The 144,179-nt window shown below is 36.1% G+C and overlaps 3 protein-coding genes across 3 annotated transcripts; 1 reads left to right on the plus strand and 2 right to left on the minus strand.

Moving 5' to 3' along the window:
* Positions 1–18,352: 18,352 nt before the first annotated feature.
* On the minus strand, positions 18,353–32,067 carry LOC141439720 (odorant receptor 49b-like). Its single transcript, XM_074104086.1, has 8 exons — positions 32,024–32,067; positions 30,763–30,884; positions 29,327–29,402; positions 28,789–28,933; positions 23,114–23,213; positions 21,422–21,535; positions 20,815–20,970; positions 18,353–18,406 (listed from the first exon to the last, which is right to left on the minus strand). Exons 2-8 carry the CDS (start codon positions 30,829–30,831, stop codon positions 18,353–18,355), a joined length of 714 nt encoding a protein of 237 aa, XP_073960187.1. The 5' UTR covers positions 30,832–30,884; positions 32,024–32,067.
* LOC141439989 (uncharacterized) lies at positions 32,007–32,803 on the minus strand. The gene is made up of 2 exons (XM_074104447.1): positions 32,562–32,803; positions 32,007–32,232 (listed from the first exon to the last, which is right to left on the minus strand). Exons 1-2 carry the CDS (start codon positions 32,801–32,803, stop codon positions 32,007–32,009), a joined length of 468 nt encoding a protein of 155 aa, XP_073960548.1.
* A 2,497-nt stretch (positions 32,804–35,300) lies between these two features.
* Positions 35,301–114,804, plus strand: LOC141439486 (protein CEPU-1-like). Its single transcript, XM_074103763.1, has 7 exons — positions 35,301–35,534; positions 43,678–43,824; positions 78,970–79,151; positions 100,042–100,252; positions 102,602–102,701; positions 106,144–106,301; positions 112,265–114,804. The coding sequence occupies exons 2-7, from the start codon at positions 43,782–43,784 to the stop codon at positions 112,501–112,503; spliced, it is 933 nt and encodes a 310-aa protein (XP_073959864.1). The 5' UTR covers positions 35,301–35,534; positions 43,678–43,781; the 3' UTR covers positions 112,504–114,804.
* The last annotated feature ends 29,375 nt before the right edge of the window (positions 114,805–144,179 follow it).

The following is a 144,179-nucleotide window of genomic DNA, read 5'->3' on the forward strand; positions in this document are numbered from 1 at the left end:
ACTCATAAACCCTTTTATGCTCACAATCAATACTACGAAAAATACGTAAAGTAATCTAAAAGCTACTGACCCGAAACAGTTCTGATAAAAATCTATTAAACGAGAAACTAATACGTCCATGTTAACATTACTACACAAACATTGGAAACTGTTGCGACCCACGTAAAAATCAATGAAATACAAAATCCATCACTGATGCAAACTGATTTGAATTGGTTGTTTTGTACACACCATGCTTCTAACCAGCAGTAATGGAAGAAACAATACTAAGTAAGAAAACAATCCTCGAGAGAGTTTAAGCCCCATCGAACATCGATTCCTGTACCTTGTTTGCGCACGACCACTACCTATGACAAAAGTGTCCGGCAGAAGAGTGTCGGACTCCGACTAAGAAGTATACCGTCGGTCAGTCAGTGACTTACACTTAGCCGGTAAAACACATTGTGAACAGTCACAAGGGAAACTTGGTCTCACCTTTCTAGGCTGGCAAAGGCTTCTGCAATCCTCTGATAGTACGAATGGGTGGTGTTCACTCACCTTAGGCCAAAAATAAAATTAAATCTATTACTTAAATTCAACACATTCAGTGCTCGTCAATTTTACGAGTACTTACGTAGGCAGAGTAGTGGATTTCTATCCAAAGAAAGTTTAATTCATAGAGATCCCTAAAGATATGTCCGTAGTATTTTTTATATTCGATGCTGCTAAACTTCGTCATTTTCGTTTAAGTATTTTACTGGTCTAAAACAATTACCAGTCAAATTGTGTGCAGAGCCAGGTTAAGAGTAGGTACCTACCACTTTTAGCACCATAAGTCTTTTCCTTATCTTCATGTTCCAATATACATCCATACACGATATGTAGGTACATGCAGATACCTATTTATGAACTAGTGTGTAGACACCCCAAACAATCCAATAACGTTGTTTGTCGAGAACTATTCAACAGAAATGGAGCTTCAGCGATTGTAAAGTGATCGTGGAATACTCTTTTACAAGCTTTTATTTAAATTACAATACTTGTGTGTACAATTATTTATGTAGATGAAATTTTAAAAGTGGATCAATTTTTTTTAAATATTATTGTCACCTGATGTTTAGTGAGAAATACCTACTAGCATTCAGAAACACGAAGGGGCACCCGCACACCAGGAAACTGAGTGATCTTTACTAGCCTAGAGATAACAAGTGTAATATCGGATGTGCTAAATTTCACCAGCTGTCTTAGTCTCACCGGAACTCAGCAGCACAAGTACTGCTGCTTAGCGGCATACTAGATCGGCAGATTAGGCCGGACAAACCTTGCACGGGATCCTACTATCAAAAACCAAAGATATGTCGTTAAAGACAAACTCAATGTTCAAGTAACAATATCTTCTTTCCATTTAGGCTACGACAAGTAGTTATGAACTTATAAACGTCGAAATTCTGCCATGGTTTGGATAAAAAAAACCTGTTGCAAAAAAATAGACTAGAAACTCAACGAGGTGTATTTTTAACCGACTGCGAAAAAGGAGGAGGTTAACAATTCGGTTGTATTTTTTTATGTTTGTTACCTCAGAACAACGTCATTTATGAACCGATTTGATTTTTTTTTGCGTTCGTCTAGGAATGCTTGCAAATAAGTCTTATAAGCACCAAATCAGAATCTGATGATTGGATCCTAAGGAAAACGCGGGAACTTGTAGGGACACCTATGGTAATATCGATATATTTAGTAGTAACTCGTGTATTTGCTCTTGAAAATAATCATTTGGTGAAGTGGAACTGATGATGAAGACCACATTTGACCAATAGAACAACTACTCAATAACAAGTACTTCACGGGTTGAATTTCAATTACTTTAACACAGTTGCTAAGCAATTTAAGCTCATCGTAATGCACATGGTAAAATGAAACGGGTGATTGAGCACCAGGACTCCTCAATAATGAACCTCTCTGCATCGGGAAAAGCAGTTTTTTGTAAAAGGTGATGAGCAGCTGACATTAAACTATTGTATCTTATATCATTTACACTGAAAAGCGTGAAAAAAAAATTAAAATAGAAAACTGACTGACTGACCATGACGTAAATTTCAGCACGACGTCAGTGCTCAGCAGAAGCAGCATGATTGATAAGGGACTATAGGTGCTCCTGCTAGCTCTTGCTGAGGCACCGACTTCAAACTGATACAAAGTTATTTTCATATTTTTTTATGATTTTTTGTAGTCTGTTAATTTTTTTATTTCTTACATCTATAGTATTTAACAAGGTATAATTAATTATGCTTGTATTTGTTAACTTCAGAACCCGATACTCTCATATATGTCACACTAGAGGTCATGACGGAAAACATGTCTTACTCTTTCGCCAAGAGTGTTAGATAATGTCCAAAATAATTTTCAGGGATATTTCCAAACACTAAAACAAAAGTTCAATGACTTTAACGGCTATATCCTAAAAAATATTCTCAGTAGTAATCAACTTAATATTCACAATAGCATCGTAAGACTTCCGTAACATGTTTGAATAAACTTCGTTATTTACGACGTAATTTTAGCAATAGAAGTTCCTTAATTTAGTCTCTCTCAAGGCGCTCCTTCATAAGTACCCAAACTACGGTAGCCCGAAGAATACTAACTTTAATACATTGCGCACCTGCTCTGTCTTGCAAGTCTCAAAGAGTTTTTATTTACCGCAGTTAAGTCCTAGCTGCATACATATACGTTATAGATATTTATTTTATTTTGACCGTAGGTACTGCGACCAAAGATTCACATTGCCGTACTTTTATCATCAACATCAATAACTTCCAAAAGGTCGTAGATATGTAATACTTTTATATTATGGTATATTTCTGGGGGCATACCACGACGCTCTCTTAATACGATTCAGTTTAGGCTCTAAACTGAACTGCTTCGCTATTTCGTACCACGACGTTACTTTTGCGATTCAGTTCAAGCACGGTTCAGCGACAGCAATACAGATTCAAGCGGCTTTCGTTTCATGACGCTTAACTAGAGTGGGAATTGAATCGCTTCAGTGTCAAATTTAGCGATTCAGTATATTAAGTTACTCATTCTGTCAATTCTTTTGGAATTTTAAGCGTTTTACTTTGAATATTTTTAAATTTCAAGAACTTGTAAACTTTTATTCAAGTTTTATAACTTTTCATAGGTACTCACGTCATTGCAAAAAAGACACTCGTGGATTAGTGACAGCGTAAACATTTTATTTGTAATCAACACAGCGGCTGGTAAGAACACAGAATGACATAGTTATGGTTTTCCAAAATAAAGAGGTTTTAGTATACAATATTTGGTTTGCATATAGCGGCATCCCTTTCGCGACTTAGCGTTTCAGTTTCGGACCAGAGACAATATCGGTCTTTCATTCACTTGTAAACCGTTGAGACTCAGCTCTGAGAAATAAACGTCGTGGTACCAATTTCGACGATTCAGTTTAGGTGTCTAAATTGAACTGCTCTGCGTTTGGATCGTTTATGAAAAGATCATGGTAGGCCCCCAGTAGTGTAGAGTGAACTTTTTCGCTGAGGTGCTTATAAACTGGAGCATCCACTTATAACAGAAAATCAATTTGGCGTTTTTAAATTTGTCAAACTGAAAAACGAACTTATTTAGCCAAGCATAGAGCTAAACGAACTATACATTGCTAAGATCATTTATATGATCTTTCTATGGTACGCTCTAGTAAATGCTCGTCAAAATTTTTATTTTCACTATGATGTCGGACGGATGCTCGGCAAAAAGCTCGAAGCAAATTTACCGTCTCGCTAGAACGCTTGCTAGAATGCTCACTAAAACGCTCCTGTTTATCTTGTGAGCCTGTAATGTAACATTCGCCAGAATGCCCATTTACAAGTGAATGGTCTAGTTTATTAGCACCTTTAGGCAACCCGGAGTATAAAGCCGGGTTTCCACTGAGGCATTTTCGGTGCGTTTTCGAGCCCTGTGTCGAACAAAATCATGCGTCATGCGCGAGGCGGCTCGCTCAGTCGAGACCCGGCTTTAGAGAAGCTTGAGTTTGGTATATCTTTGAATGAAACATGTGACATATTCATGTCACAGTTAGTACAGAAGCTTTGTCATACTTTTCAGCACTGACGTCACATAAAGAATTTAGGCAACCCGGTGGGAATCGAATTATTACAGCGCCATACCACTGGTATATACTTAATAATACCTATGTCGATTGCTGCGAGCCTCCGTGGGAGGCCGAAACTGAAAATAAGTGAATTAGCATAAATGTAAAGTACCTCAGTAAATGTTTGTAAGCTTTTCTTCCACCTCCCTGGTTTAAATCAGCGGAAGTGATACCTAAAATCCATTACCGTCCAAACAAGGAGGACGTACCTCAAGAGATTTGAACGTAAAATCAAGCGGCGTATTTTTTGTAAAAAATATATGGAACGCAAATTTATTTTACTATGCGGAGCTTTGAATCACTGTTAAGTGAAACTTAGGTCGTTTTGCTTTGAATTAGGATTAAAATGTACAGCAAAGTAAGAATTTATAACGTATTTTGCAGTGAATTTATTAACATTTTTCACATTTCTCACTTTTTCTTTTATGGTTTTTAATCTTTATACAAAACTTAATAAACAAAAAAGATGTTACTTGTTAGCTGACTGTGATTATTTAGAAAAAAAAAACTGTCTGGTAGTAAATTCCGATGCTTAATTTCTATTAAGCTTAACAAGAGTTTATTGAAAACGAGGGTTTGGTTACTAACAATGCTTTTAATTCGATCAAAGGTTTAATAGCGTTTTTAAATTATTATTTTTCAAATTTAATGCCAAGCCGTGGTGGCCTAGTGGTTTGCTATATCGCCTCTGAAGCAGAGGATTGTGGGTTCTCAAACTACAGCTCGCACCTCTGAGTTTTTCGAAATTCATGTGCGAAATTACATTTGAAATTTGGGCCAATCAACTATTTTACCCACACTTTGGGCGTCTCCTGCGTTACCAAAATTGTCTCTGGCGTAACCAAAAAATCGTACTTCCAACAAGATATTTCACGGTTTAATAGGTTTAACTTACGTAGGATGGCATGTAATTATGTACACCATCTATTAAATTACAGAAAAAACATGTTTACTTACAAAAATCTGCAATTGTTTAAAAAATATCGCGGACAGATTAGTGTGGGAAAAAAAGTTGATTGGCCCATTTACCACGAGCTTTACGGTGAATGAACACATCGTGAAGAAGCCTGCACAAACTGCGAAGCAATTCAATGGTGCGTGTGAAGTTCCCAATCCGCATTGGGCCCGCGTGGGAACTAAGGCCCAAGCCCTCTCATTCTGAGAGGAGCCCTGTACCCAGCAATGGTACGTATTTATACAGGCTGGGATGATGATGATGAATGACAAAAAGGTTTTATTGAATTTTAAAACCAAAAAATGTCCGATGAACTATGAAAGCATTCGTTCCAGCGCGAACAATAGACATCAATGTATTGGAAATGTTATCATGTTTTCGCTTGGATGCGGTGAATGCAGCGACGCCATTATTTTGAAAAAAAAAACTTCATTGCCACGGTAACAAAATGTTAGCTAAACTATACTATTTTAGTTTGTTGCATTATAGATAAATTTTTGTGACAACAAATTAAAAATAAAACCGGCCAAGTGCGAGTCGGACACACTCACCGAGGATTCCGTACAAATTTGTAGGTATCTTTGAAAATCAAGTCTAATATTCCGTGTTAGCAGAGCCTCTCCTAAGTAAAATGTACGCAGTATGCGATCATTTTAGATCAGGGGTTCTTAAACCTTTTGCAGTCACGGACCACTTTCACAATTAAAAAAATTCCACGGACCTCGGTCAAAATTTTTTTTGGCCTAATAAATATTATTATGTTTACAGACTGACCTACTGCGGACCCCTGATACACATGCTAGGGACTCCTAAGGGGTCCATAGACCTCACTTTAAGAAACCCTGTTTTAGATGGTTACTGACGTAGACAGATAGACATAACATATGAAGATTTTCAAACTTTTCTTATTGGTTATAGCACATAACTCATAACTTTCTAGGACAACCGGAAGTACCCTATAGGTTTAGATTTCCCGGGAATTTGTACGGAAGTTAACCTTTTTTGTATGTTCTTTTGATTGCGTTGACATAGAAGTTTGATTTCTTCACTGCTCTAAGGGCCAGTACAGACGGACTGCATTCCAACTACAACGTATCTGCCAACTGCCGACTGCCCATACATTATGTCATTGCAGTTCCATTGCAGTCGGCACACCTACACACTGACTGCGATAAAAATGTATGAGCAGTCGGCAGTTGCGGGTTACGTTGCAGTTGGAATGCAGTCCGTCTGTACTGGCCCTAAAAGGTGCTCCTGAAAAAAAAAGATCTTGATGGTCGGACGGACAATAAAGTAATTCTATGAAAAATTCGTTTATGCTAACCGAAGTAGGTAAGGAACCCTAAAAAGGGTTTTTATATTAGTTTAAAATTTATATTTTATTCCTCCGGCACTTTTGTACCAATTTAACAGCCCTTCTAAATCTAAGTAGCTGAGCTTCACAACCCTTGAAACTGGGTGGATATTTAATGACAGACTCAAAATGATCATTAAATCATTCTAATTGTTAAAGTTGCTTCGTTACCGTTTACAGAGCCATGATAATTACCGGCTTTTTTACGGTAACCGAAGATCCATAGCGCTGGAATCCAACCTATTTCACCCTAACGAGGCCGACCTCTTGACCCAAATGGCTGTCGGTTTATATCTCAATTCTCAAGAATAGTTGAAATTTCACCATTAATCTTATTCACAATCTTTCGATTGACGATCGTCCTCGTATTCTTTGAAATACCGTCAAATATCGTGGATTTTATTAAGGCAATTATGATCACATTTGCACAGCAAACTTTAGAAGAGATCACGTCAAAGTTACAATGTGGCTTATAATAAATGTGTCGACCGGGAAGTTCTTTTTCCCGTGCATTGTTTTGTTTTTACTAACCGGCCTATTGCGTAACGTTTCTGACACTTGCGATCACAATCAAAATAATGACAGTTTTTAATTGTATGCAAAATACAGCCTCAGTTCGAACGTAGAACATTAAATAAGCGCTGTGCCGTTGTACCACGAATAAAAACTAAATTTCCACACGCTTAACTTTTCCTGTCTACAAATTTTAAGGCTACATATTCGAATATCGAAAGTTAAAATACCTACAGGTAAAATGTCGATTATCAAAAATTAAAATATCGACTGTATCGAAATATCGAAAATTAAAATAACGAAAGTTTATATTGTCGAATGGTTAGATAATCTACGTCCATTATATCGAAAATATATTTATCTACAGAAGTGACATCGAAAGGTAAAAGATATCGAAGTCCAAAATATCGAAGTACAAAGTATCGAATATCCTATGTATGAATTATCACGTGACAGGGTCGACGGAGCTCCGCTTCGCGTAGCTCCTATTTTGCTCAGTTGAGGCGCTTGGCGCCTTGACGCAATACTAACCTAACCTATTGAACATGAATTACCAAAAATATTTCGTTCGGGTAGGTTAGAACTGTGACCACAACAAGGCTGATAAAAATGACTATATTATGTAAAATAAATGATATTAAGAGAAAGGAGTAATAAATAAAGTAGATTTGTATGATGTACGATATTTTAATTTTCGACATTCAAATATGCTGACATTCACAAATTACATATATTGTATTTTTACTCATTCTATATTTTAATCAATCGACATTTCAATCTTAGACATTTTGACCATAGGTGTAACAACTTTTGATGTTGTGTGACAATCGATATTTTGATTTTCGATATTTTGAACATCGACATTTTAACCGTAGTTATTTTAATTTTCGATATTCAAATATGTAACCAAATTTTAAATAAGGGAAACTTCGAACACTGATTCAGGTTTAATTTCTCTCATTAACAAACCGCAAATTAGTATCACAACCTGTCGTCTTGATTGTCATGACTGTAATTTCTTAGGCGTCGACTTGAGCACGACAAACTCAGCAATTTGCTTACATTAGCTTAATAACTGTTTTATTGTTCTTAGATGTTTGCTTTTAGCAATACTGCTGTTTATTTCTTGATTATTATCATTTACTTTAATGGTCATTCATTTACTTCTTCTTAAACGCCGTGTTATCTTTGAATTAAGCTAAATAATGTATTGGCAAAACTTAACTCAAACAATAGTAAGGAACACCGAGTTCTCAAAATGAAGGTTAGTACATCCTGTTTTCTCAGGGACGTACGTACCTAGTGTATCACTTTAATAGTTCCCTAAAATAAAATTGAAAATATTTCTTAATTGCACAATTCCTTAATTGTGCCTTGTGCCTGTCTATATTTTTGTAAGTTGTACACATATGTATCGAACATCTACTAAGCCTTGATTTATTTGCATGTTGGTTAAGTTAAAATCTTGTAAGTTATTAATTTCACTTTAAATAACCTAACCAACAAAAACTCTATAAACCCGCGATTATGTTACTTCAAAGTTCAATATCTGAAAAACGGCTAAACCGATTTTGATAAAACATATCTAAGAACCATCGCTAGAAAACCTGCTTTCAAATGAAAAAAACCGCATTCAAATCGGTCCACGCGTTTAAGAGCTAAGGTGCCACAGACAGACACATACACACACAGACACACATAGCGGTCAAACTTATACCACCCCTCTTTTTGCGTCGAGGGTAAGTAAAAAAGTCCAGTTAACAAAAAACAAGTATCTAATAAAAATTAAATAATTAACCAAAGCTTATTTAAAACTAAAAGTTTGCACCTGAACTAACGAAAGTTGAATCCAAGAGCTAACAAAAGTTGAGAGTTGCGGGATCTCTCTTTTTTCAAAAAGCTCGACATTTTCATAACTGATACCAATACGTCAAATGGACATCCTTCCTCCATTCGCCGCAAGAGGAAGTCTCCCAGCGTGTCTCCTCGGGACCCGGCGGGCGGATATATCCCGTTTAACCGCCACTATTTCCGCTAACACAGAGCATTTTTATTTTAATACACCAACGAAACTTATGCATACCGGCTTACTTAGGAGCACAAAATAAATATATTGCAGCTTTATTATCTGACTTGGATCTGACTGTTTTTATACAAAAATAATAAAATTATATTTTTAATATTTATTCTAAGTATGTTTTAAAAAAAGGCTTGGGATAGTATGACTGACTGACTGATCATCCGTAGACATTGACAATGGGCAAATTTGTGTGGGCACTGTCCCCAGTCCCCACCCACCAACAGAAACGAAACATATCTTGGCAACCTGATGATTGTTTACTATGACGTTGATCGCCCTATGTATGGGGTTTTTACCTATTATCGTTAGTAACATAATGTTTCTGTAACCTAGCCTGTAACTTTCAATGAAATGAGCTAAAAAACCCAATATGGGGCGATCCTCCTCATAGTAAAAAATCATCAGGTTGCCAAGATCTATTAAATGAGACATGTTTCGTTTCTGTTGGTGGGTGAGACATTTCTGCCCATGGTCCTTTGAAGTTCTGACAGTTGCAATATGCTTATATTGAAATGTTCAAAACTCATATTAAATAAATGTTCAAAACTGTCTAGGGATAAAAAATATCACTAAGCATTTTTAATGAGTGTATAATTTAAATGTCAAATTGAAATAAGCAGTATTTAGTGTAAAAACTTCTAAGTATAAATGACTCGCCTAAAACGATTAATTCTAGCTCGTGTTTTGAAATGAGTATTAAACTCGTTTGAAAGCGTAATAGGCTTATTTATTTCAGTTGAGAGCAATTTGGTTAATTGACTTTGTCCTTTTCAAATATTTTAATAATAAAATAGTACATTACTGCCGAGGCCCGGGAAGTAGGGGTTTGCCTGACGAGGTGGTTTGCGAGCCGAGCATCGCGAGGCTTGCAATGATACGAGTCAGGCAATCGACGTTTCCGCCGTCTAGTGCTTTTCTCAAATCATGTAAGGAAATAATAAAATACTCGTATGCAAAAAAATAGTACATTGTGTCTTAAGGGCTGTAAATAAGGAATTACGAACGAGAGCCTATTAGAAGCCCGAAGTCGAAGACTGAGGGCTTTAATGAGTCGATGTTCGTAATTCTAGTACCGCCCGTGCGACATACAATGTTTTTCATCACATTTGCGAGTAAAATTTTATATTTCTAAAATAAAAAATAATGACAACAAAATATTTACGTGTTGTTTTATGATTAATCTGAAACATTTCAGCAGACTTACGTGTACTCCAGTATTTCCATGGTATCCAGTGTATCCATGTACGTACCTATGTAAAATTATAAATCTAATCCCCAACGAAATGAACGTTTGCACTCGTGATAAGAACCTCGGTTATCCATACAACGTAAATAATACCAATGTAGTTTTTTGAAAACTACTAGCGGTAATTATTTTTTAAAAACTTTGCGTGAACAACAACAAACAAACAAAATTTTACGAATACTTATTTGAAACGAAAGCAGAACTGCGCCGTCATTGAATTTAATCAACATTTCGAACGAATCACCATGATTTTGCGTTATTTGGATAACGACAGTTTTAGATTGGGTTGTAAAACGTTTTTTTTTACCTATTGTGCATTGTTAACTCAATTATCGTAACAGTTATACTCAAATTGGACTGAAAAGCTTTGTTGATCTTTTTATTTAATTTTTCTCATATTTGGGATTATGTCTCCTGTATATTTTGATTAATGGCTATGGATATTACTGGTAATTAATACTTGTTATCTTAATGTATGTAGATATTTACCTACTGGGATATTTATTTCCCTTTATTATGTACGGTTTGTAAAGAATTAAATTAAGTTAATTTAATCGATTTAAAAGTAAATACTCATTCACAAACTATGTTTTTCTTAATTGGCAGTATTACCATAGATTATAGTTTATTGTTATCTTCGACTCCGTGGCTAATCGAAAAATTAAAAAAATATATACTTTTCACCCTAGAGATGAAAACGCAATTTTCCACTCGGCTATCTACACATGAAAATTAAACTTTCCGAACAGGAGAGATGAAAATAATATATTTTTATTGTATTGTTACTCGAGATCCGAGCTTGGGTTGTAACCCGCGACACTGCTTGAGAGACTACAGGCCACGCCATTCCACTAGGTAACCACGGCTTTAGGATGGAGAAAGACAATAAATAAAGTATGAACCAGTCCGAAGTGATATCAAACGCCAGGTACAAATTAAATGGAACGAACAGCGCCAAGTACCCGTTAAAAATCGAGTCAGGAAACCCACTCATTTTCCTACTTGCCTCCGATACGTGTCGGGCCATTTAGAGAGATGGAGAGCCTGCCACCGAGATTTACGGGCAATTTTAGACCTTACGGCGATAGCGTTAATATTATGAAGCAGTCGATTATCCTATGGACGCTTAAGTTTTTACTTTACTGCAAATTGGATGCATTCGCACGTTGGATGCATAAAACGCAAGTAAACGGCATCTTTTATGCGGTGGCTTATTGCTGTAGTGGCTGCGAGTGCGAAAAGTCGGCTATTGCCGCGTTAATATTATAGTCGTATACCATCTGCTTTTAGTACACGGAATTATTATAATATTGATAAATGATGTTACCACATTATTTTTAAGACATGTTATGTACAGTCGAGTTCATAAACTTGTGAGCAAAAATTTGATCAATAATATCTGAACACGCTTCTACGCCGTTAAAAATAGAGTCGTGTTCAGATATTTTTGATCAAATTAATGCTCACAAGTTATATGAACTCGACTGTAGAGTCGATGAAACTGAATCGCGTATCAGGGTGGGACCTTTTCATAATCATTTTCGCTATGATTTCTTTGGTAGATGTATGGAATGTCAATAAGTCATTATTGACGATACAGAAAAAATGGTAGATTTTTTATAATAAATATTGCGTCAAGAAGCCACTGTATGAGAGTTCACTGAAAGCCAGAGAGATTTGGTAGGTATATATGAAGGCTACTACGTCGTTTGTGACTAATTTAAACGACGTTTCGTTCAGTTACTCAGAGGATCAAACCTAACGTCAATTACGCAAACCAATTGAATTACCAAATAAACACACACTCTAAAACAGTACTTTTAACTAGACAGACAAAATCTAGACCTTACGAAGGGATTGTTTGAAATTCTTGCTTACCTTATTTTCTTCTACAAAAGAAAACTCTACTGCTTCTTTTTTTTTCGCTGCTTTGCCCTTTTCGCTTTGCTAGTTTAAACTAAACCAGAAAATTAGGACACAACCTAAAAGTAAACAGACTAGTATTAATATTGCGTGGAGTATAACCTAATTTTTACCAGGATATAAACTTAGATACCTGTATGGACCGTAGATTGTTTAAATTTAATGTTTACAACCATATTTCTCGAGTAACTCGTACCAGCAGGTAGGTTGGGTGGAACTACTTAAGTGATAAAGTTTTGTGCACGTTCTAGCCTATAACTTCTAAGTGATACGCATAATTTAATATTAAATGAACATTTACTCTCATTAATGTATGCACGCATTATCCTGGAAAAATATTTGTCGATTAAGGTATTGTTTGTAAATAAATAAACAATAATCAATATTTTTACAAGCTTATTTATAATTTGCGACGTTTGCAAATAAAGCCGGGTTTAGACCTACTATTTAGAAAAATCGTATACATTTCATTACATTGCGAAGCTATAAAGCCAACAATTTTGTAGGGGCCAATCGAGCGCCGCAATGCAATGCAAATTGCACGATTTTTCTAGCAGGTCTAACCTGAGCTTAAGTTGTGATTTCAAACTTTGTAAACCATTTTTGACCACTTCTTGGTACCCGATTGTGCTTAAGTTTCGCCTATTTGTATGTGGATTCGGTAACAATACAGTAATTTAGTAGTGAAATTCTTGTGGTCCAGCCCAGATCGTCTTCGCAAAACGAAACTCTTCCACGATTCCTGGCACTGACTCGAAACTTGGTAAGGACATAGTTTGGATGACAACGCAAGTACACTCAACAAAAAGTTATCAAACATATCAGACAATAATAAAATCTGACAATCTCGTTCATTGTACTGCATTTTCTTCTGGTAATTTGCCGCAAACATTTTACAATATACAGGTAACCATCGAAAACCCAAGCGAAATCAAAACTATCCTGAAACAATCCAGTGGAGAATCCGATTCAATTCCACCGAACGACCTTTTGGCCACGTATAGTTCGCAACTTACCCTGCCAAGTGTTCGCGGTGAACTGGGAAAAGCTATTTACTAACGAATCGCACCAACAAACAATCTGCAGCGAAATCTGATCTCTTGCGCGGGTAGTCCACTCGACGTTACGATATAGCTGGATTTGCCGGATAGGTATTAATATGGTTGCTTTAGAAATTACGTTGGAATCCACGAGCAAACTACACGCGTAACTACCGTAACCCAAATAGATATCTTAACCTAGTGTAATTATACATAGTCACTGGGTAACGAGCTTCGCCCAGGCTAATACTTAGTCGAAAATACACGTTTTTCTAGAAATCGGACCAATCTAGATAGATTTTTCATTGGAGAATTCCGTTCTGCGGAGACGATACTAGTCAAGCTACCAGGGTGTCACTACCAGAATATTGTGTTATCACCGGATTCACACAAGTATGTCGAAGGTCAGCTCAATCAGGCACCGAGAAGTCGTCGAATGTGATTTGCAAAGTTTAAAACTACGATTACCTACTTATAATAAACATGTGAACATTGCAAGTTAAATCAAACAAATGAATGTATGGATAGTATATAAGGAAATTTTAATAGTAAATTCGGCCGTTTTCGAGAAGTTATTCGTTTCAGTGCAACAAAGAATAAAGCCGTCGTTGAACTTTTGACGCCTCTTCCATCTTTGCCCATTGTCCAAAATATTTCATTCCCGGAGGTACGAGGTACGAAGCAGACATTGATACATCTTTTCTTGTTGCAAGTTGGCAGCGCTCCCTGAAATATCTATGATAGTTATCTGTCAGTGAAGTGTCAAACTATTGATGGGAGCGTCTGCAAAACTTTGAAAGTACTAGTGGGTTTTTATATTATTAGGAATGTCCTTGACAGGTTGTTGACACATCGCGGTATCGTTTGTAGAAATGTTTAAAAATATGTAAAATATAAAATTAATAAAAAATATTTTATCCCAGAAAGTTAATGAAAGTAAACCAACTATTTAATCATCTGGTTAACTGTTGTTTTATTTATTAAAATATTTCACGCTTGAGCAGTATAAAACTAAAACAAAAACATAATACCAATTAAAATATTGATACTTTTGGAAATACAATATAATAAAATATGCCATTATATCATATATTTTTTTTTTTTAATGGATAGCTCTATCGTTTGATCATGACATATTAAATATGTCATGGTTTTCTCTATAGGTACTAATACTCTTTGGTCACGGTCATTCATGTCACCCGTCATGGCGACATGTATATGGTATGTGCTAGTGTCGCCCCCTGCGCAGAGCTTCGCCTAATATGCCCTATTTCTAGTAGTTTAGCACTGTCACTAAGTAACTGAAACTGAAACAGTCGGGACCCATTACTGGGAATTTTGTTTTTATTTTGATTAGATCCCGAATGTTGAACTTTAACTTACTTAACAAAATTCTAGACTATTAAACATTTATTTTTCCTTTTATTTGTTATTCCGATCTAAAATTTATAAACGAGCACGCAAATAATAGGTTATTTTGACACATTTCTGTGTATAATCAGAACTCCTCCAAGAATATAAATAATATTTCACAACATTCCATTTCTGGCATTGTGACGGGCAAACGGCGCAAATTGAATTGTGGTAGTCGTGGCGTAGCGTAGTGTGGCGTGGCGTGATGTCACGCGGCGGTCGTGCTTTCGACGCCCGCCACTTTTGGACTCTCTAATTCGTACCAATGTACAATACACAGTAAGCTCGCACGATGTCAGACGACGCATTTACCCGCAACGAAGTTGTTCATTTTGGAATAGAATAAAAACGGATTGGTTTTGCTTGTTGTTGCCGATGTTTTTCACAATAGTGTTGATTGTATTTGATTGTACTCGTTTGGTTCATTAGTATTGACAGTATTTTTAAATATCTTTTTGTTTATTCGTAAGTGCGCAACTAGTTTTTTAATCAAATATACTTAGTTAATAAGTGTTTTAATGCTAACAATTCGGTGTATTGCATTAAACTGTAAAGAATTCGTTGATAGCTACCCGAAAAAATAATATGATTTTCCAGGATAAACTATTCTATATCCTATTCAGGATCTCCAACTATCTTCATTACAAAATGGATTAAAGCGTGAAGAGGTTACAAACAACAGAGAGACTGAGTTACTTTCGCATTTGTAATATTGGTAAGGGTATCAAGATAATATTAAGAGAGTCAGGTTGTCTAAGACCAGAGGCCGTATCGCCTAACGTTTCTAACTCTCGCGATCGCAATCACATGACAGTTTTTGTAGGCAATACGGCCTCAAATTTATGTGACCTTAAACCAGTCTATTACTGTAGGTACTTATCAAGAAAATCTCATATAATACTGCTATTTTTTTTTTACTGTAACTTTAATGTAATTTCAGTATCTCTAGAATCTAGTTAACGAGAAAGACAGTTCCAGCAATTTTAGACTCCATTGCTACACACTGTAACAATCATTTTCCCACCTTAAACCACAGCCCCTATAAAATGCGCCGTGAATGGCAAAACTACCGTTTCATGTGTAATATTACCGATGTGCGTTCATTACAAATCTTCCTATTATTCATTTGACAATATATATATATATTTATAGGTATGTATAACGAATAATCTCGAATAATCGTCCGATATGACAAGACCGCATAGACCCGAAACTTTTCTGTCGATTATCTACAAACTCAAACTCAAACTCACAACATTTATTGACAATGAACTAAAATAATTTCCTTGCTCACCCGCGACTTATCTCCATGCATTCTAAAACATTCGATGTTTTAGAATGCATGGAGATAATTAGATACAACAGTATGGGGTCTTTAATTTAATTAATGAGCAGGTAAATTTAGTTTCATCTCCCTTGCTACGGCTTGGATCTAATTTCAGCAATGGTAGTTAATAAAACATGCCTTGACAGTAAATAAATAAAAATCAAGGTAGTTTTGAAGGACGGTTAAAAAAATTATTAATAATTTGTGGGTAGTTTTGTTTTGTTTCATAAAACGTATGTGGGTACTTGGGGAGTTACAGTGACAAGTTAAAACGGTGGTTGTGGTTCGTTAGTCTAACAACTGTTAGCATGGTGTACGGTTGTGTCACTCTGAAGATGAGCTCTGGTTGAGTTCGAAACGCGTCAGTGTAGTGTGGTGGTGGTGATAGATGGGTTTGTGTGATTTGTGTGTGTTCTTACAGTGTGGAGGTGGAGGAACTGCATGAACACGCATATTTTGCATAAGCTTAGCTATCGTAAGGTCGCGGGTGAGCAAGGAAATTATTTTAGTTCATTGATATGGACCTCCGCAAAGTAACGCCTGATTCAATAAATTATTTATTGACAAGAAAAAAGCACAATCAATCTAATAATCATTAAGACGAGGATAATCAGTGTTTGGCATTAATTATTTCCTTGACATCACCAAACAAGTTAACATAATCGGTAACTGAACCGGGTAGTTAATTTAAATAAAGGTTCCGTGTTCACATTTGATGTTTTGGCTGACGTACAGTCACCAGCATTAATATCTGCAACAGCGGAGCGTGCAAAAGTATCTGACACGTCCTTTCGGCCCTAGAAGTAGAGTCGTATCAGATATTTATGCACGCTTGTTGTGTCAGATATTGGTGCTGGTGACTGTACCTATTATTGTACTTGATTTAATGACATCTTCGTTCAATAAGCAATAATAATAAATGTCTAAACATAATGTCCACAAGTGAAAAGTAAACATTTAATAGAACTATTAAAAATTTTCACCATGTCCACAATGTGTTATATGTACGTCGTCTTACCTAACTTTTTTGAACCTAATGTGAAATGTGGCTACACGACTGTTCAAAGAAAAAGAGTAGGTAAAATATGTAGCTGTGGCTTGAGTATAATTTTAGTTCAGTCTCGTTTTGTCACTCAAGGATAGGTAATTTATGTTCAAAAAATAGTTTTAATGTTTGATTTAATTATTACTTACGCCAGGCACTCTGCGACTCTTTTTGCATGTCGTATTTTTTTATCTCGCATGCGACGTTCTGCAGGGCGACTGAAGTGTACCATTTCGCAACACCTTTAAGTGCCACGACGCTTTTTAACGTCAGGCCGCACAGTTTGGAGACTGAGTTAGATAAATACTTAGATAAAAAGTTACGTATAAAAGGTGTATAAATATGTTACATAACCAAACAAAGCACAGTAACAAATTGTTACTGATAGATTTACACTAAGCAAGACCTGCCTCTTGCGATTAAGAACTCTTCTCGATTAGGGTATCTCACGAATCCGTGTACAGACTACTGTATCAGATCACGTGCTTCGCAGTGTACAGTGTACACAGCCTGATTAATTGCAGGCAGCGGCAGCCGCGTCTGATTGCAACAAACATTAATTGTCACTAATGGATGATTTGCGATTTCTGTTATGGTGATTTCGATCTCGCTTTCAATGCATCATAGTTATGGAAACGGATAACGTAAAGGTAACCTTAACTATGTAGGTAGCACTAGGAAAAACTCAGAGGTGCGAGCCCGGATTAGAAACCACGAGTGCTTGAGAGGTCATAGATCAAACCACTAGGCCACCACGGCTTTTTGCCTCAAATAGCTTCCCAAAAAAGTCAGCCAGGTTTTGCGAAACAGCGGATGCTCCCCCATATTTGCTGGAACTTTTTGCTTCATAAACTACAAAACACTATTATCCTATCAGGGTGCAAGATTACCTACTATTCGTGAAGTTTTACTAATAAACAAACGTGAATATTAGACGAATAAAATTATAGAGCAGTCTCTTTTTTATATTTTTAATAGACATAAACAATAAACAATATAAAAGTCCGTGTAAGTGCCATTAGCAGTTCGTAGAATTGTGGTAAGAGGTGCAAAAATATTAAGGTTTATTTGTGTCTAAATGGCTACTTGCTGGAAACACATAAATCTCGAGTTAGCGTTAAGCTCAGTTTAGTAGTGTCAAAATGTATGGAACTGTCGAGCTTAAGCTATGTTTAACTACTAAATCTAGATTTATTTTTTCCTGCAAGACGGCCTAAGAATTTTCTCGAGGCCTCTCTTTAAGATCTTTCTTTATTAGACGTTAGTAAAAGTGCTACAGCAAAAGCTGTTTTAGTATTAATAAAGCAATTGTTTATTTTTTCATCTCGTTCATTACTGCGAACGCCTTGTAGGTCCAATTCATCACCTGAAATATAAATTACTGTTTGTATTAGTACCTATTCATAATTTGACATAAGAAGACTATTTTAATGTATTTTAATAACGCTACGCTTCACTATACTTTTTGTTGACTATAAATACTTGCATTGTCATCTAAACTTCATTTGCGTACCAAATTTTAAGTCGATGCTATTAACCGTTGAAGAGTTCCGTCCTGCACCACCAGAATTTCACTATATTAATGTACTGTCACCGGACTTACATAAGTATGCCACATTTTAACCCACAATATTTGACCCGCACCTATATACATACTTACATATACATATATCGAAATATACATATGTACATACATTGCAAGTTAAACAAAAGCTTGTAAAAAATAAAAATACGTATCGCGGTCACGAAATGGTCCCAAATCCAAATCTTAAGTCTTAATTGTGTATCTGTTTGCAATGGTATCTTTTAGTTAACAAATTGTTATCCAGATCAGGCACAGAAAAAAAACATTCTATAAAATATTTACTAACGAGCAGCTAGCACTAGTCAATAAGAACTATGTAGCGCTCATTTATCAGTAATACTACTTTAAAAGTTCCCACTACATCGTGCCCGGTTCAAAATAAATATCTAATCAAACCCCCCATCCCCACATCGTGCCCGTCGTGCCCGATTCAAAAGTCTCCATTATTATGATTATACTGGCTGCATTGCCTCTAAATATATGTACCGCAATGGATACCTGTTGAAGTTTTGTTGATTGTTGTTGTAATATATTAGGTAACTTAAAAGTACTGAAATGGCTTTAACAATTATTTCACATTTTGAAAGTTATTACTATCAGCAACGAGTATCATAGGCTACGAGTATTCTCACTCTCGAGTAGTCACATGAGGCAAGAAAATCGCAACAGCTAGTTTGTAATAAATCGAGATCCTTAATTCCTTTCGTGAAACACCCAGGAATGTAGAAACAGCCTAATAATGCCGAAACTATGACAATTGTGTTCGGGATACGTAATAGGTCGTAACACTCAAATTTCATCGTATGTGCGGCAAACTGGTAAACCTTCATAGACTTAGATAGGTAGAGCTATCTACTAAGACCCTTGCCCTTTTGTCAGTGTATCAGTTATCTCGTCAGGATTACCGTAGCAACAATCCCAGACAAATTAATAGAGGCCTATAGGACCGTAGGTTATGACGGGACAGTGAAATCCCGCCGGCTAAGCACAATGAAAATCAATACGAGATGAGAGTAGACTTTGCAATTTATTATCTCATTAAAAAGAATTGAAAAGTTCTGGATTAATTACTTAGGAGGTTCTGTTGGAAGTTGCTAAAATACTTCAAAATTCCAATTACTAATTCCGCGCTGCATGAGGGCGAGCAGCGAGGCTATTTTATTGCTTTATATTAAGCAGCAATAAATGGAAAATAGACTGTGAATATTCAGAAACTTACTGCAATAGTGCTAAGAGGAAAGTTTGGGAGTCCGAGCTGCGTTCTACGCTGTTAATTAAGCTCTCAAAATAGGAACCAAATGAACACATCTACCCAAGTCATTTTGGCCTATATACCTATTCTACTGCTGGCAGAACGAGAGGGTTCCGACTGTAGTTCACACGCGGCCTTAGTGCGGATTGAGGACTTCTCACAAACCATTGATGCTTCGCTGGTTTGTGTAGGCTTCCTTGCTATGTTTTTCAAATACCTACCTAACTAAAACAGATAGAAGCAGAGCTAGTATAACATCTAGCATGACATATTAGTGCCATCCATCACATTGGTATCTCTGGCTGCAATAGACAAACCGCCTTTTTAACTGATTTCAAAAAACGAGGAGGTTATCCTCCGAAGGTTATCAATTTGGTTTGGTGATACGAGATCCTATTGTTTTAGCACGGTTGATAGACAATTTATGCTCGTTGTAATGCATATTATGGTGAACTGGATCAGATGGATAAGCAGTAAGAGAACTAATTAACAATTAACGTATCTGCATCGCAAAAGGTAATACTCGTATTTTGTAAAATATGACGAGCAGTTGACTTTGACTTATTGTATGTAACTTAATCTAAGTTACACTAAAGTTAAAGTTACACTGAAAAGCAAGTAAAAACTTGAATCTACTCCAAAAAACATAAAAATAATTTTACCACTTTGAAATGGGCACTTCAGCACGAGCCAAGAGTAGGTAAGGTAGACGACTTTATGTAAAAAATAAATTTGGGTTGTTACTTGATTGGTGCAGGGCAATATCTATAAGGGACTTTAGACTAATGCTGTGTTCTTTAAGATGACATTTCAAAGAATACTGAAAAAAAAACAATACCGGAAACAGCTCGGTGCCATACATTTCATGACAAAGAAAATACTTATGGAAAACGTAGTGATACGTGTTACATGTTAATTCAAGAGAATTACGAATTACCCTAGTGAATGTTAGTAACGTTATAGGAACGAGATTGTAAGCGGTGATCAGTAGCGGCTTCTGGGCTCTTGCTATGAAAACGATCAAGTTTCTCTTCGATTCCGTAGACAACGTTAACCACGGGCATCCGAAAGCAACTGTGGCTACTTCAGTACTCTGAAAGATTAACCTAATATTAAAAATAATTCTGAAAAAATCTTAGGTTTAGGTCAATGCTGATTACAAATTAAATTTATTTGCTGCTGTTGGCAACACCTACAATTAAAAAATATTTTCTGTAGTCATGAATGGCTAACAATACTGTCGATCACTCTTTTGCTTCGGCTCGTTGAACTATGTATGTGAATTTGTCTTTCTTTCTGTAATATATTTTTTTTAATTCTAAAAGGCATTTTGATAAGTTTAGAATCAGTGCCCTACCACCTTCTAAGTATTTTACAGATGAAATTCGAAGAACGTTTGTCAAGATATATTGTAATAACGTAAATAGATTACGTGTGTGTCCTATAAAACATAGAATTCACGTTAAAATGTATCTTCGTTTTATCGTAACAGTCAATCAAAACTTTGCTTTAATTGATTATCGCTTGTTACAGAACAGACATACCTTCCTATAGACAGTATTTCCAAAGTAGCAATCGCCAAATTGAATCATGATGAATATTTGTAAATACGCCAGTACCCAAAGCACGTCGACAAAATCCTTAGTCAAAGATTGAATCTGAAAACCAAAATAATTATGTTAAAAAAGATCTAATTAAATTACATCATCATCTTGGCCTCTATATACCTCGCACTGCAGAGCCTTCTCCTAGAATGAGAGTGCTTGGGCCGTAATTCTAACGCGGGCCTTTTTAGGGTTCCGTATCCAAAGGGTGCCAACGGAACCCTATTACTGGAACTTTGCTGTCTGTCTGTCTGTCTATCTGTACGTCCGGCTGTCACCTGCAGACTGCCGACTGCAGTACCGCGAGACCCCCTTAGAGGCCGTGTAGAGCACGCGTTTGTGTGAGTGTGTTCGTTTCGATCGATTTGTGCGTAGCTTTCCTACTGCTATAGCTTATATATATATATACGTATCTTGAGTCGTAATAGTTAGACACTTGAAATTTTCACAGATTATGTATTATATTATGGCCGCTATAACAACAAATACTAAAAACAGAATAAAATAAATATTTAAGGGGGGCTCCCGGCTCCCGTACAACAAACGTGATTGTTTTGCAGGTTTTTGCTTGATATGAATAACGGCAACAGGCAGACGCTTGAAATAAGCTTCACAGAATCTTTAGTTGTATAATCACTTTAAAAATAAATAATTTAATTAAAATAAAATAAATATTTAAGGGGGCTCCCATGTATGGGACCAACTTGATTTTTTGCCGTTTTTAACCCCCGACGCAAAAAGAGGGGTGTTATAAGTTTGACTGCATGTGTGTGTGTCGGACCGATTTGTGTGTGTTAGCAGGTTTTCTAGCGATGGTTCTTAGATATGTTTTATCAAAATCGGTTCAGCCGTTTTTGAGATATTGAACTTTGAAGTGACAAAGTCGGGAGTTTTCCAACTTTTTGTTGGTTAGGTTAGGTTATTACCCGACATCGCCAGCTCCCACCTTAATTAAGAACCCCAGGCCATGAACACGGTGACGTCCGTGACCCGCAAGAGCAAGGTCCTCGAGGAGAATGACGTGCCAAATGTTCCTAGCATGCCATGGTGGGAAAGGGGATTCAAGAATGGCTCCCCCAGAAGATGAATCCGGAAACGGATAACCACCTCCTGGTGATGTAGCGGGTTCTACCGTTGTACTGCTGAGTCGCTGGCAGGGCGGCGAGGAAGGAACATCAACCCGTTTTGATGGGGTATCTGGTGGCAGATTTACCCCGGGCAAAAAAAAGGAGAGGTATTGTTTGCTAATGTCTAATGTTGTGTTGATAATGTTACGGAACCCTTCGTGCGCGAGTCGGGCTCACACTTGGCCAGTTTTTTTCTTTTTCGTAGGTGAGTGTAGGATTCCTCACAATATTTTGATTCATCGCATCGTAATGCTCCATGATAAATTTTCAAATAAAATTTCATGCATAAATTTCGAAAAACTCAAAAGTGCGAGCCGGGTTTCTACTAAGTACAATATAAAATCTAATCACTCACAAAGGCAGGTCCTTCTAAGATACGTTACAAAAGTATCGCACATTAACATGAGGATACGTTCGTATTAAGCACTCATACGATTTTAAGATAAAATCCTTCGTGAGTATACAAGTCGATACTATAAAGGTGGATATTATTATGTTCACATACCGAAAATAATTGCACTCCAGTACAGCAAATAATGCACCCATTGAAGAGCAGGGTCAACGCAAACTGGCTTCGAAACGCAGCCTCGACAGTGTCGAGAAAGCTAGTAAAAAGGAAAGTTTTACATTATTGGATATGGTTAGGAACTAATATATTATTATTTACTCGTATAAAACTCCTGGCCGATTTCGGCTACAGCGACTGCTATTGAATGAGAGGGCTACGGTGGATCTTTCGAAAACGTGCGCAAACAGTGGCAGGGCTACTACGAAATTCGAAAATCGAAGTTCGTATCGTACTGTCCCTCTCACTCTCGTATTCAATAATATAAGCGTCGGCGGGACGGTACGATACGAACTTCGATTGACGAATTTCGTAGTAGCCCTACTGCTTAATCTTATTATACTAAATTAAAATGCAACCACTTATAAATGTGCTGTGCATTAGTTTACTGTTTACATGCGATTTTTTTACCCTGGATATTTGAATAACGTTCGCAGCGAACGAGCGAGATAACGAACTTTTGCAGACAAGTCGAGAACAAAATGCTAGTGATTTACCTAGATTGAACTCGTTATTTTTAATTTGCCCCAAGAAACTGTGATTCTCCTGCTTTTTTCTGTCACTGCTTGCCTACACAGTGAATAGGTACATGATTGAAACGCGAAGTGTATCGGCACCCGACGTTTTTGACTTATATTCTAATAATAATTTTTTGCGACACTTTTTTGACTCTTTTTTACAAATTCATCAAGAAACTTAAAGTAGCATCTAAATAGATTTATCCAATATTCAAGTTAATCGATTCATTGAATCTTTGTTTTCACATCACTAAACAAAAACAAAGATTGTCTATTGTTTAATGGTTTAATGACGTATTAAATTACATTCAATCTAAAATGGTCTGACATAGGGCATTTAAAGAAATTTTCCAAATATTTCTACGGTCTGTATGTATTTTAGTCCGGTATGTTTCATCGTTCATCCAACATTACCTCGCCATTTTGTTTTCTGCATTTTTTACTGAACATCGTATTTAAATCCCACTAGAGACACTGGTAAAACTAACAAATATTTCCAAGAATATTTATAAACATAAATTTGTCATTCAGAAATAGGCATTAACTAGTTAGTTACGTGATTTCGAACTCGAAAATTGCGCAATTCCCTAGGAATTAGACAAACCAATAACTACGCATTCTGAATAACCAAAGCAATATAACCTAGATAATCTAGTTTTCCATGAATATTTCAAAATATCAAACAGAATCCAGGTCAGATATTGAAATATAGCAAATAATATTAACTTCTGTCAGATGAAGTCGAGTGGTAGTTGTTAACCGACTTCAAAAAAGGAGGAGGTTCTATGTTCCAATGTTTGTATTTTTTTTATGTATGTTCACCGATTACTCAGTCAATTGTGGACCGATTTTCAAAATTCTTTTTTTATTCGAAATGGTATTCTTTTGAGGTAGTCCCATTGTCACCAAGTCAAGATCTGATAATGGAATCCTAGGGAAATCGAGGGCAAACCTCAAATTTTATAAGCACACCTAAGGCGATTTTGGCATTTTTAGCATAAAGATAGGCATTTACATACAGAAAGTATCATTTGGTAACCTGGGCCTGATGAAGAAGACCGTAGATGACCAATGGAACTCATCAAAGCTAAGTAATGCTTGCTTGTCTATAAACGATCATGATTAATATACCTAGATAAGCGACTAAGAAGAAGCTTTAAGTAAATGATTCTTTCGAACTGATCTGATGCTGAAACCAGAAGGTAGGCAACGGAACTCTGTTATAAAATAACGTAACTAAGTCGTGTTTGGGCTTAATAGAATCGTTGTGAGATGTACTTTGGCTACGAATCACTAAAAAGTCAGAAAGTTTTTACCAAAAAAATAAAACCGACAAAAAAATGCAACCGACTACAAAACCCTTGTATATATTTTTCTAGGTACGTACTTGCTCGAAATCGGTGACTCAGCACGACCCAGCAGGAGGGGTTGAAACCCACAGTATGTAGGTGAGGTAGACAACTATTGCCCCACACCTGCTGGCTCGTGCTGAGGCACCGACTTCGAGCTAGTACGTACCTAGAAAAATATTTACAAGGGTTTTATAGTCGGTTCCATTTTTTATTATTTTTTTGGAGTCGGTTTTATTTTTTGAAGTAAATCGTTTGCCTTTTTTGGTAAACCTATTAAAAATTTGATTTTTGAGAAACCTAGTCATGTACGTCATGATTTTATCTGGTCGCTTACTGCCACGAAAAAGATGAGAATACGCGTTAACGCAAAATAAACTCATGCTGGAAAGAACATGCCATAATTTTTAAACTTGCATGGCAGGCGAATTGGCGATCGAACTTAGTTCTTTAAAAGGACTACTCTGTCCATCTGCTGGCATCTTATTCCCTTTCCCTTAGTTCAGTTTCTACGTGGAAAACTAGGTGGATGTAATTTGTAACACCAGTACCCCGCGGTATCCCGCAAGATGGACGAAACGAACAATCTGTCGTTGATACTCGTAGCACAAAAACGTTCAATGTAGAGTCCGGGAAAGGCGTTCAGCTGTGGACGTCTACGTACCAGCTTATGTAGTGGTGATTTTAATAATAATAATGTTCAATGATAATTAATTAAATCAGATGACACGGTGTCCAACTATGTTGTTAGTGCTCATGGTCGCGGAACAGCATAAAACTATAATTTTTGTCGTTGCCAAATCCATTTATCTAAATTTTTTTACGAAAATAGAGACAATAATTGCTTACATGCACCGTTGTTTAACATTAATACTTAGTTACCTATAAGTAAATCGCATCCTTTGAGTTAAGAAATGTTGATAACTCTGTTAAAATTACTTTACTGAGTCAAAATACGTTATGAATAATTCACATGAATATTGGATGTGTTCGAGACAGAAAATAAACAAAATACATTCTTGGCGTGTATTTTTAAGAAGATACGAGTATAATAAGTATATATATAAATAGTGTGGGGGTAAGTACAGCTTGAACTTCATTCACGAAAAGCAAAAATGCTTTTTAGTGTGAAATTTAGTTATTACTAATTATTTTATTTTTAACCGACTTAAAAAGGGGGAGGATCAATTCGGTTGTATTTTTTTATGTTTGCTACCTCAGAACTCCGTCATTTATGAACCGATTTGATTTTTTTTTGCGTTCGTCTAGGAATGTCTTCAATTAGGTCCCATAAGCACCAAATTAGGATCTGATAATAAGATCTAAAGGAAATCGAGGGAACTCTTCAAATGTTGTTGGAACATACCTATAGTAAATTGAATCTATTTAGTAGAACATAGCATTTGCTTTTGAAAATCATCATTTGGTGAAGTGGAACTGATGATGACGACCACAGTTGACCATCGGAGTTACTACTCAATAACAAGTATTTCACGGGTTGAACTTTAATTAATTTGACACAGTTGCTAAGCAATTGATGCTCCTCGTAATGCATATGGTAAAACGGGTAGTGAAGCACCAGGACTCCTCAATAATTAACGTCTCTGCACGACCGACTTCAGATTGGTAGAAAATTATTTTCATGGTTTTTTTGTAGTCAGTTCAATTTTTTGTTATAATTTTTTTTGTTTTACAATTTGGTAGCTATATTTAATTGGAAGTACCGTCAGCAAAAAGCTAGAAAATATAGAAAATGTCAATGTGAACAAAAACTTCTCATGTACTTAGCTGTCCTACTACCAACAAAAAATTGTATAATGAAACTCTGTACGTCTTTATTTTGATACCTCTCATATAAATATACATCTTAAGTATATTACGAATACTTACTTGATGACAAGTTACAAAAATTCAGTTCCACATCTGATGCCAAGCAGAATTAAAGCCTCAATTAGCTTGAAAACACAACTGCATTTAATACAGTTAAAATGAACATTCGTTTTATTTACTGTTAACATTTTTCGTACTCCTGCACGGTTCGAGCTGTAGTCCGATAATTAAATCGATTAAGCATTAAACGACAAGAAAGAAAATTTATCCTGCATACACCAGGATATACATTTATTTTATTTTAATAGTATGTGTGTTATATGCATAGTATGTATGTATGTACTGCATATAAACATACAAATATACAGGACCAAATAAAACTGACAAGCATGAAAGTAGACGATTGAACTGAAAACTTTAAAATGATTTGTATACCTTTTTCGCATATTAACCTGGATTATCTTTTATTAGCTACTGATCTTTCAACGCAGTTACATCACGGACGGGATATAACGGCGTCGAAATATCGAGAGGTCATTAAAAGTAATCGCGGTATACAGTCACTGCTTTACTGTAAAATAATTAAATATATTAATTCTTGATTATCTTTAAATAGGAAGAGATAGGCCACTATAGTGTCTTGAAAAAATTAACTTTGTTTTACCTTTTTCCCTGAAATTTAACGGAAATCAAAAATATCATCAAAAGTATTTAATGTCACTTTCGAGCTATCGATAATACCTACACTATCGATAAGGTTATTGATATTTTTTACCAGTGAGCAGTTCTTAATAAATTTTATTAGATACTTGTAATTGATATTTTTTACAATCAATTAATTTTTTATCTTTGTATGTGTTATATTTGCATTAAATAACCCGGATTTATTTAAAAATGTAATGATGTTTCTGGAAGAACTTTAAGAACACAGTATAACCAAAACATTTGCACCATTCGTGCTAAGACAGCGTTAATGCGTAAGTGTATACCTATGCTTTAGCTGGTAAAATTTATAATAAACTCTCGATATGCATAAAGCAGCTGCCAATGTCGAGGCTGAAGCAGGAATTACTGACATTACTAATTAATCGTTGCTACTATTCAATTTCTGATTATTTACATGATAACTTTAATGCTTTTAATAATTATTGATATCTACAAATTTAAATAATAATGATTATGATGATATGATAATGTTTAAATAATTTTAATGGATTAATATTTTTGTTTGATAATAGAATAACAATCTATAATATGTAATTTAATAACAAATTGAATTTTGTATGCTTGCAGGCAAAACATAGCATTTTGATACTTACCTTATATTTGTTACCACCACTGTAATCAGTTACACCTATGTTTGCAAATAAATCACTTTGACTTTGACTTTAAAATTGATAAGAAAATATTAACATACAATATATATACATATCTCGCACCGTGGGATCGTTCAGGGAGGGATTCGCCTGTGGCTCATATCGCTACCCTATGCCAATTCGCCTTTTAAGATCTCAATTATACAACAGTTACATAAAATACTATTAAAGCATTGTATTGTACATAGCTTCCACTAGCTATTTTAACTATTAAACTCACTTTGTCTGTTCCTAACGGATTGCTCCTCTCATCCATTCAAAGGTTGACTGGTAGAGTTCCCTTAAAGGGATATGTTCGCCATTGTACATGTCTGTCAATTGTGTTTGTTACTTATTTTGTACAAGAGTTTACATACAAACATGCATATACTTACAATAATTAACAAAAAGAAAGAAACAAAAATAGAACTAAAACTATCTTAATCTACGAGTTTACATACAAACATGCATATACTTACAATAATTAACAAAAAGAAAGAAACAAAAATAGAACTAAAACTATCTTAATCTACCTAATCCTAAAAATCTATATTTAACTTTACCTTATAATTGCGCGGTGATGTAACACGCATCCTGTAAATATTTCCTGAAAAGCCTCGTCTTCGCTGCAGTTTTTTTCCGCTCTGCGCTCTTTAATGAGCTCTTTCATGTTCTCTAAGTTATAAATTAAAATGTCCAATTGAGTAACTGAAATATTAAATGACGAATCGTCAACTCAAAAAATCTGGATATAATTATATGCATCTGCAACGTAAGGATTATGTTAATACTTAATTATTGAGAAAGGTTTTTTTTATAGTTTTTTCTTCTTTTTCAATCGATTCAAATATTTCAGTCGATGGTTAAACAAGTAGTTTGATAAAACAAATATTTATTTTTTTAATTAAGGTTGAGAAAATAAATGATCCTAAATATTGGTTAATGTTCAAAGTGTAATACGTTAAAGATGTGACTTCAACTTCAACAAGATTTATTGTGAAAATCACTCAAAGAAGTGTGGTCAAACCATAGCTGCTGAAATATTTCTGATTAATTATATGATATTTTGTTTAAAATTACATTCATTATTTTAGTACTTACTAGCAAATGATAAAAAAGCCCATGGAAATGTTTGCACTGCAATGTATGCAGTAACCATCATAGGTTTGTAAAGAATCTGAAACATTATAAAATATTCCAATAATCAAAAGATACGAACAAAGTGAAATTTTTATCGATTTACTTTTTTCATTACACGAAATTTCAGTAAAAACGAGTAAAAAGGTATCTTTCCTAAAATACGTTTTAAACGTTGTTTACGATTCAATCCTCCACAAAACGAAACGCCTTTTATTTAAATATCACTGTACCATTTTTGAATAAACATTTTAAAAAGAGGTTACGATTATAATATAACTAATACCTACCTAGAGTGGTATTAATCAAAAATATCTGCCACAAACAAAACAACAAAGTTACAAAACTTTCAAATTTAATTTGGTAATGTTACTAGGATAATTTCAGTTAGATGTTTGAGTTAGCCTTGAATAACAAAATTTATAATTATATTCCGTATAAACTTACTTCGAGAGAGAAGTTAGTTTTGTCCAATAACTCTAACTTATGTTTGGTATTGTAAGCAAGGATATTCAGCTATGTAGTTAGAATATCTGAATTATTATAATAACGTACACAATATCTTTGTAGTCGATAATTTTAGATATTATTTTTGTAAAGTATTTAAACAGTGTAAAGATTTTCTTGTGAAAGTATTTAATAATACCTAATGAATTTGTTTATTAAAATTTGCTGATAAAAAGGTTTTTTTTAAATGTATATTTTTTTCTTACTCTTATCGCAAAATGTGTTGTAAAAAGTCATTGTAAAAGGAAACTATGTGCCCTTAAAATGGTCACGCGTCTTCGTGGATGGCACTAGGTATATATTAAGTAATTGCTACGTCCCACCAGGGTATCATTTTATACCTTTATTTGTAAACAAAATTTGAGAACCATTTTCGTGGCAAATTCGTGGACGGCACTCTGTTTTATTTATACCAAAACAGGAAAATATAGTTTTTTTACTTAATAAAATTTAATTTCTAAACCCTAAGAAGGATTGAACTTCTATTTAGGATTCCGTCATCATCATCATCATCATCATGTCAGCCGAAAGACGTCCACTGCTGGACATAGGCCTCCCTCAAGGCTCTCCACTCAGACCGGTCTTGTGCTTTTTCGCATCCACCGCGATCCCGTACCTAAAAATAATACGGAGCATTTACAGGATCACTAGTACCCATATCTATTTGTCTGTCTGAATAATAATAGTTATTTACATAATAATTTTTAAGTTTTGAAGTTATATGGCACATAATACTGCATGTAGACTCGCAAAACCTTTGTGCGTGTTTCGTGAATCCGACGCGCACTAGGCCGGTTTTTGAATTGGTTTGAATTCAAAACATAATTTGATCTAAATAATTTAAACAGTGTGTACATATTAAGTAGCTAATCTAAGGACCAAATAACACTTACCTGATAAAGACAAGCACATTCAAAGTATATGGACTCAGGATCGTTGATATCGATTAACACAAGGTCCATCTTTACCGGCAATGCATGAAATCCATTCAATCCTGGTACGATAACCACGTGAACTGAAAGTGTCAATATTTTTAAGGTTTGTACTAATTTCAAAAAGCAAAAATGGAATCATTATTGAATTACTTCGTCGTCCGTCGCTTTCTATTCGTCAAGTTTTTATCACACTCGCAAAGAAACCGGTAGCTAAACAACAAAAAGTATAGATATACTATCTCGTCGAAAGTCGAAAGAACAATATTTTAGGGAGTATCGCGTGCCTGTGTGTCTTTTAACAATTTTATTAAAAGGCATACACGATCACATGTTTTTATGACATTAATCATTATTAATAAGTAACTGTAGGGCTACTACGAAATTTGAAAATCATTATTAGTAATACCAACTTCAAAGTATCCCCTATCCAATAAAAAAAGAATTATGAAAATCGGAATACTCTGTAAAAAGTTATGCCTGATCATAGATACCCTGTTTTCCTACCCTTAGGGTAGGAATATTTTTTCAAAATTTTAATGAGACCACTCTCGAGGTATACGCTTTCCAATAAAAAAAGAATTATCAAAATCGGACTACTATGTAAAAAGTGTTACGTGGTCATACATAAAAAAATATATATACCTACCGGGTGTGGCCTGTAATACGAGCAAATATTTAAAACAAAGATCGTCCTCGTACATACGAAACAACATTAGTTCAGCGACTTTTGAAAATAATGGAAGCAATCAATATACGCCATCCTAGAACACAACTGACGTCGCCTGTCACGCTACAAACATCAACCATTTTGCTTTACATTGCTTCTTCGAATAAATTTTTAAGTGTAGGTAATAAATTTTTTTTTTTTTAAAAGTCGCTGAGCTTATGTTGTTTATTTTGACGAGTAGGTATGATTTATGTTTTAATAGTTTGCTCATATTACAGGCCACACCCGGTATACGCGTGGACTTGAGAACCTCCTCCATTTTTTTCGTCGGTTGAAAAATGTATCACTCGCTCATATTTATCATAAATGTCAATATCTATACTTGCAGGTAGATAATTTAAAAACTTTATTTTGGAAATAATCTATGCTATTGGCTGTAATTAGACAATGAAACCATCTCACCAAGAGTTGGAATAGGTGAAAAACTTATTAATGCGGCCATTTACGAACGTTATTATATTATTGTCTTATGATACTATTGATTTAACTTACAAAAGACATCAGTACCAGCGCCAATTAAGAGGCATATAAAGATCCATCGCGATAGATTAATACCATGTTGTAGAATATGACTGTGAGCCTCAGTGCGAGGAAAGTCTCCTTTTATGACCTGATCGATCAATTTGCTTAAAAGGTCTCGACGAAAGAGCAAATCCGCCAGCTTGATTGAAGCTAGTGACTCCGTCATCATTAAGTTGACACTGGGAACAAAGATCGTTTTTTTTAAAAACAAACGTAAAAAAAATCGTTTTACTTCATTCTGTGATATGTTAAAACCTTTTATTAGTTAGTAGTAGTATGTTATAATTTGCGATTGGATAGGCTGTTTACCAGCTAATTTGATTTGAAGACTTTCCCTGGTGAAAAAAAAGAACATAGCAATTTAAAAGTGTAGGGGATTTGACTTAAATATGACTTTGTACGAACGTTTCATTATCAATTACTGAGGGTGTAGGGTAGGGTAGGGTTGATCACGTCTCCCGAATCATCCCGTAGGTATACAAAAAAAAATATTGCAATTGTTTGTTACCTTGATGCTAGACTCAGGATCTCATATTTTCCTGACAGGAGTAATTTAACAAGATAAGCCATTTGGCCCATAGGCGGAATAGTAAAGACCACGATACCGGAGGCTACCCTTACAAAAACGTGCAACCAGAACTGAACAGACAACGTAGGGTAGGGTATGTAGAACCAAAGCCCGAACCACTTTAAACTATTTACGTTTAAGGACACTAGTTGGTAAAAGTCAATCTGCTTTGGTGGCTTCATGGCGAGGAATACGCTTAAAAAGAACGTGTAGATACCTAAATTAAACTAGGACAACATTTCTTTACGGCGTATATACGCTTTAAGAGTATTCCGTACATATTTAAAATAAAATTGGATACAGTAAAATGTAGACAATTATTTAGTCAAGTTAACTGCATTTAATTAAATTTTTTAACTGTTTTATTTGTAGATTTGATGTCAATTTTATTATATTACGTATTGGCAACAAAAATCTTGGATTAGATTATAAAAAACAGCATATTCGTAAACCTTTAAAGGAATTCTAATTTCTAAGAAATTAAGAGCTATTATATTAATTAGATAATTGTTTAACGGTACATTTTTTTTAAATTGTTCTAATTATCACAAAATTTGTCCCTAGAACGATTAATATACAGCTGTACGGAAAGAAAACATTTCAGATAAAATATGAAATGTGAATTTATCTCCGTTTGTACATAAATCAAATTTTTGAGCTCTTGACAAATATGATATTGAGTAACTTTAACACTTCAAAACTCCACGAACGCTTTGGAAGTTGACATCTCTGTTGAGATCGTTCATTTACATTTAAGTACTTTCGTTTAACAAAGCAAATATAAACCAAACAAATTTATCACGAGGCACAGACGGACGTCTGCGACAACTTTACTACTGCTTTAAAGTTTTATGAATATTTAAGTATTCGCTACTTTCTCCGAGACATTAAGGTGGAGTTTTATGAAATCAACTTATAATCGTCCAATATACATATAACAGACGATAATTATGTAGCAACGTTTTTAGGGCCTCTGTAGGTCTCGGCGTCTTTTCCTTCTGTAATATTTTATTTCTTATTTATTTACGTTATTACTTGTACCTACTATTGCTTATTCTGTGGCCATTTCGTTAAAAGTACCTACACGAGAAATAAATTCCAGTTGAAATATTTTCGTCAGATTTAACAGGTGCACCGAGCGACGAGAGTGGAATAAATGTATGCTACTTAGAGGCTCGTCGTTTGCCGCGCCATGGACCAGCAAACTGTTTAATTTTGCACAAACCGTATCTCGTCTCGAAGGCCCTTTTGGCTTCTTGGTAATACTGTTTTGCATAAACGTGTCACTCGAAAGTTACGAAAATATAGTACCTTCTCATTTTTCCCCAGGAACACATAATTGACGGCCAAAAGAGCATCCCCGGTGAATTTTACAGATAGAAAGCGATTCCCATGTTGTTTTATTAAAAGTGAAAATTATAACGAAACAAATGTACCTACATTTTTGGTGCAACCACCACATGATGTAGAAGGTAAGTATAACGGAATGAAAGAAAGAAAGAAAGATAGAAAACATTTATTCGTGACATGACATGAAGTGACGTGACACGGATAAGAATAATAATAAAAATAGAATTCGCGCTGTCATCGTTCATCCACCATTACGTCTCATATTTCGTTTTCTAGAATTTTTTACCGTACAACGGCAAAACCTACTAGACACTGGCAAAATTGTCCTCCAATGGACAGCGCCATATTGTTCTAAAAAACAACAACAATAATAAAAATAAAATAAAATAAAAAATAGTTAAGTATGCATGTCACGAAATGGTCCCAAATCAGCAATCTGCCGGTCTTGCGAACGGCGCTGGTCTTCCTTTGAATGATGAATTCGATTCCCAGTACCAGCTTTACTTTACTGGACTTTCGATATGTACTAATTTAGGTACGAGTATAATTAGGAAGAAATCATAAAAGTACAAATACGTTTAATTAATTTATATTAATAATTTAAATTTATTTTAATTTGTATCATTATGCTTAATTTTTTTGTAGTGGACTATCTTAAATAGTTATGAGATAAATTTTTGCTGATCTGCTAGAAGTATTTCCGTACTTTCGATTTTTTTGTACTGTTATACCATGAATAGTTACATATAGTTTAGTTATTGGAGGCCGGGATAACACTAAGCCGAAAGCCATTCCGATAGTTAGATTTTAGTTTTAACATGGTCGAGATGGAATAAGCTAGGGGCGTGGGCACACTGCCAAAACCGATCGCAACCTTCCGTCGGCCGCTTTATTTTCTATCAGCTTATGGCGCGACGATTGCGCCACGGTCGTATTTGCTTTATTACGTTTGGTTGGGTAATCGAAAAATTCACTAATGCGTCAATTACTTAAGCGTTAATTTTTTGTGAACCCTGGTTCTTATGTATAAGTACCTAAGTATTTATTTTCCGGAATAGTTTTTTGTGGCAGATGCAAAGAATAAAAGTTTCAGGTGGAACGCAAGAAACGATATATTTTAGTTACATGCAATAAAGACGAAGAATCACACTATAACCCCTGTCATAACCCACACAGGGTGCAGATAAGTGAATAAAATTGAATAATTTACGAGTAGGTTTTACCGCGGAATGTCACAGGCAGGGTGGCGTGGTATGTCAAAATATAAAATACAAGGTTGTGTCATGCGCAGTGGCGGGTTGGTCCGCGGGGCCCCAGTCTGTTCGCCGGCTGCGCTCCGTCCGAACGAGAGACGCTATGTGCCCGTTCCAAATGCAAAACTCGACTGTTCGAACTCACGATTAAAAAAATAAATTAAGAACACGTGCGTCATTGACGAGAAAAAATTGAACTGTTAATTAAAACAGGCGTTGATCTTCGCTTGTTTTTAAGTTAGTGTTCAACCGTGAAAAGTGTACGAAACTTTTGCGGGATAGAAATTAAAAAAGTTATCTTGTTTCCGTTGTAAGTACTTACCAATAAATAATTATTTACTTAATAGATTTGATAGATTGTTTAGTTTTCTATTATTAGTGCTTGTCTATTTGTAACCCATTGTCTATCAATGATAGTTTCGGAATATGTATTTAACTAATTTTTAGTCAGCTTGTCTTTTTTTCAAATATCGCCCCTTTTTTTGTAGAGATCACACGAGACTTTTTTAATGTAATTACCCACCAACCATCCTGGAAAGACAAAATCACGTTTAAATATGTAATCAATAGTAATCATAATCATCCTAGTGTGAAACTTGTAGCGTAAGAAAAGAATTACTTTATGTACAGCCAATGGCATAAATATCTATATAACCAAAGCGTCCAATAATAATATAATATGTATGCATCGACCTTATGGTTACTGGCGTAAAGTTGTATACTAGAGATATTTTGACGTCTTGGAGTGTACAAACATACCTACTAAATATAGTAACCTTATACCTGTAGACAAAATCGCTAGACCTAGCGATGGAATACCTGTATTCCATTGTTATGTCCTTACGCATAAAATTAAACCTAGTAATTTATTGCTTTCAGAAAATGCGGGGGCCTAGTCATAAAACGTTGTTCTTGTCCGGTCTTGGTTCCGTACCAAAACAGTACCTACTAAAATTTCCCTATTATGTATGTACAGTTATGTATATACGTATGTGTGTATAGTTATGCATATTGAAAAGCTTTACCTATTTATTTAGGTTCATTTTAGATTCCAGTTCTTTTAACTATTGCTTGTAGTAACACAAGCAAACTTGTTTCTGATGTCCTGTCAGTCGGTCAAAGGTTAACTAGAATAGCTTTGATCTTTGAAAGGATCTCATTTACATCTGTTCGTCTTTGTTATCCGCATCATCATGCCAGCCTATACACGTCCCACTACACACAGGTACAGGACTGGATCTGGGCCGTAGTTCCCAAGCGGGCCCAGTACGGTTGGAAATTTGACACACAGTTCCTCTTGTTATCTGTTAATTTTAAGTTTTTTATGTACTTTTACATATTATAAACTTTCTTTGGTTTTATTGACCCAAAGAACGAAGTTTTTAATAAGTTTCCGGGGTTAGTAAAATGCGAGCAAAATACATTGAAATGCTGGTTGTCATACGTCATTTCTACCGTTTTTGCTCGCATTTTACATTTCCCGGTTATATAACCCAGAAAAATTATACCACCTTGCAAAAGAAACAGACTTTTCAGGACGTTTCTATGCACATCACTAACTATACATGTTTATGGCGGTATCTTCAAAAATTGGTTAATATTTTTTAATCAGTTTCGTAGTATTATGCACATCACAACATTGACTCTAAACTAGATGTTATACCTTAGTTACACCTTGCGCAATTATATTTTGTTTCGAATCTAACCTTCGTTCATATTACTTTATCCGAGATATAAGTTTTCCCAAAGGATTCTATTCTTGTCTGCCCTTCCCGGGATTCAATAATGCTAGTTGGAAGGCATCATCACTCTATGCCACATTTCACTGTTGATACCTCCATCAGCTAAAGTGTTACATAGTCAGGAAACGTTTTTGTGTAATATTTCAATGTTGGGTGTATAAGAATTTCATTTGTTTTACGCTGTAGGTGAGCAAATAATGTTTCTTTGTGTTAAACTGGAACCGCTCGGGAACTAAAGCTCTTTAGTTCTAAGAAGGACTAGTAAGTAGCAGGAGAGTGGGACGTATATATACCAATTTGAAGTTGGTGCCTGAAGGCGGTGTGATGTTGATTATGATAAACCACACCATTTGGTGAAATATACGGAATAACTTTAAATCACCTAGTGTAACAACATAATTTTTACGATAAGTCTTGATGACTCAAATGAAACTGGGTACATGACATTCTTAAAAAATCAAAATGCCGGTTTTTTGGCGCCAAATTGTGAATCTTCAAAGACAAAGTCTAAATATTTATTTGCAAGAACTATGGTATTTTTACAGGTGTTACACTTGGAAAAGAAATATGAATGACCATCACAGTTCACCATAACAGTGGTACGCAAATTTTTAAATTAAACATTCAACAATACAAGATAAATATCAGACAGTATACGAGTATATGGATTAATTCATTACATTATATTATACTATACATTCTACCAAAATACAGAATAGATTATACGTCAAAAAAACATTTGAATCATAAAAACATTTTTCTATAAGCCTTCAAAATTTATTTTATTTAAACCTATCGAGCGTAGCGTATCAAAATTAAGGGATTTATAAAGAGAATACTAAAATATACAAGTCATGTGTTTACTTACTAATTGGCAATATTTCAATATCAATATGCCCATTTCTTCGATCCTCACTGCAGCCTAAACGGCTGGACTGATTATAACATATGAGGTATTGGCCAGTACAGATCTATGGACTGCATTTCATATCATTGTAACCGCAACTACCGACTGCCCATACATTTTTCGTTGCAATACGGTATCTGACTATTTTGTATATGTTTTATAAATTAAAACTGCACAATGTCTGTTATCGAATAGAAAAACAATTTTTAAGCTACCTTTACAAATAACAAATTTATAAAGGTTTGAAATTCAAGATTAGACAGAGAAAGACAAACTGGCATGTGACGTCACACGCCAGTACCGCCATACTTGCTGCATAGAGAAAAGCGTTTCAGAAAGAGACAGGCATTAAGTTTTTTCAAAAATTCACTATAAATCCAATTTTCAACCGATTTAAATTTTCTCTTTGCTAAACACTATCTGTTTATCAATATTTTCATAATAATATTAAGATGTGACAAAATCAGGAGTTGTCAAATACCGTATTCGATTGTAGCTGGCACAACTGCCCTCTGACTGTAATTGAAATGTATGGGCAGTCGGCAGTTACGTTGCAGTTGGAATGCAGTCCGTCTGTACTGGCCCTTCATAACTGTGTGTGTGTGTGTGGTGTGTGTATGTGTGTGTGTGTGTGTGTGTAACTGGGTCTTCATAACTGTCGTTAATTATTATTTTTTTTAATTCAACTATAACTTTGTTGATGTTGGGAATGTAATTTTTGTAATCTAGGTTAATTTAGATGTAATTTGATTTAACGTAAAATTTAATATACCGTATGAGTACCTTATATGAAAATTATAGAATACCTATCAGTGAAACCTCTGCCGATGTTAATAAGGAAAGGATATTCCTCACACGAAATATTAAATGATAAGACCATCGCATGAAACTCTACTCAGTAAATTGTTCAAGCTTCCTCCTTAAATTAGAACAAAATGTTGAAGTATTAAAACACAATAAAAGCGGTCGACGGCATTTCGGCTTACATTAAAGTTATGCTTTACAGCCTAATAAGCTTTTAAACTAGCTTGTTTGAGTTGGCGAAGTTAAATATCCGAATGTTCCTGCGAATTGGCAGCAGAAAAGGGCTGCGAGTAATTTACTAACTAGCCAAATTGTATTAATCCTGCCTAAGTTTTCCAATCAAGATATCAATATCCGCCGCATTGACACTATTCAAAGGACATTTATTTGAGCGCGTCTGAAGTTTTAACAGTAATTGAATTGGGCCTATTGGTGCTCTACGTACAAAATGATTTAATGCTGCGACAGACAGCTGAGATCCGCACATTGATACGACAAAACGACCATTCCAGTGAACCGAATGAAGCCAAAGACGCTATGAGATAGCGGAACGACATCAATCAGAATTATGAAGATTATTAATTAATAAGTTGGCTTCATAAATCTGATTTGCCGAAATGTTTTTGATACCCTAATTAACTTATGTTCACGTTTAAATGAAGTTTCAACTCGAGCTGATTTGGTTTCTTATGGACATTTTTAGAATAAAGATATTTGCTTAAGATATAATAAAGATATTTTGACTTTGAATATTTCCTTAATTATATGTATAGAAAGGAAAGTCTTGACTGACTCGCCTACTCATTAACGCCTTGTCCAAAACCTTGGATTAAAATACCTGCAATTTTAATCAACTTAGTTTATTTTGTCTACTCTAAACTAAAAACGTAAAGACAGATTTTGAAAAAAAATACTAAGTAGGTAACAAGTATTTAACAATGGACAGTATGATCTTTGAGAACAATAAATAGAAAAAAATATAACTATTATTCAAAAATATACTTATATTCTAATAGTCGTAATTTAAGTCAGAGGTCACAATTTACAGAAATACTTATACAAATTCAAAAATAATTGTTAAGTGACTTCAGACAGCATTCTCTGACTAGCAACAAAATCCGGACGTGAGTAAAGAAATGTCAGCCGCACTGTTATTTAGGGCAGCCAAAATGGCCGTAATCAAGCCGCAGGATGAAACGTAGCAACAGTGTGTCGTGATAAATGCAGTGGGTGTAAAAGGCGTAAAAATAGGGGAACATTTACCCAACAGTGAATGGATGGCGGTTGATTCGATTATACATATTGTCTTTTCACAGAAGCCCTTAAACGGTTTGGTAGTAGTAGGTACATTCAGGAAGGTTATGTACAAAAAATAATTTAACATTAGTGTAGCAAACTCCTTGGAGTTTTGTACTTTTTTGTTGTATTTTTTTGTAAAGTTCTTTTTTTGTATATTTTTTTTTTACTTGTCATTATTGCGTCGTGTTGTGTGGTTGGGTTATCGAGTATATTTTAATTTCATCAAATTATTTCTTTGTTTGCTTTTAGTTATTTGTTACAGTCCACTCATACGTTTCAATTAGTATAGTTATTTTATATTGTGTGGTTGATTTTAGTAAGTATTTGTGCAAAAAAAAAACATAATTTGATAAATTTATTTACTGAGGGGATTTATGACAGTTTCCGCACTAAAAGTAAAACTTAATATTATCTATCTTGTACCCGCAATTCACTTGCAAACTCCATCCATGCAATGAAACTAAGTCGCATATTACTTGCATGTTGTTTCGTTATTTATAACTTCTAAATAATCTGGCCAAATAAGAGCTATAAAATCCAAATTGGACCATGTCAGCTAACCTGCACTAGGCAATTAGTTCCATTAGTACACAGACAGATATCGTAGTCGAAATTTTCATTATTAATTTTAAATTCAACTTCCTACGTAAGCTTTCAGCGCTAATCATATTATTGTTTTCTACATTTCTCGTCACATTTTTCACTTGTAAAATCAGAGTTGAAATCTTAGAGAATCGCGTGAACGGCTTGTAGGTTAATTTGTAGCAAAGGTTCGAGTAAATAACTCGACATAAATGTGTGGTCGTCCACTCTCATAATCAAATTGTCCCGATCCTGGAAGTTCCAAACCATCTCTCGCCTCGTACTAGCTTCATACTTGTGCGCGTGGGCGAAAGGTCCAAGGGTCAATTCAATTCTGATAAAGCTAAATATTAAGATAGGATTATTAGTAAAATGGTGACACAAACTAACTCGTTCCCGGGAGAATAGTCCCTTTGTTATGTTAGTTATGAGTAAACCTCACATTTGCTCACCAACTCAACATAAGCGTGTGTAAAGAGAAGCAGATGCTGATGATTGATTGAATTGTTAGTTTAGGTATATTTTATACCTTAGGCTGCTATTTACTCATAAACTACTAATAATTCTCAAGCAAACTTAGCCGTTACAGTTTTCCTTGAAAGTTTGATATACTTACTACCATCCTGAATTTTTTTATAAAATTCCACCTACTGGTTTAGATTTAACAGGGGGGGAACGCTCGATTTTAATGAAAATTTGCACTTTAAAGTTGAATATTTCGCAAACAAATCACTGCATGGAAAAATCGTCTTAGCAAACCCCTAATGGTTTTTAAATAACTATCCAACGATACCCCACACTATAGGGTTGGATGAGAAAAAAAATCACCCCCACTACGTCTATGGGAGGTATCCTAAAAAAATATTTTTTTAATTTTTTGTTGTACCATTTTGTCGGCATAGTTTACATATATATTCGTGCAAAATTACAGCTTTCTAGCATTGATAGTCCCTGAGCAAAGCCGCGGACAGACGGACAGACAGACAGACAGACAGATATGGCGAAACTATAAGGGTTCCGTTTTTGCCATTTTGGCTCCGGAACCCTAAAAATATGTTTTGGTTGTTAGGACACCCGTGCGAAGCCGGGATGGATAGCTAGTCTCTTTATAAAAATCTAACAAGTTTCAAAGAGTTATTTTATACGAGCAATACGTCTTGTACTGGCTTTGAAGTTTCCGTTCAAATTATTCAGCATTATCGGCCTACCGAGCCGTATTTCCGCATTCCTAAAACGTTTTTTGTAAATCAATAATGGGATTCAACCGGGGTGAATGTTCCCCGTGCCTACGCTGCTTAGCACAGCTTAGCTTAGATACCCAGCACAATCCGCTCTGATTGCACAAGCGCTTTTTCCGAAGCGTAAAATTTTTACGGCCAGGACTCCGACGATCGACTTTGGGCTACTATTTTTACAAAAACCTCTCTCCGGCTCCGATATCTCTAAAGTAGCGGATAAACTCTATTGCAATTTAACAAGCCTTGAAATGAGGGTCGGCAGTTTGTATTAAGCTTTAATTTCACTTTTAATTAAACAGGAGGTTTAGTCAACTCGATTCGTTGAAAATTTATTGCTTTAGATTGACTAATTTCGGTTTAGCACATGAAATTCAAAGGTATTTTCCGGCCGGTGTGGTTCATTGTAGAATAATAGTTCGGATATTTATGAAACGCATTAGATTTAATGCAAAATAATTAATATCAAAACGATACTAACGGCTCTAAAGCGCAATTACTATTTTAAACTGTTATTAGATAGAAATAAAATGTTAATTGCCATAATACTGTTGTCACTATCATCTATTGAGTCAGATAACATCACCATTCTATTCATCGATCGTTCGAAGTCCTAAATTGAATGTTTGCGTTCATACTCTGAATTTGCAGAATGGAACTCTCGATATTTACTGTGATAAAACGGGAAGGTTTCCTGAACAGCGTGTGTTAGGCTCGGGGCGGCTCGGGAGAGCTCAGGATACAGATTTCTTCTCAAGCGATGATTGCACAAACGCGTACGGAGGCTCTCAAAGACTGGTTTTGATCAAAGAGTTTACGAGATCGCATGAATATTGTAACATCTTTTCACGTTTTCAACATTTCAGTTAGCCGATGTTCAAGGTGTTATAGTCAACTAATGGTTCTGGCATCCGTGCTCGAATCCGTACCTTGCTACATTTTTCAATTATTATTAGCCTGTAATATTTCAGCCTCACGCTTGAAGTTTCATTCCCTTATACCAAGGCATCTAGATTTTTTTAGTTGCTTTGTGAATGTAACATTAACTTAATAATATTTTGTAACACTGTTGACAATCAGCTGTTACAAGTTTTATGAGATCATTTTAGTCACATAAAATATTTCATACGGACCGAGGGAAACCGTCATAAAGTACGCTTTTCTACTGGATACCTAATTTCCCCAGGGATCGTTATAGTTCTTAATTAAATGAACTAATTAAATCTCAACTTACATGCCAACGGTACCCGAATATTATATTTAATTAACAAACAGATGAGATGATATTTCAATTCATCGTGGGTATAAATAGCTTCCAGCTGGTTTTTATTCTCCTTCACGCCTGGGCGGAGGCGGCTGAAAAGGGATGAAATTCTGGCTCGATTGATTTAGAGCGTAACCAATCAGATTGAGAAAGGATTGATAAGATGCTACGTACGATTACTCTTCCAAATACCTATTCTACAACAGCCCGTCACGAATAAATAAAGAACAATACCATTTTACGTCAATTAACTCGTCCCGTAATTCCTTTTTATTTAACGGCCCATTTACAGTATTTATAACCGCAATTTTCTTTCCAATGAAAAAATACAATATTACCTACGTAATTGGCTCACAGATAACTTTTCTTCTTATTTCTTTGTGAGTGAGTGATAATATAAGTTAGTGAAAGTTTCTGCTAACGATGAATTAAGGGAGCCGGAGCCGCTGCGGGTCGAATCTCTGCGTAGTTTTCCTCTTCAACTATTATTACTAAGTATTTTTATTTCCTAGTCAAATATGTTTGCTCGATGTTATAATTTACTCTCTTATTTTCCTTTTGTTAGGGAGTATTTATGATCTTTGTTGTTTGTACGTAATTATTGTATTTATTGTCCTCAGAGCCCGGAAGAGTGAAGGGAGGAAAACGTTCAGTGCCGAAACACTGCGAGTGATGAGTTCGAAAGTGGTGAATGGTTTAATGATGTGAAAACATAGTAACCGTCATGATGTGGGTTGTCGCGCTGCTGTGCTTGTTTGGATACTTGGGTAAGTTTTTTTTTACAACCTGACATGTAGTTTCACTGGAACGTAATAGTTTTATTTGGTGAAACTTTAGAAGTGGATTTTCAAGACGATTGATTTGATATGTACCTTTGAAAAATAAAATAGCAACTCTCACAACTATTTAATCGTAAGTTTATGTTCTAGTATGTCTGGCTTTCAAACTCACTCTTTGTCGGTCCTTAACTGAATGCTCCTCTCCTCCAACGGCTGACTGACGGAGATCCTTTGAAGGAATAAGTTCGCCTTTATATTTTAGCGTTTGGCAACTGTGTTTATTGCTTTATCTTTGTACATTAAAAAGACTATTTAATGTATTTATTAGACAAAATTATCTAAATATTCTTTTTTTTGACGGTCAATTACAGTTACATTTTCATTTCATTTTCATCACACTTGCTCGTAAACAGTGTCGAAACATGCAGGCTACCTTGGTTGCAACCCCCCAAATAAAACCCTCGACCTTAATGTGCTTGTCATGAAACCCGTGGTCGGTAAATGGGCCATTGCCCGTACTAATTTTCTTGTCATGAAGCCCAAGGTCGGTAAACGAGTGTGATGGCGTGCAGGAGCGCGGCGCGCGCAAGTCGGGCACTTGCGCCGAGGGGAGGGGGCTGGCGGCGCGGAGGCTGGCGCTGCCAAGAGCGTAGTCAGCGGTATCGGCAATTTTTGAAAAATATTAGTTTTCCTTTTACAAATATACAATTTTACTCGCAACTGTGATGAAAAACATTGTATGTCGCACGGGCGCTACTAGAATTACTAATCTTCGACTTCGGGCTTCTAATAGACTCTCGTTCGTAATTCCTTGTTTACCGCCCTTAAGACACAATGTACTATTTCAAATAATACTTAAAATATTTAAGACGAAGGAGTTCTATAATATTAAAGTGTTCCATATTCTAGTACTCTTGTTTTCTCAGAACTCGCAGAATTTACTTAAAATTCTCAAAGCAAGGAGCGGAAACTGGAGTATTTTATTAAAAACATCTTTTTCCAATTACGTTAAATAGTTCCCCTCTAGAGAGCGTGAAAACAAATGTACTAGGAGATTACGTCTTAGAGAATCCTCAGCCGCATGGTTTCACTAAATTGAAATATTAAATCCGCTCTTACGGTACGCTCACTTTGCTAACGGATCCTGTTTTTGCCGCGAAAGTTTTCCTCCAAATATGAGATTTAAGGCTTTTCGTTGATTGAATTTTATTCCAGTTTTATACCAATGTTGTCGAATATCCTCTAATAGGTACTATAATAAATGCAAAATTTTGGATGAAGGGATATTTGCTACTATGTCACGCAATACGGCTCAACGGATTTGGATGAAAAATTACGTTAAACAAATTCTTCGCAGACGGTCTTGCTGCCAACGGCATTTACTTTTAGGTTATGTTAATAGTGACATTTATTTACAAAATATAATAAATACTCGTACAAATACTGACGTGATTTTGTACCATGATTCTTCTGCGGGAAATCATATTTTTTTTATTCCTTCTATAACTAGGCGACCGAAAACATATGTTACCTTTAGTCGTAAATTTGGTTCTTCGGTTTTGGTCTTGCTTGTTCTAATATAACGGATCTGAGGAGTGGAGCTACTCCGAAATTCAAAATTCGAAGTTTGTATCGGACCGTCCCTGTCACTCTGGGGTTGCTCTGGGGTGACACTCTTTCCCGGCCCGGATAACTACAATAAATTAAATTATACGTCACAGTAGATTTTTTTTCTGAAAAGTTTACATTTGGCGACAAAAATTCGCAAAATATTTATTTAATTTGTAGATAACTGAGGAGTGTCTTTTCGAACGTGCCTATTTCCATGTTTCTCTTTTTTTAAACTAACAATGTAGTTCTGCTTAAAACAGAAAAATACAAATATTCTTTGAGGTTAAAGTTCTAAAATGTCTAGTTGTCTTTTAAAAAAGGTTCAAATATCAAGGTTCGGATCAAAAGGGCCTAATTCTTCCTTATATCGACGGTGGAAAGCATAAACGCAGTAACCCACACCTTTACCAAAAAAATTGTATTGCATATTTCGATTCAGTTTTTTTTTCTGCGTCGAATGCTGTAACTCTCGTTGCTCTACGACGTTTAGAAGTTTCTGGACAGCATAGTAATTTTTACAATTTTTGGCTATTTATGGTACGTCAAATGCTGTAACCGACACGAAAAACGAAAAAAAAATAGAGTCCTGTATCTTACTTCATACACGCGGAACAATATTCATCCGCACGATGTCGCTTACAGCGTTTAGGCGTAATAAAAAATATATTTACGCTGCTCGAGAATGTATTGCAGGTGAGTGTTAAAGAATTCACTGGGAATCAGCTTTCTATCAAAAATTTTCAAGGCAGTTCCCGGAGTATTATGATAAGATTTATGACGTTACAGCATTTGAAAATGCATAAGATTATTGTTATCAGTCAATTTACATCAATTTTACAACGCTTTTATTAGCTTTACATATATGTTTGTTTGTAACCGACTGCTTTGAACTCGATTTTGAACCACTTTAAAAAGTCAGATTTCATTTAAACTCTGTATACTTATTGGTTATTAAGAACCGATGACAATACAATAATAATAAGTTAATTATCAAACTAACACTAAATCTCCTTTAAAAAAAACTAACAATATATCTACTAGGTAGGTACTAGACTTACTAGCGCCCCACCCCGGCTTCGCACAGTCACAAATTTATATAAAGGTCTCTATACAAGGACACCTCACAAACATTTTTCAGCTCCATTTCCCACGCAAAGCCGGAACGCTTTTTTTAATTCGTAACTAATATTTTTTTAATGGAATGTCCAATTATTTAGAATAATTAAAAAATTGATCTAAGTATTGAAACATTCTTGAATATGAAATAATTTATTTGGATAAGGATTAATGTATATAGATAATATGGATTCATTTTGGTCGGGACTTTTATCAACTTTTAAAATCAACTTTTAAAACGTAAAAAAGTACCTGTACCTAGTTATAAGTGACATTATACTAGTAGTTACAATAGATGGACATAATATCGTTTTTTTCTAGATACCGATATACCTTTCTTCTTCTTCAGCCTTTCTCAAACTTCTGTGTAGGCCTCCTTCAATTTTTTCCACTCGTCACGACATTGAGCTTTTTGGATCCAATTTGAATCAGCTACCTTTTTACATTGTCTTCCCACCGTATTTGTGGTCTACCCTGAGGTCGCTTATCCCCCCCCCCCCCTGGCTTCCACTCTAGGAGACGCTTGCACCACAACTTTTCACTCCAGGCCACATGTCCAGCCCACTTCCACTTTAAGCTTGCCACTCATTTTGTCACGTCTGCGACTTTGCTTTGATCCCGAAGCTATTCTTTTGTTTTGCGGTCCATCAGCGACACTCCTACCAGCTTCTTCTCCACTGCCCTCTAAGCCACTTGTAATCGATTGATCACGTCTTGCGTGAATACTTACTGAAATTTAGTAAAACACTTTTGAGATTGGGCAATTTAGTAAAAACATATAGTTGAATTAAATCAGTGAACAACGTAAGTGTATTCTCAAACGTACGATGACACACTCACACTTTGTTGTCGCGGCGATATTAAACCAACACACTTGTGTGTACACAAAGAACGCTTGAAATTAATTTCCATGGTAGGTATGGTAGTGATAAATTTCTGTATTAGATTACCTAGTTTAGTAACTTTATATAAATTGAATAAATAATAATATTGCTTGTGTGTAATAATAAAATTTTCATTTTCATTTTCATTTTTCAAATGAACAGTTTAAACTTGTGTATATTCCTGGATCGGATTTTTATACTTTGTAATTCAACTGTACCTACACTCGTTGAGTTTCTTGCCAGAGTCTTCTCAACAGAGGTTTTCCCGAACCGGTGGTAAATTTTTCTACATTCATACCATAAGTGCTTGTTATTATAGCCTACATTGAACAAAGATATTGTTGCTTTTTTATTACTTTTTGATATAGCATCAAGTCGATTTTCCGTCCTCATACTCATATGCAGTTTAGACAGGTTGGTGCGTTCGCCGAAGGGGAGTCCGTGAGTGGTCCCGGGGTTTACTATACATGATTCCGTGTTCGTGTGGCAAAAGCTATATCGGTGAGACTGGGCGTAACGTTTCTACAAGGGTATCGGAGCACATACGCAGTATGAGGAAACAGGACGACAGGGGGTCTGCTGTGGCCGAGCACTCAATGGACTCGGATTCGACGCATTATATCAGATTTAATATGGTGTCTGTGTACAAGTACAGTTTGCGAGAGAAAAGTTTTTCATTCCGCGGTAAATTCGTGAAGCCATTGAGATTTGAGATAAATCGTCATCCGAATTTTAACCGGGATTGTGGTTGGTCGGTACCCCCGCGAGATGGAAAACAGTATTAATAAATACTCGTGCTGCGTCATCGGTTGGTGTGAACGTGCCTTTACAGAGCGATGTTGTTAGTGTTGTGTGCTACATTTGACAGTGACAATAAAAATGATGATGAAAATGCGAGTAGTTGTGCGCCGGTGTTAGTTTCGTCGGACAGTCGCGCGAGCAGAGCGGTGGCGCGTAGTGCGCGTGTTGCGGCAACCACCGAGTCACGTTGCTCCTATGAAGAAAAGCTACGAATTAGCCCGAAACATGTCGAGCTAAACTCGGTTTAAGACGTGAGTTATCCGGTATAATATCATTTAATACCATTTTGCTGTCGTTGATACGCAGTGATCCTATTCTCTTTGGCAATTTTTATTCAAAAATGTACTCTATGACTACCGAAAATACAAACTGAAACATAGATGCACAGAAAAACCAGAAAAGAGACCAGCGCTGGGAATCAAATTCAGGTCCTCAACATTCCGTGCTGCGTGCTATACCGCAACACCACCACTGGACAGGAGTACAGACACAAATTTCTCCTATGCACCACATATCTCAGCTTGTTTGAAAGTAACAAAATTTGGAGTTGAAATAAAAAATACAAACGACTCCAAAAACCAATCTTACTCACTGTTATGTTCCTGACACCGTGGGCGGTGAGCTGACTGGTAGATGAATAAAACAGTTGTAAGACAAGAATGTCGAATCTATTACATGTCAACGGCAGTTATGATGTGAACTAATTCTTGACACATCGCACAACTAAGAAGTTTCTGAATTTTTGATAATGTTAACCATTGGGAAAAAAATTCTTTATTTACTATTCTGTCGCAGGCAACAAGTAAGCATTGCATTTTTGTCTACGGTTCATATTGTCAATATTGAAAAACTTAATAGTTGTGTAACTTTCTCGCTCCGCTCCGCTATCTAGCTCCGCGCCGCTATCTAGCACGACGCCTATCGACAGACACGCGGTCCGCAACATCACTCCACAATACTCCTTCGCTCCGCTCCCACTGCCTCGCTATGCTTTAGTGCACAGGCCACCTTACCACAAAAGGAATAGAAAAAAGTGTACATTCCAATTGAAGGGATAATCGTGCTTTGCCAAATCTGTTCCCCCATAGCCAATCAGAATCCACGGAGGGCAAAGTAGGCATATTAATGGATTTTGCGTCCACATCCTCACTACCTGATCCGATCGTCATTAACGCACCCTTGCCCCTGTAATTTACGGAACGATCTCAATCAATTTCGATATAGGCACGCCGAAATGGATGACGCGAGTGAATCATTGGAACAATGTGGAATTGCGTTAGATTTAACGCTTCATTTTGTATCTCGATTTGCATCATCATACCGTACTGGGCCATTGTTTGGGCATTTTGTTGCACGTGGTAAGAGCCATTAATGTTTTGCGAGCGCCAGATGGCAGACGTGTTTAATGAAATTGTAAATGAACCCTTAAATTTATTGATTCCCTGGCCAGACGTTTGAATTGAAATGCCGCGATTTTATTAAATTTCCATGAGAGTTTTAGGGATCTAAAAATTACATCATAAACGCTGTATTAACGCTTATGTGTAAAATTTTACAATTCTAGATTAGAACCTAGTTAAGATTTTGGGATTTTACGTATTTGAATTCCGCACGCAGGAGAATATATGCAAATTCATCCAGCCGTTTAAACAAAAAACGCAAAAGCATGAAAATTTATAATATTAAGGATTTACGAGTACTTAGTATGATTGACGTATTTTGACACAGCCAATTTATACTAAAGATTTGCAGCTCATCATTCTTCTTCTAATCGACATAAAATTAAACTCAGTTACCTTAACTGTTTGACTATTTTATTTGTACAGTCAGCGTCATATAGTACTTAGCAGTCAAGATCACCTAATACTTGGAAACATCCAAATAGTCATTAACATTGACCCAATCAAAGCGATCAATTGCTCAGGACATCCAATGTGTACAAATAAATCGGAGCACGCACATCACCACTGGTAGCGTAGCAGCCTTAGGTAGCAGCCATAATATCCAAAAGTATGGGACACACTAGAAAACTGAGCTTTATTTAAAAGGTTTAAGGTTTAATCTCGAGTTGAGTCCGAAATAAATTAACTCTTCATAAGATTCGACTTTTTGTTTTTGATAATCACCGAAAAGAGTACCAACTTGTCAGTGGTCGTTTCGTCTCTTTCATTTGCAGCCTGACGGCTTTTTTCACAGTTTTATTTACATTGTCAGAATTCCGGATTAACGGATTTCCTTTTAAATATGGCTTGAATTGACCGGACGGTATATTTGTACACGATGGATGTCTCGACCAATTTGACCGCTTTGACTGAGTCACTGTTAATGACCATTTTGTATGTTTCCAAGTATTTGGTTATCTTGACTCCTACGTACTATATAACGCTGACTGTACTGCATAATTTGTAAACGAAATATTGAATAAATCTCTTTTTATTTTTATATTTTTTTTAGTAAGTACTCTAAGCATCAGCATAAGAGTTGCCTTATTTATAAATCCAAGGTAGAGAAGTAATTTTCTTAAATCCTGTATCAAACCAATTACAACATCATCAAATATAAAACACCTTTGACGCTCCTTAAAGTTGTGAATATGTGGTTTTAAAATTAAGTAATTCTGCTTGTATGTTACAAAATTTCGTATTTAAGCTGTAGAGTAGACGTAGCAAAATCATTAGAAACGTATCGGAGCCTCATAAATTTAATCCGCGTCGTTAAGACTGAGCTCACATAGTTTATTGCTTGTCTAAGAAATAGGGCAGAAACACAGTAAATAAATTTATGAACGGCATTTCGTTAGCAGTTTAGCATGGATACGAATGAAATTGTTAACATTGCTGTGACTTCAATTATAACTCGCTTGAAATAAATTTAAACTATACCATGTTGCGTCTTTTTTCTCATTCATAAAATTTCGGTGATTTTACAATCGAATTTTTATGTGTAAATTACCGAATGCTTATAATATTTCACTTGCTTTTTTACAATTTAAATAGACGGCAGCATAAGGTAAATTTTAGAAAAACTGTTTCAGGTCAATTATGTTTCAGGATGATGGCCAATACATTTTATTAAAACAAATCAAAGTCGTTCCATCGGTATTCGACATTTTTAATGTAAATAATCTATTTTAAATAAAAGACTAATGAACATAATCAAGCGTTAACTATCGTCAAAACCTCAAGTTCAAGTTAAAATACAGACTTACTCTACATTTCGAAGGCATTTTACCACCGCATTAATCCGAATCCGAATCTTTCCTTTGCAGGAGAGTTGTTATGTGACAGACAGGCAGTTTCAGCCCCCAAAGGGGTTCCTTTATACTCCATTAAAGCCATCGTAATCCTATTTCATGATTCCGCGGAATCAGGGATGACGTTCGTCAGCGGTCCACAAATGTGGCGACGGCCATAATACCAATGGCGCGTTGAGTTGCACACTTGCAAGAACACTGTCGCAATCATATCGCAATTTTTAATGACGGCCCAGGAGCTGACACATATATTACTGCAGGTATTTGAGGCATCGTGAACATTTTGTTTTTTTCTTTTATGATATTTTGGTAGTTACAAAAGCACCTGATTGAAGGGTTGGGCATAAACTGATCTTGCAATGTTCAAATAAAACACTAACGATTTTGTTGTGAAAAATGTTGTTGAGTCAAGTTGGATTTTTGATACCTTTAAATTAGTTTTACCCCCTCTGTTTCACATTTATCCGTCAAATAAAATTTATCAATGGATGGTGAAACGGCCCTCAAATGCCATAAAAATGAGAAAAACAGCCAGAAAATATAATAGATGTTTTACAAAATGTTATTACAAAAATCCTAAAAAATTATGTGCCGTAAAAGCTGTAAGTAAAATTTTAAGATAACTACATACTTACTGTACCTAATATAAAGTAGGAAAGAATAACAAATCCGAAAATACAAATCCGAAATTCGTTTCTATACCAAAATTGTCAAAAAAAAATTGACAAATTTGGCAGAACAGAATCTAGGTTAATGTATTTGTAGGTATGTACTAAGTACCGCGTCACATATAAAAAGACGGTGGATTATTTATTAGCCAGCATTACAACAATATTTTTGAGGTGCCACTGTACTGTGCGACGTATTTTCCCCTTCGACATCTCATTTTACACGCCACGATAAACGCGATCTCATCCGAACAGATAATTAAATTAACAACGGAAAAAATCTCTTACGGGAAAATACGAGAGGCTACTAAGGAAGCACTTTCGAAAATGAAATAAATGACATTAGAGAAATTAGATTTCCAGCCGAATTTTAGAATGATTGAGACGTTACGAATACATTTAGTTCAAATGCGAAATAAAAAAAATACAATAAAAAACTTAAGAGGTCTTTCTTTCTTTTCTTTTTTTCTATCGTAAAGTGTCAGGAGACCAAAGTAATTGTTTATATTAAGTTGGTAGTAGGTAAGTAAAGACAACTAATCTCGTTCTTGAATTTCTAATGATGCTAGAGACATAACGTAATTTCATAAAATCCCAAGATAAAAGCATGAGCACTTAAAATAACTTCATTCGAACAAAATGTTTCAGGGATTTCTGAAATGAATTTCCTAAAATGGAATTATAAGCATATTGAAATAAATTTGGTTGATGACCGATTTAAGGATTATGTCGGGTTTACGAGTTAAGCCCCATCCTGTACATAGCTTCAGTAAAGTTTCAGTCGTGCTGATAGTTTTCAAGTTTGGCCGGTAAGTTCTAATAACAAAATCACCGTGAACTTAAAATTTTAAAAGGTTTTTTTAGTTGAAAATTAAATAATTTTATGCAACCGGCTATTCTGTCTAAGTATATTTTTTTATCAATTTTCCTTGTACGGCCATCCTATCTACACGTGTACCAAATTTTGAGTCATTCCGACAACTAAAAATGGGTCACAGCTAATACAGCAAGTAAAACAAAAGCTTGTGAAAAAAAAGATGTTAAATATTGTACCGTAAAAAAGCGTTTTATTTTGTTTGTATAATTATTATTAAATGGCTTAATTAATAATTATAATTGACCACAATATTGTGATCAACATTTTGCGATGACTGTGACGTGACATTGATACAACTTCTATTGCGTTGCTAACTCTTAATTTATTACACGAGCGAGATTACGCGATTTATAGTTTTATTACACGAGTATACGTAAAACTATTGAAAGCGTTAGCAGATATTCCAGCATCAAGCCACTCTTTTTATTATATTTTATAGTCTGCATGTATTTATGCTGCATTAATCTATTTAAATTTTGCTCGTTGATAGGTGTATTTGAAGCTTTTTTTGTTTATTTAAATAAATAAAAGTATAAATATTATCCCATTTGGTTCACTGAATGCTTTATTTATCCCATGTACTTAGTGATACTGCTAGCTACATGCTTTCTCACAATGAGATGATTTTTGTAGTTTCCATGCGAGGCAGGGGAGGCAGGTGTGGATCAGAAACTTCTCACATACCATTGGATTGCTTATACTTTCATCAGATATGCAAGTTTTCGCGTAAAAATTTCGAGAAACTCTAAGTTGCGACTTCGTGCTCTAGAGGCCATAAATTAAATTGCAAGGCCATCGTGTTTTTTTTTCAGCAGGATATAATTAAATATCGCGATTTAAACTCAATATAATATGAAGAAAGTCCACAATTTGGGAATCGATTTAAATTGATCGCTAAATCAAAAAACGATCGAAGTTCATTCATTTACTCGTGTAAAATACTTTTCGTTTAAAACTCCAGACAAAATTGACTAACTGAACATAAAAAAACAGCATTAAATATACCACCAACCACCTCAAGTTTAAATCGATAGTTTTCATTCCAATTGAAACCTAATGGAAGATTGATAGTACGTTCGCTTCGCTGTTGAATTATTATGTAGGCTGCTCGGCTACGAATACTGCTTCAAAAAGGAATAAATCAATGAAGACCCACACACGTTTTGAATAAATAATATTCCAAGTTGGTTCGCCTCTTTAATGCTTTTCTGATGCGTGCTCCATAAAATCATTTGCACCAAGAACAGTATTTCTAACCAACAGCTAATAATGACCTGACTTGACAGCTCTTAAAGTTTTTATTTTCCTCAAAAATGAGATCATATTGCTTAGATATGTGTATAGATATCTCGCCTGTTCCCAATATATACCCGTAAACTTAGTTCAAATTTCCAATTCGGGCAAAATTGGTTTACTACTAATATGCTTCTTGATGTGTGAAGTCCTACGGTGAAGACGGTATATTGATACGAGTAAGAGGCGATAACAATACAATAATAGTAGTTATGTAGGTGTGTCGTAATCGTTTTTCGTAATATCTGTAACATCACACTCCACTCCCAAACTTGTATCGCAGACGTACCTAGATTAAAATAAATGTCCTTTTTGTTGACTGTACTTGCATTGTCACCCAAACTACATTTGCATACCAAATTTCAAGTTGATGCCATTAACGGTTGAAGAGTTCCGTCCTGCGGAAACGATCTTGGCCGGACTACCAAGATGTCACTACCAGATTATTGTATTGTCACGTAATTTACATAAGTAAGTATGCCAAATTTCAAGACAATCCGGCTACTAGAAGTTGGTCAAATTTAACTTGCAAGATTTGACCCGCACATACATTGCAAGTTAATAAAAAGCTTTAAAAAAAAACAAGTGCGTCTCGGGTCACGCGCCGGGTAGGGGGTCCGTACCGTATCCGTAAAGCGGAAAATACTCAATAGTTAAATTAATTAATTTTGCTAAGCCATCAAAGCCATATTTCGCACAGAACCATTCCAATGTTTTCATAGGGATTTTACTACGTATTGTAATAGAAGATATTTAGGCGCACGAGCGAGCAAAGCGAGCGAGGATGCTTATATTTCGCGGGTGTAATTGATCATTTTCACTCGAGTTGAACACTCTACTTTTCATCGCAAATGCGAGGAAATAAAGAAAAACTGTTATAAATGTATACGCGATTTGTAACAGAGCGGAAGAAAATTTATCGCGCCAAACCGTCTTTTTTAGGGTTCCGGAGCCAAAATGGCAAAAACGGAACCCTTATAGTTTCGCCATGTCTATCGGTCTGTCTGTCTGTCCATCTGTTTGTCTGTCCGTCCGTCCGCTGCTTTTCTCAGGGACAATCAATGCTAGAAAGCTGTCATTTTGCACGGATATATATGGAAAATTGGAAAGTATGCCGACAAAATGGTACAATAAAAAACAAAACAAAATTTTTTTTAGGGTACCTCCCATAGACGTACACAGTGGTGGGGGTGATTTTATTTTTCTCATTCAACCCTATAGCGTGGGGTATTGTTTGATAGGTATTTTAAAACCATTAGGGGTTTGGTAAGACGACTTTTCGATTAATTGTTTTTTTTGCGAAATATTCAACTTTAAAGTGCAAATTTTCATTACAATCGAGCGTCCCCCCGCCTCTAAAATCTAAACCGGTGGGTGGAAACATTTGGAAAAATTCTGGATGTTAGTAAGTATATCAAACTTACAACAAAAACTATAACGGTTAAGTTTTCTTGGCAATTATTAGTAGTTTATATAAGAGTAAATAGCAGCCTAAGGTATAAAATATACCTAAACTTGGAATATTCCGTACAATTTTTTTTTTATTCGACTGGATGGCAAACGAGCAAGTGGGTCTCCTGATGGCAAGAAATCACCGCCGCCCATAAACATCTGCAACACCAGGGGTATTGCAGATGCGTTGCCAACCTAGAGGCCCAACATGGGATACTTCAAGTGCCAGTAATTTCACCGGCTGTCTTACTCTCCACGCCGAAACACAACAGTGCAAGCACTGCTTCTTCACGGCAAGATTAGCGTGCAAGATGGTGGTAGCAATCCGGGCGGACCTTGCACAAGGTCCTACCACCTGCAAAATACAAAATCCTTAGAAAAATATTACTTAATTTTTTCGTAATGGCTACGGAGCCCTATTTCGGGCGTGTCCGACACGCTCTTGGCCGTTTTTATCGAACTGTTACTTTTTGTCGACCTTCTAGGAGGCCACCATCGCTACGTCCCCGGTTCGTGTTTGCCACTCGAAAACCTTTCTTCCCAAACCCTTCTTCGAGCGACGTGGCCAGCCGATTGCCACTTCAACTTATATATTTATCAAATATCTATGTCGCGAACTCGGTTTTTCAGTGAATTTCCGTATTCCTGATTCTATCGTGCAGAATTTCTGAGCAAGGCTTGTTGCGTGAACTAATGTTGTTGCTTCGGTTCTAAGGATAGCAAATGTCAAAGTGACATATCAAGATAAATCATTCAATACGAATTTGGCGAGCAAAGCCATGAATAGGTAGATAAGATCCCATCAAAACATAAATGTGAAAATGAGAGCCAAGTTCAATATGCAAGTGCAATATTATGCGTAGAATAAATGGATGCCACGCTCTGTAGAAAAGCCTTACTTAGCAAATAACGTTGCATAAAATTAAATTAAAGTTCAGTTTTGATTTGGCTAGTTTTTACCAATTAACCAAATGTTGACGTAACGTTTATGTTTTGTTAAAATATCTTATAACTCAAAAGTAGTTAATTGCAACGAAGATAATTAATAAACCGCTGTGTCGCTTCTGGGCTTTGTGAACTTGGCTGACACACTGCCTTGTGCCTAGATTATAAAGACGTCGGTGAGAGAGCTGTCTAGTTTCCAGGATTATTATATAATTTCCGAATCGACACCACAACACCGTTTCCCTTTAAAGTGTTGAATAATGCATTACGTCTGACTTACACGGGAGTAGGTGGGTTAGTTAACTAGGTGGATACAAGTTATAAGGATATCAAGGGATCCGATCTATTTGATGTAGGTACGAACTCGTCTGTCATGGTTTCTTGAGTTTTTCAGGGATTCGTACTGGAAAATAAAATTTAAGATATAGCAAGCAAATAAGAGCAATTTAGTAATAGGTACCTACTTGGGCAAATCAGATCAGAAAATTTGTTCGTTATACATAATGATGTACGTAATTATTTGGTATCTCTTAACCCTTAATAAGGGCCCATTTATTGGAGCATACTACCACAGAATCAAGAGCAGCTATCGAATAAATACCTGGCAAAGGATATTTTTAAAGCTAGTAGTATTTTCAATAATTACAATGAATATTGTAACTTATTACTAAAACAATAAGGTTGAATTTCTAAATCAATGCATGTGGTCGCTAAATCGCCTCTACCTTATTAATGGCTACTTGCTGGAAACACATAAAAAATCTCGAGTTTGCGTTAAGCTCAGTTTAGTAGTGTCAAAATGTATGGAACTGACAAGCTTAAGCCAGGTTTAACGACTAAATCTAGTTTTTTTTTCCTGCAAGACGGCCTAAGGGTTAAACTTTATTTTTAACTCTTACTTATCTTTTCTTTATTCCGATGTAAAATAGAAGGATTTTATGGGTTTGACGTGTGTATCCGTGTTTCTGTTTGTGAATGATATATACCATATCTTGACAAATTGATTGAGCCTTTTTTTGAGGGGACTCAGAAATTTAGATGTCGATGGTTTTTCAACCCAAAATAAAGTAAGTACTATAACTTGGGCCCTATTTCACGAATCTACAAGTTACGGATTTACTACTTACCGGTAACTAGTGTTACAATTACAAGTGCTAGTAAAATCTGTTTCACTAATAATTCATGTAAGACTAGTGCATTCCTGTTTCACCAATGTTACCAGACTAGTAATTACTAGCGCGTGGACTATTATATGACTAGTTTGTGTTTCATGAGTTTACAATAGTAACCTACTAGTTACAAGTCGCCAACTAGTAAATACTAGCGAATTTCAACATGGTAAATTGAGTTTTGTTTCACGAAAGTGAAAATATTTTAATACACTTGTAAAATACCAGTGTAAACCTACCAAGGTCCGAAGCTTTGTAAAAGTTACTAGTGACATATTTCTCGTGTGCAATTATTAATTTATGCAGATTTATTGTATTAAATAGTAAATTATAATAAACAATATGGACAGATTCCGACACTGATGACGATGTTGTTATTATTCGTCGCCCAATCATTTATTTTTTCGAAAACTGAGTACCTGGAAAATTCTCCAAACAAACATTTTTGTTTTCGAGTATCAATTTGAGAATAGTTAATTTAGTATTCATTTTTTGAATTTCACGGTTTTACTTCACACATTTTTATGTTCGTCATAAAAGCGGGCTTTCTGCTTCGTTTATTATAATCACCCTTAAATAGGCAAAGGGTTCTCAAGCCATTCAGCCATTCAGGCAAGTTTTAATCTTAATAGCGGCTTGTTTTAACATAAAATATTTCAGATATTTTTTAAAAAGGCTCCTATTAATTTGTACTAATTTAAAACATTAAAATACAACACAAACAACAACAAGTGTGTACAACTAAAATAATATTGATTCGCCGTGACGTGGATGAATGGCGTAAATAGCCAAAGCCTATCCCGACTAGTATTTTGAGCAGTCTACCGCTACTAGCTACAAGTCTTGTAAAAAAATCAGGAAACAGAATTTACCAAAACTTATAGCTATTAACTATTTACTAGTAATGCCGTATATTTGTAGAGTTGAGAAACGAAGACAAGTAATACGAGCATTTACGAGTTTACACACAAGTAGCTAGTGATTTACAATAGTGGGTTCGTGAAACGTACACTTGTAAACTTGTGAAAAATATAAGTCCATGGACTTGTATTACTAGACTTGTTACGTTCGTGAAATAGGGCCATCTATTAACTGATCGAATGATTTACTTACTAATAACTAGCCTTCACACGCAATTTCACTCAGGTCACTATTAGATCTGGCAGTGCCCAATTTTTCTAAATCCCCATGGGAATCCCAATCCATCATATTCTGTATTCAGTTTCAGTTTCTTTATTTGCCATAAATTATATGTACATAAGTATGATGGAGATAAAAATAAGTCTCAATACAATATTACCAATATGGTGTAGCAAACAGGCAAAAGCATAAAAAAAATTACACATGCAATATTTTCATTTATTTCATTCATGTTGTACGACAAACACACGTACAAATTACCATGTCTCTAACCTTATCGGCGACGCTTTTGAGTTTTTACATGTCTCCTGTGGGAATATCGGGATAAAAAGTAGCCTGAGTGCTTCTTTCACAACTTTACTATAATAATAGTGGGATATATTGAATCATATTTATAAACTAAAATCAAACTATAATGCTACCCTACGCTCACGATAATATAATTATTTCTACTCAAAAGTATTTCTTAGTAACAAATTCCTCTCTTAAGGCGACTAGTCGGAAATAGTGTCTTTTAATTAAGTGGACCTTTCAACTCTATGAAGCTGGGACGGCTGTGTGATACGGATAGGTACAAAACAAATCCTATTAGGTACCTAATGCGAAGTAATGTGTTCTTTGATCAGAATTACGTCAATTGGTGGTGACGGTAGTAACATTTCTACACCTTACGAGTTATGTATGATTGATAACATGACCAGTTTGTTTCTACATTATAGTATGTATTCCGTTTTGCCATTAATTGTGACATTCGTCTTTATTTTTTATACATCGAGGATTATTTTGTCTATAGAGGCAACATACTTGATGGTGGCGGCAGTTTGTTTTTTTTTTCAGTTTATTTATGATACTTTGGAATTTTCAGAATAATTTAAACACAGTTTGTGTTTAGTCTAAGTACAAAACATACCTATAGCTTCCTTGATCAGTATGTTATTGGAAACATTTTGAATAATTAAGCGCCTCCTCTGAGTGCCAGATTACGTCGAACACGGGGCCATAATTATCCCAGCAACATAGACAGACGCGTAAATCGATTATTAGCGTCCCTTGAACATTTCACGACTGGCCGCACAATTATTATTTCCCCTTTATCACACATAAACACGCTCGCAATAATATCTAACAGCAATATTTATGGCCAACACAAAACCACCATTAAGCACCTTAACGGAATGAGAACGTAATTTTTATTTATGAGACAGGTTCTTTGATAAGTAAAATGCATTGGGGCGTTAGATTATTTCATTAATTCCGATACAGACCACCGCGCGTTCTGTCGGACAATTTTAACGTACAAATCTTTCGTCAGTGTCAACTTTTCATACTACTTTACCTTTACCTTTGGCAAAAAAGATGAATACTACTTTGTGCTAGAGAAAAGCCCTATATTTTATGGCTCAAACTCACAATCGCAATACTCGACTCATAAATACAAGCTTTATAGCTCGACGTGTTGCGAACTTAACGAGTTTTCAAATAGACTTGCGTTCGAAATCAGTGCTACTCGTAGAGTTTTCTGGCGTGCTTGAGTCTCCTTGGGTAACGAATCGTGTTTCCGTTTTCTCCAACGCTGTATGGTTCCCTAAAATAATGTCATGTCCAACGTTACTGTAAAATTTACAATTGGATTTATTTACAGTGTAAATAAATACAATTGAAAGTCGGACACGCTTGTCTTGACAGAGTGATAATCTCGGTCATCCAGTGGCTGCCTTCGCGATCCATTTCCATTTGCCACCGTATTTTGGGCTTCTAGCGAGCGCATTCTTTATAGGGGTTTTACTGCTAGGGTTTGTAATAATAATAGTCATTTATTTCGGAGAGATCCATACCTCGTTAATGGGACATGTCCAGTTGTTGACGTAGGTATATTTTCCAGTTTTTTTAAGATGTAACCTTTAAAGTAACCTTTCTGGACAAAAAAAAGTGATGAAATTATTTTTAACCCCCGACGCAAAAAGAGGGTTGTATAAGTTTGACCGCTATGTGTGTCTGTCTGTAGCTCTTAAACGGATGGACCGATTTGAATGCGGTTTTTTTTTATTTGAAAGCTGGTTTTCTAGCGATGGATCTTAGACATGTTTTATCAAAATCGGTTCAGCCGTTTCAAGATCATCAGCTCTTTTGTTCGCTGCGGTAGGAATCTTAGACGCATAATGGGTATTAACTTTACTTTCAAACATATTTGGGACCTAAAATTTGAAACACCCATGTATGCTTTATAACTATGCAAGATTATGGCATTCTCGGCCTGATGCTGCAGCCAGGATATCCAGAACACTAGTAGGTACACTCTTGATAAAACTATAGCAGATATATCGTGTTTGGATTCGTTTTGATCAGTATTTGATTCTACATACAATGCAATGGTGGCAACAGGATGAGCTGATGCTGCAGCCAGGATATTCAGCACACTAGTACACTCTATAAAAAATAATAGCACATATGTCGTGTTTGCATTCGTTGTGATCAGTAATTGATTCTACGTACAATGCAGATGCTGCAGCCGGAATATCCAGCACACCAGTATACTCTTGAAAAAATAATAGCAGATATGTCGTGTTTGATTCCTTTTGATCAGTATTTGATTCTACATACAATGCAATGGTGGCAACACGATGAGCCAATGCTGCAGCCAGGCTATCCAACACACTTTAAAAAAAATATACCAGTTCAAAAAAACATGAAATAAAAAACTTACAAAAAAAAAATTATTGAATCAGGCGTTACTTTGCGGAGGTCCATATCAACGAACTAAAATAATTTCCTTGCTCACCGCGACCTTACGATAGCTAAGCTTATGCAAAATATGCGTGTTCATGCAGCACTGTAAGAATCTATCACACTAACTGACACTGCCAAACCGTACACCACTAACTAACGCAACCACCCTTAAAAAAGTACCCACAACGAAACCGCTTGACGCAACTTTGCGAACCTGCCAACCAGTTAATTACAATTACTAAATAAGGGTAAATACGACGTATTACTAACAAATCTGCAATTCCTGGTATGCAATGTTTAGCGTGTTACCCTACACCACAAGGTACTTATACTAAATTAACTGCTTTTTGCGGGAAATCAGCATAGTCCCCGCGGGATAGGGATATTTTATGTCGGCGTTTTTTTCGGGCGTTTTTTTATTTTTTATTAATAATATTTAATGTTATTGTTGAATCTTATTTTTAAGAAAAGCTCTTGGAGAAAGTTATCGTCTTTAAATTTTTAAGTAGGATACTAAATATGAATAATATTATAGCAGACTACCCCCTACTCTCTTAAAAATTAAGCTGTTAATTAAAAGTCTTTTAAAATTAAAAGCCTATCTGTGTTAAGGAATCATGCTAATGGTTTAGCAGTACAATTTAACTGCTTAAATTAATTTCATGCTTATTTACACTTTTTTTTTTATTTATGCACTGCCAAAAACTGCATGTATAAAATGGAACGTAAAAACAACTTCATCAAAACAAACGTTTTAATCAAATATATAATTAAATATGTCTGGAAATAAAACATTTTCATTTGCAACCGTAATAAATGGTGACTTGCTAAATACGCGCACGAAATCGTACTCAATTTGTTATTCTAACATTTTAATCTTCCGTTTAACACCCGCTTTTATCGCAGTTAATTGAAACTTTAGCTTTGAAATATTTTTCTTTGCCCTTTAACGTTTTATGTACCTATAAATTAAAGCAACACTTAGCTAACAAGCCCACGTGGCAACTTTGGCCCAAACCCTCTCATTCCGAGAGGAGGTATGTAGGTACCCTGCAGTGGGATGTATGTATATAGGCCAATATTATATTATGATGATAACGACACTGTTTGTACTCGTACGTGTGCTATATATTGAATTGTTCACATCATATCTTATTTTCTTGTTTTATAATGGTGAAGCTTGTGAGTTTGTGTGTGTATTTATTACTCTTCAGGTTAAAATGATCCGACGGATTTTGGACAAAATTGCGTATATAGTAATTATATTTTAATGAAATGCAACAAAATACAATATTTACAAAATAGAGAAAAACCTAACTAATATTTAAAAACATACCACAATCCCGGTTAAATACTAAATAACTAAACCCTAAACTCGATTTAAGACGTGAGTTATCCGGGTCAATATATTTAATATGAGTGAGTCTCACGGTAGTTTCATGTTCAAAATCCCGGTTAAAATTCGGATGACGATTAATCTCAATGGCTTCACGCATTTCCGCGGAATGAAAAACTTTTCTCTCGCAAGTACAGACACCATATCAAATCTGATATAATGCGTCGAATCTGAGTCCATTGAGTGCTCGGCCACAGCAGACCCCCTATCGTCCTGTTTCCTCATACTGCGTATGTGCTCCGATACCCTTGTAGAAACGTTACGCCCAGTCTCACCGATATAGCTTTTGCCACACGAACATGGAATCATGTATACCCCGGAACCACTCAGGGGCTCCTTATCCTTCGGCGAACGCACCAACCTGTCTAAGCTGCATATGAGGACAGAAAATCGACTTGATGCTATATCAAAAAGTAATTAAAAAAAGCAACAATATCTTTGTTCAACTTAGGCTATAATAACAAGCACTTATGATATGAATGTAGAAAAGTCTACCACCGGTTCGGGAAAACCTCTGCGTGAGAAGACTCCGGCATGAAACTCAACGAGTGTAGGTACAGTTGAATTACAAAGTATGAAAACCGGGCAAGTGCGAGTCGGACTCGAGCACCGAGGGTTCCGTACACATTTTTTTATTTTTTATTTGAGTTGATTGAATGAAAGGTAAATTGCGGTTTACGATTTATGACGTATTAAAAAAAAACTACTTACTAGATCTCGTTCAAACCAATTTTCGGTGAAAGTTTTCATGGTAATGTACATCATAGATATATTTTTTTTAGTTTTATCATTCTCTTATTTTAGAAGATTCAGGAGGGGGGGGACATACATTTTACCACTTTGGAAGTGTCTCTCGCGCGAAATATTCAGTTTAGAAATAAATATATAAAATATATATTAGAAACCTCAATATCATTTTTGAAGACCTATTCATAGATACCCCACACGTATGGATTTGATGAAAAAAAAATTTGAGTTTCAGTTCTAAGTATGGGGAACCCCCAAAATGTATTGTTTTTTTTTTCTATTTTTGTGTGAAAATCTTAATGCGGTTCACAGAATACATCTAATTACCAAGTTTCAACAGTATAGTTCTTATAATTTCGGGAAAAAGTGGCTGTGACATACGGACGGACAGACAGGCAGACAGACATGACGAATCCATAAGGGTTCCGTTTTTTGACATTTGGCTGCGGAACCCTAAAAAGGAGAAAACCTAACTAATATAACCGCTTTGGGTCGTATATAGTTGCAATAACACTACTAAATCTACATGGACATTGTAAATGGATTTTAACATCCCAACGCATGTGAAATCCCGAAGCCTCAACCGCTTAAATAGTTCTGAGTCATGGCATTTTGCTTACATCTAAGTAATTCATACAACGTAAATGACGATCACACGACGACAACGTAAAATCCTGGCATCCCAGCCAGACCTAATAGTCAAGTCCAGTAAAAGGTTAGTAAAGTCCTAAACAATACTTTTTCGGTCGGGAAGGTTCTTACTTAACAAATAGGGCCTAATGAAAGTTGTGGATTAGATCCAGATAAAGTTAGATACCTATTTTGTGCCCTTGCTACCAACAATTCGGGGTTTATAAATAAGATTCATTATTTCAATAAATGCCCCGGCTAACATTGAGTAAATAAATTAATTTGGAGGGAGTGCGAAACTTTTAGTATCATTTTCACTAATATCAATTTACAGACCGAGATTTAATTAATGTTTGCACAGTCTTGCTTTAATTGGGCTATCCCTTGGCGTAAGCTTAGATTAGCAGCAGCTTGCCCATACAAACAACTTGGACCTTAGTCCTAGTGGAAAGTGTGAAAAATCGTGTGACAGCATTACATTGCAGCGTTAGACCTGTCACTCGTTAAAGTCGCGGTACGGCAATGTTAATATATTATATAATATACTGCACGGTTACACGTAATCAACTAGGCATTTGGGGTTGAAAACGGTCCCAAAGTGAGAGTAATTTTTTTTATTCGGTAAATTCAATGACCTTTCAGCATGTCATTGTCATTGTCACGTCGCTCTCGCGCAATATTGTTTGTGAATTTATAAGCGCCGAGTACTTACGTAATGACGGGTTCTATTACGGATTTTTTTCTCGAAAAAATGGACTGTACTACTACTCTACTCAACTCTCACGTTGTATTATCAACAAAATTTGTAGCTCGTTGAAAGAAACCCACTTTATTTATGTATAAAGTATAAAAACGATCGGACTGGACACTGTTTTTTCTATATATAATCTGACGTAAATATCACTAACATTATCGTATTACAATGTCAAGTAAACTAACAGAGTTATTAAAGTCTCTGCAATAATCTACATAAACTAGTGTCTTGAGAAGCTACAGTTGGCAAATGTTCCCATATTTCGACATAAGTTTCTTAACATTGTATGGGTGAGCTACAAGTCGAGCGAGCCAGGAAAAGCTTTGAAAGCGCTACACTTAGCCCAGCCGCTCACGTATAGCAGTTAACAAGGTTTTAGTGGACTGACTATCCATTACTCGCCGTCTAGTTAGGATTAGTCAGGCAATTTACAGCCAGCATTCATGGGAGAGTAATTTAAGTACAGCGGACGACACTCTTAACTGACCATTTGTGTACCTGGTATACTTAGATTTAACTCATCTTTGCTCGAATCTGTTTAGCACTTTTACGCACTGCTCTTACGTTAGAACACGTAGGTATTAAGCTCGCGAGGTTCCAGATTAAGTTTTTATTCTTCAAAAACGCATATTGCAGACGTCTTAAAATATAAGTTGATAATGATTATACGAGTACAGCCACCAGCACCATTTTCTGACACAACAAGCGTGCATAAATATCTGATACGGCTTTCTAGGGCCGGAAGGACGTGTCAGATATTTTTGCACGCTCCGCTGTGGCAGATATTAATGCGGGTGACTGTACGTCCACAAAAGTTCTGGTTTGCTACTTTTCCGCTCTGCATTATTTTTCGCCAAAAAGAGTTCATCCCTTTCTGGTCCCAAAAAAACCTCCTAAAATTGTTAATCCCTGTTTCAAAGGACACGCAGCTTAGCACCGGCCGGGACTTAATGTTCGAAGCCCACGTTCCGGCGACTTTTTATTCAAACTCTGTTTGTACATCACCTCTTTATCTCTGATTGTTTTAACTAGAGCTTTAAAAATTTGTACGAGAATGTTTTATGTAAATGTCTAAAAAATGCCCTCCTGAAGTAGCCTTTGATTTAAAACTAGCCCCGAGACTGTTGGCGAAGGAATTTTTGTTCGTTTTGTGGCTTTCTTTCTCTTGAAATAACAGGTATAATTGTCTATTACGGAGTTTCATTTTGGCCGCTAGAACTCTTAAAAATGTCTTTTGCCCGTGGGGCAGGCATTGTTCGTAAAATAAAGAAGAGACGTAGGTGAGCAGTTTGCGCGTCCTTCGGGACTGAGCTCGGAAATCGAGATCAAACGGAACACAAACCTTCCTACTACTTACAAGGAATCACATCGCGAACGATCGCTTCGCTAAACATGAACTAAATGAGCTCCTTGAAGCTGCAGTCGCTCGTGCGTACACTGTAATAGCTTTGTGCTAACTTCAAATTAACCCACAAGGCGGTAAAACAAAACAGATGGTATAATAATGTTCTGCACTTGGCTGTTCAAACGATGAACAAGGTAAACCAATATACGCCGTAGTGCGCTTTCTTCAGATCATAAAAGCCACTTCCATTGTAAATTTAGCCGTGGCTTTTACTAATTCTTATGTTAGTCTCAATTTTTATTTCTACTGTGCTCTATAGTGAATTAAAAGTATTAAAACATTGTCTACGTAATAAGTTTCGCACTAATATGTATTAAATGTTATTGTAACGAATAACTCACGTCTTAAACCGAGTTTAGCTCGACATGTTTCGGGCTATTTCGTAGCCCTTCTTCTCAGGAGCACGCGACTCGGAACGAAACACGACGAAATAGCCCGAAACATGTCGAGCTAAACTCGGTTTAAGACGTGAGTTATCCGTTACAATATCATTTAATATGAGTGAGTCTCACGGTAGGTAGTTTCATGTTCAAAACTAATATGTATATTTAGATAATTCATTTGTAGCTCGCGAAATCCATAAATAAAACTTTCCATGTTTCTAGATTCCCGTAGGAAATCTCAAATATCTTAATTTTTTTAGGTGTACCTATTAAAAACGATATGCCTGTAGACATAAGAGGCTGGGATCACGATCACAAAATTTGTACCCGACCTTGTCGCAATATCGGAATATAGAATAGCTCATGTGTTATTCCCGAGATCCAACTATATATAAAACTCACTCAAACTACACCAAACCAAATCTAAACTATACCAAAAACTATAACAAATCTCACTGATCAAAACTAGGTAGGTATACCAAATCTCACTCAAATCTGTCCAATCGTTTAGCGTAAAATTGAAACAATCATACACGCTCGCTCAACAAATTTTGCGTTCATGATAATAAGGAACAAACAATTATGCAATAAATAATTTTGAATTTGAATTTAAATTTAAGGATGGGATTTCTAAATACTAACTTTTTGATGCAAGTTGAGCAAATATTGCAAAGCTTTGCTCAGGTAATTGAATTCACTGTAAAAGTTTCGCCGCGATACAGCAGTTACATACTCGTAGGTCCGTGAAAACTTTTCACAAAACAATCTAACTACCCAAATTGCTTTTCACACGTGTAACACGTCGCTTACAGAACTAAAACAAAACCAGCAATTTCAAAGGTGCAACGAGACCAATTTCATTTCATGCTGGAACCGATGGACCGGCCAAAATCGGCTATGGCTCCTCAAAGGGATCTCGGTCGGATTGCTTTGTTTGTCCCCAGGTGTCCTCGTAACTGTAAAAGAAAAAGAAAAACGTATGGCAATAAAGGTTTGCGGCTGGCGGATTGTTTTCAACGGCACGACGATCGTAAAGCCTTTTTTCATAAAACGTCACCTGCAAAACATTGGATCTGTTGGCTGTTTGATATACGAGAAGACCAAGCTCTTTTACGAGTCATGTTTTTCGTAAACAAGATTATTCTTTAGTGTTTTTGTTTTATTTGAAATGTGCTTTGATCAAATTTAGCTAATCGTTTACCTCTGTGAAATACTTTTCTTAAAGTCTTCGCCGTTTGTGAAATTACTAGTCCGCTTTAATTTTGTAAGACTCAAGAGAGTCAACAGTATTATATTTCTATCAAGCGTGATTGATTAGGTACTGATTATAGCTCAAGACTTGCAGGAGGGAAAGTTGTAGTCTAGAAAGAAGTTTCCGTAAATTATCTATTAAAAAGAGATAATTTCGACTCTCGCAGTAAAAGTACCAGGGCAACAAACTATAGTAAGAGGAAACCCTAATACTTTTTCGTTTATCATCATCATCGTCATCATCATATCAACCGTAGCACGTTCACTGTTGGACATAGGCCTCCGCCATAAACCTCCGTTTGCTTTAGTTAAACATAATTAAAAATCTGAGTGTGATCAGGAATTTTTATGCAGAGCGACAACTAAAATGCCGCACAAAGAAAAGATACACATACCTATGCCACACACATTTTTGTAAAAAACCGGCTAAGAGCGTGTCGGGCACGCCTAAAATAGGGTTCCGTAGCCATTACGAAAAAATCAAATAATGTTTTTCTAAGGATTTCGTATTGTCTACGGAATCTTCCAAGTTTAGGCATATTTATACCTTAGGCTGCTATTTACTCTTAAACTACTAATAATTCTCAACCAATCTTAGCTGTTATAATTTTTCTTGTAAATTTGATATGTATACCTACTACAATCCTGAATTTTAAAAAAATTCCACCCAACAGTTTAGATTTTAAAGGGGGGGGGGGGGACACTCGATTTTAATGAAAATTTGCACTTTCAAGTTGAATATTTCGCATCAGATCACTGAATCGAAAAATCGTCTTGGAAACCCTTCAATGTTTATAAGACCTATCGAACGATACCCCACACTATAGTGATACTCGAGAAAAAAAAACACTCCCACTTTACGTCTATGGGAGGTACCCTAAAGAAAAATATTTTCGTTTTTTTAATCTGACCACTTTGTCGGCGTGACTGATACGAGTATGTATATTCATGCCAAATTACAGCTTTCTAGTACTAACGATCTCTGAGCTTATCCGCGGACAGACATACGAATAGACGGACAGACATGGCGAATCTATAAGGGTTCCTAGTTGACTACGGAACCCTAAAAAAGGTACTAGTTAGTACGATTTCTCGCTATAGATCTTAACTTAACACGACTGTTCACGCCACCCGACAAGTGACGAGTATTAAGGCGCTGACACACTATACTAAAACGCGACGTCACGTGTCCGAAAAAAAAAATTAACCGTAACAAATATCTGCGACTGATTAGTACTGACAAGTGTTGGATGGCGTATCACAAGCGCGGCGTGGCGTCGCGTTTTAATAGTAACACTAATACAATCATATCAGTCGAAAGACGTCCACTGTTGGACATAGGCCTCCCCCAAGGCTCTCCACTCAGGCCGGTCTGATGCTTTCCGCATCCACCGCGATCCCGTGAATACAGTATGTTAATAAATAAATAATAACACCTAGCCATTTTCGGCTACAGTGACTTGAGCCTGCGTATTGCAAAAGGAGTTCCCTTTATGCATAATATAGATTCTCCGAAATACACTTCGTTTTCTCTTTTCACTTTTTTAGCCGAATGATACTTTTGCATAATCATAACCTTGCATAATTATCAGTTCGAATAATAGTCATTTCTCAGAATATTAAATAGCAGAACACTCTTGTCACCGAATATACTTCTGCAAAATATTAAATAGCAGAACATTAGTATCGCCGATTTCTATATGGCATAATGGCATAGCAAAATACTAAGTAGTTTGGACTATTGTATTTTCACGGAATTTTAAATAGCGCTGATTTTAACATGGCGTATAGTGAGCATAGCGAGCGAAGCGAGCGTGCCATGGCAGCGGCCGGCGAAACGCCAGAATCATACTGCTGCCAAATGTCAGGGTAGAGCAAGTGGGACCAATGTGGTTCAATTTGAGTAAAACAAAATAAAGTTTTTAGACGTATATTTAGCCCCTAAGGCTTTACTGACAGAAAAAGAATCTCGAGGGTCGCGGATACGAGAGAGTTGAGTTGGAAGGCGGTTCTTGGGGAGGCTTCCCTGAATCATAGTCCGAAGCGCAGGCCGCCGGTACTGGACGAAGGCTGAAGGCAGTAGGGGCTCCAGGGCCAGCAAGCAGCAGCAGTCCTTGCAGAAGAGGAAGATCAGGGGCTTCGGTTCCAGGCAGCTGTGCAGAAGGTGTTAATGTGAAGCGGTGATGGGTCAGTCCCAGACCGTGCTGTGCCGCCCTGAAATTAACACTTGTTTAGGCAAGGTTCAGGTGGCCTATTCTGCCAACCATTTAACCGGCGTGAAGATAAGCTTCCTAATCATCAGGTCAGCCGTAATGTTGGAGGTGGTAGAAGATCGCTCGAAGAATTTTAAAAATAGAAATACAAAAAGTAAAGTAAATTAAATTTGAAAAATAAAGTTCGTTACAATTTTGAATTATAAAAGGCCCAACGGTTTATAAATAAAAAAAATATGTATATATAATAATAATAACGAAACTACTTCCTTAACTAAAATACTTCCCGCAGTTGTCGACGAATTCAAAAACAAACACTATTTTTTATTTAAATATACATAGCAAGTTAGCAAAAAGAAACGATTGGCCAAAATGTGTGTGTGTGTGTGTGTGTGTGTGTGTGTGTGTGTGTAATAATATGTAGTAATAGCAAAGTACAAAAACCCAAGAAAAGCAAAGCAGAGAAACGTGGTTTAATCAAGCAGCGATTCCGTATCTACATAATTAAGAGTAGCAAGCTACTCGGTCAACCGTTCGCTACACTTAGGTTGATTCATCGGATATATATTTAAAATGTAACACAGGATTTAAAATAATTACACAATTTTGTAATAAAAGGGCCGAGAGGAAGTAATTAAAACAGTTGTTTTGTAATTATGATTTATTATTATGCAACATATTAGTGAGCCATTGCATTCATGAGGTGAAATGTTTAGCCCTTAGATGGCTGACGTAGCCGATCGTTGCAGAGAACGTCCTTTTGCAAGCAGCACAGGTTAGAGTACCATTGACATAATTATAGTGTATGCTCGAAGGCGGTATTGCTCTTCTTCTCTCACCCTCAAACGCATACTCGTACACTTTCTCCTGCAAGTGTTTCCTCCACTCAGGTCGTTTTTCAGCGAGAGATTCCCAATGAGAGGGCTCAATACTGCATCTCTTCATGTGTCTTCTCTGAACGTCTTTGAAGCGTAGGAACTGGCCACTTTGTTTACACACATGTGACTAGGTCAATGTAATAAGCCTCCAAGCTTTAGTTGCCAAGTTCTTGTTAACTCAGCACAGCAAAGCAAACAAAGTAACACAAACCTGGCAGACAATTAAATTCGCGCTCACTTATAACTTTTTTTGTCCATCCCTTTCCAGCCAAGTGAAGGTTGCTCTGCTCAAACTGGCCACGAGCCAGAGACCTTTGTCAAGACTGACAGTCACTACATCCACCGTAAGCTTGGCAGACTATATTTTTCTCGTTGGTTCCAGCCAAGTTTAAACCTAAGTAAATTGGAAAGTGGGACAGGAAACTTATGTTACATTTCACATTCTGTCTGACCCCAATTATTTTTAATTGCACACATATATTTTTTTTTTACTTTAGTGACGTAGATTTGAATGTGAAAGACATATTATGGTATTACCATGAATTTTGTTTAATTTTTCTACAATTACTGTATAAACTTCATTAACATCCCTTGTCGGAATTTCATTCGCTTAGGGCCCTCGCCCACGGCGACTTTTTGTAGCGATGCTGTCGCGCGTTTTGTAAATGCTCGACAGCATCGCTACTAACGCGCGTTAGTCGCATTGGCAACGCGCTACAGAAGCGATGCCACCGCGCTACTAACGCGCTACAGCATCGCGACTGTATTGATGCAAACGCGCGACGGTTTCGGACGACATCGAGGAGAGAACGGAGGGAGGGTGTGAAGGGAGGGAGGGTGAAGCGCGACAGTAGCGCGTTTGCATCGCGACTGAATCGTGGTTATGTGGGCGAGGGTACACAGCTAGCGACCGCATCGCGACTGTATCTATGCGAACGCGCGACAGCATCGCTACTGCATCGCTACAAAAAGTCGCCGTGGGCGAGCGGCCTTAAAGTCTTAAGCACAAACTACTGTCGCGCTTCACCCTCCCTCCCTTCACACCCTCCCTCCGTTCTCTCCATGCATGGGTGGCATGGAGTGTACTCGTTTTATTTAGTTCGGAGATAAACAATATCGAACAAAGAATGATATTGCTAGTTTTTGATATATTTTTATTGCCTATATAACATTTGTTATCCAAATAAATCAAGAAGAAGGAATTCGATAACATTAATCTACAGACGTTTATCTTGTATTTTGAGATTCATTCGCAAAGTAGATCAAAATCAGAAAGTTAAATAATAAGATTCAATAAATTACTAACAGAATAACATATAGCATCGTTTTGTTTTATGTACAACTGGATTAAAATTTAGCAAATAAATACGTTTACTGTAAACTTAAGCGGCCCATATAAGAAATAATAATGTAATAACATTAACTACGTTAAAGTTGTGACTACACCATAATATAAAATCACTATACTATTTTCATTTATTCCCCACCTAAATACAACGAGTAACATGCATGACTGACGGATAGACAACCTACTGCATAAACCACTGAAGCTAGAGCCTTTTAGTAGATACAACGAGTGAGTGAACTAAAAGAATTTCTTTGCCTCCTGACACAGGCTATAATTATCAAGCTTAAAAGGAGGCTCCAGCCATTAATAAATGTCATGTAAAAATATTGTTATTGAAAATAAATTGTTTAATTGTTTAATTGCTCATCCGCGACCTAAGCTTGCTAGCTAAGCTTATGCAAAATACGCGTGTTCATGCAGTTCCTCCACCTCCACACTGTAAGAACACTCACAAATCACACAAACCCATCTATCACCACCACCACACTAAACTAACGCGTTTCGAACTCAACCAGAGCTCATCTTCAGACACCATGCTACGGTTGGTGTACGGTTGAGCAAAGAAATTCTTTTAGTTCATTGATATGGACCTCCGCAAAGTAACACACCTTATTCAATAAATTATTCAAAAGACGAGTGAGCTTGAAGTTCATAGAGTTGCACTACTCAGGGACTTTTCTAAGTTCCCACACGATAGTAAACTAATCTATTTTTATTAAAATAATATATGCGGGTCACTGACGTACTAGTAGTCGAGGTACTCGTATGTCTGATATATTTCGAACGAGGTACCACGGATTGGTTCAAAACATGTCGGGCATAATTCCACTACTAATGTGTGAGTGACCGATGCACGGCCATGTATATTATTTTAATAAATTATGTCTAATAGTCACGGCAATTTTACTCCAAAGATAAATTATTTGTATCCGACTGCGAAGAAGGAGGGTTATGTGTTTGACGCGTATTTATGTATGTAAGTATGTATGTATGTACCCCTATGTCCCCTATGTCCTCTCTTAACTACTCAACGGCTAAACCGATTTTGATAAATGATACGTCATTGGATTCGTCTTAATGACTCGCTAATCCTGCCGTGAAGCAGCAGTGTTTGCACTGTTGCGTTTCGGCGTGGAGAGTAAGACAGCCGGTGAAATTACTGGCACTTGAGGTATCCCATCTTAGGCCTCTAGGTTAGCAACGCATCTGCAATCCTCCTGGTGCTGCAGGTATCTATGGGCGGTGGTGATCTCTTACCATCAGGAGACCCACTTGCTCGTTTGCCATCCAGTCGAATAAAAAAAAAGAATAAAAAAATACACATCATGTTAGTTACAGTGTTATAATAATAATGTTAGTAATCTAATTGAGTTAGATTTTTTTTTCCTTTTAAATAGGATGTCTTTACTAAGGACCTGAAAGAATTGTACTTTAGCACACAAAGTCAAAACAATAAACCAGATAAAGCAAAAGAAATGTTAACTTAGAGGGAAAATTTACGTCTGTGACCCGAAGTACTCGATCACTGTTCGGAGCAGCCGTGGCAATAGTTCAAGAGGGCGTAATGATCGTCGACCAAACTTCTATTTGACAATATCTTTACATTTTAGTATAGTGGCGGGTAGACTTTCTTCATGGGAGGCCAGAATGTTACAGATATTTTAGAGGAGGGACAGAATTTTACCATTCTATTTTATGCTGCAGGGCGATCAAAATAATATCTATCGCCATATTAATTTCGAAGGAACATCCGCGGGCCGGATTAAATCACTTCGCTAAGTGATTTGTATAAAATTTAACCATTTCTTCAAGACAGTTTAACTAGGATATTAGACAACGGTGGCTGATATACCTATATGACGGAGAAGGAGGTCTCTCTTGCTGGTTATCACTCATATTTCTCTTATAGAGGGAAAACAATAATTTTAAAATAACAGTTTTAATGTCTGCCAAAGCATGGTCTATGGCTATACTCCGACATATATAATACAAGAAATACCTATTTGGTATGGCGTGTAAATATTCATTTTTTTTGTGGCGGAAGGCCGAAAGCTCGCTAGCTAGTATTAAAGGGATTTTCCAACAGTGCAGAAGCATTCACCTGGTTAGTGGCTCCGGCCGTGCTGAGCCGGGGTTCTTGCGATGCGGTTACGACTCGCGAATATTCAGTATTTAGGTATAATTAAAGTACTGCTTTGCAATTCGGTTATAACACGTAAGTAAGCGAAAACACACGAATGTAACGCGACGACTGACATATGAAAATTTAATTTACTTCTTGTGCCCCTTGTGCCAGAGAGCACTCCTGCACAGCATAAATCCAAATAAGGTTTTAGTGCGTGAACACTGTTACATGTGGCTTTATGTACTCGTACATGAAGGTGTGAAGCATATTAATACACGATGGAACGCGAATTGCATGCTTAATTCTTTAAAAACAAATTGTTTGCTTTCCTCATTGTTCCCATAGTTCTACAATTCCACAATTCCATATATCTTATATTTTAACTATTATGTGCAAGGAGTCTCAAAAAGTAGGCTATACGAAGTTCTTGGCCCTTGATACAAGCTGGTTAAAAAACAGTAACAACGTGGCACTAAAAAATGAAAAAAAAATACAACCGAATTGATAACCTCCTCCTTTTTTTGAAGTAGGTTAAATAAACTGAGTAAATAAGGGGTATATTTTGACCATTATAAAAAGAATTGTCATTTTTTTTCAAAGTCATGTAAGCCTCCTCCTCAAATGTGAATAAGATAAGAACCCATCATAGATAATATCTCCCACAACTTAAGTAGTGTCCCTGAACTAAATCATTGAATCTACTAGCTACGACCGCGCTTTGTTAACTTCTACATCCTTATCGAAAAAAATGTTGCCTGTCATCGCGTTGAAATCGCTTTATAATAATGCCGGAGGCGGGCCTGGTTTTACGGCGTGATTGATGTCGTAATAATCTAAACAATTTTTTTGGTTGCGTTTGATGGGAAAATTTGTTACGTGTATTTGATTTCGATTAACTACGACAAATGCCTTTGAAGCAGGAGGTAATTTGTCTTTTTTAGGGTTCCGTACCCAAAGGTGTCAAATGGAAGCCTATACCGTCGCTTCGCTGTCTATCTGTATGTCTGTCTGTCACAGGCTTAAGCAGCTTGAATTTACTCATAATACTACCATAATGCCATAATGCCACAATTAAATAATGTTACTGCTATAACAACAATTAAAAAATATATACATATAATAAAGGGGCCTGATACAAAGACCAAATTTTTTTCCTAACCCAGACTCATGCTTCATTGGTTTGTATTAATTGTTAATATTCAGTTTATTTACCTCTGTTAATATTCCGAGTTTGGTGTTTGTATGTTTAAAAGTTATGGAGATTGAACGAAAACATGGTACGTTATTTTGTATGGGGACCACTTTTCTTTTCTTTCTATCTCCATAACGTTTAAACATGCACATCTCAAACTCGGTATGATAATAGACATATTTAAACATAATCAAAATTAAAAAATAAAAGGTAGTAAATAACCGGTCAAGCGGTTGTTGGTTTTAAAGAAAAAAATTTGAACTTTGTAATTTTGTACGTCAGTGGTTATACTTAGTATATATTTACGTAGTCAGATTTTTTTAAAATCCTTTTTCTATTTAGTTTTTTACCTCTGACTGTACTTGTTTGACTCAACTTGGCAGGTTTTTTATCTTATTAATGTTCTCAAGTTCCATTAAAACTCAACCGCTATGATATGCTACGCCGTAGCGACTACAACGTACTCGTAGCACTTGAACGGAAACTTTTAACATGCTGGTAGTTTTAAAATAAAAAGTGCACGAGACAATATTTAAAAACCATTTTTCCAGCATAAAAGTTGCACAAAAATAATAACGTTGGGTACGTTGGTAATGTTTACCGTGATTTCTTCACACACACACACTATACGCATCAAAAAATGCTTTGAATACCTACTCATTATCCCTAGACATTTATTATTATTTGATATTTCGACTCTGTAGTAATATATACCTATATTGAAATGTTCAAAACTGTATAGGAATAAAAAATATGCTGATGGTGTACCTACTTACACCGTGTCGAACCCATGATGAAAAGCCATCATAAAAAGTTTCTCACAACCTCCATAACTGACCGTTCCCTCCCAACTTAAATGAATAAAGTTTAGTTTAATAAAGAAGATTTAGACACCCCGTCATCGTCTTAAAATTTCCAACGTGAGAAAAGGTTACTGTTATTGGCAGCCGTCAAAATGATGGACGAGGCCTACGTTCTTTGAGTCCGTAGCGTAATCCCGGAGGGCCTATTGGGGCGGTCGGGAAAAAAGCTTTCAGCGGACGACAAATTGCCTTCTGTCAAGCGACCGGCTAACATGTCGATTACTACACGCTGTTGCCGTTTAATTGTACGCGGCACGCTTGCTTGCGGCAGAGCTGTGTAGCTGGAAATAAACTACGTGATTACTGAACTAGGGAAATCGAACAATGTGAGGTAGAAACTGTTCCTTTGATTGTTACTCGACTGTCCGAAGGAGGGTTATGTTTTAGAGTGTGTATGTATGTATATAATTTTTCTTTTAATTTTTTTGAAGTTCGGGTTTTCGATACATTTTTTTTGTCTAGTTTAACTTATGTGGTTCTGTTATAATAGATTGTACACTGATATTACCTTGTTACGATTCCCTAAAACGATAGAACGCTACAGTCTGCGACCAGAAGTCACACAAAGATGACTTATCTGAAAATTAGTACCGAGTACTTCAGGAGTGAGTAAGGAAGAGTTAAATATCTAAAATGAGTATTTCTCAAAAACGTGTCCCGTCATGAAATTGACAAGAAATCAGTTTTGTCGAGAATTTATTAACGCTAAGGACGAGATCATAAAACATAAACTGCATAAAACATCCAAAACTTCTTGACGTCAGGAAAACGTCACGAAATCTTGTGAGGAAAAAACAGTAATTTTGTAACTACATCGAAACTTTTTATTAGATCTAACAACAAAGATTATCTGACTTTTTATCACCTTTACCACAGGCTTTTGTATATATTTAAACACAACAAACACACTGACAACTGATGGACAACTTTTGGAGAAATAGTCAAATATGAAATCTGTTATGTCAAAGGGGTATGGCACACTTAGAGCAGTTTAGGTATAAAGCCTTTTGTTTTTTGCTTATCATTCCACGTCTCAGATACTTAAATGCCTATAAATATGATTGTGAAAAGGTTCTAAAGAAACGCGTGAAACAGATTCAAACAATTGCCATTAAAACACACGCCTACAATGCTTTGGTGATACAATAAGATTTATATCATTGTATGATGTAATATTGCCGTGTAAGTCGATTATGTCATACGTAAATGGTAGTAGTTAGTTGTAAATTTCAATAACAAAATTATCCAATTTCTAGAAAACGCAATTATTTTAACAGAAAGAACATAATTATGAGGTAAAATGAGAAATTAATAGGAAAACCGGCTCAGCATAACGTCGTGAAATACACTGATATCCTGCCAGAACCCGCCTCGAGGGCTATTAAAAGTTAACTTTACGATATAATTGGATGTAACGAGAAAAAGAGCGAGTCATCAAAATATCGGGTTCACGTACTCGAGCACAAAATACCCCGAAGTTTGTACCACCATAATGACAACGTACTACACTGAAAATTTAAAATTACTAAATAATTATATATTAACTTTGAGCTTGTCATGTGATTACCGGAATTATAGGATGGCCCTTTATTGAATATTGAACATCAGGTGAGATAGGGGTCAATCACTGTCAGTTTCATGTAAAAAAATATATACGTGGTTCCAGATTGATAATGGAATTAACTGAAACAATTGCTTTGCTTACCCGCTCCCTTACGATAGCTACGTTAGGCAAGAAATGTGTGTTCATGCAGTTCCTCCACCACTGTAGGAATACACAAAATCACATACCCATCTATCACCACCACCACACTACACTGACGCATTTCGAACTCAACCAAAGCTCATCTTCAGAGCAACACAACCTTGCTACCAGATGTTGGACTAAAATAAGCAAAAAAAAGAAAAGAAAATAATTAATATTTGTGTTTTTTTTATAATACGACTTTTATGTTTATTCCAGACAAAGCTCTCATTTAAATAGTAAACCTAATTCAGCTAATTGTTCGCAGGCATGTCGTCCGGCGGCGGCAGCGACGACGCCGACATGTTCATAACAACGATGGGCTACAACACGACAACGGAAGGCGACGAGCAGCCGCATTTCGACAACGCGACCAAACGGGACTACACCGCGGCTGTCGGACAAGCCGCGTATCTGCACTGTCGCGTTAAAAACTTGGGCGATCGTGCTGTAAGTTCATATTATTCACCTCTAAAGGTCTCCACCGACTGCACCGTATCATACCATGACCGTAATAGGAACGTGTCAGCACGGAATGTAACTCGATACTGACTAACATGTCAACGGCGATACCCATAAGAAGTGTATAGACACCGTTTTTGACGCTCCGTTGGTTAAGGAAAGTGCTAATGGTCATAGTCTCATACTTTTTCAATACAACGAATATGTTTAATAATTATCAAGGATCGGAATTCTCATAGAAAAAATCAAATGTAAAGAGGGGTTGAACATTGTGTTTTATCGACTATTCCAGTTATCGATTTTTCGCATGTTACCGACTTTTAACATTATTCTGTAACATTTGACCCCTTTGATTGATAAGCCACTTGTATCTTAATTAAAATAAATTACGTCACGTCACATTTTACATTTGATGCTGCTTGAGTTGTCATACGTATTATTTTATTAGGTTCCCGTGTTAACGAAAATGTTTAATCGTAAAAGCAAACAAATGGATCAAGTAATATCCTTTCTCTTCATTTTAAATTATTCTCTTACTTCTCTTAGTTTAAATGGTGACAATGTAGAGAAAATAATGAAAATTCTTTGTTACAACAGACAAGATGAAGAAACTATAGTAAATTAGTGCAGATATAGATTTCGATTCTGTTATTTTGAATGAAGGTTAGTTTATCGTCAGTTACACTGTTTAAAATTTCCGTTTCGATTTTTTGTTCAAACAAACACACAGGTCTATTTTTTTTTTGGTAGCATATAGTGTCCCACTGCACGACAAAGGCCTTTCCCATTACAGGTCTAATTTCATTACCTAAAACATATCGTGCTACCTGACAATTAAACATCGACAGTCGATAAAACACAATGGTCAATCCCTCTTGACGTTTCATTTTTGCTATGAAAATTCCACTCCTTGATAATTATCATACCATGATCGTAATTGGAACGTGTCAGACAAAACATATTCGTTGTATTGAAAAGTATGAGACTATGACCATTAGCACTTTCCTTAACCAACGGAGCGTCAAAAACGGTGCCGATACACTTCTTATGGGTATCGCCGTTGACATGTTAGTCAGTGTCGAGTTACATTCCGTGCCTGCACGTTCCTCAATAAATGAATATGTAAATTACCCGTTAAAACAACTCCTTTCAGAGATTTTTAAATAAATAATTTCTCGGATCGGTACGTACTTTTGTAGAACTTGTAAAAAGGGATTTCGTAAAACAAATTGATTTTCTGTTGTATTAAAACCGAATTGGTATTTTGTATTCAATTTCGCAAAATGTTTTTCATCGACGTTAAAATGAGCCCAAACAGGTCTTTAAAATCAACACCGTTAATCCAGAGAGCGATGACGGTCTACAAAGGGAGTAATTGAAGCGATTAATGCGATCGATACTTCAACCAATCCAATACTGTGTTGCTTGATTATCTATTTTGCAACCAGCAATAACGCTTTTTGAGTGTAATAGTGGAGTGGACCATTAGTTGAAAAATCAAAGGCACAGTTGAACTGTGATCCACTATTTTCATGATTTAAATTCGGGCTTTTGTTCCGCGTACCTTGATTTTAGAGAAGCTCGATATTTCGACACAGTTGCATGCGCCATGATCACGAGACGACTGGAGAATTTTGGGTATGCTGGTATAACAGAAAAGTCGGTCAGCAAAATAAATCGGACGTAACCGATCTACCCTCTTCCTAACAAGTTGCCCACTAGTACTGAAACTTGAACTCGCTTTAAAGTCACGGCAAAATACACTCCCAGTATCACTCACTTCTTTTGTATTATCACGAACACGATCAGGTTTCACTAAATTAAGCATTGGTGACCACGTAGATACTTGACAACTTAAAACCATCTACTCGATTAAAGTTACGCAAGTTGTTGTTGTTAAGTTGTTGATGGATGGCGCATGCAACTGTGCCAATAAACAAAGATACGCGGAACAAAACCCGAATTTAAATAATAAAATTAGTAATGACCGCGATAGTCTAAAACATTGTGTGATAAACTATATTTAGCAGCTTCTTAAAGTAATGTCATTAACACATGCAAACATCATCACAGAGCAGAAGAATATAGAGAAGGAGGGGACATTGTCCAACACTGAGATACAATGAATCCATGTGTATACTTACCCCGACATGTTCTCAAATATTCTAACAATCCCAAGCCAGAGATATTCACTCAAATTTGTGTTATAAGACCAGCTTAAAAATTAGATGCCAAGGATGACCTAGCTTTTTACATGTACTCCTGCCATGAAAAAAAATATTATTAGAAAAAGTAGTATTAAATAACACTTTATTTAATACTACTTCTTCTAAGTCTTGATTCTGATATAATCACGTCTAACAAGGCTGTCCCTGGCCATGGGGCTTTAAATTCAAGGTTCGAATCTACTCACAAAATTAAGCAACTTTTGTTTTGTAACATTTCCAAAAAACTTAAATTTGGATCATTTATTGGTCCTCAAAGTTAAATCAGTGTATCGGTCATGGCGGTGTTATCGCTGTCTCTTGGTACGGGGGCCTTGAAATAATTTTTGACATTTATTTGACGTCTCTAAGATAAACATTTATCAATGTGCCGTCAATTTAGTATTGCATCGCATACATTGAAAATTACATTTAATTTCTATGGAAAAAAATAAATTAACAGCGATCATATTTTTAAAAAGTAGCAGAACAAAAGTAACTCAGTTTTGTGAGTACCTAGAATCGAACCCTGGATTTAAAGCGCCATAGTCAGAGACTCCCTGCATAATTATGTATGTCGCATAGACTTCCATAACTATCAGCTATGACCACGACCACACTAAACACTAACTATGTAATCATGTTTCGATAAGTTTGCTAATCCGGTAATACCGTCATAATTATCCAGCAAGTAGATATATCACCGTCAGAAATAATGCGCAACTTTCTAAAGTATAATCGACTAATCGTGGTGAACAAGTTATGATTTATGATGGACAGGCGTTAACACTAAATCACCTGTGTCCCTAAAACTATGTAAATTTGTTGATTACATCCGTAGTAGTTCATACTCCCATCACTAAAACATAGACAACTAGCTTTTTCCCGCGGCTTCGCCCGCGTGGAAATTGGTTATCGCGCGCTGTTCCCTCGGGAACTGTGCACTTTTCCGGACTAAAAAGTAGCCTATGTCACTATGTGGCTCATAAACTATGTCTATGCCAAAAATCACGTCGATCCGTCGCTCCGTTTCGACGTGAAAGACGGACTAACATACAAATATACAAACACACAAACATACAAGACACACACACACGCACAACCATATTTTGTTTGCACAATAGTTAGCTTCAATTGAAATAAACTTTCATCATGTCATACTAAACCGCAAACATATTTCTTCCTGTTCTTCTATTTCCTAGGACATTTCTAGCTAAACAAAAGCTCAAACGCTAGATCCTTATATTTCACGCAACAATTACCCCGTGATCCGCTTACAAGTCATGCTAGCAATTATAGTGTTTCCACAGGGGCATTTAATCTTCACCGTGGTGGGCCACCGCACCGGATCACACGCTTTGCATTAATTATTATACTGTGTACTTTACACCCGTATTCTTATAGTACTGACAGGGACACACCCCTTAATTAAAAAGTAATTAAAATGCTCTCGTTCCCGCTTGGTGTATGATAGATGCTTGATGGCTCATTTTTTAATGAAAGCTAGGGACAATGACACATTATGATATGACTTATACATAGATTTGTTTTTACAAGCTTTTATTTAACGTGCCCTGTTGTTTGGGTTAAATTTTGAAAGTTCACTTGACCCGCTTCCAGTGGTCGGATGAATTGAAATTTAGTACACATAATGAACGTTAAATAACATGCAAGTATAGTCGGCAAAACAAAAAATAATCTTATTTACTTATTGTTTTTAACCAACTTAAAAAAAGGAGGAGGTCATCAATTCGGTAGTATTTTTTTATCATCATTATTATTATTTTTTTTATTTTTTTTTTCATTCTTAGGATCAGGTTTTTATAATAGTTATAAAAAGTAAAATACAGAAAAGTACATACAACATAAAAATATTATAAAAACCTAACCTAGTTTGCCGCCGGTAGCGGGGCAGGGCCCAAGCTACCGGTGGTCAGGGCCGCAGAGTGAGGAACCTCCGGACGATGCGTGCCGTGTCCAGAAGTACCGCCTTCTGTATCTGGCCCTTGATCCAGCCATCTAGCGAGAGTCTCTTAAGATGTTGGTCGAGCCGAGAGAAACGACTATTATTATTAAGTATTATTATTATTTAAGTTTGTTACCTCAGAACTCCGTCATTTGTGAACCGATTAAATTTTTTTTTTTCGTTCGTATAGGAATACCTTCAATTAAGTCCCATAAGCACCGAAGGAAATCGAGGGAACTCTTCAATTATTGTAGGGGCGCCTATGTTAATTTGTATATATTTAGTAGTACGAGTAACTCGGGCATTTGCTTTTGAACATCATCATTTGGTGAAGTGGAACTGATGATGACCACAGTTGACCATCAGAGTTACTACGAGTACTCAATAACTAGTATTTCACGGGTTGAATTTCAATTACTTTAACACAGTTGCTAAGCAATTTATACTCACCGTAATGCATACCTATGGTGAAATGGAACGGGTGGTGATGCACCAGGACTCTTCAATAATGACCGTCTCTGCATCGGAAAAAACAATCTTTCTTAAAAGGTCACCAGCAGTTGACAATAAACTATTGTATCTTAGATTATTTAACCTAAAAAGCGTGAAAAAAAAATTATAACAAAAAATTGAACCAACTGACTACAAAAACCATGAAAATATTTTTTTACCAGTCTGAAGTCAGTGCCTCAGCACGAGCCAGAAGGAGTGATTTAAGCCCAATATATAGTTATAGTATGTAGGAAAGGTAGACGACTATAGGTCCACTCCTGCTGGCTCGTGTTGACGCACCGACTGCAGACTGGTAGAAAATTATTGGTAAAAAAGCCCATGGCTAATTTTATGTGTAAAATAAAAACCTTAACAATAAGAAGCACCGAACCCATATGTCATCATCATCATCAGCCAGTAGAAGTCCACTGCTGAACAAAAGCCTCCTCTTTAGAACTCGACAATGAACGACCACTCGCCACTTGCATCCACCGGTTGCCCACAATTCTCACGATGTCAGTCCATCTAGTGAGAGGACTTTCCTCCCCCAACGGTTATCTGTAAGTCTTTACTTATCGGTTGATTTCCCTGATCTGGAAAAAACCTTTTTTTTCCTAATTTCAATGCATGAAATTCCACCTTCGATGGAATTTTGAACTGCAAACTAGAGAAGGAAAGTCTATGAAAACGTTAAGTTTCACTCTAACCAAGATACTGTAAGAACAATTCGTTGTTCCGCACCAGAGGTTAAGCTATTGATTAATTCAGAAAAACGTGCCCTGGAGCACCTCGTGTCACCTCAAAGATTTATTGTGAGCGCTCCCTTTTTTTACGATTGCGAACACCAATTTAGGTTGCGTAGGAAGCTGATACAATCTCGGCAAAGGAAACTATAGACATCAACTGTGGGTACAGTGATTTCCGTGGCATTTAAATGGTCACGAGAGCGGAATAACAATTGGTAGGTACGTATAAACACAACCAATAACCTAATTTTGGCATTTAAAAAAAACATGATTTTTACTCATTGTAGTAGTATACTAGATAACTTGAACCGGAAGAGAAAGCGTTGGCAGCCCTCCCTCTAGGTGATTAACGACATCGTGAGAGTTGCGGTTAACCGGTGGATACATGTGGCGAGTAGCTTACCTACTTGTGGTTTTCAAATTCTTGGTTTCAATGTTTGCTATCGCACGAAATCCTTTTATGCAAATACAATTCAGTAACTCTCATCATATTTATTAAAGCCAGATAGACTACCATAATCACTTTTAAATTCTTAACCCTCTTATTTATAAAAGTTACAAACCCTTTAGAGCCGTGGTGGCCTAGTGGTTTGACCTATCGCCTCTCAAGCAGAGGGTCGTGGGTTCAAACCCCGGCTCGCACCTCTGAGTTTTTCGAAATTCATGTGCGGAATTACATTTGAAATTTACCACGAGCTATGCGGTGAAGGAAAACATCGTGATGAAACCTGCACAAACCTGCGAAGCAATTCAATGGTGCGTGTGAAGTTCCCAATCCGCACTGGGCCCCCGTGGGAACTATGGCCCAAGCCCTCTTGTTCTGAGAGGAGGCCTGTGCCCAGCAGTGGGACGTATATAGGCTGGGATGATGACAAACCCTTTAAAATAAAAATATTTTATTCAGTCTTTAGCAAGGGCAAACGTTAAAATGACAAGAGGACGGAAGGTTAACAAGCGTTATCATAAAGAGGGGTAACTTTTTTAAATATTTTTGCTATTTTCATCATCATCATATTTCTTGTAGCAATAATTATTGTAAAATCAGTCCAGTCGAATAAAAAAAATATCCTCATAAAGTTTCTTGTTATTTTTCATACAGGAAAGTCAGAAAATTATTTACATACGAGTACGTGCATTGGTGGTACACAGGCGGGAAAAAGTTGCATTAACTAACCTAACTCTTTGGTATCTTGTTAGTGTGTATGTCACATTTTAATTTGCCAGTTTTGCCACTAGCGTAATAATTTTAATACTCAAAGCCGTACTCAACCCATTCGCTATGATATGACAGGTGACATGCCATTTTATTTCCCTACTCTACCCACAGGTTTGTGAAAATATGGAAAAGAGAAAGGGTGCGTTGCAGTTATATAACATGTTGTAGGGTGGAACCACAGACATATTATACGAGAAATAGAAATGTTGTCGTGTAGATATTGTTCAATACATGATTGAACATGAATGCCAGCGTTATTGTTTTTTAATAGAGGCGACATTGTGTGTTCTTGATTATTGTCCGCCTGGCAACACCTTTTTAAGCAACATAAACCATTAAAGTAAATAATGGTTTTTAGTCACGCGTCGTACTTTTGGCTCACGCTTTTTCTCTTATCGTAAGTTCTGTGGATGGAACGAATCAGTATATCCGTATATATTGGTGCGTGAAGTCTTCAGTTCAATCGTTAAGTGCCAGCACATAACATTTTCATGCTTCAGTTCACAGCGCTTATTGTAACGTGGTGCTCCCGTGCTATTTAGTGTGTGTTGTAGAGTGAGGGTTAATCGAAATATGGTTATGGCTATAAGATGTTTCATTTATTTTAACGTTCTCGCTGTTCGTTTAATAACGGTTATTGCCATAAGCTGAAGAGCAAATGAGGAACCTTAATTTAAAGTTCGCGGTGGGGTCGCATTTGATTTTAAAAATAAGAGACTACTAAGACTCGCCTTGAAAAAGTAATGACATCTAAGACTCACACTTAAAAATTGATGTATATGAATTATTTCATGAAAGGTTTAGAATCTTTCATAATAAGAATTCTAGTGGGCTGAAACTTAGACACTAGATCGGCGTAAAAAATCAACTTTCTCTTGTGGCATAACCCTCACTTCGAGGGCAATGTGCTGAGGGTATTGTTGTCTATCCACTAGGTGTCTATGTAGAAAAGGTTGTAATAAAGTAATTAGTAATAAACATACTTATGTATACACCGACAGAAAGCTATTATACCTAGTTTCATGTGTTCCATTCTACTATAACGACTATTTAACATAATTTAAAATAAAGCTTAAAATAAGCTGTCAAAAAACAAAAGTCTGATGTCAACAGTTGACTAATTTAGGAACAAAATTAAATTAAATAAAATGCTATTGCCCAGGATCATCTAAACTCTATTATTACCCCCTTAAGGCCCTTTTCCAGAACAGAACTGTAACGCACAAGCCTACTAGGAGCTTATCCGACTCGCAACACGTTATATCGACTATCAACGCTATTTAGTAAATAATATAACGTTCGACTCTCAATTTATCTATAAGCACATACGTTAATTATTTAATAAGGCTTGCTACAAGCGTTCAACTGCTTGTATCTCTTGATTTAAGGTATCTTAAAGCATTCATCAAGCAATAACGTTTTATGTACGGAAGTTTAAGCAGCCGCCAAAACCCGTGCTGAGCTGAAGTAAACCCGGTTGAATACACACGATACCGCACGCGGTATGTGTAAATACGAACGGCTTATCTCAAAATTAACTCCCCATTTACATATTAATCCCTTAAATACTCCGGATGCTACCGATAATGTTTCTAATACGTTCGCATATAACGATAGATAGGTGCTTGCGAGTTATTACGCTTTTGTTTGAAGGCTTTGGAGCTAAGCTGCAAAAATTATTCGATCGATTTGCATACATTCCAGAGCAGAGATGTATTTACGCTTTGCTCCCTTGTCGCTGTAACTTAGTGTTTGAATTTCCGTGTAAAGTTGTCAGAAGGCATATAGTGACAAGGTACTAATGAAGAATAATGATAATCGTTGACATAAACACATAGGTAAGTACAAAGTAAGTTTAAATGAGCAACCCTTGTGAAAGTTTTCGAAATTTTCAACAATTTTCTAGAGGTGTTTATTGGGACTTATCCAAATACTGAATTCATATTGTGATCATGTATACTTTTACATTTTGTTTTGTAGCTATAAATATCTACTTTCAGCATAGACTAATTAGAGCCATTTCTCAGTCAATATTGCAATCATTCGTGGTACTGCTATGTTTTTGAGAGCGAAAGAATAGAATGTGTTTCCGTTAAAATACATTTAGAACAAGAGGACTTGGCAGTTACAGTTTTCTTGTTTTATCCATTTACGAGTATTCTTTTGTTGCAAAAGAGTCCTGAACGAAAATTGTTCGCTAACATTAAAAACATGAAACGCTCGTGCTGTTGCACTGACGGTGTTTTTTCTTGGTTTTAACACACCTTTAGGCAATAAAACCGGTTATCTATTTGCCATTCCAGTGAAGACACTTATTTTAGTACTTGGGGTATTTATTGACAGCGAGAAAATTTACATGATTGTCCATCGGACAAGAATACGGTCCACAATGGTAAAACCGCTACGCTTGAGTGCTCTTGAGAGTTTCCTCATAAATATGCAATATTTTTCTACAGGCTTTAAATTGCAAGGCGCGTCAATAACGTCAACATTATATTGCGAAGAATACAGAGTAAAAGTCTGACGAGACGTAAAATAAAGTCAATCGGAAAAGTTGGAAATTATGAAAAGAAGAATTAAGTATGTCTTTGATGTCTTTTTTTATTTACGACATTGATGGATTCATTGATAACTTCCAAAACGTTAATGTTTCATTTTATGAATTCAGGACCGTCTTCAAACCAAATTTCTTTTCAAAAGATTAAACGAATGAATGAAGCAAGGATATCCTCAATATTTGTTTTCATGGGAAAAATCTATTGAGCGTAAGTTTCCTTTCGAAGGATATAATATCCTTACGAGGAAAATAGACGGTTAATAACATCAAAACATTCCCACGCTACGAAGGCCACATTAGCTTCGACAAGTGATTCCATGTAGTGTCACAAAACATTCGGGTAAGCACATTGTGTTGGTAAAACTTTGTTTAGAAACGAAGTAATGGTATTATAATAGCTTGGCTGTTCCATAAACAATTTGAGAAAAGTTGGCCGCCCGACAACACATAACTTCCAGACAAACCATAAAAATGTGTAAACGCGGCAAAGTCTATTTGTTGGCATCACGCAACGTTAAACACATCGCGCCGATCGCATACATTGTGGTGAACGGCAATACATCGTGCGAGACCGACATTCAAATGTAATGTATTAAAAATGATAAATATTCACAATTGACCTGGATAATATGTTTGTCTCACGAACATAAATGTAATACGAGATACTTAATGCGGAATACTAAATCGTATGATCAGACGCGTAAATATTTGTTTTTTTTTTCAATGCCGGAATCGAAGAAAAACAGGGATTGATCTGTCGTGCCGCAGCTTCGTACGATTCATCGCCCTATTTATGATGTCACATTATATATGTATACCTACTTAATGCGGAATATCTTACGTATTTAATAAAGTATAATTAGTTACGAATTAATTTGCGAACAAAAAAAACACAAATATAACAAGGTACCTACCCTATTCTATATTACTTAATTAGTCCTCTAGGCTGGCAACGCATCTACGCATCCTCTGATGTACTGGGTGTTTATGGATGGTATTACTCACTCATCAGGCGCTATGGTGCTTAATTTGACAAATAAGATAGAATATAAATTAAATTATTCAAATTTTCTACTGGATGTCAGATACCACTGGATATCTACCAAACTGCCTTCAAACTGGTGTCAAACAGCACATAATTACCACATCTATTTATAACTTAAAAAACTTTTTGAACCTCATAACTAGCAACCACTAACGGATAATCACAGCCCGAAACTAGCAGCGTATCTGTCTTTTTTAAAAACAAACGTCCGTCGAAACCGTCGATGGTCACCCGGTGCCTTCCATACCGCTTATTGGCAGCGCGGATGAGCTCTTTGTACATAGGATTTGATTTTCCGAACGACTCTGAGTAAGTACTGTACTGTAGGAAATGTCGCGTGAGCCGGAGTACCGAGCCCGGGATATAAAGCAAAGAGAATTGGGTCGAGGCCCGTACATTTTGGAACAAAGCCAGCTCTAGCCGCGGCGATTTTGTTTTATTTTATAACTTAAATATTGCCTGACGCTGCTTCCTCGGTTAATGATGGTGTTGTTCTGTTCGAGACGATTGCAGATCTATTATTGATTATTGTGATTTAAAGACCAATAATTGACTGAACCGGGCGTTATTTAACTTTTGCGTAGGTACATATCTCTGAACTGGACGCAAAGCACTTGCGCTTCAGATTGTACAGTGCTTAACTTAATAGTTTTAATTCAATTATAAACCACAGTCATGATGAACACGTGATGTTCAATAAAGAGTCATTGTATTTAATTCTTTAAGTAAAAACAACAAGATTATCTACAAAAAGCTAAGAGGGTCGCAATTTTAATTGTCAATTTTAGTAATATTCTTCAACTTAAACAAACCTAACTTGAATTCAGACGACCGTCTTCAAATTTAGGGTGATAAGATTGGGAAATTATATTAAGCAAGCTTGGTCCATCTTAGGCTACTTCTTCGTTTACCGTCAGACATACGTAGTTGTCGACAAACGTAGCCTATTTTGCACATAATTATAAACATTTAAAACACCAATACAGCATTTAAACAAATAAGAAATAGACAACTAAATATTGAATGCGCAAGGAGTATTAATTCAAACAAAACATCGTTTTTTTCAATAAGTACTGTACTCGTATCTTTCTCTATGGAGTTAATTATCTCATTGCCTCGACTAAAATTTCGACGACACCAGGGGGCTACTAAGAAAATCAAAAATCGAAGTTTGTATCGTTCCGTCGGGTCCCTCTCACTCTCGCATTAAATAATGTAAGCGTCAGCAGGACGACAAGAAACGAAGTTCGAATTTTGCACTTCGTATAGGGCCAGCAAACGCAGTCTTACATTTCAATTCCGATTCAGACTTGATATAGGTACGAGAACCGAATTATTGCATTGTCCCAAATAGAATACCATCGTATAATATTACAAAATGAAATAATACTAGCTCCTCTCTGTTATTCAAGACGTCGCAGTCAAATTTTGATTAGATAATAAAATTCGCTCCTGAGAATCATCCAGTACAGAGGGATTGGACAGTCTCAACCCTGATTATCTCCGTTCAGGAGCTATTCGGTCTCGCGATAGACAAAAAAATGTAGAGATCAATCTTCAGAACTAAACAGACCGACAATGAATAAGCATTAGAATTCCGACAGCGAGTCTGGCGTGTTATTTCACATTTTAACCCTACCTTTGCAGAATAATAACGTCGGTTTGTTGGTTTTTATCTAGATATTAAAATTAACTATAAAGACTGTGTAAATTTGAAAAATGCACTGCATGCATCCTCTCAAAGGTTGACTGGTAGAGATCCGTTGAAGTGATAAGTGCGCCTTTGTACAAGTATCACACAGTTTGTCAATTTTATTTTGTTTATTTTGTACAATAAAGAATTTACATACATACATAAATCCTAAACGCGCCTGTGACACCCCTCGTGTTGGCAGGTGTCCATGGGCGGCGGTGATTACTTCTTATCAGGTGAGACTCATGCTTGTTTTCCCCCTCTTATGCCTATAAAAACAATATGTAAGAAACGTGTAATAATGTAAGAAACGGTGAATCATTAAAAGCTCTTATGTAAACATTAAAATGGCGATGAACCATAATTGTATACACGTGCTGATAAGAAACCCTAGAGAGCAATGACACAGAAATACGTTATTTTCCGAGTCGAACAATGCTTTATAAGATAAGTATAAGGACACGACACGAGATTAGGTAAGTAAACATGAGAATGTAAATCTAATTTGGAATGGAATGTGAATCGTGAATTTCTCATGAGACAAATTATATCAACCTCATCGGCGTTGTATGAATTCCGTCTACGACCCTGACAGTAATAAATATCATTATAGGGTTCCACCCTCAAGGGTAAACCCATTAAACTGATCCAATGGAACAAATTATTTTCCTATTAAAACGTTATTAATTTGTTTAATCCTTTCGGATCGTCCTAAACTAATAGATTAGTACCTATATACCACAACCACCATACCATACCATACCATATTTATAACAACGTTTATGAGACAGCATATAAAGTTATTTTTAAATCTAAAGCTTCTGAAATAATAAAATAATGCGTACCTACGCTATCGCCCTAGGGTTGCGTATTGTCTTTTGTAACAGACAATATGCAAGGAAACGTAAAACTTATTAATAGTCGCCGTGTCATATTACTTCATATACCTACCGGGTGTGGCGTGTAATATGAGCAAATAATTAAAACATAGATTATACTCCTAACTGAACAACATTAGCTCAGCGACTTTAAAAAAATAGTTTTTTTAATTTTTATTACAGTTTTAAGTTTATTCGAAGAAGCAATGTAAAGCAAAATGTTTGATGTTTGTAGCGTGACAGGCGACGTCAGTTGTATTCTAGTGGCGTACATTGATAGCAGTATTTAAGAGAAGTCTGTCCGCACGGCCGGCAGGGAAACTTCTCTTAAATTGTATGGAAAAGGAAAATTCAAAGACTCCATTATTTTTAAAAGTCGCTGAACTAATGTTGTTTAGTTTGACGAGGACGATCTATGTTTTAATTTTTTGCTCGTATTACAGACCACATCCGGTATATATGACTTATCGGGAGTCTCTGTCTAATTGTCAATTTATAACATCCACGTTTTCATTTGCATAATTCTTCCAATTGCAAAATTCTTCCACAACTCAGTTTATCAATCAACAAATACATTTGAACAAATAAAAATATTGAAACTTTTTTTAATTAAAGGTTTCTAGAAAAATTAATAGGCGTACCTACCTAGGGCAAGTTTGCCAAACTGGTCCAAAGTATCTGTTCTAAAAAAAAAGGTCGCCATATTAGTGTAAACACGTCAAAGATAGTTTACCCGTGACCAAGTCAACACGTCCGCTGCCGAAGCGGATTAAGCGAACGGACAAAGTGTAAGTAGCGGTCAGATGAGAGTTTTACAAAATACGTAAGCTCACCCACTGTTACTTTGTTCTTTTGACATGCAAAACCATATAAAAGCCCCCGAGTCAGTCACAGCTTTTAAAATATTCCTTTGGGTCGTGCGTGACACTGTTTTATGACTAAACTTTTTTTTGGTCAAACAGCCCTTTCAGTGGGCCTTTGTGTGAATAGGCCTGTAATTGAAGTTTTAATTGAGCATAAAAACACTGGCAGTCACTAGCTTGTATAGGTGGAGTCATTCACGATGACGCGTGCCGTGGTTCTTATTACAATGTCATTTATGTCTAATTTTGACAAAATCACGCGTCTTCGTGGATGGCACTAGGTATAACTACTACTAACCATTTAATTTTGTTAATTCAGCGAGCCAATAAGCTAATTATCCACTTAAGGTACGGTAATTAGAGATTTCATCATCATCATATCAGCCGTAGGACGTCCACTGATGGACATAGGCCTCCCCCAATGAGAGATTTATCGCTACATAATTTTACCAAAAAGTGTTCCATCTAACTCTTGCCACAGTGATCGGCGGTATAGGACTAAACATGTAACAAACCGTCATGACGACTTTCTTGGGAAAGTAAGCGTGATCGTTTCCCCTTCCTTTCCACAAAATAAACTATATAAAAACTAAAATCACTTAAAGCAACAAAACCAACCGTATTACTTTTAGTTCATTGATATGGACCTCCGCAAAGTAACAGTAACGCCTGATTCAATAAATTAACAAAACTATTCTTATAACTATTCTTTATTTAAAACCATAAATACAGTACAACAAGAATATACATAAAACCAGCTAAGAGCGTGTCGGACACGCCCAATATGGGGTTCCGTAGCACATTAAAGTTGAATACAAAAAAATCGAAAAGTCAATATTTATTACTCCACACTAAAGGGTTAGTCGCGAAAAAAAAATCACCCCCACTTTACGACTACGGTAGGTAAGTACCCGTAAGACACCCGAAAAAAAATTTTTTTATCACTGTCGGCTTGTTGATATGTATATTTACGCCAAATTACCTATAGCTTTCTACTATTAACGGTTTCTGAGCTTAGCCGCGGACGGACAGACAGACAGACAGACGGACAGACATGGCGAAACTATTAGGATCCCTAGTTGACTACGGAACCCTAAAAAGTACAAATATTACAGAACTATAAATTTGAGAAACACTGTTTTATTTAATTGTAGCGTGTCCTTACCTAATTATTAATTATTACAAGCAGATACATTAAATTCCATATCTTTTTATTCAATCGAATACCTTCCTCGATACTATCGATAATTCCACCTATCATTAAAATAATTGTTTGAAATAACGGGCAATTTGAACAAAATTATGACTTTAACGGTATAAACGCCTTTTAAATACTGTTAAAGGGGAGTGGGGTTCCACTCGGCTAAGCCAGGGGCGCTACTACGAAATTCGAAAATCAAAGTTCGTATCGTACCGTCTTTCTCACTCTCGTATTAAATAACTAGCTTTTGCCCGCGGCTCCGCCTGCGTAGTATTCGGTTATCGCGCGCTATTCCCTCGGGAAATGCACAGATTTTTCCGGGATAAAAAGTACCTAGCCTATGTCACTCTCGGGCCCATAAACTATCTCTATGCCAAAAATCACGTCGATCCGTCGCTCCGTTACGGCGTGAAAGACGGACAAACGCACAAACATACAAACACACTTTCGCATTTATAATATTATAAGTATAAGTATTAGTATGGATATTGCGTCAGCGGGACGGCAAGATACCAAGTTCGAATTTTGCACTTCGTGGTATAGGGCCAGAGGTTCTAGAACGAAATTCGAAAATCGAAGTTCATATTGTACCGTCCCGCTGACGCTAACACTATTTAATACGAGATCGAGAGGGATAGAACGATACGAACTTCAATTTTAGAATTTCGTAGTATAACCCTTCTGGCCTATCTCTGCGCGGCATGTAATTGAAGACTGGGAACTCTGGTGCACATAGATACGGCCGACCGCTCTTGCTGCCAGAACTAAACAAGTTTAGTAAAGATACAGTAGGCCTTACTTGAAAGTAATATGCAGCCAAGTGTGACCCAAATTAACACATACTTAAACTGAATCTAAAATCTAAATCCATAGTAATCCGGTCCCGCGAGCCCCTCTAATCCGGCCCGCGGAAAGAAAGCGAGAGAGTTTTATAAGACCCACCACTGACGATAATTGGTCATAATCATAGATAGCCACTCATGAACATAATCAACACCAAGTGCGTTCCTTATGCGTTACTCGTATCTAGATACCTCTGAAGACTAAAGTCTACTTAACTAATGTATTACCCCCATGACCAGCCAAAGTCTTGGCCCGCACGAATTTACATTAAGTGCAGTGTGGGCCTTGAGTCAAAAAGTTTGAAGACCCCTGGTTTATGGTGACGCGCAGGGTCTAAATTTGGCGTAGACAAGATAAATTTTGCGATGTCCTATGATGGCGGCACACCAAATTTTGGCGCAAGAAATTTTCGAAGCATGCGAGGCCCCCTAGAAAACAATCTTAAAAGTCTTAAAAGGGAACTAATTTTCATCAATTGTACTTGTATTGTATCAGCCATAACATAGGTACATACTATGAAAATATGAATTATCTAACTATTGCAGTTTAAAAGATACAGTAATAAGGCTCGTTGGCATTCTTTAGATATGGAAACATACAAAAAATGGATAAAAAAAAACTTATTTAGTACGGTTCATTTCACATACACCTACTACTTAAAAGTCTCTTTGCAATTCAAAATAATATATTATTATCTTGTATCTTAATATCATGATTGAACATTACTTTACTTAGTAGTGAAATGAATACAATATTTAGGCCAACATCCCACTGGAAATGTCATCTTCACATCGACATTGGCCGCTGTAAACTGCATGTTATAAACCACCAAAAGGGAATTAGTCGAGCGTGTGGAACAAGTGCCACTTTCAGTAACTTTATGACACTCTGCATCTAGCTTCGAGCAGTCACATGGCCATACCGACGTTTCAGCCAAGTTTATGGCGTGAAACATATTAAAGTGCCAATAAAGAATGCTGTAACTGCGATTGCGACGTTGGCAAATGTCGTTTCATTAGTTTGTAGTTAGGTCACGGTCGAAGTTTTTTATTTAAGCTGTGGATAGCGTGATAGCGGTAGACTAGTTAACATGTGGCGAGAAAAACAAAAGGCACTTATTCCGCTGGCAGTGGATGAATTATTTTAATTGATTGATAGTTTGATGAATATTAATTGAATTTATTAAAACGCTCAGAAAGTTACAAGTATGCAAATTTGCTTTTGCCGGCGACTTAGCCAAGAATTCGTTTATCGGTATCCCGTGGGAATCGTGCATTTTTTTAGGATATAAACTATTCTATTTATGACCTTTTGCGGATTTCAAACTATCTCCATACAGAAATTTAATTTAAATGAGTTCAACGGCTTAAGAGTGAAGACAGACAAACAGAATTAATTTCGCATTTATAACATTAGTACCTGCGGACACTACGTCAAACATTCCAGAAAACTAGCTTTACTACTAGACTTTTAAATAACATACATTTCCCTATCCCTGGACATGTTTCGATATTTCATACGCTCAAGAAAGACAAAAATAATAAAGGTGTAAATTTATATTACTGCTCTTTTTATGTCGGAGCTTAAAAAGTAACTGTTGTCACAACTCCGTGCCTCCTTTTTAAGCTCCCTATATGAAAGCACTTACTGAACTGAGCAACGTTATTTTAGTTGACTCGTATTATTATAGGTGTTCATGGCAATAATATTTGAACTTTCCATATATCTTAAATAACTATTTCATTTTTTCGTACTTGGTCCAGTTTATGCCGCGTACGTTTGGGTCAAGTACGATACGGGTATGGAGTAGTTCGTGATTTTTGACGATTTTCTTTGACGTTTCTTTTCATTATTTGTGGTTTGATTAATTTGTTATTCTATTTAATTTGACATATTTGTTTTATTTAGTCAGGATTTATCTTTAGTTTCATTTCTATATTTACATTTTTATATTAAACTAGCTTTTGCCCGCGACTTCGTCCGCGTGTACTTTAGTTATCAGGCATATGATTTTATTAACCCCCGTTATAATTGTGACATTTGTATCTGTGTGCATAGCGAAGTACTGCCGTAAACGATAGGTAACAGTTTAATAAAGTACTTCGCTATAAACAACATCTTTACCACTTTTGAAGCTAGTTTGAAGTTTTATGCAAAGCACGAGAGTAAATTAACTATCTCGTGTGCTTCCGGCGAGAACCGAATCTTACTCTAGAACCCGAAGTAGGTATATATATAGATTCGAAATTGCATTATACATAATATTTTGTAAATTAGGTAAATGATAAATAAGAACGGATAATCACACAAAAATTACGCTCATATTAATATTATTGATTTTATTATGCACAACCCGATGAGTAATTTTTAAGTTAGGTACCTACTGCATAATAATTTGCAAATTTATTTCACACATCATTTTAAATATCAATTTAATTTCCCTATTTTAGTTGTACATTTTTAATGAAAAACCCCCTCCCCTATTGAAGTCGCCAACACCATACGGATCATTTTAAATTGTGACCAGCCATATTTTTAGTCTAGAAATAAAGAAGTATCATAAAAACTCCCCCCTAATAAATCGAAAGCTACTTTTTCTTTCTTTATCTTTGCCTACGCAGATCATTTTTATTTTTAATCAGGACCCTGTAAGTATACCAATTTTCATACTTCTAAGCCCAGAAATGAGAAAAAACCATACAATCTTTACCCCCCATTTTACCCTTTCAGGGGGAACTTTATCTATTTCACTAAAATACACACATAATTTTTAATTGTAATCAAGAACTTATACACCTATTTTCATACTTCTAAGTCCAGAAATGAGAAAATTTCCATACAAACTTTACCCCCTATTTCACCCCCTTAGGGGGAATTTTATCTATTTCACCAAAACAGATAATTTTCAATTGTAATCGAGAACTTATACACTATTTTCATACTTCTAAGTCCAGAAATGAGAAAATTCCACATAAACCACCCCCTCTCCATTTTACCCCTTTAGGGGGGAATTGTATCCATTTCAACTACACAGATAAGTTTTGATTGTAATCGAGAACTTATATACCTATTTTCATACTTCTAAATCCATAAATGAAAAAATTTCAATACAAACTTTACCCCCTATTTCACCCCCTTAGGGGATGAATTTCTAAAAATCCTTTCTTAGTGCTTACTTACATCATAAAAAGAACCCCTGTACCAAATTTCAAGTTTCTATGCCCAACGGTTTTGGCTGTGCGTTGATCTATAAGTCAGTCAGTCAGTCAGTCAGTCAGTCAGTTTCTTCTTTTATATATATAGATAACAAACCTAACCACCTCATTCTACATTATTGTACAAACTTGCAAACAGAAATAACAAAAGAATTTTTTTTTATGTATAGATGAACTAACCTTTACCCGTGTTACCCGCGGCATTCTAAACCATAGGTCTAGCAATTGAATTGAAATACCGGGATTTCACCAAATTTCACTCGTAATTTATATAAACGTTGCAAAAGAATCCCCCGACGATTCATCATCATCATCGTCATATCAGCCTTAGGATTTTGGGATTTTATCCCGATCCCGTGGGAATTTTGGAATAACAATAGCCTAAGTGTTATTCCAGACTTCCACCTAGCTACATACCAAATTTTGTCCAAAATCCTGGAATGCTCCGAAAAAAAAAAGACATCGTGAATTTAATTTGCAATAAAAACGCGCCAAATTTCTCATTCTAGCGTTAACGCACTGTTACTTTTTTTTAAATATATAGAAATTGAGTTTACTTAAATTTTTCTAATTTTCTTATGGATGAAGTCGGTAAAGTCATTCTCGAGTTATGGCGTGACGTGGGCGTGACCAAGGGAGATAAGAATTCTTTTTTTTTTATAATATGTAGGTACGATTATGTCTAGATGGTCCCGAAATTAGATTTCAACTTACTTTTAAATATTTTATTAAATAATTCTGCTAGGCACGCCGGGCCGGATCAAAGTCAGACTAAATACATTAGTTGATAGAGCTAAAAAAATCAAATAAAGCAAAGTCAAACTATATTTTAGAATCAAAAGACTTTCAAACATTTTGCTAATTGAATTTCAACTTCGGTGTACAGTCTTCTTCGACAGTATTTTGGTGATTTTAATATTAGTAGATAGTCGTATTTTTTTCTTATCACACTTGCTCGTAAACTGTGTCGAAACATGCAGGCCAGCTTGGTTGCAACCCCCTGTACATATAAGGCTAGCTTTTATACATGGCGTTATGAGCTGTTGCGCGTACTGCGGTTGGCGCGCAGCTGCAGGGCTACCATACGAAACTCCAAACTCGAAGTTCGTATCGTACCGTCCCTCTCGCTCTCGTATTAAACAGAATAAGTGTCAGAGGGACCGCACGACACGAACTTCGAGTTTCGAGTTTCGTTGTAGCCCTGCTGGACCACAAGCAGCACCACGACACGCACAACATGCACAACAAGCAGCTGAGGCACTCGCTGCTCTCGACCTCAGCCAGCGGTATTGGCAATTTTTGGAAAAATAATATTTATTCTTTTACAAATATACAATTTTACTCGCAAAATGTAATGAAAAACATTTTATGTCGCACGGGCGGTACTGTAATTATGAACATCGACTGATTAAGTCCCTCTGATTAAATCATTAAATCTCTTCGACTTCGCGCTTCTAATAGACCCTCGTTCGTTATTCCTTATTTACCGCCCTCAATACACAATGTACTATTCTAGCTGTCTTAACTTGTAATTGTTTATTGCCCGAGCAGTGAATACAAGAATATAGAAATATTTAATTGAATTTCTACGCTTATAGCATTAAACAAACAAGAAATACCTAAGTGAAAATGTATAAGTACTTGTGGACGCTTTTTTTTTCATCTCAATTAATAGGTTTGTTTTAAGCGCGCAGTAAAAAACAAAATTGAACATTTTTGCAGACCACACGTGCATTAATACTTTAAAGCAATATCCCCTAAAATGTAAACTATTTCTGTCATTGACAAGTTCGTACGTGACACTCGATAGAACCCGTCTCAGGGAGCCTCTGCTGCTTTTACCAAGTTTTTTTTTTGATAGGTGCGGCAAATGCTACTGCATTAAATTTCTATTGAGTGTTACATACGAACTTGTCAAGGTCACATATCATATATTACCATCAACCTCATTGTTATCAGGTATCCTGGATACGCAAGCGCGACCTCCACATCCTGACAGTGGGAGTGCACACATACAGCAGCGACGCGCGGTTCGCGGCGCTCCACACAGATGGCACTGACGAGTGGACGCTGCGGGTTGCGCCGGCGCAGTCCCGCGACTCCGGCGGCTACGAATGCCAAGTGTCCACAGAGCCGAAGATCAGCTTGTCGTTTAGGCTGTCAGTTGTCGGTAAGTATGGCGGCAAGTAAACTAAGGAATGTTGTTTTTTTTTTAATTTCGTTGTGCACTAGCATGGGCTAAAGTCCATAGAGGCAAGGTGAATATCGCACTACCAAACCTGGTCACTGAGCTACAACTTTTGCCTAATCTCTAGTTACCATCAGGGGAGATACCTATATCTAGGTACAAACTTTTCATATAGGTATAAATTGCGAATATCCAACAAAACAGAATGTTTTTAAAATCAATCCTTTGCATTTTTCGCAAAAAATATTTCCCCGTGTTTTTAAGCGCAGTTGCAGCTGTATCCATACAAAGTCGTCAATTTCCTTTGTTATTCGTTAGGCATATATTCGTTACTTTGCTGTAAGTGTACGGAAGGATATTGGATTTCTTTTGTATATCGGCACGCCACCCTCATAACATTTATGCCTGGGATTGCAGCGGAAACACATTTTTCACTTCGTTGTTTGTCACGATGGAAAACCGGGAAAACTAAGTTTTGGTTTATTTTTCTACCGCTTCTTACAAAGAAATGAGATGAATAGAAGCAGTTATTTGTCAAAAAAGTTACGTTTTATTCAGACGGTGGTGCGGTTGCATAATGGAAATTTATTTAGCATAGTACTTTTAAATATAATATTTCTGAGCTAGATCCCACTAAACAGTAAAATTATATTAACGTAAAACATTATTCGCTCTGAAGCGATAAGGCCGCCTATTGCTTACCTCAGAAAGTCTCTGTGTACCTATATACCTGTTTTCTGTTGCTATGTGTTGGTGTGCAATAAAGAGTTATTATATTGTATTGTATTATTGTTTAGGTAAGAATACTCTGTTGATCTTAGAAAGACTCCAGTAGATACGAAACTAGTTAAGATTTGTTAGTTTTTCTAACGTAGGCGTAGGTAATAATTATCACAAGAAAAATAAGTTTTTGGTGAAAAAAAACAAATTTTTACAGCCTTTTTTGCAGACTGTACTTTTTGTTGACTATACGTGCATTGTCATCTTAACTACATTCCCGTACCAAATTTCAAGTCGATGCTATAAATCGTTGAAGAGTTCCGCCCTGCAGACGCGATCCTGACTGGACCACCAGGATGTTACTACTAGATTATTGCATTGTCACCAGATTTACATAAGTAGGCCAAATTTCAATTCAATCTGATCTCAGGAACTGGATCAAATTCAACTTGCAAGATTTGACCCGCACATACATAGATATTCATACATAAGAGTACATACCTACATTAAACATACATTGCAAGTTAAATAAAAGCTTTTTAAATTATCATCATTTAAAATCTTGGGAGTTCACTGCGCAAACGTTCATGTAATCAAAATATCTAAAATATCAAAGTTGCTTCAAACTGCGTGCTCAATAGCTAATGAGTTCTCGAGCTAGATATTAATGAATCTCTTAATGCTAAAGCCGAATGGCAGAAAAAACTTGTGAAAAAGTGCTCGCAGCGTGCTGAATACTTAAGTACACTTTTAGTTCTAACGGGGGATATATTAGCATTCGCGTCTTATACTTTTAAGAACTGAGAGATTTCCTTTATCTTTATTTATTCGAATTTATGAACTAGTCTACAGATATATATATTATTATAGCACAGGAAAAATAGGATTTGGGTATGGTCAATGAGACCTACACTCGCCTAGTTTGTAAAATTTTCATTTTTTAAACGTTGGCCCCTGCCCATACCCCCTGGGAGGGAGTAGGATGCCTAAATTTTGGTAGGACTCGGCAGATCCTCATTCCTAGTGCCAAGATAAAAGTTATAAACAAAGTTTCATTGATGTACATGTTTTGCCGCCAAGCCGTCGTATTATGTCCTACTTTACCTGTGCTAATAAATCAATATCATCATCATCATCACTATCGGATATAACTGCGGTCGCCAACCCGCCTGCCAAGCGTGGCGACTAAGGCATTTTCCCCCCAAGCTACAAACATTATTCAACGGACTTTAATTCTAAACGTAATCAGACAATGCCACACTCTCATCATGATACACTTAGGACATCGGTCAATGTATGGAATTTCATGGAACACAATTTAAAAATGCAGTTTTTTTTTTAATTATCTCGTTTTAGTGTGAAACTGCAGACATAAACTATAGATGAATATAAGCTGGCGTAAAATTGTCCATGTAGCGGCAGACAATGATAAGGGGTTCACACTTTTTACGTTTTCTGGAAGGATGAGCAGAAATTATCTGGCTCCATTTCAAACTCATTCCATTGCTTTTCGCCGGCTAAAAAGTAAAACTCGAACAGATAAAAACGAACATCCGTTAGACGTGAGCGTTATCGTTCTGGACTTTTAAATAGCTGTGTATTTTGTTGCAGTATCGAAGGCAGAAATACTCTCGGGGCCTGAGCTGTTTGTACGTGCCGGCTCAGATATCAACCTGACGTGCATCGCCAGGCATGCGCCCGACCCGCCTAGGTAACCATTACGAACTTTTTAGAACTCCACTGTAATTGAAAAAGATGAGGTTGTATGCTCCATTACCACCTCCATAAGCAGGAGTTTCATTAGCAACACAACATGGGATTTCTTCAATTTTTTACGGGTAACGACAAGACACGAATTTAGAATATAAAGGCCCAGACACTGTTGCCAATTTGCCTATGCTCTATTTCTTTTCACTCTGCATATTATGCCCGCACTGTGAATGTTGGCTTAATGGCGGCCAACACGTGCGATGAAAATACGTGGTGTTCACTTTAAAGATCTTTGCACTCTCTACTTAAATTACGCGACGTTTCGACAAATTCGACGTGATGACGCCTGTCACTTACTGACAACACATTCGCTGCAAGTGCGTAACATTTTGGCGTGATTACCGGCGGAACTTTAGACGTATCTTCGAGTTTAGTGAGTGTGCTCATATAGATACTAATATGTAATCGTGGACCAACATGTTTGGCGGAAATTAAAGTAGAATAAAACCCACATGGCACATATTACTACGTCGCTAAGTTGGAAAAAAAAATCCGGATAAATTTATCTTTTCAGTGATTTCGATTTGACGACGCTTACATTAAAAAAGTGTGGGTTTCTCTAAATTTTGGATAAAATTAATGATAATGATACTTAGTTATATTATGCCGTTGTATCAATACATTGCGTTGAAGAGGTAGACATGATATTTACTGCATAGAAAAAAGGCAAATGGGCTCAGATTTTTTATTAGACAGAATTAGATCAATGAGCGCATGGCTAAAGAAAGGCAATATTTCATTCTATTCTAAACGAATCGACAACGTTAGTTGCAATACTACTACTGTTTCCAACGTACAACTTTATTAGTGCACTTTGGAATACAAACTGAATGTCTGTGGCTTTTTTGTTGATTATTATTTAATTAAATATAATAAATGCGGTTCACCGCTGTGCAATTCTACTAATATTATCCTATCCTACATTCCTACTAATATTATAAATGCGAAAGTTTGTGAGTGAGTGAGTCAGTGAGTATGTTTTTTACTCCTTCACGCTGAAACGGCTGGACGGATATGGATGAAATTTGGTATGTAGATAGCTGGACATCTGAAATAAAACATAGGCTACTTTTTATTCCGATCCAAATTAGGCACTGGTGTCTTGGATAAATTAGCTTTAATAGACCTGCTGAATGTTCCCTAGTCAACGGAAATCGAAAATAACACGTTATGTATGAGTAAATAGTAATTAATGTGGGAAACTAACACCACTGCATGTATTTATTGTACTCTAGAAACTCTGCATCAAATTTAATATTGCAAAGTAGAGCACTGAAACAAAATTGTCTAGAAATTAGTTTAAACGCAAACACATAACGTTGCGCCTACTGTACCGTAGTATTAAGAGTTTTCCGGCGAGGTTAATAGTTTCAGGTGCTCAATGAAACTCTGGAATGAACTCTGGCATGACTCTGTCGCCGGCGGTATTTTCGGACCGATAATAATATGATGTCTTAAACTTTCGTGATTTTCACTCCTAGTCAAAATACCACGCACAGGACTTATCACGCTAACACACACGAGTAATATTTACCTCGACGTTTCGGCAACATTACAGTGGCCGTGGTCACGAGTAGACTGAAGTGTGGGGTGTCAAGTCTGCTTAGCAGCGCGAGTCCTTCGAACTACCCGCACTTGGTCATTTTTATTTGTCACCCCATCACATCGACACTAACAACGTCCGATCGTCCCTCAGAACATTCATCCCGACGCCGACACTTATTTATAACAGGATTCCACGAAGATGAAAGCTTATAACCATCGTCCCAGTTGAAATTTGTATGCTTTTTTAGCTTCACGTACCATTCTTGAGTAAAAATTACGTTCCGTGGATAGAATTTTGGGATTGTGAAGTTCAATCCAGTGGTTTGGTCCTGACTCCAATAAATGCTCGGCTATGGCTGACTTATTTATCTGGCGATTTTTAACAGTTGCAATATGTTCCTTAACCCTCTCATAATATGACCTTAAAGCCTTCAAGAAAAGAGCGTACTCCTACCTAAAAGGCCGGCAATGCACTTGTGACTCTTCTGGTGTTGCAGGTGTCCATGGGCGATCCTCTTGTTCGTTTTCCCCCTATTCCATAAAAAAAAACAGAAAACATTTGAATCATGATACTAAATAAATGTAATTAGTTTTGACCCATCGCCTCTTCGTGGGTTTCGCACCTCTGAGTTTTTCGAAATTCATGTGCAGAGTTACATTTAAAATTTACCACGAGCTTTGCGGTGAAGGAAACATCGTGAGGAAACCTAACCTGCGAAGCAATTCAATGGTGTTGTGAAGTTCCCAATCCGCACTTACTAATTCTAGGCCTGTCCTGCAGACGTATATACTGGGATGATGATGATGACTAAATAAATTAGTGTTTCAAAATCATAATGCATTTAGTATCATAAGACTGATCAGAAAGGAAAGAAATAGTAGATTGTAAAACGAGAGCATAAAATGAGCCATTTTACCCAAGACGGTCATATAGCCACCCGAGCCGGATACGTACGTACCTACGGATTGACGTCGAGGGGAAAATAGGTTTAATGCTCGAGTTTTTCACTCTGCTTTCACTTAGATTGCGAGGAAATGAAATAGCAACACTAGAAACAATTGTTCGCTTTCTATATACCTTTTATTTTTCATGCATTATTGTATATATATTTTTTTTAGTTTTATTGATTTATTTGATGGATGTTTAGTTTTATTATAAGATGAAAAATATTGAAAAAAATGTAGAAACTTTTTTGTTTCGTGGCTGTTGACACCTAATTACCTTGGTCTTAGACGAAGATTTTACTTTATAAAAAGTCATTTTATGTCGCCTACATCCAGCATAAACACGAACTTTACGAGCATGAGAAGTGAAAAAAGTTTTGTATCATATTACAACTCTTAATTAAAATAATGGACTGCAGAAAAAAAGCATATTATTAAATGTTGACGTTGATCATTGTGCTGAGCCCAAATTATCTAAAGCACTTGTGCTAACTCAGGCAATCGAATCTTGGCAATGTTTCCAAATAATGCGAATGACATTGTAATTGTATTGTTGTTTTGTTAATCATTTATTTTAGTGAATTGAGGTAAAAAACACGTTGCTTAAAAATTTGGACAATGCATAATGCAAGTACTATGGTTAGTAAAAAATACAGTCACCAAAAAGTTTCAATTTTTATCACAAAGCTAATTCCTCCCGTTTTTTTTTCTATTAGGTATTGTTGGTATTCGATCATCGGTACCAAACGACTAGTCGTTCCTCAACTGGCCCTATACTACAAAGTGCAAAATTCGTATCTTGCCGTCCCTCTGACGCTTATATTATTTAATACGAGAGTGAAAGGGACGGTACGATACGAACCTCAATTTTAAGCCGTTTCTTTTTCCCGCAGCTTCATCTACTGGTACCGCGGGCCTCACGTGGTGAACTACGCGCAGCGCGGCGGCATCAGCGTGGAGACGGAGCAGCGCACGCGCACCAGCCGGCTGCTCATCGCGCGCGCCGCGCCGCGGGACTCCGGAAACTATACTTGCGCGCCCAGCAGCTCTGGTTAGTATAAAAAATGATTTCGTTCCACACATTATCGGGTAGTGTGGCAAATGTTGAGGCCTCCCAGTAGACTTTTATTTAACTGTTTCAGGAGGACTCGTTTTTCCCTTAATGGTGAAAATATAACTAATCTAGCAATTATGAGACCTACAGTACTCGGTGTATTCCCAGTATTCCAATAGTATCCCAGGCTTGTAAAGCGACTCCATCCTTACCTTGTTAATATTCCGACCATTCACACAAAGCACTTTGCTTCATTCTTTATTTCTTTTATATATAATGTGAGTCCATATTATAAAAGAAATATAAATCTAAAGAAATAAAATCGCATTTTTTGAGGGTTTAAATTTCACTGGGCGCTACCGTTGTGAACGCATTCACAAAAGAAAAAGATCGAAACATTCGAAACTAGTTTATGCCGTTTAAATCTTGTCTCATGGAAACTTAACTACGATTAAGTATTATGATAGTGAATGGAATTCGCTTCTGTTTGTTGTTCCGGATAAATATAATTTAATTATAGGCCTACTAAAGGACAGAGCGAGTAAGCTGTCACTGGACCAGTGAGCTGCTCTGTCTTCGACATCACCTGCATTTACTATCAGGCGGGATAAAGGTCTATCACACGTCAGTTTGAAAAAAACGCACTATTTGGCAACAATGCGTATAAAATAACTGTAAATTGGTAGGAATACCGAAAATACACATCTACGCCAGGAAAAAGTGTTCAGGAGACCGATTTTTGGATCTGTGTACTAAAAAAAATACAGTTAAAATTAAATCTCAGAGTACTTAAATAGGCAAAAATAATAAGTTGTAAAAGTATAATCTACTGTACTCAAAATTGTCTCGGGCTAATTTATTTTTTTCTTATCTTATTATGCTTTTTATCTACACCCATATAGTAAATCCTCAATTATGCGTTCAAAAACCATAGGTAATGACCAGCATTACGACATTGGATTCTATTATAAACACGGCTGTATCGTAATGAGATTTTATACATCATTACAGCACGGGGGGGGGCGACCACGTGCAGCAGCAGGTCGTCGCGCGCGCAGCGGGCGCAGCTCGTGGGGCAGACATACCTACCTAGTTCTCGTTAATGCAGGTCATTCTCAATGGTTCTTGAACACATGATAGAGGATTTAATATATGGATATAGATAAAATATTGTATGCAACTGTACGTAATTAGGCCTTAAAACACTCATGTGACCCTAACGCCTCGTTTCATAAACCCACACTCGTGTTTTAAGGACCCCTATTACGATACAGTTGCATAAAATACTATTATCAGTTACAATACATTCCATGGACTATGTAGTTATATACAGGGTGAAATCTAGGACGTAATAAAAAATTCGTGTTTCATGCTCAGTTAGTTAATGCTGGGTAATATAATGCATTAACTCTTTTGTTGAAATAAGTCTGAAAAAAAATGTGGTTTCTATACATTATTGAAATAAGAAATCATGAACAATGTATGGAAACCGCAAATGTCATCGGAATTATTTCAACAAAAGAGTTAGTGCATTATAGTACCCAGCATTTACTGAGCACGAAACACTAATTTTGTATTACGTCCTAGATTTCACCCTGTATGTATAGTGTTCGTATAACAGAGTTTAAACTTATATTTCCTCTTACTCGTAGCTATGCCAGTGCCATATGCCAGAATAAGTTATGGTTCATGAATAATACATTTCGGTCAGCAGAGGAATATGACCAAGTAAAAGCGTCAAACAATATTATTAATTCAAAAGTTCTCAGCAATTTATTGAACTACTAAGTTCTTTGATAGATAGCTCTCAAACCTTATCAAAACATGGCTACCCACGTGTAATATCAAAATTATGTAAATTGATCTTTGCAACGAATATTTTAAAGGTCAATTTAACAGAGTAAAAGTAAACTTTCATTCTACCTGTGAATATAATTTTATCGTTCAACTTTATAGAATACCATTCCCTGCTTAAAGTACTTTTAAACAATCGTTATATTAATAAATGTTCTATATTTCGCCAAAAAGTAAAACGCTAATAACCAGACTCGTTTAAATTATAACAGCTTAAGTTAATAAAGACAAAATGGAATCTTTAGCAAAACGGACGAAATTAACAGCGATCGTAAAATTAAACCCTGGCATTATCTTAAGACTTAAATCGACTTGCCTGCATTTGATCTTCATTTTCCGAGTTTGGTTTTCATAAGTCAGGATATTTAATTATATTTCAAGCATTTTTTAATAAGAATAAAACGAAGATATTAATAGAAAGTCTGGGAGCACGGTAGACGAAAAATCAAATTTCTTTTGTTCAATATATGAACTATAAAGTGATTTTAAAGAAAATGCAAAAACATGCGCGAAGTAAAATAACAAATAAATACTTAAATTCTCAGATCATACAAACAAATACCTTGTTTGTATGATCTGAGCCAAAAAGGCATTTAAAACAACGTAGGTACCTAACTAAATTGTACCTACAATTTTTAAAAAGCATTCTCAAAACTACGTCCAGCTTAAAATTTTAAACTTCAAATTTTAAACTTCGTCATAGGTTCCATAACATTTCAACCCACGTAACTGTCAACTGCCCATTGGATACATTTTCCATTGCAAGCAAAACTGCACGCCAACTGCAAGCTAGCAGCTATTTACATATCTGGGCAGTTGGCAGTTGCAGTTCGAATGCAGTCCTTATGAGTTCGTTAATTTGATCCATCACTCAGGAGCCGCCAGTACGAGTATAATGGGTATTGGTGAAACAGAGAGAATATCACGCGAAAAATGTTTTTTTTTTACAGCAACGTGTCGGTCGTAGCAAGAGCTGGCTGAAGTGGCGTGAAGTGTGTCACTATTGTGTTAACGCACGTGTATTCGTTTTATTTTTCACAATAAATGTCTCGTTTTACATCTGAAATATAAACGAAAACAGTGAATTATTGCGGTTTAACGACCGGCCAAGTTTGGGTCGCGCTATAAGGCTGTGGCAAATAACGTTAAGTTTTGATCGACTAACTCGTCAACTTATAAAAGTTTCTACGTTGACCTTTTTTAAATAGGTACCCGAATAGTTCTAGTATATTACCTAATTAGATTTAATACCTATTTCAATGACGTGTGAGGCATATTTGGTATTGTAGGCGTACACCACTATGATTATTTTTACAGATTTTTCACGCCCATCTGTTTAGCTAGTAGGGAGGGTTTTAGGTAATAGGGGGGACACTTGACTGTTATTAAAGTGCTAATCTTTTATTTAAACTTTAATACATATTTCGCAAATTAATTCCTGTATCGAAATAATTTCAATTGATGGACAAACTTACAACGTTTTTTAAAAGCCCTTCCTAACGATCTTTTTCTGCATGATTAATTTAAATACCCATACAAAATAAAAGTTTTCTACTAGCAGTATTTACTAACGGTATTTAAACTAAGCCGCGGACGGGCGGGTAGATGGACGGATGGATAACCAGACTGACGACATGGCGAAACTAAAGGGCTTCCTTATTAGGACACGGTACCCTAGAAAAGGAACACAGCATATCAAATCACATTATAAATATGATTTATTGTTCTATTTGGTAGTGGTAACTACTTTAAGAATCGTTGGCTTTCTTTCTAAAACCCGTATTATTTGTACTGGTCACATAATTTGCGGTGTGACAGTTGCTATAAAAACATCTCAACCACCAAATAGTGGCAATAAACTACGAAATGGCAAAGGTCGCCTATTCAGTGCGGCGCGACACAAAGTTGCTTAATTACTTAACCTACGTATCGATCGACCGACGCGTAAACCTAAAAATACTTCGTGGCGAGAACTTTCTCGTTGACGTGCGATTAGCTAGTGACGAAGATGTATTTGCATCAAAGAAAAATGTTACAACTTACAGTACGAGTACAAACAAAACGAATACACAATACTCATGGGCAGTGGTGATCATTTCCCATCTGATGACTCGCTTGCTCGTTTGCCTCTCACAATAAAAAATTTTCTTTATTACAAATATGTTACTTAAGTATTACTATTTCGAATATTTAAAAGGATTTAGTTTTGTTAACAACTTTCTTTGCTAATTTTTTTATAAATTTATAAACTGGTAGCCGAACATTTTATTTCGTTCGCTGAATTTGCGAAATTGATTTATTGTTAAAACCAATACAAAATCAGTTCTAATAATAAACATAAAAAACATGAAGTAATTCAACATTCAATTAGTACTTCGATATGTTTGGTTAAGTTACATTTTAAATATCCGTTAAAAAAATTTAAATGGACTCAAATTATGTGTGTATAAAACGTATTTTGTGTCGTTGAACTGCTTTTGTGTATGACCAAAATTGTTCTGAACATAGGTAATATGTTTGTGCGGTAAGAAACACGATAAAGCATGTTTTATTTCTAGTATTACTTGGCGTATTCGCCGAAATAGGTATTACCGGAGATGCAAAAGTGCAACGCAAACACGTAGCGCCAGGTGAAGTGCAATGTTTATCTGTAATAATAAACGAGCATCGCCTGCGAAGTCACATAATAACCGCGTTCTGCAGGTAATCATATCTCGACGAGATTAATTGCACGCTTTATACGTAGTCAGTGCCTTATGTTATTGGTATACGTTCGCACGGTTCTAGTTATGATTGTCTTCGCAGACGAGGTTCCGTTAGAGAATCATTCTCCTGGTTTCATCAACATTTACACATTTCTGCGGCTCTTCATAAATAACACGAGGAAGGAAGTCGATTTGTTTTCTATCTAGATAAAGCAGACAGAAAAGTACACGGTGTAATGTCTACGGGTCGCACAGAATCTTAACGGAATTACACAATGAAAAGAAAAATTCGTGTCTAAATTTAATTTATTAATAACAAAGACCGGGAGCAATCCGCTTACAAGATATTTTTCCTTTGCCGCCCCGTCACTAATCTCTGTCCATAATTGTGCGAAAACCATTTGTCTTTTTCGCGCCCTTTTCCTTAAGTCCCTTCCTGATCCCAACCTGTTTGAATTAACTATTTATTATTCGTTTGCATTGTTATTTAAGAGTCACCAGTAGGCTCGGGTCCCCATACAAACGTAGGTTCGTTCTAATTTACATAAGCAGCACTACAGATCAAAACGCAACTTTGCAACTATATTATGCTTATAATTAGGTTTGGTTAAAATATAATGTAACGGAAAAAATCAATAAAGAATTTCCATTTCTCATACAAAACTTACTCGTAATATTAATGTGATTTTATTTTGTTACATTAAATATGAAGAAAACTAATTATAAACATCAAAACAACTGCTCCCATTATAGTCGCAAAGTTTTATTTTGTTTCATTCAGTGTGTTGTTTGTATTTTTTTTTATTCGACTGGATGGAAAACGAGCAAGTGGGTCTCCTGATGGTAAGAGATCACCACCGCCCATAAACATCTGCAAGACCAGGGGTATTGCAGATGCGTTGCCAACCTAGAGGCCTAAGATGGGATATCTCAAGTGTCACTTCACTAATTTCACCGGCTGTCTTACTCTCCACGCCGAAACACAACAGTGCAAGCACTGCTGCCTCACGGCAGGATTAGCGAGCAAGATGGTGGTAGCAGTCCGGGCAGACCTTGCACAAGGTCCTACCACCTGCAAATTAGAACGAAACTAGTTTTGTATGAAAATGCGATCAGCGGCGAGCGTACTGGCGACTCTTCTACTTTTCCCAGACCAACTTTGTATTTAAGCTAGCGAAAGTTTCTGAGGAAACGGTAGTCTTTCACATGAACGGTTTTATTGTACTAGTGCCGCATAAGTTCGGCTTTTTCCTGATCTGTTCTTTTTTGTTGATGACCGGAAACATCAGAGTTACTTCACGGGCTGCCTTGACCTCGCAAGATTAATTATAACGGGAGCTTTAGCGTTCTTTTAATACTTTAATGGATGTTTTGTGTTCATAAGATGTACTTTTTTTATAGATTCTGCGTCGGTGGTCGTGCACGTGGTGAGCGGAGAACGTCCAGCGGCGATGCAAAGCGGAGCTATGAAGCTATATCCTCATTATTCTACAATTTTCCTGTTGTTATTCGCAATCAACGACTGTAGAGTATATTTTTTTATCATTAATCTCCAACATTACATGAAAACCTTTTGTTGTTTTATCTTCAAATTAGTATTCCTGTATCATTTATTCCCAAGGAAATGTGTCGCGAGATGACCAGATGCAGGTCAAGTTGTATCTAAATGAATAAAATTCTACTGACAATTTTTAAAAATTTAACTAGACAGTGAGAAAATAATATAAAAGAAACGAATTATTATAAGTATCTCATAGGTTTTGTTAGCTGTATTAATTTGTAATATAATTAACTGAAAGGATTCTCGTAAGAAGCACGAAGATATTATGCTTAATTTGTGAGGCAAATTTAAGATACGAAATATTTATAAAACAGCATACATGTTCGACACCTATACGTGTTAACGTATTTATGTATACCTCAATAAAATATTTCTAGAATTAACATTTCACAAACCCTTAAAGAGATGAAATTTCATTATTATTTTTTCACGTTTTCTTCTTTATTGAGCCACTTTTTTATAAACAGCGAATTATAATCTGTTTGATGTAATGCCAGCGGATGGGTTAAGGTCAAGGTACCAAGCGTAAATTAAACGAGATAGGTATGAGTTCAAAATATTCTTCATCTTACACATACGTACCTGAGGCATTTTTAGGGTTCCGTACCTCAAACGGAAAAAACGGAACCCTTATAGGATCACTTATTGTCCATCTGTCCGTCTGTCTGTCTGTCAAGTCCCTTTTTTCGGGAATGCGTGGAGGTATCAAGCAGAAATTACCTACTTAAATTAAATACTGAGGTCTCCTGTCCCTTGGAGCTGTGAAAAAATCAAACTTCTAAGCCAACGCAATCAAAAGATGCAGCCGTTTATGCTGCAAATTTCCGCAAATTTTCGAAACTCGCAAGGGAATCAAAACCTACAGGGTACTTCCCATGAACTCAGAATCTTGAAATTTGGTATGAAGGTAGCTATTATACTTAACTCAACCATCTAGAAACGTCTGAAAATCTTGATTTTTTATGTCTGTCTGTAAATATCAATGACCAATATAATCTGACACACCACTGCGTACATTTTGCTTAAGAGTAGGGCTCTGCATGCACTAGATGTATTAAATCACTCGGAAAAGCGAGAAATATCTTCAAGACACGATACCTATAAATGTGTACGGAACCCTCGGTTGACTGCGATATCGGCTTGCGTATTATTTCCGCTTATAAAGTTAACCATAATTAATGACAAGATAAAGAACGCTTGACCCAAAAATGCTTGGCTTTCTCCTACCTTAACCATCATGGGGCCACTATTTTATTATTTGTCTGATCCCGGAAAGTCTCTGCCGAGCCAAAAATACTCATTCTTTTTTCCTAGTAATGTTAGTATCAGATATCCTAATTCACCAGAAATTTAAGAGATTTTCGCAACGTGTTTAAAACTCAAGTACTTCTGGAATACTAAAATAGGTATAGATTTAGAAAGTTTAGTACACGAACATAACTCTACATCCACAGAGAAAAGAAAAGATTCGGTATTCTGATTTATTATTATACCTACTTTCCAAAATTTTGGTGTGAAACTCAAGCGGTAAAACTAGCACTGAGTTTTCTTTCCACTGATTTTCCGTTATTTATTAACTTTTAAAATAGAAAGTTACATTCAAAGCTTTCTCTATTTTCTTTAAAATGTCTGCTTTTTTGACATTTTGTATGTTCAATAGTTACACAATATTTTTTGAGATCAGTCCAATAATACGAAAATCACATTTGGTATGTAACTTAAGTTGAATACTGTCCTCGTATTTTTTCCGTGTTTTCTTTCAGTTGAAATATTAGTTCATTATCTTATGCTGTTTACTGTTGTAAGATCTCGCAATGAATACCTACGTGTAGAAATATTCTCAAACTCAAAGAAATATCTACGTTGTAGTAGAAATAATCTTATTATAGGTACATAAGTCTTAACATACCTACTGCTGTAAAACTTGAGTTAATTGTAAAAGTACGCAATTAGCGGCCATTGTTATCAGTCAATACGTATACAATAAATTTTTCCTCTTTTTGTTTCGTCAAGTTTAATTGTAAAAAGTTTTACAGAGGAAAAGAAACGGGAACAACACAATGGCGCAAAAAGAACAAACGATTTGTCATCATTCAATTCATAATCATTCGATCTTACGAAATGCCTAAATAATTGTGCGAATTTGTAAATGAATGCAAATTTAAATTTAAGAGAAAATAAATTGTAAATAAACTAGATTTTAAACATGATTTTTCGTGAATACAAATAGCGAAATATTCATAAAATTGTTTTCCAAATACGTAATTAATGTTATTAAACTGAATAATTGTTTATAATCTGTTCTAAATGTAACGAAATGCTCTTAAATACTGTTTAAGTGCAGCTGTAAATATTTTGTAAATAAAAAAGTTTTATGTGTCGTAAAGTTTATTATTACATGTTGCCTTTTTCATGTGTCATAAATTTCCATCACGTAGATATAAAATATTAGAAAACAGAAAAATATCGTTATGTGAAAATTCTACTACAAAACAAAAAGGTTTTATGAGACGGTGCTAACTTTCTTGATTAAAACATTGTTGTCATCTAATTTTTATCTTTGAAGAGAAAAAAACGTAAGTAAAGAGAAATTTTCTGGCTTGTGAATGTCACAAATTAGCCTTTAATTAAAATCATGCCAAAAATTTATTTCGCCGTCCTTTGTGATTCGGCCTTTGAGCCTGCTCCGGTCTCTTATTGCATTAAACGCGGGACTATGAACGGAATTAGAATTACATCATAATCATTTTTAACCGCGAGGATATATTATAACGTTATATCGTGAACAACAATAGCACACAAACTTGAATCGTTATCCGGACATTGCTGTAAAATTACTTCTAAAATTGTGTAGGAATTTATGGAAATACATACTACGAGTACATTACCTATTATTAGATTAATGTTTTTAAAAAGCATTTTTTAGTTATTCAAGGCTACCTTAACACTTGCCTTGCCTTAAAAAGCATTAAGTAGCTTTGATAAATCAAAAAGACGCTTGTAACTTTAAGTCATGGCCTTTCCCTACAAAAATGTTTATTTTTCTCATTGAATCAGGCGTTACTTTGCGGCGGTCCATATCAATGAACTGAAACAATTACTTTGCTCACCCGCGACCTTATGATAGCTACGTTTGTGCAAGAAATGTGTGTTCATACCGTTTCTCCACCTCCACACTGTAAGAACACAAACAAATCACACAAACCGATCTATCACCACAACTACACTAGGTACACTGACGCATTTCTAACTCGACCAGAGCTCATCTTCAGATCAACACAATCTTTCATCATGCTAGCAGATGTTGTAATACTACACTTAATAGTATTATTGTTGTGTCTTGTATTGTGAATAAATGTATTTTTCTCAAACATGCTATGTAATGTTTATGTTGTGTTCCATAAAACAGGCTTCAAAATACACAGTCTTTTGTTGCAATGCAAAACGTCAAATATCCACGATAAGGCCATTATACACGACTTGAAATTAATAATCTGAATTTCTATGGTTCATTTATTAGTTACTGAATAAATTCACAGAACTATGAATATTCTATATTTAAATATATATAAATATTACTGACGCGTTTTACGTAAAATTACGATTTAATTTGCATAATAAAGTATTAATGTAGCTGATTAAATGGGCTGCAGTTCGTGTATAATTGCCCTAAAAGCCGAACAGCAAACACAATAAAAAAAAGTTTTGGCGGGAAAATTGACAAGTGTCATTGTTTTTTTTTTGATTGACGGGACTTGGGTTTTAGCCATTTTGCAAGTACCTAAGTTCAATTGTAATTTCAAAAGGTTCGTTTAGAAACGTGATTTTTTATTGTTCTTCTTTCTTTTTCAACCTTTCACCACCCAATGCTGAGTGTAAGTCTCTTCCAATGCACGCCATTCTTCCCGGTTTTGCGCCTTTCGCATGCAGTCCTTTCCGGCCACTCTAACAAGGTCGTCGGTCCAACGCATCGGTTGCCTGCCTACATTTCTATGCCCTACTCTAGGCCTCAACTCAAGCACCCGACTACCCCACATATATGTTATCCTGTCTACGGCATATATGGCCCGCTCACTTCCATTTTCTGCTAGCGATCACATGAGCTATGTCGACCAATTTCGTTCTCTTCCGGATCTCTGTGTTCCTGATTCGATCACGTAGACATAGCCCGTTCCATGGCTCTTTGGGTGACTTGGAGCTTGTGTAACACCTGCTTTCTCAGCGTCCATGACTCGGCTCCGTAGACCATGACAGGTAGGACGCATTGTTCAAAGGTCCGACGCTTGAGGTTAATGGGGATGCTTGTGCTCTTGAACACTTCGGACAGTTTGCCAAAAGCACCCCAGCCTAGGTGGATGCGGCGCTCAATCTCACTATTTTGTCCGAATTTGGCAAGGATCAAGGTTTGTCCCAAGTAGACATATTCCTCAACTCTTTCTATCGCATGCCCATGCACAGTAATGTGATCTATATTGGAGTTGTTGTTGCACATTATTTTAGTCTTCGATGTGTTCATCTTTAGCCCAACCATCACTGATGCCGATCATAGCTGATAAGTCCTCCAGGTTTTCCGCAAAAATGACTATGTCATCCGCAAATCGGAGATAAGTTCACCATTGATGTTAACACCTCTGTCTGACTTTTATTGTTGCAGTCCGTTATATCTACATGTTTTATGGCAATTTGATTTTATTGGGATTATTTTAACGATTTAAAAAATCATGTTAGAATGAAATAAACACTTATATAGATGGCAGTTATAATTTGAGTCCGGTACAATTTTAGTTGTCTTACAACTAAAACATTGATTTCTAGGAACTTTTGAGTTTTTATTTCTGTGCATGTTTGAGAAAAGCACTATACAAGCCTCGGCGTGAAAGAACATGCCAGCCTCTTATACCTATCCAGCCTCGCTTCACTCGGCCGTCTATACATACTCGGCCTGCAAGCCTTTCTTTCCCGGCCTATGCAGTAATGTACTATTTTGCTCAAACATGACATGAAATATTGACGTTGTGTTACAAATGATAGGCTGAGAAGTATCGCGCTGCAGGCGCTGTGACTCGGCAGCCTGCGCGCGGTCACTCTACATGATCATCATCATGTATGATCATGGTCATAATCACGACAAAAAATGAGCTATGATGACAAGTAGACTCCTCGTAAAGACGAAAAGAGAGAGTACTAATTGGAGAAAATTTCAAGCATTACCTCTTATTTTCCAAGAAATCGAATGCGTCACGAGTAAACTTGCGATACAAATTGATGTACACCGTTACCTAGCGTTGATGAGGGCGTTACATAAGGCACACGACGACGTTAACGATGATTTGGACCGTAACGTGTGATTTACGATTTGAATTAAGATTACAGGGCATCCGAGCGGCCTAATCACTACGGGCTTCTGTTACCATGCTGTTTTCAAACAAGGACATTTTTTATTGGAAACTAAAAGCTGTCTATGACATCATTCGCATAGAATACAATTTTATCGTTATGTCGTGGAAACAATTAAATTTTCTGAATTAAGAAATATTTTGAGTAAAAATCAATTTAATCTATTGATTATTTGTATAAGTTCAGAAGTCATTGCATAAGTACGCAAAAACTTTGGGTCTATACTCACAAAAACGCATTGAAAATAAAAAAAGGTAACTGCTAAAACATCACGGTGATTGGCTGTTCGTTGTGATGTAAAACAAGGACAAAAACACAATGCAAATACGGATTTCTTCGCGTTTCGTCTCACTATCTCATTTAGTGGCAATGTCGGCAACATATTTTAAAAAAGATTTAAAAACAAGATTTAGATCAAAAAAGAGTTTAGAGTCAAAAGGATAATAAGTCAAAGTCAAGATGTTTTTGTACTCAATATTATTTTATTATTCATCCCTCGCTAAACCTGAAAATTTATTTCAATTCCGTCTTAAGTAAATACTTTCGATTGTGCGATAATTTCACGCATAAAAATAATGAATTCAAATCTTAAGACGGTACTTCATAATGCTCAAGTAAGAAACCACTTTAATTTTACTACAGCGCCAGTAATTTCCTTGTACTTTGATCTCAAATGCCGCAGCTACCCGTCAGCGGAATGCTACGCAATCCTTCACGGGGGACGATTAACATTCAGCACCTAACCGTGCCCTTGGGACTTCAAGTCGTGAATTTACGCCTGCTGAGTACTGTGACGCGTCAAGGTGCGTTAGAAGCCATTAGAAGTAACGCTTCGTTGAAATAGAGAGGTTGCGGGGGAGGACTCAATTGTCGATTGTGTTGCTTTACTTTGATAATGTTCTCACCGATCCACTATCAAACTTGGAAATTTTATTTTCCGATTTTTGGATACTCCACTGTGGCAGATATGAAAATTTAATGATATTAAATAACGATTATGATGAAGATTACTAGACATACAAATAACCGAGTAAGAAAAAAATATCATGTTGAAGATCTCTTACTAACTTTTTGGTTTAAGTTTAAGGTTTAAGTTATTTGCGAAGATGTGAACTCTGAAAAACAACTTTGCTCTCTTCGACAACGTATCTGTGGCTCCTATAAAGCAGGGTTCACGCTTAACTGACAACATCTCTTCGCTATAATGTATTTAAACTATGGGCACAATATGAAATATTATGACAAGCCAAAAAACTTAAATTAGCTTAAATGCAAAACTTTACATATCATTACACAAAGTCCTGAAGTTTAATTTAGATTCAGAAATTGAAATATTTACTAAAAGCTTCTGCGGTAGTTAAACGGTAGGTAAGCAAAGAGCTTTTCGCTTGAAAACCAATTATTTAAGTAACGATTTGGGAGAAAAATGGCGGATGTCGTGATGCCCCAACGCCGCGGATATAGAAAGATTACAAAGCTCTCTAAACAATACGATTGGATGCGATAAACATTTCATTTTTCGAGCCCACTTCAACAGCCTAAAAATTTTTATATAGTACTCGTAAATACACGAATGTTTTGAGGCAGTAAATCGATGGAATATTTTTTGTTTTTGTTAGCAGAAGGTGGAAAAATATAAATGCTACGTCACTTTTGCAGCTTTCTAAAGTGGTTTGAAACGTTACGATAACATAACGTATTTATCCATTCTTTCTACTTTGTCACGAATCAATTTTTTCTTTCTTTCTTTTTTTCTTGCTTTGTAATGGCTTTTTATACTTAGGTAGCACCACAATCCACTATTGGCGTATGCAAGTGAACGAATTATTCGAGTGATTTGGTCCATCTGGCACATTTGTTGCATATAGGTAGGTACTAATATGTAGCTATCGTAAGGTAACGCGGGTGAGCATAGTAAAAATTGTTTAAGTTCATTACCTTTAACGTAAAGGGATTGTAACTAAAAGTTTCATTTCACATTTGGCTAAGTGAAACAAAGAAAAGTGTAGTCGCTCTGAAATATTTTCACTTATTCGATTTCAGCAGGCGACACACCTGAAAGTCATAAAAGCTAAAGCCGACGAAAAGCGGGAATAAATCTCCCCTGAGAAGACGTATGGTAAGGTATCCTTTTGGAACTTATTAGATCATCCAATACTAGGTGCTAGTACTACATTTACCTGTCTATAGGTTTTGTTTGGCGGGGCATGCATCACTAATTACACACATTATTTATTTTGGACAGACAGAATCCATAGGAGATTAATACACTATTAAAAGAAGAACATACTAAGTATATAGTGTTAGTGTTGTTATTGTTAGTGTAAACTTGTTGTATCAAGTTTTAGAATGACGTTGAGAGATACATGCAAAAGGTTTAGTTGTCTATAGTACATTTTTTCGCCGTTGGAACAGAGTATACCTGCTTTAGTGCTTTAGGAAAAGTAAATGTTGAGTACCCTCATACTTCTTTATGTATGTATTGTATGTATGTGTGTGTGTAGTTTTTACGGAACAATACAATGCAATAGAATAACTCTGTATTGTTAGTTAAATACATCACAAATAGTAAGCGACACAGAAACAGGTAGCAGAGAGAAAATGCACTGGTGCATTTTCAGCAGCAGATCAGAATATAAAAACCGGGCAAGAGCGTGTCGGACACGCCCAAAATACGGTTCCGTAGCCATTACGAAAAAAATAAGTAATATTTTTCTAAGGATTTAGTATTTTATACGGAATCTTCCAAGTTTATGTATATTTTATACCTAGGCTGTTATTTACTCTTAAATAATTCTCAAGCAAACTTAGCTGTTATAGTTTTCCTTGTAAGTTTGATTACTTACTACCATCCTGATTTTTTCAAATTTTTCCACTTACCGGTTAAGATTTTAGGGGGGGGGGAGACGCTCGATTTTAATGAAAATTTTCACTTTAAAGTTGAATATTTCGCAAAAAAAAACACTGAATCTAAAAATGGTTTTATCAAACTCCTAATGGTTTTAATAAAAGACCTATCCAATGATACCCCACACTATAGGGTTGGATGTGGAAAAAAATCACCCCCACTTTACGTCTATGGGAGGTACCCTAAGATTTTTTTTTTATTTTTTTACTGTACCATATTTTTGTCGGCATAGTTTACATATATATCCGTGCAAAATTACAGCTTTCTAGCATTGATAGTCCCTGAGAAAAGCCGCGGACGGACAGACAGACAGACAGATATGGCGAAACTACAAGGGTTCCGTTTTTGCCATTTTGGCTCCGGGACCCTAAAAAGCAATAAAAATACACCAAAGCAATATGCGTGAATCGAACTCACACCTTTTCTGACCCGACTGTGAACTGTGACTGTCTGACTGTCTACCCGTACAGTCAAAGAAACCCAGTGTAAGTTACAATTATAATCATAATGCTAACATTCTAGAAGTGATTTTTATGGGTGTACAGTCAGCAGCAGAAGTGGATACGGTTCTCAATATGATCTACACACGACTCTGCCTATTGCCAAGATAATAAATAAGAGAGCAGCGCCATCCGCAAAGCTGCCTGCTGCTTATGTTAATTTATTTATGATCATTTTCGTGACCGTGATACGTATTTTAATTTGTTTATTCTTAATTTTAATTAATTTCACGAATAAATGTTTTTAGGGTTCCGGGGCCAAAATGGCAAAAACGGAACCCTTATAGTTTCGCCATGTCTGTCTGTCTGTCCGTCCGTCCGCGGCTTTGCTCAGGGACTATTAATGCTAGAAAACTGTAATTTTGCACGGATAAAGGTAAACTATGCCGACAAAATGGTACAATTAAAAATTCAAAAAAAGTTTTTTTAGGGTACCTCCCATAGACGTAAAGTGGGGGTGATTTTTTTTCTCATCCAACCCTATAGCGTGGAGTATCGTTGGATAGGTCTTTTAAAACCATTACGGGTTTGCTAAAACGGTTTTTAGATTCAGTGATGTGTTTGCGAAATATTCAACTTTAAAGTGCAAGTTTTCATTAAAATCGAGCGTCCTCCCCTCTAAAATCTAAACCGGAGGGTGGAAATTTTTTTAAAAAATTCAGGATGGTAGTAAGTATATTAAACTTTAAAGAAAAACTATAACGGCTAAGTTTGCTTGAGAATTATTAGTAGTTTATGAGTAAATAGCAGTCTAAGCTATAAAATATATCTAAACTTGGAAGATTCCGTATGAAATACTAAATCCTTAGAAAAATATTACTTATTTTTTTCGTAATGGTTACGGAACCCTAATTTGGGCGTGTCCGACACGCTCTTGGCCGGTTTTTTCTTTCTATTTAGAGCATCCCGACTACTCATCCTCTTCTGCTGCTGACTGTACTTAGGTGCTACGCGTCTACGAATTTTAGTAAAATGAGGCTATGTGGCGTGCCTTCGCGCAGTCTTTAATCGCTGGCGCCCGTCAAAATGATGTATCTCCTACGTGCCAACATTGTTAATGGAATAATAAATTTTATACAAATATTAGCAGAGCTATGTTCATTACCTTTCTAGAATACAGCAAAATTTCTTTGACAGCAATTAATAATAAATGATCGCAGGTTAAATGTATGTTTTGTATTATAATAACTAAAGATAAATGTAAAGTTTACGCTGTTTCACAGTACTCGCAAATACCCAAATACAAATGTTTGATACCAAATATTTGTACAGTGAAAAATAATGTAAAGATACTTTAGTACCTACCTAAACAAAGGAAGATGATGTCAACAGCCTAGCTGCCCCATTAAAAACCAAATGCGAAAGTATGTCTGTCTGTCTGACACGTCTTCAAGCTTCAACCGTTAAACCAATTAAAATAAAAAATTTGGTATGAAAATAGTTTGAGGCCCAGAATAGAACAAAGAATAGCATTTATCCCGGAAAATTGCAGTTCCCGCGATTGCAGTCGCGAGCAAAAGCTAGTCACACAAAAATAATCTGCGTAGACACTAATTTTATTATTATTTACTTTACAAACAATTTGGAGTGAGTATTAAAAGCCCGAAATCCGGCTTGAACGAGCATTACAATTTAGAATCTTAACGAGTTTCTGGAAATTTCCTAACTTTTCGAGTTTCTTCATTCCCACAATCATCATTTAGAGGTTCTTTACATATTTACAGTTGGAATATTATTCGCTGGCATAAGCAGTCGAAGTCTACCGCATCATTACCAGTTGGCCATCGTCTGGAAACTTTGGTCAGCTTGAGTAATTTGTTTTCAAAGGTTTCTATTAATGAAGGAAGGAGGATAGTTTTCCAGGACAGTAACTTTCCGTTTATCTTAGCGGCGTCGACCAATTACTAAAGACAGTTGAAGCGGGAACAAAGTTAATTATATTTTAGGAAATTTATATCACACTCTTTTCTAAAACAAAGTGCCAAAACACATTTAGTAAGTTACGCACGACTTTAAGACTCCTAATTTAGTTTCTCCGCCGTTTTTTTACTGCTGCAATTCGGTCAAAACATCGGGTCTTCAAGAAAACGTATTAGTGAATTTATAGGGTAGTAGCTTTTGCTAACTTCGTCTGCCACTGTCCCGCGGGAACTATGGAATTTTGTGAGAAATATACAATTACTAAGGTTACCCGCGGCTTCGCACGCGTAAACTATTCGGTCTGGTACAATTGAATTTACGGTATTTTACAAAATTCCCCTGGGAATTCCCAAAATTTATATCATTGTCTTTATTAAGGTTGTGTTAAGCACAATTGTCAAAAATTTAAAAACTGAAAACCCAGCGGTTGAAAATTATAAAGTAACTTTTTGCCAAATTTCATCCAAGTCCGTCCAGCCGTTTCAACGAGAAGAAGTAACAAACATACTCACTCACTCACGAACTTTCGCATTAATAATATTAGTAGGATTTAGCAAATTGATTGATTCAGGCGTTAGTGTGCGGAGGTCCACACCATTTAACTACTTAGAGCAATTTCAGCTTGCTAGTACCTACTATTAACTAATACGATTAATTCATATTTTTTTAAAGTATTGCTGTACGTTGCATATACGTACCTTCGCAACTGTTTTTCTACAAATTTTATTTCATCAAATTACAATCAAATTACAAATTATTGAGTTGTCACAAACACAGACATGGATAGACATGTATCTATATCATGGTCACAAAGAATTCAATACAAATCAGCAAGCCTTTAATTTGCCATCTGGATGCATTCATTATGAAACATTGCGCTGCGTATGCCTCAATCATGCCCCATATGCCTATAACACGCGTATATGCAAATTTGCATGCATATTGCAGATTCATGCTGCATTGTTGTCTTCAGTATTTCCCAGAGGTATCACTAAATTATGTAAGCTGACAGTCAGCAGCCTGCGTCACTGAAACAATTGGGACAATGAGCTAAACTGTGCTAATGAATAATCCATTAAACCTTTAATGCCTTTGTGTTTATGCCGCATTCATAATTTTTTCGCTGATTTCAATTTCTTTCTTTAATTATCGGCAGAGTTTTAGACGCATTGTGATTGTTCATTATGTCGATGTACAAAAAATTTAATGTTAATTTATCCAAAGTTATTTTTTCTTGTAATTTCCTCCGAAATTAAAGGAAAATATATGTCTGGCGCTAATAATATTAACGCCAGACATCTGTTAGGTGAAGGTGATAGTTAAATTTGGTTGTCGTTATACGTAACGACGCAAAAGTTACACATTTATATTGCTGACGACGGTTGTAAGATATACTGCAACTCTAGTATAATGCGGTTTGGCTGCTCATATAAACAAATTTAACTATCACCTTCACCTAACTCGTAACACATCCAAAGTAATTTAATAATGGATGAATAAAATTAAAACATAGGTAACTTTCTTCCAACAATGGATAATTATATTTCTGCTGACATGATGATGAAGAAAATTAAATAGTTATTTATGCAACTGTGTCGTGATAGGCTTCTTAAAACACGAGTGTGGTTTTATGAAATGAGGCGTAGCCGAGTTTCATAATAGGGTCACATGAGTGTTTTAAGGCCTAATTACGTAAAGTTTCATACAATATTTTATCTACATCCATATATTAAATCCTCTCTAACGAGATATCTGTATCGTTATGACCATTACGATACAGCCGTGTACATAATAGAATCCAATGTCGTAATGCTGGTCATTATCTATGGTTTTTGAACGCATAATGGAGGATTTACTATAATTATGGGTGTAGATAAATGAAATTATTCAACCACATTCGCCTCCACTTTTTTCATTACTCCTTTCGAAATTATAAACTTCTAAACACTATCAACAATGTATAACTAGTCGGCGATCAACACCATTTCTCCACAAAGTGTATGGAAAACAAATTATAGTTATTAAACTTTTAAGCTTACTCGAATTAAACTTACTCTTGGTTTTACGCTTTTCAAAGCCTCCTCCCAGTATGCGGCTGTGTAAAAAATAACCCTCACAAATGAACACCTAGTTCGTCCCTTATGAATAGAAAGTCATTCCGTAATTGTTGACGTTTTGACGTCAGTCTTAAATGCAAATATTACAAGTCCAACTCTGAGTTCAGCGGGCTGCATTCGTGCAGAATGGTTGGTCGCAATAAGCTATTTCAGTGTCATTGCACTTGTCCAACTCAAGACAAACACGACTGGCGCACTTTCAAGCTATTCGTCCAGGCGTAAACACCATAGAACTCTATGTAGCAGATAATAAGGGTGCAAATAATTCGCAGGTAGGTGATTTACTTAGGACTTTTGCATCATGTGGGCAATCCTGAAGCTGCAATTTTTATAATACTATAAAACTATGTAGTTATTTAAATAATACATGGATTGAGAAAGCAGACAAATATTTTATTTTTCGATACATCAGACACGGTAAAACATACTTTTAGAGGGTAAAAATATTTCTCGATAACATTTGAATTTTAAAAGGTTAGTTTCCGAAATGTCTTGTGCCATTTTATGCACTATGATCCTCTTCATATTCGTTGACTTTCGTGGTAAAAACAACCTTTCAAGATATATAATGAAACTGTGTCAACTTTCTTTTTTAGCAGTACAGGACACATTTTTAGAAATAGATAAGCTTCGTAAATAGAGTAGGTAAACAGTATCCTACCTACATCTAACAAACGTGGGTTTGTAAAATAATTATCGGTCCTTTTATCTTTCCCTTGTAGTGTCCACTCTTGTTTCTGATATCCTTTCAATCATTCGAAGGTTAACTGGAAGGGATCCCTTTAAGGGATAAGTTCGCCTTTGTACATCTCTTTCTTTTGTTAACTGTTATTTTCATATGTTTTATGTACAATTATTCAATACAATACAATAAAGGTTTTTACATAAAACGGTAACAACATACTTGTTCAAAATCCTGGTTCACAGCAAGTCTTCACTACATTCAAACATAACCTTGAAAGTCATCGTGTCAGTTGAATTGTAATAACCGTCTCATTTACCGTACAAATCCAATCGCCGCTAACATCGTTTGGCACTGTAGCGATTTCGGTCTCAATAGAAATTTATCGGTGGAATCGTTGTAACAATGTTACCCACGAGATCCGCGAAATGGTCTCCCGGGCGCTTACCGCAAACTTCGCGTCAATCTAGTGATGGATTAAGTTGACTTCCTCATTTAAAATATAAACTGAAAATAGCCTCCAAATTGTGAAATTTTAATACGACCGGAGCTTATTCTTCACGACCGAGTAATGTCCTGTCGTGGCTTGACGAATGGTAAAGCTAGTGACCTTCAAATAAAGGGTACCTAGCGACCGAAAATCTATTTTCATAACCCTTACTCTATAGTAGTATAGAACCTATGTATTTCGAGGTACGGGTCAATTGTTACGTTTTACATATACCTACGACATACGCGATAACTATCTGCTGCGGTAAGAAAGGTGCTGGACCAATTAGTCTACGCAAATTTCAGATAATTTATTCGTAGAACTAGAACTGATTGATTAATAGAAATGTGTGATAATATTCTCAAACAATTCAATTTAGAGCGTTCCCGTTATAAAAGCCGTTTTTGCGAGTAGACTTTATATTTAACTAGCTGTTGCCCGCGGCTTCGCCCCCGTTCCAGTTTTTTTTTTAATTTTGTTTAGCATATAAACATTGTCCTCAAAAAAATATCTAATTCGGTGCTGTCGTTCGGAAGTTACGCGCGTACATATATTTCGACGATTATTTTTTATTAATATAGATAGATAGATAGAATATACTCGTAGATTTGATAGCATAAAGAAGAATGTTCAACATTCGATGTATCCAGGTGGACGTCCCCTCGTAAAACGAAACGGGAACAAAATATAAAAAACAATTTTCATGCTGAAAACTTGGAACGAGTCAAACCTAATGAGAAATTTAAAATAATTTAAAAATGTCATCGGAAGAGTAAACATAGACATAATTGATCAGTCAGTAAACGACTCGCCTGATATTTTGCTATAGGTAGGTACATCTTGCTTGATGAATGTTTAATAAATATTAATAAATAAATAATAAATATCACGGGACAATTCACACCAATTGACCTAGTCCCAAAGTAAGCTTAGCAAAGCTTGTGTTATGGGTACTAAGCAACGGATAAATATAATTATATAGATATAGATACATACTTAAATACATATTAAACAACAAGAACAAACATTCGTATTTTTCATACAAATATCTGCCCCGACACGGGAATCGAACCCGGGACCTCAAGCTTCGTAGTCAGGTTCTCTAACCACTAGGCCATCTGGTCGTCTAAACAATAATAATCAATCAATGTCCTGGCTATTTCTCTATTTGGTGTCAGCACTCCTGATATTTTTTCGTTCTCTCAGTAGTTTTGCGTCATTTGTTAATGACTTATTTAACTTTCCGGTTTACGTTCCAGATTTTATGTAATTTTATCTATACTTAGATATTATAAAGGATTCTTCTTTTCATTTGGCCAGTAACTTTTAACATTAACGTTTAACATAAGGAAGAAACAAACTGCGTTTCAATCAGCAATTAAATATTTATTATAGATACGAATGAGGTATAAAGAAATAACACGAGATTCAACGGGAAACTCAAACGCGGGTAAACATTAAATAAACACGGAAATAAAGGTTTACGTTTAAAACGAATGCGGGAAAACTCCAAGAAAATGGGCTGATCAAATATAATGTAATTTCTGGGAGCCATCCCTTCCAAAACATTTGCCGTCTTCTAATGGGTCTTGAAAAATGGCGGTTCGCGAGAGAACAGTGCATACTTATTTTTCTTGCTAATTTACAGCTATCCATCACTCTTGTGCTTCAGAGACGTAACGAGTCTAAATTAAGCTTTGCAAATATAATGCATGATATCTAGAGATTTAAAATTTTCGTCAGGCATTTTCTTTCATAAATCAGTCAGTCAAGGTGTGTTTTTATGTCAGTTATGCGGACTATCTCTGGACCTAGATGTAGATCGATATACTAAGATACAATACAAAGACTCTTTATTGTACACCAGAAATAGTAAGCGATACAGAAAACAGATCCACAGAGAAAACAAAAAGGTAAGCAATATCGCTTCAGAGAGAGCCATCTCTTCCAGGCAACCTGTGGTGCATCAAAAGTAAATCAGAAAATTAAAACGTAACAGAAATACATCGCTCCACACACAACAACAACAACACCAACAACCCAACACAACCCCCCCCCCCCCTACAATTTAATCCAACCCCTAACAAGCTAGAGACTTGATTATTTCATGTGAATCTTAGAGGTGCACTAAGAAGTGATTAAAAAACCCTCACAGATTATAAAGCTAGCAAATGTTGTGTTTATTCTTCCCAGGGATCAAAGCCGCAGGATAAAGATATGCCAACTTAACTATCTTACTTAACTTTATAACTACTTTTCAAACACTTATGTAAAGTACTTCTGATGTTTTGAATTAATTTTCATAATATTTCATTAAGTGTAATTTTCATATTTTTTTTACAAGTTAGCTATTTAATTTGTTAATAAATTCAATTCGCTTGTTTAGATACCTACTAGTTGCAATTGTACCTACTGTTAAGGAAGAACGGAGGCTCTTATTACAGGTATATTCTTACCTAAAAAGAGGCTCCAGCCACATTTAAATGTAACACGCAATGGTTTATGAATAAATTATTATTATTATTATTTTCTTTATTTTTTTTCATTCTTATTATTAATATTACGTTACGAAAGAACATTATTATGAAGTAGTTAAGCTGCCGAAACGAAATACGAGTAGTTCGAGCGTATCTAACTGCAAATAATTAGAATTTGTAAACCAAACTAAGTTTTTTCACTTCCAGACATTTCTTTTATGCAACTAAAGTATCATAAAGAACAACCTTACTATCCAAAATTTATATTTGTAAACTAGAAAACCACTCGAAACACTATGCTTTTTTGTACGGATCAGAAAAAGCCACTTAGTGGTAACTTAAAAACTCTACTGCAAACAGCTGTGTACTTGGTTGAGTGCAATGAAGAACACTATTATGAGGTAGGTACCTTATTTTATTTCGTAGATGTTTTTAAAGAACTACTTAATTAATCCTTTTGCTGCTTTGTGCAAAAGAAGACCACAAAACAACAGAAATATAAAATTAAAATAAGCCTCTGAGTTATTACTGCTTCTGTGTCTACGAATTATAATTGCTTTAATTATCTAGTTTTTAATAGCAATACGCTTAGATTTTTTTATTAAAAAGGTTTTCGGATCGCGAGACGGGATTATGCGCCAAAGGTGTGCTACCAATTAGACCAAAGGGAATTCGACCAACGAGCCGAAAATCGTGATTGCTTGCATAAGCCATTAGTGACGTGTGGTGACATCTAACGCAACTATCAGAAGCTTAAGCAAAGTGGTATACAAGGACCTGCACTGGAACTCATCAAAAATTACCACACTGCTATCAGCTACTGTACTATAATGCGGTCAGCATAGATGGCGAACATATAGTGACCCATCTGCCACTTTATTTGGCACGGCACAAGGATCAATCGTCGGACCGACAGAGTACTTATTATATGTCAATGATATGTGTAATATTTTCCGTAACGGTTCGGTATACCAGTTTGCAGATGATACTTGCATAATAACAGCTCATAAAAATCTGGAAGTGGCCCAGAATATCATGCAGGAAGACCATATAATAACTCTCGTATTAAACAGTATAAGTGTCAGAGGGATGGAACGACACGAACTTCGATTTTCGAATTTCGGAGTAGGCCCTCTGCTTCTTCGCTACAAACTGAACACCACGGTATCCAATCATTTGGCAACAAACGTTACAACAAATATTCATTTAACAAACAACGTTTCACAAATGAATCGTTTTTTTGAATTTCACAAACTCTTTATTAGACAAACCATTTTATAACAAATAATTATTTGGCAAACTATTCACTTATTATTTTCGTCATTTGGCAAAACCACGCTTGTCAAATCAACGTTTGGCAAAAAAACGTTTAGTAAAATGTATCATTTGATAAACACAAGAATAATTTAGATGTGCCTGCAGCTCAGGTTAACTTGGTTAAGAAATAGGTTAGGTTAGGTTAGAACAGAGACCCTAAGAAAAACCAACTTCTGCCAGTAAAGTTGGTTAGATAAGGTTAGAACTGCGACCCTAAGAAAAAACGAACTGCTGCCAGTACAGTAGGTTAGGTTGGGTTAGAACTGCGACCTGCGACCCATAGAAAAAATAACTACTGTCAGTACCTATAGTTGGTTAGGTTAGGTTAGATAGAACTGCGACCTTAAGAAATGCGAAACAAAAACGAGCCACGAGAACCAAATCCTACCAATTTAAATGTTATGTAAGTTGTTTGTCAAAATAATCATTTATTAATTTATGTTGTGTGAAATGAAATAACTAGTTTGAAAAATGAGTTGTTTGGGTAATGGACATTTTTTAAATAATGATTTATTATCATATTTATGATGTGTTTGTAAAGTGACAAGTATGTTAAAAGTATATTTATCAAATGATCTTTTGTGATATGAAATGGTTTTGAAATGAATAGTTTATGAAACGTTGTTTGTGAAATGATCATTAAATATTGTTAAACGTTGTTTGCCAAATGATAGTAAACCGAACACCACGGCTACGCCTGTGTGACACATATAAACGCTGAATTCAGTGCGACATTCGATTGTTTGGCAACTGATTTGTGCCCCTGTACATAGCAGGGGCTCTCGATATAAAAAAGAAAAAGAAAGTAATAATAATAAATTAAAACGTCGAAGAAGAAATAAATTTATAGAAATCTGAAATGCTTATGACATAATTTAGAATAAGGAAAAAAAAATAAGTTTTTGCAATATCCTATTAATATATTATTATTTTAATGTAATGAATTAGCTTATAAATTGAAAAATTGTAATAGCATATTTTTTATTTTTCTGTTGCATGTATAGCGAAAAAAAATGTATAGTGCATGCAAAAAGAGAACAAATAAAAGGCTCATTTATTTATTTACATAGCAGTAAAACACAAAATTGGCATGAGATAAAACCGACCAGATACTCTTATACATGTTTTCAACAAACTAAGACAATTGATTTGCTCACCCGTGACCTTATGATAGCTACGTTTATGCAAGATAGGTATGCGTGTTCGTAGTTATGCATGTAGTCTAACATCTTGTCTTTGTGTGCAAAGTAATTATTTTAGTTCATTGATACCTAAGTACCTCCGCAAAGAAACGCCAGATTCAATAAATTATGCTTTCAGCACTTTTGAGAAAAATATAACTACTGGCTACGGTTTTGTTTAATTAATTGCAAGTTTTTGATCCATTTTTAGCGGTCAGATTGACTTTAAATTCGGTACTTATGTATATATGTTGGTTGAATGTCCAGCTAGCAAAAACCACGGTCAGTAATAAAAGCTGTACATCTCAAAAATATTTTTACAAGCTTTGTACAAGCCGTAAGTCAAGTTTCATTCCGTATTTTTTTGTGATCGTTACTCCTAATAATTTAGGTGATACTGCAAGTACGAGTACGGCCAAGAAAAATTCAGTCAGCCAAAAAGCTTTGACAAAATTTTATTTTAGATTAGGTTATTGGATTATAAATATATACGGGTTCCGTCTACATTCTGCGTGACCGCGTCCACTCAACAAGTAGGCCGAGAGCATTCGCTCCGGGTCACCTACTTTAAGATATTTCGCATTAATCCGTCAATCCATGGTTATTAGCAAACGTACTTTTTAAAAATATGTCTCTAGAGTTTTACTTACGGGATCTAATGGCATAGATAGGCAGAAGGTTTCAACGCTTTGTCAAAACTTGAACGAACTTAACCTCTTCACCGCCACAAAACAAACGAAGTGACGTGCTCTGTACGCCACAGAAAAATCATGCGACAAATCAACTTGATTTTTAATTCTATTGCAGAAGGATTAATTTCGACTTGAATGTTGGTCATGTATATAGATAACCGTGGCGTGTGAGGCATTCCATTTGCTGTCACGACTGGATGAACAGGGCTACTCTTGACAGAGTAGTCGTGCACGTCATATGAGGATCAGATTAAATTGTGAACTTTCATGACAACTTCCTAAGGAAAATAGTGTGGTTGTTTCCCATAGATTTTCACACCGCCGTGGGAATCGAGCTCATAGTTGGCAATAGAGAGCAGTAGGGCTACTAGGAAATTCGAAAATCGAAGTTCGTATTGTACCGCCCTCTCACTCTCGTATTAAATAATATATTTAAATAATATAAGCGTTGGCGGGACGGTACGATACGAACTTCGATTTTCGAATTTCGTAGTAGACCTGCGCTGTCCACTCTCACATCAAATCGTTTAGTCGCTTTTTATGACACCCATGAACGACGCAATTTGCTTTTGGCTTTCGGGGACGATCTTCTCTTTGTGAAAACGCGACTTTTCGAGTTTTAACCCGAGCAAAGCTCAGTCGCCCAGGAAATGCCAGCAGTGTAAACTTAGAAATAAAACATTTGTATTTGGCATATATGTACTGTAGTATGTTAAACTCTTTTGTGTTTCTTCGGTTTAGAACTGGCAATCTAGTTCCACTTTCAAATTCTTAAATTAAAACGAACGAACACAAGGGAGTCGAGGGAGCAATTGTATCCCAGCAGCCAAACGAAAAAGATCAATAAAAGAAAGTAGGTACCTATGTGTAATGCATTTTTTATTAAAACTCCAAGTAACATTACAGTACCTGATTTGATTACAATAAACACAAACACAAATCGCGATTTCACTAAATGTAGCACCTACGTAAAATTAGATCATCACGTACCCAGTATTAATATTTAAATCCCGTCCAAACAACAGCGCTAATGCCTTTTTTATTCAGCTTAAACCTACATTTGGCCACGTACCAAGGTTTAAAAAAATCTACCGAACAATAGCATCGAATCATAAAAAGCAGACACAATTGGTCGTGAGCCGGCGAAATGGTCTACGTGGAGCGGACGAATTGCGGTGCGGCTGGAGATTTGCCGCCGTTTCCCTCCGTTTATGCTCACTTTAGGGCTGTCGTCTGCCCTCAATCCGACGGCTAAGCCCCCTCGTACCTCAACAACTAACTCCCCATCAACACATATTAAAAATCCATTATCGCAGCCACCGCATTATTTTAAACACCGATCACAATACCACACCAAAAACCGGTAAATTGGCAACCGAGATGTCAGAATATAATTTTACCATTTGGCAACCCTAGCGAAGCCACCAAATTACCGGGAATTTTCTCACAAAGACCGCAGGTTCCATATAACCGTGACTTTTTTCTGAAAATATAACGAGCTTTTATTGAATTACAAGCGGAAAGTTTTTAATAACGATGTATTGTCGAAGCTGGTTTTTTGCAAACGTCTTAGGGGCAAATGTTCGGGGATGGGGCCTGCTGAGCCAAGCGACGCTCGTTGCCTGTAGGTATACACCAACAAAATAGCCAAATAATACTTTTTGCTCGTTTTTATTCAACAATTTTAAGTGTTTATTGTGTTAAAAATTTACAGTATCTTTTCAACTTCTCTAGCAGTACCAAAAAGGGAAGCTTTAACTACTTATTATACATTTCCATAACGACGGGTGTATACGGATTAGCTCCTATGGCTTCTACATCTGAAATATTTAAGTATTTAACTTTATTTTTCAACGACCACGCCTTTAGTGCAACAAAAACCGGACCCAGAACCACATAGCAGCAAAAATTTAAATTCACAAATGTTACCAACTGAAAAGGCAAATTGTCGATTTTAAAATAACCGATGTCATCGCATATTTATTACGCGTAATCTCGTTTCGAGATTTACGAGTATATTTATGTAAAGCCTTAGGCACGCTATTCATCCATAAAGTTCAGAGAGTAAAACATGCTCAGTCGTAAAACGCGATGACGAGGCTGATAAATTTATTTTACGCAACGCGCCTTTTACGAATAGTGCGCCCAATTTATTTTGCATCGGTTTGGAGAACAACCGGGATTTGGGATAAATCAAATCGCGCTGATCTGTTGACCGATCGTTTGTTTCGGGAAAGGACCCGGAGCTTTTATCGCGGTCAAATTACTTGTTGATAGTTAGTTATGTTATTTTAATTAAGTATATGCATCTTTATCATCATCATCTCTGGCCTGAAAACATCTCACTGCTGGGTACAGGCCTCCTCTCACGCTGACAGGGCTTGGGCTAAATTTCCTACGAAGGCTCAGTGCGGATCGGGAACTTCGCACACCGTTGAATTACCACAGGTGGTTGCAGATTTCTACACTATAATTTTCCTTCCGCGTACTTAAAACTCGTGGAAAATTTCAAAAGCAATCTCTCACGTATTTTTTTTGGTTTCTTGACCTCGAGTTTAATTAAATATCTTCTGCTTTGGAGGCAATTGATCAAACCACTTAACTATCATGGCTTCACAATCAAACATAATTTAATTATTGATGTATTGATAATTCCGTTTGAAAGAAATAAAATACGTATATTTAATCTACTCATACATTACGGAGATGTCGAACTAAGCTAACTTTTACAACTTTTCCATTTTTATGCTTTGTATAAACACGAGCACAATGTACGAATACGACAGTTGGGAAGGTATTCCAAATAAATAAATATGTATAAGATGTATATCAGGTACATAAATACTCCAAACATATTCTATCAAGGCTAACAAGTTAAGAGTGTCTCTATTTTAGAAATGGTAACCAATGGAGTTTGAAAACTAACCCAGAAATGTAGACATATTTGCAGCGTTCCGGGCATAGCTCTATGCGCATAAAAAACGACATACAGCCCTGTTAAGGAGGGGAAAAGGAAATAATTGAGGTCCAGATTTTTGCCGCTCAGTATATTTTTTTCAGTTGTAGAATTTGGGAAAGTCCCTTTCAGGTTACAGCGTCAGACTTGATAGATTTAGAATGACATCACTTGATATACGTCGTAGCATCGTATATTTGTACAAAATCCTTCATAGCCATATTGATGCACCATCCCTCTTATCACTTCTAAATATCAACATTAAATATAGAATACGAAAACCTTAAACCTTTTCACTCGAAGTCTTTAAAAATAACCAAAAAAAACCTCCCTTCCTTTTATAATCCAATAGTTAGAATGTGTACGAGTAGGGAGTACAACGACTTAGCCGGGCTCATGAAGACCTAGATTATTTGGTTCAAGTCTTAGGGGCTGTTTCACCATCCATTGATAAGCGTTAACCGACGGTTAAATGTGATGCCGTCTCCGTCTATTCAAACAAAACAAATAGAGACGGCATCACACCTAACCGCCAGTTAACACTAATCAATGGATGGTGAAACAGCCCCTTAATGCTTTTGTCAGCAAATTAAGGATTGTCCTCAGTTCAGTTGTGTGAGGATACTAAGGGCTGTTTCACCATCCATTGATAAGTGTTAACTGACGGTTAAATGTGATGCCGTCTCCGTCTATTCGAACAAAACAAATAGAGACGGCATTACATTTAACCGTCAGTTAACACTAATCAATGGATGGTGAAACAGCCCCTAAGTGTTTGTTTTATTAAATGCATGTATAGTTTCTCTTGTATTTATATAAATATTGATACTTTTCTTTAAGTTTTAATTGTATCACTCTTTTCATGATGTGTACACATAGTTTGAATTGTAAATGTTCTCTTGCCTTAATTATTCTCATTACTGTATTGCATGTTTACAATTTGTTTTGTGTGCCAAAGTTAATAAATAAATAAATAAAATAAAAGATGTGACTGCTCCTACTTTACACAGTAATAGGTAATTTTGTATTCAGATAAATTTTGTGCCGCTGAGTATAGTATATACTGCCACGGATCGGCAAGCTCGTAAGTAGGACGTCCACCAACGAGATGACCTAGTTAAAGCCTCGGGTTCACTGTGGATGCAACCCGCTGCCCATTGAAGCAACTGGAGGTCTATGGGGAAGGCCTATGTCCAACAATGGACGCCCTACCGCTGAGATGATGATGATGAATATATTATCTAAAACTATTGGCATAATAAATTAAGCATACCAACAACCACATGCCACATGTCAAACTAAACCGCACAAAACCGTAGTTTAAAGCCAAAACGGACAATTCATTAACCCCGAACGAGCTCTAATGACTTCTAAATCATTATCACCGTTGCTCTGCTTAACTACTGGGAGCGCTTGGTTACAAATTCTAGGATCAAACCGTGATGCTGCAAATTCTACAGTACGCTAATACATTACGGTTTTATCACTAAATCATAAGTCTGATACAGGCTTACACGGCATGATTTATGAACCTAATTTGATATTCTATGAAACTTTATTTCAGGGTCGTATTATTTACAAGCTTCTACCTAACTTGCAATGCTCGTATGTAAGTATGTATAGTTATATGTAGAGGTTTTGCAAGTCAAATTTCACACATTTATATTAGTGATCGGACTGACTCTGAAATGTGTTATTGACATGTAGTTTAAATGACAATACAAATATAGTCAACTTACAGTACGTATGCACTTATGTACAGTCGAACAAACTAAGTCGAATACACTTGGTGGAGCCTTTTCATAATCAATTTCGCTATGATTTCTTTGGCAGATGTATGGGATGTCAACATGACATTAGTGGCACAAAAACCCACCCACCGGTACGGGTGGTACGAATTTAGTTTCCTTAACTATACTTGAACTCTTTATTGTATAAAAATAAATAAACAAACACAATTAACAAACGTATCCGTATACGAACAACGGCGAACTTATTAATGGATCTCCACCAGGCAACCTTTGAGTGGATGAGAGTTTTTTTTGTGAGTAAAGTATGTACAGTTAGACTTATAAACAATACATGTAACAGACAGTACCTGCTTATAGGTAGATCTATATCTCAACTTTAGTTGCAATACTAGCCATGATCTGTGTTCATCTGCCAACGTTTACTTTTATCAACTTTTTGTTAGAGATTCCCAACTTCAGCTGTAGTTTTCTCTTTGCCCTAACCTCAAGCTAAATGAGCTTCGGCAAACAATGCAATTAGCACTAACCAAGTGTTAGTTTAATTCCGCTATTAGTTGTTAGTACCCAGCTACACCACGGCACAGCTTAGTTCAGATAGGTTAATTTGACTGTTAAGTAATTGCTATCGCACACCGTGATCGCACACAAAATCTAAATTAACTAATGAAGTGAAAACTAATTGAAAGCGTTCATCCTAATCTGGTATTTAATGTTGTTGATTGTAAATTAGTTATTACCCGCATTTTTATCTACGCTTCGCGGAAATTTTGAATTTTCCCGAGATAAAAAGAAGTCTAGGTTTATTGAGGATGTTTCATTTTCACTTGCGAAAGCGAAAATTAATAATTTGGCGTGAAAGCAAAATTATTAATTTTATGTATTATGTATAACCTACGATTTTATACACTTCTGTTACAGTATCTCAATGAACTTGGCCTCAGTAAAAGATTATGCTCGAAGCAACATTCAATGTAAGTATTCTCTTTGATAAATATTTATTGAGAACTTACACAAAAATATTCGCGCTGTAGACGCGAGGTTTTAATCTAAACCAAAGTTCAAAGTATACTGCTATGAAGTTATATGAAAAGTTATACGGGTTTGTTTATTATAAGAAGGAGGCAAACAAGCAAGTGAGACATCTGATAGGAAATAATCAACACCGCCCATGAATATCAAAAACTCAAGGAGAGTCACTGATATGTACAGATTGTAGCTAAAAACTACGCGATTGTTCGTCGAAACGTAGCTAAAGATTTAAGTTCCTAACTTGTACCTTGTAGGTACGGATAGAATGGCTCATTACTCCCGTCATGCTCAATTAGTTGCTTAATTGAAGCATTAGCTTAAAAACAGCGACTATATAAGAACTAGGAGAATTTCATTTATCACTGAGTAGGTTGGCGCTAGATTTTTTGCGATGACACGCATTTTGATTCCAGTCGTAAAGCTAGGCTGTAATAAATAGCCATCGTCTATCTGTCTCAGAGAATAATGACCTTTCAAAAGAAAGATTTCCCAATCCTTTCTGTTTTCGTGATAACAGCTTTTAAGGGTTTTCTTGCCGTCTATCTATTTGAGTTTATTTATAACTCAGCATTTTAAAAAAATGGGATTCCTTAACGACACAATTTTTTGCTCGTGTTAACGAAAATTACATATCTGGTTACATTTCACTATTTATCAAACCTACTCTTTCAACATCATAATTTAATTATTAATGCCAGTTCTCAAATATTTACAAGTTACTGAATATTCGTGTACATTCGGGTACGTATTTAACTTAATTGGCAAGTCCTAGTTGAGTTTACTGTCCGATAAATACAGCGCTATTCAAATAAGCCATTTACTAAATTGTCAGTACATAAAGTAAACGAAAGGTTGAAAAGTTCAAAGAACGGGAGGTATTAGGTAATGAGGATGTTTACGTTTATTAAGTTCCTAATTAGAACTGGGATTCGTCGAAGTCAACTATTAACGACACGGTAAAACGTAAACTATTCTGCCATTAAAGTAATGACGGTCATGTAGAATTAATACCGGCTTTTCACGACCACTGGCTTGTCCTATAAGCGTTAATAATTTAGCACACCTTACATAACCATTAACTGAGGTTCCGCCGCAAGAAACTTTACATTATTAAATGTCATACTAACTTAATTTGTCGTCTCGATATTCCGAAGTAATATTTTCAAAAGTTGACCCTACTTTATTCTTTGTGTCAGTAATTAGGTCACGATATTGGCACGCGGTTGAAACGTGAAAGAATTGCGCTCGTAACCTACCAAACTTAATTTATTTCGTAACTCGATCGGGCGCCCGGAGAAAAATTCTTCGATAATGAAGTTTCCCGTAAGACGCCGCCGTAAACAAGAAGGCATAATTTGAAACATAATACAGTGGAGGAGACGTAGGTGTTGTACTGAAGGCTATTCAATTACAGAGGTCTGATCAAACAGCCGGCGGCAGCCACGCAATCAGTTCAACAAACAACGAGGTGTCTCAGGACGTGACCTCTCCGAAGGGCAGTCCTAGCTCAAACTAGCTGAGAAGTGAGGCCAAAGGTATACTACGTGACTGAGTTCCTACCAACAATGTGCCTTTGCTTATGCCCATTGCCAGGAATTCTGATACCGGCAATAACTCTTCGTTGAGCAGTGAGCAATTTTCTTTGTTTTAAGTAATGACATGCAGAAATTTTCATTCACAGTAGTAATATAAGCAACGTAACGTGGCCGGCTGTATTACCAGCATGTCCCATAATATCACTTTAACGCTCGTGAGACATGATTTAACACTAATATTTAATTAACATAGTTCAACTCACGTTTGTTAAATCAAGAAACGCTCCGACTATTTCAATCTTTACTGGCCTAAAAAATGAGAGCTAGAATGTGTTAATTATTAATTTGGGCTAATTTTATAAATAGGCTATTCTAGTTGTTTGTGGAATGAGGTTCTTTTGGCCTAAATATTATACTTGATTATATGTGCATTGTACATTAAATATATCTTCTAATGTTAAGGCTTCTTCAGTTAAGTCCTTCCTGGCAAACTTGTGGCAATTATCGGTACACATTTTACTTTTTAAATACATTCACTGGCATTATTAAAGCTTCCGCGTTCCTCAAAGTCCTCAAGAGATTGGATAATAGTTATTTATGATACAAGTGTGGAAAGTAGGCAATTCCCAACGAGTGGCGGAGAACTTGAAACACGAGCGAAGCGAGTGTTTTGAGCCGGCACGAGTTGGGAATTTCCTACTTTCGACACGTATATCATACAACGTTTTACAATGCATTAAGCGAGGAAAAAATCGAGGCAGTGACTACATCATTTATTTGCCATACTTCTTTTACTACAGTAGCAGGTAGTAGATATATATATATGTATACACTTTATTAAACCAACCAACTTTCCTTTCATAACAATCATTGACTCAGAAGATTAGAACAGCTACAGCTACTAATGATAGGTAAAGGAGACTGTTTTAGTATCGTGATTTTTTATGATTAATTATTAGCCCTTGTTGCTTGACATTTTTCACACTTATATTGGCTAGTCCTTATCTCCTGCACGCTCCTATAATGCTAAATATCAGTGCCACCCGTGAATAAATCCGTGTAATTGTTAATTATCATCAAGTATACGTATTATTTATCTAATCCACCAGCTATTAACAAAAAGTTACCGTAAATCTGAAATTTCTTAGCTTTGGAATTGTAAATAAATCAAAATTGGTTCACTAATTCTAATAGATAAAAGCAAATAAATAAGAATAAGACATACCGGTAGATGTAATAATATCCATGTGTGTAGAAGTAGATTATTCTATCAATTTACGATGTTTATAAACTTAGGTATGTCTGTGGGTATGTATATTATAGTTCACGTATTTTGTTCAGCATTGATTTTGTCACTGAGAATATATGCTTCGTGGAGGACGTAAGGCGGCGTAAAGTCAAATATAAATTCATCATTTGAACTCTTCATCTTAATTTACTCATCAAAAATTAATTCACCGGACTGAACTCATGAACATTACTTTGGCGGGCTTTCATGACAGGCGCGAACGGGTAACCATTATTTGTTCGTGCTACGTCGTGCGCGCGCACTGGAAGCTCATTGGTTAACTTTCGAGTGCGCGCGCTTGACGTCGCACGGTCCGAATGAGGGCTATCGTTTTTTGTCTCACTAGATGGCGCACTGTTGCGTGAGGTTTTTAATTATGGCTTTCAAAGTCTGTTATTACGGCCGTGAAAACAAAGTTTAGATTAAAATCATATTTAATACACCTTCAAACCGTACCATAAAAATATCGAGCATGCCACAGTGTTGCATAGTCCCTGTTTTGATCGGAAAAAAGGGAGGACAAAGGTTTTCGAAAGACAAAACTGTCTCAAAACACAGACATTCATTGCCCCGGAACGCATATTTGCCATAATTAATTTCAGATATTGCAAAATATTCACTAAATTATTCTAATTATAAATAAACCCGCGTAGCTCATCCAAAAACTATGAGATTTGACATTTCGGAGACCTCACGCTACACTAGCGCCTCTAGTGGCGAATTCATTCGCGATAGCCCTCATTGGACTCAAGAATTTATTTCCTTTTTTTTTCATAACTTAAGACGGAATTAAAATACGAGTTTACATGAAAAAAAAAATAACTTTCTCTTTTCTGTCGCGTTTAATCTGTATTATCTTATCAGTAAATATTCAGTTGGTTGCATCAAACGTTTTCTTATTTGTTCAAAGCCTAACTATAACGACTCTTTAGACTTATTTTTTTAACAATAGTTTGAACATCATTTGGCAATTTAAAAAGTTACTTTACCGCACAAGTGCGGTAAGTAAACTCCATACAACTTTTCTGCACACTTGTGGATGCGTGCAGGAATCACTAATTTTCTATGGATATGTTGACCCACGTCAAGAGGCACTTTCCGAGCACGTGAAGAAAATTGAACGTACGTATTTAACTTTGTTTTATTTAATTACCTTGCTTGATATTACCTGATTGAGTGAATATAATCCACTATAGCATTGAGTATTTTTGCTATTTAAAACTTTAGTAACCAAACTACATACTCTAAAGTCAACACGAAATTACCATGGGATCGCGAACACTATAAGGTAAGCTTTCACCACATAATAATTCAGTATGCACTCACTCATGTCTCCCAGTGTTGAGCATCCAAACTTCATAATACTGGTAATTGGAGCATTAATGTTGGTATTCACGCTAAATATGTTGAACAGAGTGAGTCTGCATTGAGCTCAAAACTTTTGACTAACTGCACCGGTTGGCATAGAGAATGGAACAGTACACATAGTGGAGGATCGCTAATAATACCGTGGATTATGAACGTGACATTATAAAGTTTTGTGATACAACTAAGATTTTAACGTTGTGGCTTCTTTTTTTCTTCTTCTTTTTTTTTACTATTTTCTCAAAATATGAATAAAAAAATAACATTTTAACGAGCAATTTTTTCATATTTATTTACTTATATATCAGGGATCTCGGAAACGGTTTTAAAGGTTTGACGAAATTTTCTATGTGAGAGCATTTGGGGGCGAATAATCGATCTAGCTTGGTCTCTCTATCTCTAGGTAAATGCATGTTTTTGGGAAACGCCGGAGTTATGGCATAGTAAAAGAGAACAAGTAGGTTTACTACGAACAAAAGTACATCGCGCGGCTTAAATGTGTGCGGTACGCACGGACCCGCCGCACGCACACACTGATAATTTAAGGAGCATTCAGTTTTCTTTAGTCAAGGCTGCGCTGCCTTCGGTGCCGTACGTTTCGATTTTAGCTCGCTCGTCTTGCGCTCGCTTCGCGGGATGATCACCTTTCACGTTCGCGTACTCGTACTTACGTATTTTTTGTATTAGGTATAGTTGTAAATTAGTAGTATATAAGTGTAGAGTGATAGTTTCGTGCAAGGACACAAAAAATAATAGATACCTAACTACCTTTAAACAATATAGTTATAGTATTATGTGGAGGAATCAGGAGTAGTGTGTACACAGTTACCATCACCACTTCGACAAATTTATAAATAATATTTTTAAATTAAGTATAATAATTATAATAGAGCGTCAAAGAATCTTGTTCCTCTAGTCACATATCTTAGACAATTTTAAGTTAACTTTCATACTAAAATTATTTGCCGGTAGGTAATTAATTAATCTAAAATAGACATCGACAACCCTAAGCGTCCGCGCCGAATTAGGCAGTTAAGTCTCCTAAAGGGTCGGAGTGTGCATACTTTGTTCTGTTTTACTATGGTTATAGGGTTCAAATCTAGACTTGGTATTCTCATTTTTTTATAGATTTATTTACTATATAATATTTAGTATGATTTTTACTTTTAAAACTTATTGAAATATATATATCTTCTAATACTTATTATATCTTCTTTCTATGAAGCACTAGTATTGCATACCTACTACTAAACCTGAATCACATATACCTAGTGTAACATAGGTGCCTCAAGCTTTTCAAATGGTATATATTTTACATTTTGAAAGTACATCCATATTTATATCGTCTCTAGAACTTAACTATCTACACACGCTTTCTTATGATGACGAGTTACCACATAAGGGGTTATCCTTAACCTAAAGCATTCTTACTACATACATGTAACAAATGTTACTTAAATTTATTTTTTCCTTTAAAGTTCATTTATTTTTCGAATAAAAGTTTGTTTTTAAAATTGTTTTTTAATAATAACAATAGTAAATTGTTGTAGAGGCTTGAAAGTAAGCAATAGATGAACGAGTTAGTCGAAAATACGAGTTCATCTATTACACCTTTGGCCGATACTACATTGTGCTTTTCACGATCACTGCGAGGATATAAAAAATATTTATCACAAAACAATAAAACAATAAGAATCCAATGGCTGCGTTGCTCCTGCCGTGTGACACTCTTTACCAGCCCGGATAATACCGACATGGAAATACCGACCCGATTTTTCTTGTACACGCCCATAGAAACTCTTGTCAGTTTCACACGAGTTTGTATGGGCGTTTACACGAATAATAGGGTCGGTATTTCCATGTCGGTATTACAGACTAAATATAGTCTTACCCCTCTCGCCGATTTTAGTTTTTCTTTTATGTCATTTTTTTTACCGAATTTATAATCCTCGTCATGTCCGACCTGCTACGATGCAGTGGCGTTTTTTCATACTTAAGAAAATATGTTAGCATTTTGTGCATATTATGCGTAAAAAAAACACCTCATAAAAGTCATGAACGACGCATTCTCATTGGTCAATTTAATTTCACATGCAGCAGACGATTACTTTTGATTGGTTTCAGCACGCATATTCTAAAAAGTCGTATCG

Source organism: Choristoneura fumiferana, chromosome 21, assembly GCF_025370935.1.
Source record: "Choristoneura fumiferana chromosome 21, NRCan_CFum_1, whole genome shotgun sequence".
In the NCBI taxonomy this organism is placed as follows: Eukaryota; Metazoa; Arthropoda; class Insecta; order Lepidoptera; family Tortricidae; genus Choristoneura; species Choristoneura fumiferana.

Coding starts and splice junctions, on each gene's coding strand:
- LOC141439720 (XM_074104086.1), bottom strand. CDS start 30,831: ATGGACCTTGTGTTAATCGATATCAACGATCCTGAGTCCATATACTTT. Junction 21,536..23,113: donor CTGGAGTGCAATTATTTTCG/GTATGTGAACAT, acceptor TTTGGTTTTCAG/ATTCAATCTTTGACTAAGGA. Junction 18,407..20,814: donor CGTTACTAACATTCACTAGG/GTAATTCGTAAT, acceptor TTTATATTTCAG/GTGATGAATTGGACCTACAA.
- LOC141439989 (XM_074104447.1), bottom strand. CDS start 32,803: ATGAAGCCACCAAAGCAGATTGACTTTTACCAACTAGTGTCCTTAAAC. Junction 32,233..32,561: donor ATCCTGAGTCTAGCATCAAG/GTAACAAACAAT, acceptor CTTTGTTCCCAG/TGTCAACTTAATGATGACGG.
- LOC141439486 (XM_074103763.1), top strand. CDS start 43,782: ATGATGTGGGTTGTCGCGCTGCTGTGCTTGTTTGGATACTTGG. Junction 100,253..102,601: donor GTTTAGGCTGTCAGTTGTCG/GTAAGTATGGCG, acceptor ATTTTGTTGCAG/TATCGAAGGCAGAAATACTC. Junction 106,302..112,264: donor TTGCGCGCCCAGCAGCTCTG/GTTAGTATAAAA, acceptor CTTTTTTTATAG/ATTCTGCGTCGGTGGTCGTG.